This window comes from Pogoniulus pusillus, chromosome 8, assembly GCF_015220805.1.
Source record: "Pogoniulus pusillus isolate bPogPus1 chromosome 8, bPogPus1.pri, whole genome shotgun sequence".
In the NCBI taxonomy this organism is placed as follows: domain Eukaryota; kingdom Metazoa; phylum Chordata; class Aves; order Piciformes; family Lybiidae; genus Pogoniulus; species Pogoniulus pusillus.
In genome coordinates this window covers 11,261,470-11,403,264 of record NC_087271.1, presented here as the reverse complement: position 1 = coordinate 11,403,264, position 141,795 = coordinate 11,261,470, and the positions used below count along the sequence as shown (strand labels likewise).

Here is a 141,795-nt window from a genome sequence, read left to right as displayed (position 1 = left end):
GGACTGGATGATCTCCTTGGGTCCCTTCCAACCCCTAACATCCTGTGAGCCTGTGAACTGTCTTCTTTTTTTTAAAAAAATTAATATTTAGACGACAATTTCCCATTCAAACAGAAGGTGGAGTCATTCTCCTGTCCCAGCTGGAGAAAGCTTGGGCCAGGAGAAAACAAGCCAGGGCCAAGGTGCAGTGGTGCCGGTAGTAGCCCTGCTGCTCAATGGGGCAGGGGCAGGTGGGACAGAGGTCTAGGAGGAGGATGGAGACCCCAAGTGCTCCCAGGCCTCTGTTTGCCCCTCTGCAGGGGTGAACATCGGTGGTGCTGGCTCCTACATCTATGACAAGCCGCAGATCGAGGGGCAGACTGCTCCAGGACCCATCGAGCACCCAGTGAAGGTGGAGGAAAGGAAGGTGAATGCTGCGCCTCCCAAGGGACCCAGCAAAGGTGAGGGGCAGGGCAGGACAGGCAGGCTGGCCCTCTGCTGTCATCCAGAGCCTCTGTGTTTGGCAGTGGCATGAGGTGCAGGGTGTGTGTGGGGTCCTCTGCACTCTGGTCTCCTGGCTAAGTTGTCTTTCCCCTTCTCATTTCTATGCTCTCTCTTCTTACAGCCTCCAGCGTCACCACCTTCACTGGGGAGCCCAACATGTGCCCACGCTGTGGCAAGAGAGTCTACTTTGGTAAGGTGCCAAGTGGGCAGTGGGTGCATGCCCTGAGCTGGCACAGGAACCCTGGGGCATGCAGAGGGGCTGGGAGTGGGGTTTGTCTTAGAGATGGGGTTGGGGGCACAGAGCTCCTGTGGAACCTGCAGAGCATGAATCCCCTGGGTGCAGGGATTCATCGTGTCCCCTGCTGTCACCTCCCAGGTGGATGGTGTGAGCTTAATGGCTGTCCTCAGCTGACCTCACACCTACAAGGCAGCAGAGGGGTGGGAGAGATAAGGAGGCAGGGGTGCACAGGGCTGCCTCAGGGTTTGGTATGCAGAGGTGATGTCCCCACGAGATGTACTCCTCTGCCATTGTGACCCTCCGGGCTTGTCTTTGCTCTAGCTGAGAAGGTGACTTCGCTGGGGAAGGACTGGCACCGTCCCTGCCTACGCTGCGAGCGCTGCAGCAAGACACTGACCCCAGGGGGCCATGCCGAGGTAAGGATGCCCCAGCCCTTAGAGCCCTGGGCTGCCCATGCCGAGTGCCTGCGGGTCATGGCTGAGCCATGCTGACAGCACCTGCCTTTGCCAGAGGGCAAGGCTGGCAGCAGCAGCTCCTGTGGTCTGGGGCAGGGCTGGGGGTGCTGGGCTGCAGTTGCTGCAGGGGACGAGCAGAGCAGGAGAGGTGCCCAGACCAGAGGAATGTGTCCTGGGGACTGGCCTTGCCCTGGGCCTCCACTCTGGCTGACATGCTTCTCTGCCCTGCACAGCATGATGGACAGCCCTACTGCCACAAGCCCTGCTACGGGATCCTCTTTGGGCCAAAGGGTGAGTGCCTAGGGGAGTGTGGGTGGGAAGCTGGCCCAGGGGCATGAGCCTCACCTGGACTGCCTCTCTCAATGCTCATGCCACCACCCAGAGGGGACATCTTCCTGGAGCATGATACTTACCCTCTCATACCCTCACTCTCCTGTGTCTTCGACCATGCAGGTGTCAACACTGGAGCTGTGGGAAGCTACATCTATGACAAAGACCCTGAGGTGAAGAACCAGCCCTAGACAGCATCCTCCTGCCCATCCATCTGCCTGCTCTGTGCCCTCTTACTAACCTCTGCTCACAGCCAGAGCAGATCCTCGCCAGGCTGGCCACAGAGCTGTGCTCTCTCTGCTGTCTCTCCTCTGGGCAGGATGGCCCTGCCCCACAGGTTATATATCATAGCCTCTAATATAAGCTTTGGTGTTTAAAGGCAAAGGTAGAAGGTGTTTCTGGTGGTTCCCAATGTGCTATGTCCTCCCTAGCCCTCCCACCAGCCCCTCAAGTGCAGGAGGCAGCAGAGCAGGTGTGGGGATGTCACCATGTGCAGGTGAGTGACACCTCAGGCACTGAAAGCAGGGGGACTTGTACCTTGAAAGTGTGCCCCTTGCTGCCTCCTGCACAGAGAGTGATGGAGCCAAGCAGGCATCCAGCAGCATTTGGAGATGGAGGCTGATGGTCAGAGTGCCCAGTCCTTTTCCTCACCAGCTGCTGGGGATGTGTGGGTCCCCTGAGGAAGCTTCCTGGACTCTGTGCCATGGCTCTCAGTCTCCCCAGGGCCCACAGCCAACCTCAGCAGCTGTTGAGGTTGCAGGTCCTGGCACCTCCTTGCATCCCCATCCTTTCACCCCCAGGACATCGCTGTACATGCACCTAGGCAGGTGCCCAACCCGCTCTGCTGGCTCGTTTGGGTTGGTGACCTCCAGCCTGCTTCCCCAGGGCAGCAGCGCCTGTGCCAGGGCGTACTGGCAGCCACCATGCTGGGGAAGAGGGCTGCTCCCTGCTTTCTGAGGGCAGAGCGCATTGGGCTGGCGGCTCAGGGGCAGGGCACCTGCCTGCTTCCCAGAGCCGAAGGTTTCTCGTCGTTGTTGTTTATTTATAACCAGTTGTAAATGTGCCCCTTGCTTTGGAGAATGACACGTACCCCCAGTCTCACCCACCCCCCTATGCACACCCAGCCCTGCTGCTGCCCAGCAGCCCAGGGAGGGGCTGGTGCAGGGTCCCTCTGTGGCAGCAGGCCCTGGGGTACCAGCACCCTGCTCTCCCTGAGCTTCCTGTGCCACCGCGGGGCTGACTTTTGTTATTTGCTGACAATAAAGGTTTTGAGAGATGTGTTGTGTGGCTCAGTTCTGGGTGGGGGTGGGGGAAGCTGTGTGCACTTTGCAGCATCCCTCTGGTCCCAGGACAGCACGGGGACTCTGCTGCTGTGGTCCTGCCCCAGCTGGCTTCTCCAGCGATGAGGGAGTGCAGCCTTAGGTTCAGCCAAGGTGCTTTTGGTGCAGCACAGGCCATGGCTGCTCCCTGGGCTGTGAGCAGGATGGGGTTGTAGAAGCTGTGCTGGCCCTGTGCATGGGATGGGATCCTCCCTGGCTTTTCAGGATGGAAAACTGATGGAGGGATGACACCCAGCAGGAGACACTGTACAGCCAGCCTGGGCTTGCTGAACAGGCGCAGTGCCTGAACAAGGCTGCTGATGGGAAAACTCAGCCCACAGGCACTGGGGCAGGAATGCAGTGGAACGCAATGCTGGGGCATGGTCTTCCCTCCCACCAGCCCTTGAGAGCTGCTATGTCCCCAGCCAGATACCAGCCCCACTGCCAGGCCTGGTTTTAGACATCCAGCTATTCCCCCTAGGAGCTCAGCGTCTGCAGAGCCAGGCAGGGAGGCTGGGGGCTGCCAAGGCAAACACCGGCTCTGGGAACCGCTGCTTCAGCCTCAGCAGGTTCCTGCCACAGCCTCACTGAGCTGCCTGCTGGCTCTGCTCCCCGGGGCCTCAGGTACCCTACCAGCCTCGTTTGCTGGGCAAAACATCGACCTGGTGCCCCCTACAATGTCTTGCAACCCTGTAGCAGATTCTCTCCTGGAACTGCTCCATCACCTTGCAGAGAGGGATGGCAGGTGCTGGCCACAGCCTCTGGCCTTGGTATGGCCAGAAAGTGCAGCAGGCCCTGCAGAAGGGCAACGCTGCCTCTGCTCCTGCCTGCAAAGAGCACTCAGTTGCAGTGGCATCCTCTGGGCTCAGGGAGCTGGCTGTGCACTGGGTGCAGGAGCCACAGGTTTCCTCTCAGCAGTGCTCCCAGTGGTATGCTGCCTTTTCCCAGGCATGGAGGGCTTGGTAGCATGGTTCTTGAGTTGGGGGTGGCTTCTGTGTCTTCATGTTTTGGTGGGGTTTCTATAGAGACTTGAGCCCTCTGCTGCTTTAGGCGCCAAGGTTGCTGTGTAAATCAGAGCAGTGTCACTCTGCTGGCTCTCTCCCTGGCTCACAGCAGAGAGCTGGGTCCTTGCAGCCAACCTTTGCCATGTTTGCTCCGTGTAGCAGCAGCAGCGCTGGGTCTCCATCACCCACCTGGGACCCGTCACTGCTGCTAGTGAAGCTCCACTGCTGCTGGTGGAGCGTGGATCTGGCTGCCTTTGCTACCTTTATTTACCACCACCATTAATTAATAAGCTTAATAACCCAGCCTTTTGCTAGCCAGTAGCAGTCCCTGCAGTAGGGAGTTTCCCCAGTGGACTGCACAGTCTGATTTTCCTTCTCACCACCCTGCCTGCAGCTGAGGGTGGGTTCAAGTTCCCAGGATCCCACCCAGCCCCACAGACCTAACAACATCCTTGCTGTGGACCTCAGCTTTGCCCCTTGCTGGGGTCCAAGCAGTGGGCTCCCCACCCAGCAGCTTGAAGCGGGATAGTCTCTGCAGGGGAGAGCTGGGCACACCCAGGACCTCACCTGAGACCAAGAGTGTGGCCATGGTGGGATGGGAAGGAGCTGATGCAGAGCTGCTGGAGCTAGTTAAGCCTTGATAGGGAGGAAGGCAGCTTGGTGTGGCTGGAATGGGAGAGGGTGCTTCAGCAGGTGGTACTTGGGATAGTTCTGGGTGTGAAGGGCTGTGGAGCAGTGTGGGTACAGCAGCCATCCAGCACAGGATTATTTTGGGGCTGCTTTTTTTTTTTTTTTACTTCTATTTTTTTCCTCCTTACATTTTCTATTCCCCATGAGAGCTTTACTGGGGGAATGAAATGAAGTTAAGAATAGCCAAAACTTAGCTCTGCTGTGTGAGAGGCTGCTGGGAAGCCTGCACCCATCACAGCTCCCTGTAAATTTCTCTCTCTTGATTTGTTTGTTAAGTACTAGCTACTGGGTTCAAGTTTTGTTGTCTAAGGAGATCATCAGAGGATGTCTGCTTCAACAGGTAGGACACAGTGGTGCTACAGAATCTGCATGGTAAAACAGTTATTCACAGAGGATCTGATATTAACCTGAACATTATTTAACTCATCAACTTCAGGCAAGCTTTAGTTCAGGCCTGTGGCACGAGTACACATTGGTTGATGGAGTATATTCCATGTGCATCTTTCTGGCTTAGTTTTGGTCAAAAGGAGTGTACCTGTTTTGTGTGCTCTCACCTGTCCATGGTGTGAACCCTAGAGTGGGGAGGTGGCACTGACTGCTCCACTCCACTGAGCACTCTTGAGCCAAACCAAAAAGCTGATACAGAATCTCTATTGACAGTTCTGTAAAACACAGTATGCAGAATGGAAATCAGCACCTTCAGGAAGAGTATGAAGGGGAAAAGGAGCTGGGGGGTCCCAGTGGATGGAAGGTTGGCCATGAGCCAGCAGTGTGCTCTGGTGGCCAGGAAGGCCAACGCCATTCTGGGGTGGATTAGAAGGGCTGCGGTCAGTAGGTTGAGAGAGGTAATCCTCCCCCTCTCGTCTGTCCTGGTGAGGCTGCATCTGGAGTACTGTGTTCAGTTCTGGCCCCTCAGCTCAAGAAGGACCTCAGGGAACTGCTTGAGAGAGTCCAGCACTGAGCCACAACAATGATTAAGGGAGTGGAACATCCTTTTTATGAGGAGAGACTGAGGGAGCTGGGGCTCTTCAGCTAGGAGAGCAGGAAACCGAGAGGTGACCTCATTCATGTTTATAAATAAGTAAAGGGTGAGTGCCAAGAGGCTGGAGCCAGGCTCTGCTCAGTGATGCCCAGTGACAGGACAAGGGGCAATGGGTCAGAGTTGAGGAATAGGAAGCTCCATAGAAACACGAGGAAAAGTGTTCTCACTGTGAGGGTGACAGAACACTGGAACAGGCTGCCCAGGGGGGTTGTGGAGTCTCCCTCTCTGGAGATAGTCAGGATCTGCCTGGATGCTTCCCTGTGTGATCTGGTACAGGTGATCCTGCGCTGGCAGGGGGGGTTGGACTGGATGAGTTTTCAAGATCACTTCCAGCCCCTGACATTCTGTGATGCTGCGATACCCCAAAGAGCCCAGATGGGTGATGTCTCTTTACTGTCCCTCTACCCTCATGGCAGAAGGTGACCCCCCAGGTACAATGGGGGATGTTAAGACCAGGAAAATGAAAAATAGCAGGGCTTTGGGGTCCTATATGGAATGATCTGTGTGGATGCCAAGGTGCTGGGGATGCCCCAATGCTGTTGGGTTGATGTGGGGGACCAGTGGCACTTGGCTCAAGCAGAGGAGGCAGCTCTAGCCTCTAATCCCTGGTAAATTCTTGTGTTTATTTTTGGGAGGCCTATGTGACTTGAACATGCTCCTTTAGGGGAGGCTTGGGAAACATCCTTCCCCTTGGAGATGTAAAATATTCCTTTTTTTTTTTTTTTTTCCTTTTGGCTCAAACTTGATTTTGGGATAAAAAAGTTGTGGGGCTCTGGAGACTACAGACATGCTCTCTGGGGTATGGAGGAAAACAGAGAACAAAGTGGATGAAGCTTTGCTTGGAAATCCCCCAAGCACTGTGAACTCGTCCTGGGTCGTTACCCTCACTGGCTTCCAGCTTTTCTGAGAGCTCAGCAGGGAGCTTTGCCTTGCAGGTCCTTGCTGGTTGGAGGGCAGGGATCTCACCAGCTGCCACCATGCACTGGTAGTCAATCTACTTTGAGGGCAGGCCAGGTGATGGATGCTGGCCTAGGTATTCCCAAGCTGTGGGAGAAGCAGGATTGTCACTTTGTGGTGCTTCTCAGCAGAAGGCTGAGGGTTCCTATGCCAGCAGAAGTGGGGCTGCATCACTCACACTGTTGTTAGTGACCTGGAAAAGGAGCTGGGGAGTGTACAAAGGCTGGTTCCAGAGGGACGTGGCAGGCTGCCCACACGGAAACACCAGAGAGGGACTTGTTGGGGGTAGGAATGATAAAGGCAGCACTGGACTAGAACATCTGAGCCAGCCCGTGCAGGGAGGGGAGATGCAACCATAGTGGTGTGGAGGAGCTCCTGATGAAATGCAGGGAGATGGCAGGACAGTGAGACTGTGCCTGGCAGCATGGCTCTGATGTGCCAGAGGCTGGAGCAGCACAGCTGGGCAGCAAAGCAAGACAGATTTAAAGCATTTGCTGGGAAGTCAATAAATAGAAGCCAAAAGGGATGAAGTGCTGGAAGATGTGATTTAAGATGGGATACTAAAAGAGACCCAGTAAGCACAGCTTGCTTCCTCAAGGGCCAAGAGCTGGCTCCAATACTGCCTGAAGTCAGTGGCATTGCTCTCGTTGGCTTGGCTGGGTTTTGGCTCTGCCCCAGCAGGAGGTTAAAGTACTGGGTGTAAATACTGGAGAGGGTGTAGCAGGGCAGGCAGAGATGAAAGAGGAGGAATGGCATGAAACCAGGCAGAGGAAGATTTGGTTTGTAAATCTCCCTGCCAGGCTGTGGTGCAAGGAGAGTTGCTGGTGCAGGCTCCAGCCATGACACTAATGAGGAAGATGCTGTCTCAGTTCTTCAGCAGCTCCCCAGCTTGTTGCTGCCTTGGGGAGGGATCCATGATGGATTTTCCTCAAGGGCTGTAGGTTGGGCTTTGCAGTGGCCTTTATATCACCAACTGGTTTCCAGGTGGGCTGAACAGTCCTGGTACTGACTGCTCCAGGGGCTCCTAGAGTGCCCTGGGCTGCTTGCTGTGAGTGGGATACTCGTGCTGGTGGGATGAAGGTGTGCACACTGCCAATGGGGGTGCAAACCTGAGACTTCTTGTTCTCTTCTTGCTCCGTCTTGACCTTCTGTCTTGCTGGGAACAGACACTAATGTACTTCTCCCCCTCCCTGTGCTGTCACCATGACACGACCACACTGAGCAGCAGGCTAACAGAACACCTCTGCACCCCTTCTCCTCACCTCCAGTGAATTTTTAACCAGGAATAAAAGGTGTGGCATCAGCAGCCAGGACGCAGACCAGGACAAATGGCTGGACCCACCCCAGGGCAGGGATGGGCTGGGGAGTTGGTCCCTGGCACTGGTCTCCTCCTGGCCAGCACCCCAGCATGGATGTGCATCTCACTGGCAGGCAGAGGCGATGTCTCATGGGTGCTGGGCAGCTTCCCAAAGCAGAGGGCGTTGCTTTCTCAACAATCCTGGCTGGGTTTGATAGCCACAACAGAAACAGCCAGGGCTGTGCCAGGAAAATGCACCAAATCCTCCCTCAGAAGAACTTAGCCAGGAGGTTTCCTTGGGCTGCCACTAATGGAAAGCTTGCAGAAAAGAGCAGATGGCAGTGGAGAGTTTGGCCAGACCATACAGAGGATGCCTGGATGAAATCAGAGATTTTCCATGTAGCTGGGACTTGGTGAGGGCTTACCACATTTTTCTATCCAAAGGATGGAAATTCCAGATGCATCCCCAGCCTGGTCATGAGTGGGCAGCCCCACGATTTGCTGGCAGCAGGACTAACCCTGTCCCAAACAGGTCCTGGTGTCACACAGCAGTGCCTCTCAGGGCTGGGAGCTGGCCTCGGGAGTCCTGTGTTTGTTATTGCTCACACAGTGTGATATTAACTGCATGGTAATCGTTCACACCATGGCTTATGAGGCTGAGCACTGACCCCCACAAGCGGGCAGCTGCCTTTGCTGGCCTGAAATGGTTTTACAGTTGCTGTTGGAACCGGCTGCGTGAAGCGCCCCTGCCCACGGAGGGGTGGACTCTGCACCCATCAAGGAGGGAAGCAAGCACAGATTTTGGCACAGCAGTTAATATGTTCCACAGGCTCTGCACCTTCTGGGCTTTGCAGCACCAGGCAGCTGCTGGTGGCTGTTTTGGGCTTCCAGGCCAGCACCTCCCAGAGAAGCCCTTTATGAGCCCCGTCCCCATGCCCCCCGTTCCTGCACTGCCTTTCCCAATGCTGCCCTATTCCAAATTACCCCCAGCCGTCGGCTGCCTGTCAGCCTCATGAAGACGTACCCCAGAGTTTTCCCTGGGGGTGTAATTTGCCCTGACAGCTGCCTTCACGCCGTTGCTCTCCCAGCCAGCCGATAATGGGATTAGCCATGTGCAAGTCTGGAGGTGATGGGAGGGGAGTGGGCGTGGGGGGTGCGCCAGTCCCCCGCTGTAGGGCACCCAGTGCTACGGCGCCGGCATCTCGTGGGCCTTTTGATGGGATCAAGTGCCTGGCAGGTCCACCGAGCCTCTGCTGTGTGTTTTTTAAGCCTCCCTATAATTTTCTTGTCAAATTAGAGTCCCATGCTGAGCTGGGTAGGGCATATGTTACAACAAATAGTCTTGGCTGAGCAAGCCACCAGCTTGCACGAGTGTGGGCTGAAATAGGGCCAGGGAGGAAGATGTTGCAGGACTTGCAGTTGTGCCAGTGCTGGGAAAACACTGGGCTGAGGTGCCATCAGCCCCTGGGCTATTATACCTCCACCAGTGCCTCTTGTGCCGAGTGTGCTGAGGAGCAGTGACATGAGAAGCGTGGGAGCTCCTGCCCTGCTCCAGCAAGAGGAGCAGGAGGGGATCTGGGAGCTGCTGCCCTGACAGATGGGCTGCTTTGCTACGTGGGAATAGCTGTTTTGTCTTGCTGTGTTAGCAAAACAAACCCGAATCGGCTTGTGTTACCCACCTGCCCAGCCTGCTAAAATGCTGGTGGCTTTTCCAGCCATTACTCCGGTAATCAACCGGGGCCAAATTGCTTGAGGGGGTGTTTGGGCAGGCAGCATGTGCCCACAGCTCTGGCATGCTCAGGAGCTCTCACCTTGCAGCCTGGCCCCAGGACCCTGCCAAACTCCTGCGGAGCCCTTGAGGGCCGCAAGGACCTTGCACGAAATAAGATGCAGATAGGGCTGAGGAGCTGGTGCTGGCTCTTTCTGGTGCTCACTAGAGGACCAGGGAGGGGACCCTGGCCATAACAACGCCACCCAAACAAACAAAGGGGACAGCCCAGGTTTTTCAAAGGCCGTTGCTATGCCATCAGGGAGCACTGGCGCCTGATGCTCCCACGTGGAGCCTCGCCCTCAGATTCCTATCAGAGGGCACAGACAGCTGAGGCATGTTCTGCTCTAATGGTTAAATTAGCTGGAACAAGGTCTGAAGATAAGATAATGCTGTGGTTTGCTGAAGAGGCTCTTCTATCCTGGCACTGGCAGGGTTGTTTCCCTGGCAGGCTATGAACCTTGCCTTGAAGCGATGCTTGGGTTGTGACCTAGCTTTGCTGAAGACACAGCCCCTGCCCCTCTCCTGCTGCTCCCTGAAGCCATCTCTGCCCAGCACCAGAGCTTGGCTGCTGCCTGCCCTTGCCCATGTGTGTGGGCACAGTGCCGTGGGCAGTGGCACACTGCAGAGGGGCAAGCAATAGCTCACTGCCACTCCAAAACAGTGCATAGATGGTTGCCGTGTAGTTGTCTCCCAGGGCAACCCTGACAGGCAGAAGGAGCGACGACTCCAATCGGGCTACTGCAGTGTTTCCAGACGGCTCCCTCCAGTGCAGACTGGTGGGGGCTAGGGTTATTGCCCTGCTGCAGCACACTGATGGGTTTCACACACTAGCATTAGGGGTGTTTATGGCCTTGCACCCTCTAAAATGATCAAGAGGCCACATCTCATGAGCTCCTGAGGTGCTGCCACATTCAAGGAGCACCTGTAGCCCTCCCTCTCTCCCCATCAGGGACCTCTGCCAGATAGGTCTGCTGTGCTGCCTTGTTTGCCCACTGCAGGCTGGGATGAGAGCAGGGTGCTGGTGATGAACAGGATGCATGCACAGCCTCAGCAGAGTGTAGAAACTGGGGCTTCTGACTGGTGGCAGTCTTCACCCTGATACTGATTCACTGTAATTCCTGCAGGTCTGCACGGTGCACTATATGCTGACACCATGTCTCAGCTCACTGCTTCGTGGAGCAGGCCAGGGGGAGTGGTGTGTGCAGCACAGCTGGCCAGGCTAAACTGGGGGGCTGTAGGGTGCTGCCAGGGATAAAGCCTTGCGTGGGCAGGGCTGGCAGGAAGCAGTGGCTCAGTGGCGCCAGTTTAGAGAGAGCTGCTGCCAGTTTTATGCCTGTTTGACTGTGTGAACAGTCTCCAGTAAGGGCATGGGGGAACCAAAAGGAGAGTGGGCAGCTGGGCATTGCTTCAGTCGGGTCACTCAGTGTGTGGTGCCATGTGGGGGCATGGGCTGATCTGGCTGGGACAGGAGTGCTCCTGCCACAAGCTGAGTGGTCCATGGGGACTGGTCACAGAGCTGGGCCAGCTGAAGGGGACCTGCGAGGGGCCAGTTTTCAGCTGCCCATTGGCACAAAACCTGCCTTAAAAGGGAGCACAGCTGAAGACGTCTGTCCTAGCCAGGCAGTGGCCTCAGAGCAGCCTGGCATTATGTGGGAGAGGAAGCAGGGCCAGTGCAGAGGGGAGATGACATGCCCTCCTATTTCATCAGGGTGCCAACTGCACCCCATGTGGTGAAGGGAGTGGGTTCTGACCCCTACAAAGCAGACAGGTGCTTGTGGGTGTTATGGCTCAGTGCAGGGGGACATGGCACGGCTGAAATCGTGTGCTGTGTCTCAGGGCAAGAAGAACAGGGAGGAGGCAGGGCGGAGGCAGCAGCCCTTGCAGGACACCTCTCTCCTCCCATGCTGCAGACACTGTCTCAGCATGACTCACGCCTGAGTCGGGAGCGGGCTTCCCAGTGACATTGCTGCCAGCGTGGGCTGGCGACCACCTCTCTGAGCCCTGCAGTGCCCTTGCAGCAGTGTATCTGGGGTGCTCCCAAGCCTGCAGTGTAGCTGCTGGCAGATAGTGTGAGCACGGGACCATGGGCAGCAGCAGGGAGCATCAGTGGGATGAGGGCTCCCGCTGGGAAGGGAAATTGGAGCCAGGCGGAGCCATGAAGCACTCTCAGCTGAACCATGAACTGTGCCTCCAGGCACAGCTTGCTGCCTCTCCTCCTGCACCCATGGGTGGGATCTAGAGTCAACAGGGCCTTGTTTGTGCCAGCAGAAGTGTGAGGGGTGCCCTGCATTTTGGAAGGCAGACACTAGGCGTCCTGGCACTGAGTTTCACAAGCTCTCATGACCTTTGCAGCACAGTATACATGCCCTGGGGAGGATTGCCTCATACAAAACAGACCTTTGGATAAGCTTTTCATTTCCTTCGCAGCCAAGCACAAAGGAACAACAAGTCCTTGCTCCTAATAAAATGACAACAGTCAGCGACGCAGAATGAGCTGCCTCTCTGTGGTGAGCAGAGCCACAAGCTGCACCCACGCTGTTCCCGAGGTCCTGCAAGAGGGGGGGGTTATAGCCCTATATCTCCCTCCTGTTTCATCTTAAAGGTCTTCTCCACCCTAAAACATTCCATCACTCTGCGTGTAGGTGTGGTGGTTAGTGCCATGGTTTCCTGGTGGCCTTGGTAGTGCTTGAGTCAATGATTCGACTCAATTACCTCAAAGGTCTTTTCCAACCGAAATGATTCCATGATTTGGTCCTATCCTGCACCCCAATTTCCCCAAGGGCAGGAGGCACTGCTTGACAGCCAGATTTTACACTCCCTTGGGAGAAACAGATCTGTGCTCAGAAGGGATAAGCCTCGGTGGTCAACACCCCATGAATCTTTATCTGGGGTGTGGTTAATTGACAGATGCCAATCACATCTCCAGCCCCACTCAGAGAGCGGCTCTTGGCCAACCCGCACAAGTGTGTGCAGGGAGTCAGGGTGTAGCAACCGGGGGTGCAGAGTGCAAGGGGTGCAAGGGCTATGGGGTGCAAGGGTGTAGCTGATGTAGGGCTGCAGGATGCAGACGGCATGGGGGTGCAACGGGTGGTGAAGGGAGTGCGGGTGGAGGAATTTCGGGGGCAAGGGAGTGCAAGATGCAAGGGGCGCAGGACGCAAGGGGTGCAGGGCTGTGCCTCGGGCGGGTGCCTCCAGCTGCGGGCGGGGCTGCACATCTGGGCGGGGCTGGGCGGGGCGGCCGGGAAGTGACTCCAGCGGGGCCGGAGTGCAGCATCCCAGAGACGGTGCGAGAGGTGCCCCGAGACCAGCGGAGCCGAGACCATGCCCAAGTGCCCCCGCTGCCAGAAGGAGGTCTACTTCGGTAAGGACTTCCTGCTCCCTTCCTGGCTGCCTCCACCTCGCAGGGCTGCAAGGCTGCTTAAACCGGGGTGCCCCGATGTTGTGCTCTGCCAGGCTTTGGGTCCCCGGACCCAAAGGGTCCCCGGGGCACCCTGGTGCTTACAGGTCCCTGTGCACCCCAGCACCTCGAGTTCTGGGTGCCCCCATGTTGTGCACCCCAGCAAGGCAAATCCTTGTGCTGCCTCAAAGTTGTGCACCCCTGCGCGGTGTTTCCCTGGGTGGGCGACCCTGTAAATCCACCCAAGGAGGTGCCTTGTGGGAGGGCATGGCCTGTGGTGGGCACTCAGCTTACAGATGGGGCCACGCACAGCATGGGAGCTCAGCCCTGCTTCCTTCCCAGCATCACCCACAGCATGAGCCCTGTGCCACTTTGGAGCCCAAAGGCCTGGCTGGTGCAACCTGTTGCTCTGGAAGCCTGGGTAGGCAAGCAAGCACCTTTCCAAGGGAAAATCCTGCCCCTGGGCGTGTTTCTGGGTCACTGAGTTGCCCACATGTTGTTTTGCATGGTTTAGCACAGTGAGATGACAGCCCTGGGGTGTTGTTTTTAAGCCACTGTTGCAGGCTAGTCACAAGCATATTTGGGCTACTCTCTGCTGCTGGGCTTCAGCCACATGTCTCCCTCTGAGCTGGGGTGCAGAAGCTTCAGGTTCCTGTCCCTTCTGCTGCTGTGGTCCTGCTGTCCTGCTTAAGAGTATCTGTGAGGGTTTAGCCTCTCATCTTGTTGGCAGCAGCTGCTGGAATGGGATCTCCTCACTTCCCTGGTTGAGCTGCACTTGAGAGAGTTTTCTTACCTGAGAGCAGCTTATCTGCACTCCTTGCTATTTAATTTGCTAGAGATGAGAGATCTGGGATCTGAGTGCCATGATGACTTCTGCTCTCTCTGCCTTATTTCTGCTCTGCTTATATGTGTGTGTCCCATCTTCCAACTCTGCTCTGCCAAACCAAGGGGAGGCTCCAACACAGGGGCTGCTCACCCTGCAGTACAGTCCTGCCCTTTGGTGATGCCCGTCTGGGCAGGTGTGCTGGGTGCTGCCTCAGGGGCTGCTGGGGATATGACTTCTGTGCTTGAGGAATATCTCTGCCCAAACTTGATCTCACTGCCTGCAGGCAGGCTTTGAGGTGGTGTTGGCATAATATGGTTCATGGCTCCCTCCTGCAACCAAAGGTCCTGGGGTGTGTCATTGACCCACGTGGCTTGATACCAGAAGTTACCAAGGTGCTGGTTTCTGTGTCTGCCTTTCCCATGTCTCTGTGGATCTGCTTCAATCCTAGTCAGAGTGAGCAGGTTTTGCTGTGCCCACAGGTATGGCTGTGCAGGTGCTGTGACAGGGCTATTTGATCAAGGAGGGGTTTGGCCCTGTGCTTATCAGACTGCTCTTACGAAACCATATCTGTTGGTGCAGAGGCTGAGGAGTATTCAAAAGTCACTGGAGGGCTGAGCTCACTGCCTGGTTTCTATTCCTGAAGATAAAGAGTGCTGGCAGAGGAGGCAGAGCAAAGCCCAGTTAAAGGACTCTCAGAGCCTGGTGCCCCTGCTCAAATGTACCTTGGGCTACTTTCAGCCAAATAGTGTCTGCAGAAAGGTTGAGGAGAAGGTGACACTGAGAGAAGTGGGGATGGCATTTGCAGAGCCATCACCACCTTTCCAGGAGAATCTTGCTTGAGTGGCTGAGAGTTGGAGGGTCCCCGCTGCAGTGAGCCTTTGCAAGCTCCTGCCCAAGTGTTGGTGCAAATGCTTGTGCAAGAGGTGGGAAGGCTGAGCTTCCAGAAACCTTGTGATGGGAGAACCCAGCCACGGGCCAGGCTTGGGCTTCTGAGGCTGCCCAAGGGGAGAATGCTGTGCCCGGAATCTGGCTACAGGCACAGGAGGCTCTTTGTGCTGCCCGGGGGATGACAGTGGGGCTGCCACATGATATTTGGGCTCTGCCTCTGCTCCCACCTCTGCAGCCACTGGCTTGCTCCTTGTGTAAGCTGTTGTGGGCATGTTTGGACTCCAAAGAAGAGGTGCTTCAGACTGCTGAGCCCTCCCTGGACCTGTGCTGCCAGCAATGACTCAGTTCCATTGCTCGACCTCCTTTTGCAGCCATGGGGAGTGTGCTTGAACCTGGCTCAGAGGAGTTCCTGTGGAAAAGTCTGCTTTATCACTTAATAAATCCCCAGGAGCACTACTGACAATCTGGAGAGCACATTCCTGCAGAAAATGCCCTTCTCCCCTGCTGTGCCACTGCTAAAAGCCACCCTGCTCTCCAGAGACACATCCTGGCCAGCAAACAGCCTGTTGTCCCTTCTGTGGCACCATGAACCCTGGCCAATTCCAGCCTCACTGTGGGTTGCTGTGGTGCATGCAGAATCTGATCCGTAGCCAGAATGGTGGTAGCTGGAGGAGACTGGTTTGTGTTGGCAGGCCACGGCGATGGCTTCTTCTCTCTGGTCCTCACCAGCATCCCCCCTTTACTCCTGCTAACTCTAGCAATTGCTTGGGCACCAGCTAGATGGGGAGACTTTCATACCCTTGCAGGCTGACGTTGGAAGGGGAGAGGTCCCCAGATCTTTGGAAGATAGGTAGAAGTCAGTTCATCCACATGGATTCAGCAGTGTGCACCCTGGACACGGCACTAATGTTTCAGTTCCAGGCACATGGATGTGCACGGCCATACGTGTGCCCAGAGAGCTGCTGGGTTTGAAGCATGATGCCCTCTGTCCTGGACAAAAGAACACGACAAAGTGCCCCCAGATGTACTTGTTAGGTAGGGTGGCAGTGAGATCAACCTGCCAAAACAGAGTTGTTGGGCCTGTTCAGTGCCTGGACTAACCCATTTCCTTTCTGTGGCAGCTGAGAAGGTGACTTCTCTGGGGAAGGACTGGCACCGACCCTGTTTGAGATGCGAGAAGTGTAACAAGACCCTGACATCTGGCGGCCATGCAGAGGTGAGGTTTACTGCTCAGAAGCTCCTTGTCCCCTGCAGCTAGGGTCTGCAGGTGGGGTGGAACAGGCAGAGAGCAAGCTGAAGGGCTGCCGGGGCTAGCGCTCTTTCTCTCTCTCTGCAGCACGACGGCAAGCCCTACTGCAACCACCCCTGCTACGCTGCCTTGTTCGGGCCCAAAGGTAGGGTCTCTGTGGCTGGGCTTGTGGGAGGGAGAGGGAGAGGGCTCAGGGCTCCTGTCTCTTGGGCAGGTGCACCCCTCGGTGCCCTCACCATCCCACAGCAATGATGCTGACCCTGCTGTCTCTTTTCCAGGGTTTGGCCGGGGAGGAGCTGAGAGCCACACATTCAAGTAAACCTCAGGTTGGTGTCTCTGCTCAGAACTTTGCTCCTGCCTTGGGCTATGTGGCCTGTCTGGGCTATTCTCCCCAGACAAATACCATCCTTCTGGGCTGGCTGCGTCTCGCAGCCCTTGCACTGGTGTTTGGGAGCAACCTGCTGGGTGCCAGCTCCTCCTCTCTGCTTGCTGCAAGCAACCATTCGTACCTGCTTAGCTCTGGCAGTGGATGCCAAAAGCTTTTTGCTTTGTGGCCCGTCAGCAAAGACAGTCTGTCTTGCAGCACTGTTGCCCCTGGGATGTCTCTGTTTTCATCCCAGCCTGACTTCATCCACCCCTCTTTTCCATCCCTCTCCAGGTGTGACAGCCAGAGCTCCAGCACAGCCTGAAGACAGCACAAACGCACCGCGACAGACATGCATTTCAGATTTCATTCACCCTAGACTAGACTAGCACCTTAAAAGCAATAAGTAACCGAGGCTGGGGCTGGAGTGGCGAGAGGCTTTGCTCCAGATGGAGTGCTGCGGGACTGCCGGGGGCGTTGGGACGTCCTGATGGATAGGAACTCTGGCTGACATCGCCCAAAGCTGCCTGGAGAGGAGACCACACCTTGCCAGTCAAACCCCAGCCCTGCTTCTGGTGCCCAGTGCTCGTGGCTGGGCCCACAGTTGTATTCTCAGTCTTTAATAAACCCAGACTAAAAGATGCTTCCCCCATGAAGTGGCCGTGCTCTTTGTAAGGTGGATCCAGCAGGACTCGTTTGTGAAGCACTTGTTGCTTGCTGAGGACCCCTGGCCCCTGGATCAATTCCCACACCAGTCCATAGCTCCATGTGCTTTTGCTCCTGATGTGTGTGGGGTCTTGCCCTTGGCTGCCAACCCCAGGGGCTGATTGAGCCGTGGGGGACGACGACACAAGAGCAGCCCCCAGGTGCTGCAGGCATTGCAGATGAGTGCTCCCCAAGGGAAGGGGTGGCAAGTGTGTCTCTGCTTGCCCAGGACTCAGTCTTCCTGGGCTTGGGGAAAAGTCCTGCCACACCCACAGCTCTCACTGGGTCTGTGTCATGACATTGGCAGAAGTCTAGAATGCAGCAGCATCTGCTTGCCCAGGGAGTTGGTCTTTCTGAGCTTGGGGAAAGGTTGTGCCCCACCCACAGCCTCGCCAGTTGATGTCATGACACTTGCAGAAGTCGATACTGTGGTGGCTCCTACCATAAACCATCTCTTGCTGCCTGCGGTTGTAATGTGCCTGTGGCTGAAGCAGAGGCAAGCAGTGCTGCTCGACAAGGGGCTGAGCCTGCAGACCCATGGTCTCTCCAGCACTCTCCAGCTCTCTGGCTGAGTCCCATGCCGGAAAGCCAGGTCTGTGGCAGCACACCCTCCCCCAGCTCTTTGCTCCTGGACCTGAGATAGCACTTTGCAGCCCTCAACTGGGGCAGGGAGGTGTCTTGTGAGGGTATGGCTGACTGGTGTTTGGTGCTTTCACTTCGAGCAGCCACATAAAGATGTCAAGCAGGTTGGAGGTCACCGATGAGGCAGAGCCATCCTCCTGCAGCAGGGAAAGCAAAGGTGCAGCATTACAAAGTGAGAGCTGACTCGCAAATGCTTTGCTCTTCTGTGTTTCAACCTCTTTACCTTGCTGGAAGAACAACACTGACAGATATCAACTTGAGAGACATTTCTAAAATGGCTTCTTGACCACAGCTTCCTTAACCTGGACCACCCCATTTACATATTCAGAGATGGGATATTTTTGTCTACAGTTTATTTCCTTAGAGACTGCTTTGTATCTTGCTGTCATGCCAGCCCTCCTGGGACCTGGCCAAAACCCTCAGGGGTCAGAGGTGCATGTCCAGTGTCAAAAATTTTGGTGTCAAAAGCAGCCCAATCTGATAAGCATCTTAAAACTTCCCGTGTGTTTGATGCCAAAGGGCTCTGCACCCACTAGGCATGCTGCAGTGGGACAAACTCGAGCAGCAGGCACTGCCTTGCCTCCCACCCAGTCAGCACAACTAACACAGGCTTCTGTGTCAAAGGCAAACCCTGGGTATTGCTGTTTGGCCACCACCATGCCTCCCTGCCAGCCGGGGCTACTTGGGCCTCCTGCCCTCCCACTCCCATCGCTGACAAGCTGCCAGAGGTGCCAGCACCCATGGCTCCCAGCCAGCAAGACACAGTCACGCTGGCACACAGCCTGTCCCCGGGGCTCTGGGATGTGGCTTGCCTCTGCCAACTCAGCTTCAAAGCAAACTGGTGATATAATCTCAGTAGCCTTGAGTGTGCTACTGAGACAGTATTTAGCCTTAGCTTTAAAAATAATGGCAAACTCAGGACTCGTCATCCTTTGGGCTTGGATAAGTACATGCAGCTGGGAACAGGACCTGTCAATTGGGCTCCTGGGCTTTCCCAGCAGGGCCCTGCACCTGTGTTTTTTTTTTCAGGAGCAGTTAATTCCAGGTGCACAAGCCTAGGCTAGAAAGTAGGGAACCAGTGAGAGGTAAGAAAAAGTAGGTGCTCCTTGGGGAGAGGCTGGTGAAGCCCTTTGTGTGGGCTGTGGGCAGTGGTCGCAGCTGGGGCAGAGGCAGCATATTGCTGTTTGCAGCTGCCTCTGTTTGCTTTGATCCCTGCCACAGATTTGTGGTGTAGGAAGGCAGGGGTGGTGCAAGGTCCGTGCAGCTTCAGGAAACCTGCAAAAAGGGTAAAGCTGATCCTGCATCTGCCTTGCTCCATGCTTTGCTTGGAGTGGGGTTAAAAGCTGAGGATGTCTCAATCAGGCTCTGAGGATAAGCCCTTAGGTATTGATTCCCAAAATGCTCCTTGTGAGTGTCCTACTTCTCTGCCAGTCTTGCAGCAGGCACTCCCAGCGAGATGATGTTTAGCCCCAGGCCTTGCTGTCAGGATACTCCCCTCCCGGTGCTGTGCTTGCATGAGTCAAGCTCTCTGCCTGCTCAGTCTTGATGCTGGGAGGTTGGACAGTTCAGGCACAGGTTACATCCACAAGGAACCTCGGTCAAAGAAAAAAAACATGATAAACTGCTTTTTTGAATCTCTCTTTAGCCTCTGGAGAGGAAGCAGAAACAGCTGTATCTCATCTGGATAGGAAACCCACGCCCGAGCCAGGCGCTCCCCTCCATGCGCAGCGAGGCTCGGCAGCAGCCAGCGTGCCGTCGAGGTGGGCTGTCAGCAGACACGATCTTCTCTCCATCGAACAGTAAATCTCCCTGCACTGGAGTGTGAGCTGTATGGACAGGCAGCAGCGTGGCTGCTAGTGCAGCCCACCTGATGTCCTCTCAGCCCCAGAGCACTGTCCTTCCCGTCTCTGTGCTGCACTGTCCTGGTCCTGCAACAGGGACCGATGGAGAAAGCAGGATGATCAGGGAAATTCCATCTTTTTTGGGTGTAGCCAAGGAGCACCAACTCGACTGTGCCCTATCAGCTGCTCCCACTGCTCTTGAGGTAGACTTTGGGGAGGTGGCTGGCAGCCCCTACATCCTGCCTGGTCGCCAGGCACCAGTCACAGAGATGTTGTGGCCCCATCTTCGAGGTGCCTGTCTGGGACAGCAAAAGGTGCTGGGTGATCTCCAGCACGGTGATGCCCAGCACAAGAGTCCTCTGCTTCGGTAACCCGAAACACAACCGTTGCTGACCCCAGAGGAAGGGGCTGTGCTTCCTCTGCAGTTCTTTCGGAAGCTTGGGCTGAGATCAGTGAAGTTTGTGGGTTGTGGAGCAATGGTTGCTATAAACACTTCATCCCTGTGACAGAAAAAACAAACAACGTCACCCGTTCCTCTGGCAGCTGGGTGCGGGCGAGCCCCAAGGCCCTGGGTAGGGAAGCAGAAGAGGTTTTGGCAAAGAACAGGAAACAGCACGGGTTGAGAAACGAAACTGCTGCAACGCCCTGCCCTGACTGCAGCTTTCTGTACAAGAGTAAGGGAGAGGGAGACAGAAAAGGGGCTGAGAGGTCATTTAGCTGGTCTAGTGGTGAAAGTGGTGCTTCAGCTACCAGTGAGGGCAGAGTGCCTGCAGGAGGGACCAGTGTGGGTTACTTGGCCCTGTGTTTTCCTCCTAGCACAGGTGGGGCAGACCTTAATCTGAAGTGGGGGATGGCTGTGTCCCTGAGCCTGCAGCTGGCAAGGGGGGACAGCTTCGGTTGGAAGACTACAGCAGGGCACTGCCCTTGGCATCGATCCCTGGGTCTGTCCTTAGTGAAAGCAGCAGCCTGGAGAAAGGGCTCTGTCCTGTCAGCATGGCCATGGGAGCAAGCTGCAGCTCACATCTGGGCTAGCATCATGGTGAGGAGCCAGAAGGTCTGGTTCAGCGCTGCCTTGCTGAGATGCTGCTGGGGCCAGACACCTTTCCCTGCCAGCTTTGATGGGGACACTGATGTGATACTTCCAGTGCAGTGATTTTACATCTCACCCTTGCATGCTTCACTGTCTTGCAGCACCAGCAGGGCTAGGGCCCTGTCATGAAGTGCCAAGTCATTTATATCCCTGCAGTGTGTTTCTGGAATACAGCTGTGTCCCTTTCAGGGGCAAGCAGGGTGCATGCAGGGCTGGGGTAGTGTAGCATGGGTTTTGTGGCTGCAGGGATTCCTGCTCTTTGTTGTGTGGGTCTCATAGGGATGAAGCTGGTCTTTAATTATGTAGTACCCAGCACTCCACTACTTTGGGTATTTTTAAGGGTGATTTGTGTTAAGCTCTGATACCTTTCGGGATGAGAAAGTGTCTGTTCACTTCCTAGCACATCAGAAACCCACCTTCTTGTTTAGGCAATGGATTGTGCAGCTGAGGTCAGGCAGCAGGAGCTCTGCAAGTTCATGTGGTGAGCAGGGACTTCCCAGCCCAGCTCTGCAAAGCAGTGGGTTGGGGAAACCCCATCCCACCACTGGAAACAGCTTTGCAGAGGTGGTCAGACCTTATTCCTGATGGGGAACAACATCCCAGAAGATGCTGATGCAGCAGAGGGGCTCTGGGTAATTGAGACAGCCAGCAGTGTAATGAGAAGTGGATTAAACCATGAGTCATGGCACTGGAGCCAGAACTCTAATTAGGGAACAATTAGAGGACAGAAGGGATGGGCTGATCCACCCCCCCACGGTGTCCACCTGTCCCCAGTGCTGTAGAGGATATTTGCCAGCTTCTGGGCAGCTTTCCCTTTCAAGTAGCATGAGGAGAAAAGTTATCATCAGGCACTAGAGATGCATTTTATTTTCATACCTTCCTTTCCAAGGAAACTGAGACTACCCAGGGAGCAAGGGTGTAGGAGCTTCCCACCAAAGCCTCTGACTTTCTTTGGTAAGTCTTGGGTTAAAGGCCCAGGGGAAAGAGGGCAGAGGGCATTTCTCCCAGCAAAGAGGAGCACCAACTTGGTTATTTAAATAAAAAGAAAAGGAGGAATCTCCTGAGAACAGACAAATGTGAGGTTCAGCCTTTTTTCCCCCCCTAATCTTTCCCAATTCCCTCATTGTACTGAAAGAGCAGATCCTGATCAGAGGGTCAGAAACACCAACGCCTATCTTAAGCATCCAGCTGCTGGGAGCTGACCTTTCATTTTGGTGTTAACAGCCCACACACAGGCCTCTTGCAGACTGTGTCCAGCTAAACCTGCTTTGGAGCTTTTGTGGTACTGTTATGATCCCCTCCAGGGAGCACTACAGGGATCTGTAGCTGTTATGTGATGTGACTCACTGTGCTAAACGCGTGCAGGCCATGCTAGCAATAGCAGCACCCCCTGTAGCCACCAGTGAGGATGGAGCCAGGAGGCAGCTCATTGCTCTCTGACAAGGAGATGACCCTTTGCAACCTGACATGGCTGTGCCAACAGCTGGACTCTATCAGCATGGATTCCAGGGTGGCCAGTCTGGAGGCACCATCCTCTCCGCCTGTCAGGGAGGACTATTCAGCTAATGAAGACACGAGCCCACGCTGGATCATCATCAGATGGTGGGGCTGTTGCATACCTGGTGGGAGCTGTGATCTCTGACCCTTCCCCAAGTGGAACAGGTCTCCGCATCACTGCAGGCTGGCCCCTACTCCTGCAGCCCGTATTCACAGCACCTGTGTTTCTCTGCTCCTTCCTGCTGGCATGATGTTTGCCCTGCTGCCAGGCCATGCCTTTCCCCACTCAGGTTAACCTGGCAAGCCAGCGAGAGAGAGAGTGTGTGTATAAAAGAGCTGGGAGGTGCTGGGAAGGAGCTGGAGATGTTTACAGTAGGAAGTAGTCCAGCCAGCCTGATCTGCTCAGGGTATGAAGTGCTACAGCCACCCAACAGAAGGAGAGCAGCCTGGCTCTGCTCTGTTGTCTGCTCAGCTGCTGCTGCTGTTGTGGGGAGGAGGAGAAGAGCTCTGGCTGCCCTAATCTGGTGACACAGTGTGGGAAGCACTGATGTGCAGCCCAGGGGCCAGGCCTGGAGATGAGCTGGCTCCTGCCTGTGCCTTGACAGGGATAAAAGCATTACAAAACTTAACAAAAGAGCAAAAGATTTGCTCTCACAGGAGGAGAGCTCACACCTTTGCCTTGGCAGGGCTGGCCTGAGGTGACATCAGGAAGCTGTGCTGGTGCCGGAGCAAGCAGAGATTGCTGTTATCGCATAGAATCGGCATGAGGCAATGGGACGTGGCCGTCATCTCTGGCAACGGCCACAAACAGTGGGGCCGTTTGTGGTGGCAGGTTGCCATGGCACGGGTGCTAACAGGCACCCTGGGCCCTGGCTGAGTCATCTGGGGTGGAAATGACCCCAGCTGACACATGGCGCCAAAGCCGGCCACGTGGCTGCGCAGCATCATGCGGGAACCGAGAGCGGGCAAAGGCCACTGACATCTCTGCAGGAGAAGCCTCCCCTGCCTCTCAATGTCCTTCTGGACCTGTTCTTCCCATCGTGGTCTCTGCAGCTGCTCCTGCCACAGGGGCAACCCACAGCTCTGCTCCTACTGAAATTGCCTTTGTGCTGGAGCAGAGCTGGAGGGCCTGGAGGAGCAATTGGATGGGTTGAGCTGGGCTCTTGAAGGCTTTGCCAGTGCTCATGGTGACACCAGTGTGGTGTGCTAATGTCAACCAGTCATTACTTGATTGCATCTGTCAATCCCCATGGGACAAAGGCTTGGAACAGAGGAGGATGGCCAAGATACAGCAGGGCAAGTGCTCTGCTCCTGTGGGGTGGCATCACTATCTCTGCTGGGACAACATGCCAAGCCCATCACACCATCACCTCCTTCATCTGTCCACAGCATAAGGTCCATCCCTGTGGCAGGAAACCATGGCTTTCTCACTGGCTTCTCCCACCCTGGGAAAATTACCCAGGCAGCCAGCAGAGCAGATAAGTGAGGCCTCTCATGCTGGGATGGAGCCTCCCCAAGCCATGCTGCGCTGGAGAGGCTGGGATTTGCTGCCTGGTGTCTGTCTCGCCCATGGCCAGGCGCCAGCCCTCCACAGCACCAGGCGTCCTGTGTCAGCTGCACCCACGGGCTGCACGCCGAGGGAGCTGCAGGTCCAGGGACCAGGAGCCAAGGGTGGTCAGCGTGGCTCCAGGCACACAGGGCTGCTCCAGCCGGCGGGGTGGAGAGGTGGCACAGAGGTTCTCGGCATGCTGGGCTGGCGTGCATCCCAGGTGCTGCTGCCATGCCAGGTGATGATGCTCGCTGGCTGGGGCACTGGGGCACTGGCTGGGAGGTAGAAGCCCAGAGGGAGCACATTGAGCAGGATCACTCACTGGGACATGCTAAGTGCTGCAGGAGAGTCCTTGCCTCAGCAGTGGCAAAGCAGGCAGCTGCTCTGGGGAGGAAAGGCCTAGACAGAGGAATGTGTGCAGGGACAGGGGTGGCTTTGAGCAGGGTTTATGGGATGGTCAAGAAAACACAGGAAATTGGTTCCAGCTGAAGGTTCTCCTGCTTGGAGACTGCAGCAGGGACAGGAAAATAGACAAGAAATGTGTCACGGAGGGGCCAGACAGAGCCTGATAGCAGCAAGGTATGGAAAGCTGAGAAGGATGCCAAAGACAGCAGAGGATTATCCAGGTCCGATAAGGCTCTGGGCAATATAAAAGGACTTTATGGGCTGTTGAGAACCAAAGGCAAGGAATCCTATGGAGATGCCAAACCTGTCAGGAAAGAGAGCAAAGAAGGGGATAGAGATTGCTGAGCTAGAGCTGGATGAAGGATAAGGAAAATGCTTTCCAGGCCATTAGGAAAGGAGGAGGATGTGAGACAACAGCTGCTGGAGATGATGTTTTAAAAGTCCTTAAGCCTGGATAACTCACACCCAGGGGTCCTTTCAGGGCTGGCTGGAGCAGCAGCCAGGATCCGTGGGACTGGGAGAGCACTAACACAGTGCTCAGTGTTGGAATGGACTGTCCTCCCCGGCACAGGGGTGGGAAGTAGGAGAGGCAGCAACCAGAGTGCAAACACAGTTCAAGTTAGCAAGTGGGCCTTTGCTGAAGGTCTCGTCGGACCAAGGCAGTTTCTCTCCTCGTTGCCAGCTGCCATTTGGCTGCAAGAGGCCATTCCATAGCTGGAAGGAATTTCATGTGTTGTTTCATGGTGTTCAGATGTTGGGGAAGAAAAGGAAAAGCATCAAGCAAGAGCCATAGACAGTACATTAAATGGGTTATGAACTGAATAATTGGCCAGGAAACCATCAGTGGGAGTTTCAAAAAGGTCTTTAGTGTTGACACCGGCAAGATCCTTGCTGTGCTGGTGGAGCAGACCAATCTCCCTGCCACACACTGGTTGTGGTCTTTCTGTAAGGCTCAGAGTGGGAATCCATCTCAGGGCCAGGCTTTGGCTGTGTAAACCCCAGCCAAGGGGTGGTCTTCTCATTTAACTGACTCAAGCTATCTGAACGACAGAACTGTTTCTTTCTTGACCCGATTATTAACCCCTGGGATGGCTTCAGTTGAGAGTTTATATGCCTGGGGACTCGGGCTGCCTGCATCACACCCCACTGACCAGAGGAAGGAGCAAAGCCAGCGGATGCAGCTGATCCCCTGCTGCCAGAGCCATGCACTCTCCCACCGCCTGAGAAACCATTTCTTAGTGTGACAGCAGCAGAGCTGTGTTTTTGGAAAAGCCAAAGCCAGGGTTTTGTGCTAACTCTTTCAGCCAGGGAAGGTGGGGGGGATCTTGCAGGGCTCCCTCGGGGCTTTCGGCTGGGCAGGAGATGTGGCTGTGGCTCAGAGAGAGCCTGCCTTGCCTTAGGTTGGCACATGTGTTGTACCATGTGTTGTCCCCGGGCACTTCCCGCTTCGGTCACTTCCCAGAGGAGGCAAGAAGTGAGCTCTCTGCCCTAAGGCATGAGCACCTGGAGAACAAATGGTCACAGATTCATAGAATGGTTGGGGTTGGAAGGGACCCTTAAAGGCCATCTCATACAGTGCCCTGCAGGGACATCTGCAGCTAGATCAGATTGCTCAGGGGCTTGTCCAGCCTGCCTTGGGATGTTTCCTGGGGTGGAGTACCACCTCTCTCAGCAACTTCTGCCAGTGCTTAACCACACTCATCACAGAAAACTCCCTCCTCCTCTCAGTCTGAGTCTGCCTGTTTCAGTTTAACCATCACCCTTTGCCCTGTCACAACAGGTCCTGCTAGAAAGCCTGTCCTCATCTTTCTTGAAGTACTGAAAAGCTGCAATAAGGTCTTCCCGGACCCTTTTATTCTCCAAAATGAACAATCCCAACTCTCTCAGCCATTCTACATAGCAGAAGGGTTCCAGCACTGGCAACATTTTTGTGGCTCCTCTGAACCCACCCAACAGGTCCACGTCTTTCCTCTGCTGAGGACTCCAGAGCTGGACCCGGCATTGCAGGTGGGGTCCTTGGCAGAGCCGAGCGGAAGGGCAGACCCCGCTCCCCCGGCCACGCTGCTGGGGAGCAGCTCCGCACACCGCTGCTTTCTGGGCTGCAAGCAGCCGGTCCAAGCTCTCCGGCTCCAGGGCAGGGCGCCGGCCGCGCCCAGCGTGCGGTACTCCCTCCCGGCTGCTAGGGGGCGCCGCCGCGGTGGGTGGGCTCGGCGAGAGCGCGGCGACGCGGTAGGCGTGCGCCGGCCGAGGGCGGGAAGCGGCGGCTGTGGCAGGAGATGCGGCGGGGCCGGGCGCTGTCGGATGCCGTGGGTGCGCTGTGCCGGGCCCTGCCGCCCCGCGTCCGCCCTGCTCCCGACACCCTCCGCCGTGCCAAGTTCGACCAGCCGCAGGCGGTGAGCGGGGGCCGCCCCGGGATACCCTTCGCCGGCGGCCCTCGCTGTTTCCCAGCGAACCACTCCGTGTCGGGGAGGAGGACATGGAGGGGAGAGGGCGCTTCTATGGGCGGGCAGAGATCAGCCTGCTAGGCCGGGTCCTGGCCGCCTGCCGGAGGACCTGACAGCCAAGTGGGACTGGGCCTGGGGAAACGGGACCTGTGTGAAGTCGGGGTCTGAGGGCAGTATTTCTGTGGGGGCCCCAGCGGGCATGTGGCCGCCAGCCCCCTGCTCTGAAGGGGCTTTACCTCACTGTGCTTTAAGTCTAAATCTGCTTTTCACCACAGTCGCACCGTGGTCGTCGACACCTTTCTAGTGTCAGCTGGGGGCTTGCTTCCCTGTAGGCCGGCTTGGGTCTTTCTGCGTCAGGGCATTACAGGGCAGTGTCTGCCAGGCCTCCAGCTGACGGGGTGCCCCTCTTGCTCGGCTAGCTAAGCGTTTTACAAGTGTTGCTTGCAGCTCCACCTGTGAGAATCACTGTGTCAGTCTGTCTACTTGCTGTCCTGTGACTGAAACAATTTCTAGTTAGAACTCGCTGTTGTGGTCAGATCTTTTTTGTATCTTCAAATACTTGTTTGGCAAGGGGTGAGTTGTGCCATATGTGGTTACATCAGAGCAGGCATTTTGGAAGCCACGCTTCTGTATGCATGTGCCTCAACGCAGAAGTGATGGATCTTGCTGTAGTCTTATTTTTCTGAGTGCACCTTATTGTATGTAGTCTTCATAAGAATGCAGGTACATGAACCTTCCTGATTTGACAGCGAGCAGGATGCACCTGTGCTCTTCCATGTAACAACTGGTGCTCAGATGTGGCTTTAATTGCCTGATTAATAAGTACACATTGAACATTTTGCCTGCTGATCTCTCCCCACCTGTTGTGGTTTGTTGGTTTTTTTTTTTTTTTTCAGAGCCTGGATTTATGGAGGCTGCTCTACACTCTTCTGAAACAAATTCATGGAGAAAAACGGACAGAGTCTGATACCATAGGTAAGCTAGTCAGTCTGTGTGATTTCCCTCTGTCCCATGGAGGTACTGGGTCTGGTTTTGGAGCACCTTTTCTTGCTCACTGTCAAAAATACTCAATTGCTTGTGCTAACAACTTCCTGTGGTATCACAGGATGCAGGAAGGTTTACTCCTCTCTGACTTGCTTTGTCTGGGAAACTGGGATGTGCTTCCCTCTGCTAGGGGCTCTTGCTTCCCTTTGACATTTTACTGCAGGCAAATCTCTGCAATGACCTTATAAATTCTCATCATCTGCAAAGATGCTTACAGAAGTAGATTTGGGTTTTCCTTGATCCTTCTTTCCCCATTTCCCATATGACACGTGGTTCTGTGGTTAATTCTCTATCAAGTCCTGTGCCAGGGCTATGAATTCTAGCATATGAACTATAAAGGCAATGTTTTGGATTGAAGTTCTAGACAAAAAAAGTAAACTCTGTGATTACTGTAGCGGGACCATGAACTTCTTTATGGGCAGGGCCACTAGTCCAGAGAGAAGCTGAATGCAGGTTGTCTTTCTCACAGTGACAGAAGACTGTTTACTTCTTAAATCTATGGCATTCCAAGTACCACGCCCCAGACTATCTCTGTAGAGCTCTTTCATTGTCAGAGAAAGCTTTGAAAATGAGATTGTCTGTGATGAATAAGTGTCCTCAGCCCAAACCACTTAAAATAGATTTTTGCCCTTGAAGGCAAAAAAACCCCAACCCTAAGCAACGTTGTTTTAGTTCCCTAGAGCTGGGAATCTGGTGACTGTAAATGTAGTTAGAAAAGGCTAAACATTGTGGAGCATGGAGCAGAACCAACATACTTTTGCTGGTAGCTCAGCAGGAAATCAGCATGGGTCTGTGTTACTCACAGGACTGCTATTTTCATTTGTCTGTTTTTTGCTTCTCTACTCATCCACTATCTGCTCCGTATGGTAACTCAGTTTATTGACTGTCTCTTACAGCTTGGTGGAGGTGCTCCTGCACAAGTGCAACCTCACTGAATCCTGCCTGCTCCCATACTAATCATTTGTAGCATTTGGAGATAGGGTTTCCATGTGTGTATGGCAGGTTGTTTGCTCTACAGAGAGCAGACCCAGCCTTTGCTGGTAGACTGTGAGGTAGGAATGTGTGGTTCTGCTTAGAACTGCTGAGCTGGACTGTAGGAAACTTGTTTAGTCACAACTTGGTGCCTTGGTGAGTTCAGCTTGGAAAGCCATGCTGTTTCCCAGGTTACACTAATGACCTTTGCTTGATCTGATGAATGAGTTGTCTGCTGCAAACACAATCAATATTTTATTGCCTTTCTTCTCTGTCCCTGCTCTGGAGCACTTGTCTTTCATGTGTCCATGTCATGCAAATGCAGTGACAGTCGTGGGCATAGAGGCTATGCAGCTCTCAGGTTTGCATGGGATCCTGTTGCACAACAAAGAATTGATATGGATTCCTCTAACTCAAACCTAGTGCTTTAGCCCATGGATCAAGCTTTCTTTTGCTATTTTTGTACAACCTCCTAACTATCTTAGTTAAAACAAGGAGAGCAGCATTGGACCTTGAGGCATAGGGAGTTCCAGGTAAACATGAAGAAGTTTTTTCTGTTGTAAGGGTGGCAGAACACTGGAACAGGCTGCCCAGGGAAGTTGTGGAGTCTCCCTCTCTGGAGATAGTCAAGAACTGTCTGAATGTGTTCCAGTGTGATCTGGTATAGGCGATTCTGCTCTGGCAGGGGGCTTGTACTAGATGATCTTTTAAGGTCCTTTCCAGCCTCTAACATTCTGTGATTCCCAGATCTCGGAGGCAGGCACAGAAGTTACTGTGTGTGTAGGAAGAGCTATCCAGAAAAGAGAAACCTTACTTATATAGTTTTGTACCTTTTATTTTTCCAGAGGAAACACTGAACTTTGGCCTGTTGTCTGCACATGAGGTTGGAGTCACAGTGGTTCTTTTCACCACTCTGTAGAGTGAGACCTACTTTTTGAGCAATGCTTGCTTGGATGTAGGGCCTTTTGCACTGGTGAGGTGCTAGAAGAAAGCAGTGCCTTGCAAGGACATATTTTTGCCCATGGAAAAGAGCACAGGTTTCCAGAAAATGTTTTCTTGATCTGGCAAGTCTGTTTTATCAAGTGACTTTTGAAGGTGCACCCCACTGTGTATTTCTCTTCTGAGTTAGTAGTTTTCGTTGGTCAGTTTTGGGTCTGGTCATAGAGGTGAATTTTAGAGGAGCTGAAAATTTGCTTCGAATGAAACAGCTGCTAGTCATTCCCTTGTTATGATGACATATTATTTAGAAGAACTTTATGCATTGTGTTTTTAGTGGTTGATGTATTTTATTCATAGAATCAACCAGGTTGGAAGAGACCTCCAAGATCATCCAGGCCAACCTAGCACCGAGCCCTGTCCAATCAACTAGACCATGGCACCAAGTGCCTCATCCAGGCTTTTCTTCAACACCTCCAGGGACGGTGACTCCACCACTTCCCTGGGCAGCCCATTCCAATGGCAAATCACTCTCTCTGGGAATAACTTCCTCCTAACATCCAGTCTATACTTCCCCTGGCACAACTTGAGACTGTGTCCCCTTTTTTTTTTTTTGCTGGTTGCCTGGGAGAAGAGACCAACCCCCACCTGGCTACAACCTCCCTTCAGGTAGTTGTAGACAGCAATGAGGTCTGCCCTGAGCCTCCTCCAGGCTAAACACCCCCAGCTCCCTCAGCCTCGCCTCATAGGGTTTGTGTTCCAGGCCATTCACCAGCTTTGTCGCCCTTCTCTGGACACGTTCCAGCACCTCAACATCTCTCTTGAATTGAGGGGCCCAGAACTGGATACAGTACTCAAGGTGTGGCCTGACCAGTGCTGAGTATGACCAGTGCTGAGTACAGGGGAAGAATAACCTCCCTCGTCCTACTGGCCACACTGTTCCTGATGCAGGCCAGGATGCCACTGGCTCTCTTGGCCACCTGGGCACACTGCTGGCTCATCTTCAGCCTACTTGTCTACCAGCACCCCCAGGTCCCTTTCTTCCTGGCTGCTCTCCAGCCTCTCTGTCCTTAGCCTGTAGCGCTGCTTGGGGGTTTTGTGGCCAAACTATCTATTATCTAGCCAAACTAGGTATTGCCTAGCTAGCAGAAAATTAAATATTTAAAAAATCACATTGGAAAAAATCCATACAGTTTGGTGTTTTAAAATGTAGGAGCTGTCGTGTTCTTGCAAAGAGAAACCAGAAACGCCACAGAAGTGCACTAAGCAGTGGTTATAAATGTCTGAAAATGGTTCTTGTGGTTTCTCATTTTGAAAGAATCGTTGTCTTCACACAGTAGAACTTTTACTGTAAACTTTGAGAAGCCTTTAGTATGCTCCAGCCTCTTAAACATACCAGAACAGCAGGTGTATCATCAATGGAATAGGAGTCAGATTATGCTGTTTAATACTCTGGATGTACCTTACTGAGGAAGTCATGATTAGTAGTTTCATGATGCTCTTTCCTTTCAGAGGCTGAGAGCAGATAGACTTGATTGCCACACCAGGCAGCAGTGCAATGTGCATTTAGAGAGCTGAGGAAATGTTTCTTTTCTAGAGTCACAATTCATCTTTTATAGTATGGGAAGGAGGTCTGGAGCTGTAATATATTTTGTTTGTTTGACAAACGAAGCAGAAAATGTTCTTCTGCAGCAATAGTTCTCCATAATACCACTACCTATTCAGGTGTTTCTTGCCTGAGTGCATGAAGTTATGTATCAGTGTCTGTTCTTGTATTTGATATAGTTCCTTTCCATCTTAGCCTGCCAGGCATAACCTTTATTTGAATATCTTGTTGTAATTCACTGGAAATATTCCACAGGATTCACAAAGTGGAAGAGTACAGCTCGAGTATTGTTTTCAGGGAGCTGAACTGTGAGGTTCAGCCACAGCTTGGTTCTACTTGCTGAACAGACTTTTATAAGTAAATGTGCATGCAAAAAGGGAGGAGTCTGAAAGACTGAGTCTGTTCATAATGAGATGTCAGAGGAGGTGTTTGATGACTGCTAAGGAGGTGTTTGGGGACTGCTGTCGATCTGTTATAAGTGATGTCTTTTTTCCTCTCAGCTGCACATTATGGAAGAATCCATCTTGGCCTTGGGTACATATATATAGCCTCTTCTGCCATTCATCTGAGCAACGTTTCTTGTTAGGCAGAACACTTCAGAGATGAGGCAAACAAAGTGATTTCTCTAAGGTCATGGAAAGGCTTTTTGAGCCCCACTTCCAGCTCTATGCTTTGACCAATGACCCACAATTCCTGCCTGATGCACCCATCATACTCCTTTGTGTGAGAGCGGCGTATTGCAGAGGCAAAGATGAAATAGGAGGAGATAAAGTACTAGAGCAACGTGGCAATTCAGCTAGCATTTTGCCTTTGTGCATCTGGTCCTGAGTGGTATATCAGAGCAGAGAAATAGTGATAGAGAGGAAAAACCATCTGGCTTGCTCTCTATACCTTCTCTGTGCTATGTGATTTCTTGGGGTGCTTCCTGAACTGCAGATGGCAGCATGTGATGCTTGTTTGCTTTGAAAAAGGGAGAAAGTACATACTGATCTTCTTTCCTTTTGAAGGATTCCTGCCTTTACCTGCTATGACAAATTCACAAAGAAAAGGAAAGGACAAGAAGAAAACCTAGTTCATGTGAGAATGTTCAAGAGCAATCAAAATAAAATCTGTAATATCTAAGTGCTCCTCATTGTCCATGAGGAATTGGAGTGCCTGTCTGCAGCAAGATTTTTAGGTGCCCATCGGCAGTTTTGGCACCGTTGTGGAAGGAAGCTGCCTGTTTGTGCATTCACAGGTTCTACACAAGGTTTCCTTTTTCTGTCTGTAATACAGAAGGAAGCTGGTTTTAAACCCAGCTGTCACGTGTCTGCAGAAGCTCCTCTACACAGAACTGTAGCCCTGCAAAAAATTAGTAGCTCTGCACCATCATGTCACCTGCTTAACTGTGCTCCTAATCTTGCTTTTCTTCTTGAGTCATGGTGAATGTTTCTGTCAGGTATACGTTTGTGGCTTTCACATGGCCAGCCCTGTATTCCAACTGCTGCTGAAGATGTGTAGTAAAGTACATAACAGTTTCAGCTGTGCATTTGCACTGAGGAAGCACTCTGGAGGTAGGCATCTCCTTAGAGGTCTGCACATTTGCTTTCCTAAATCCCAAAGTTGGTCAGACAGTGCAGACAATGTACCTTCCTCTGCTTTGTTGAGGTGCAGAGGGGTTGGTGGCACTTTTTGACTACCAGCTCTTTCCAGCCTCAGCAGGGCCATAGCTTCCTGGAGGGCAACCAGCACAGGTCAGCTTACAGCTCTTCCTTGTGTTGTGGCTTTGTATTACTTTTGGAGGTAAGAGTCCCTTTAGCATTTTGCAAATCAAGTTAAATCAACCACTCTTCACTATGAGAGTCTCTTGTAATTAGGTTCCTTTTGAGAACAAGAGGATTTTTTCTTGGTTTTTTTTTTTTTTTTTGAAGTTGGTCATCATGTGGTTTCTGAGCTTCAGCAGCCAGTGCCAGACACAGAAGAATTATGGTATGTGTCAGTGCTTAAGGGATATTTTTACCAGGAGTGGCAAGAAGCAGCAAAATGAATGATCAATTGCTATGTTAATGAACAACAACAGTGGCAATTCCTGACTCTGTGAGCTTTGTGCTTCCTGTTACTTTTGTCTTAGTGTGTACCTTTTAATGAAACCCTGTGGACATACTGAAGCATTACACTGGAAGGGGGAGCAGCTTTCTTCCTTACGTTTGTAAGAATGTCTAAGCTATGTCAAACTGGAGGTTCCTCTAGCGCCATCCAGCTGTGGCAGCTGTCGAAAATGGATGCCCAGGGTAAAGAGAAGAACAAATACAAAGGGATGCTTTCAGGAGGTTAGTCTTTCAGCCTGCAGACTTCCCAAACCTGTGTTTCATAAGCTTCCATGAACTCCAGATTTGTAAATCCAGTCCCAGAACCTGTGTAACTCTGTGTCTGTAGTGTCCCATGGCCAGAAATTCAGAGCTGTACTGTACATGTGAAGAACATCTCTAACTTGTTTTGACTCACGTGCTTGCTGACTTTGGTGGCTCACAGTTCTTATACTGAATGTTGTGCAAACAAATGACTCCCTAAACACCCATTCCACAGCACTCCTGATTTTAAAGAGTTTTGTCATATCCATTCTCAGTCATCTTGGACTGTGTCATCAGTTCTTACAGTGAAGCTGTTCTGTACTTGTAGTCATTCTTGGCCTTTCTCCTTGTGTGTTTGTTCTATTATTTTTTCCAAGTCTTCTGTAGCCTTTTTGAAACTGAAGACATAAAATGACACTGAATTTGAGACATGGGGTCACATATAATGTTGTTTGCAGTGTTCTGCTTAGTTTCCTTTTTAGGTCTCTCATACTTGGTTTCCTATTGGATAGGTATGAGAACCATGTGTCATATTCTCATGGGAAATCTTAGCTAAAATTGTATTCCTGAGCCCAGCAGGCAGCTCCAAGCCTATTGCTCTGTCAGTAAAGTTAGAATTGGGATATCCACTGTGAGCATTGTTTTTCACTTTTGCTAAAGATTCTTACCTGTAATTTTAAAGCTTATGTTAGATTCTGCTGTCCTTCATGATCTGCCTGCATTCCTTACTACTGAGTAATACCACTTCAGCACCAAAGTTTCTGTCTTTGTCAGTTAGAGTTGATAGAACAGAATAGAAGAGCCCTAGTGTGAGGCCACCCTCTGGTTCTTGTCTGTTAGGCACTTGTCGTTGGTGCAAAAGCCTTCCTTCTCTCTCCACTTCAGTGGCTTAGTGTGCTAGTTTGAAGCAGGGTAGAATGTTTTGGTGAGAACTACTAGATCATAGGCTGTAAAAGGAAAACAATGGTGATATCTACTCCCCTCAGAGTCTTGCTGAAGGAGAAATAAAAACATTAGATACACTCTGGCCATTTTGTCGCACTCTGCTTTGGGCTTCTGACTGAGCTGCAGCTCCCTAACCTCACCTTCCACTCACCTTTGCTTCTTAAACTCATGGCTGAACCTCTATTCTTCTTTCGGACTGGGGTAAGGTTGAGAGGGGCAGGGGGAAGGTGCAGGGGTGGTTGAGAGCCCCTCCTGGGGACTCAGGTTTCTGGGAGGGGAGTTGTGTTTCTGTGTTACCTTTTACCTTGTATATTTCTGTCTGTAACTGTATAGACTGTAAATACCTGTTTGTATATTGTGCTAGCTGTAAATAAATAGCTTCATTTATATTCCCAGAGCTGACTGAGACTAGTTGGATATTTCTAAAGTGGGGGGGGGGGGGGCGGGGTAATACCCAAACCATCACACTTAGCTTCTTTATGCCAGCTGAATCCACAGGGAAGTCTAAAGGTCCTGTGTTGATTGAATCTTCCTGAATGTTTTTTTGTTGCTGCCTTTGGAGAACTCCAGTAGCTTTTTGAGCAGGACTTCCTTTTACAGCAACTGTTTATCCTTCTCCAGTATTTACAACTGTTCATCCTTCCCCAGTATGTGTTGTTTATCATTGTGCCCCACAATGATGTTCTTAATTTTACTGTCTTGACTTGGTACAGAGCTGAGGCTTGCTGGTCAGAACCTTTTTGAGATAATTTTCTCTGTTTCCTGAGTATTTTACAGTTCTGTAGTGCCTGTCTTGTAGTTGTCAGGTAACGTTTGCTGCTGTGAAGGAATATGGATTCCTGAGAATTAAATAGTCCATGTGGTCTGGTGTACTTCACTGTCTGCCTGTTCACTGGTGCTCAGAGATTTGCAGCAGGCTGTGACACTGCTATCTCTAAATTTCAGTTTCATTCAGGAGTGAAGTGACTCAGGGTGTTTGTTAATTCGTGGCATGCTTGGTGGCTCATAAAAAACGAAGAGAAGAATTGGACACCTGTTGTAGTGGGGAGGGCTATTTACCTTTTTTGTCTTTGTTAATCTTCAAGAGGCCATTACTGGCCTTTATCTCAGCACTGAATTTCTTCTTTTTCCATAGCAGTAATTTCTGTAGATCAGAATGGAGCAGCATAAGGAGAGCTTGTACCTTTTACCTGCATCCATCATCAGTTGTTGACAAAGACTGGTCTCCACTGTCCTCCACTAATTGTAGACTTGTTTAAGAACCTTGCTCTCAGAAGCAGCAGCAGCAGCAGCAGTTTCTGGCACTGAGTGGATAAATGCATTAAGTAATGCAGTGTGTTATTCTTCATTGTTTTTTCTTTTCAGATAACCAAATTAGATTTGTAAAGTCAGCATTGTGGTACCATGGCTATGGCAGGCCAGGACTCTATCAGCTGCCCTGTGATGGCTCAGTGGGTAGTCGGGAGCTGCTGCTGGCGTTTTCCTGGCTACTGCAAAGACTCAACCTCCTGGAGAAGCTTTTGGCTCGGAACAGAGTAAAGACCGGGGATGAAATCTCTGTGTGCACGGTGAGCATTGTGTCCTTCCACCTTATCTGTCCATGAGTGACGTTCTGTGACAGTGGCTGTGTCACCACTGGTGTGTAATGTGTGCTACCTTTACAGACAAATGCCTTAACCAGCTTAAGACAACTTAAAGGGGCCAGCAATTGGTAGTTATTTTCTTTACTTTCTCTAAACTTTGCATGCAGGTGGTTTGGATTTCTTCTTTTTCTCAAACTCCCATGCTTACCTGAATTCCCAGATACTCACTTCTGGTATAGGTGAGACCAATGTGAAAGAGTGCAAGTGAATGATTCTCTTCACTCAGTGCTTCTAGGTTTTGTAGCATGGGTGGTTCTGCAGCATAGGCAAACAAGTCAGCTGTGAATGCTGGGTAGGTTGGCATTGGGCAGATCAAGTAATCCTAAGGCATATTGAGCTTTCTAAAAACGTTAAGATCTCTAATGGCAGCTACTGCTGTTGTGCCAACTAATGGCCAAGTAGCTTCTTTGAGAGCACAGTGGGGTATGTTGTTGTGTTTCCATCAATAAAAAGATGGCAGCACATAGGAAGTCTGCTCTGAAGTAGGCTGAGGATAGCTGTGTGTCTCCTTTAGCTGCAGTATATATGTTTGCAAAACAAAAAAGGTCATAAAATCCTACAAAATTACAGTATAATAGTAATGATGATGTTGATAATTGGTAGCACTGCCTTTAAAATCCATCCCATGCATTTCAGACCCATGCACATGTTGCTTTGTAGGCTCTGGAGCATAGTGTGCCAAGCTCAGGAGAGAGCTTGGTGGTTTTTCCGTGTTTATATTTTGTTTATTGCAATTAAAATTTCCCTGCTGTTAACAGATAACACAAACCAATCAATTAGATCAAAGCATTAGTGTGGCTGAGTTTGTTGTATGTTATCTTCACCAGGCACTAATTACTGGTCATTGTGGTTCAAAATGACAGGCTCACAGATTTGTCTTGTTTTTTGTAAAGGACATGATAAATCACAAACCCTACCTGCTGATGTCTCGGTGTCTAGGACCTTGTGATCTTCCTGGTCAGGTGCACATACTCCCCTGTGCTGTAGGCTGCCTGCTCTATAAAGGGGACAACACAGCAGGAAAGAAAGAGTTTGGAAAGCTGTGATAAAGGTACTGTGTTTTCAGAAGGAAAACACTTGTGTAAATGGAAAACAGCTCAAAGGGAAAAGACATCATTTTATTAACAGTATTTTAAGAGAAGAACCACTCTTGCTACACTACAGTTGTTTGCCACACAGAAGAGGGAGCACAAGAGGTGGTGCTTGGTGCAGAACGAGTGGTGCTCTCCAGTGATGAGAAGGACACCTCAAGATTACAGGGAAAATACACTTCTGGAGAACGTTTTACTTCAAACTTCTCTTACCTTTTTCTTGTGTAGTAGCAGATTTTTTTTTGGATGTCTTTAATTTCTGTGACAAAGGAGTGAGTGAAGTGTAGCAGCAACATGAATTCAGGAAAATGGGGCAGTTCTGAAGGTCTTAAGTTTTGCATTTTCTGTAAAGTGATGAGAAGGACCACGGCAATACAATGTAATCTCTTCTGGTCACACAGAGGCACACTGAGAAATGTTTTGTGGTGCCTTTCACTGCAATTCTAACCTGCTCTACCTGCATTCCTCAAAAAGCATGGAATGCAGATTTCATGTTTTTAATCCAGTAGCTGTCCAAAAAAAGGTTTATGGGTCTGGAAATAGTTTTGTTTGTTGGTTTTTTTTTTTTTCCAATAGGCCAGACAAAAGTGTTTTTAGACTGGGAGTAGGAGTTAGCATGCATATATGAAGCTCATTGTGTTAATGGCAGCATTTCTTGTTAGGTCTTCATCTAGCAAGTTTCCATGCTTCAACAGAAGCAGATATAAGTAATGGGGGAAAAAAAAAAGATAGAATTTAGTTAGAACATAACCAGTCTGTTTTGTGATTCTGCATCACAACAAAGCTAAAACTAACAGAATTTTGAGGAAGAGTTCTTAAGTTTTCCCTTGATCAGCTAAGCATTTCAAACCCAATTAAGGTCATTCAGCAAGACCCAACCACATTAAAACCTAGGAATCCACAGTTAAGGACATAAGGAAGTAACGATGGGTGAGGAGGAGAAGATAGGTGGGTCACACACCTTGTTTTCCTTAGTAAGTCAGTTTCTTGTGAAACACACCTGAAAGCCTGTTGCTTGTTGTGTGAAAGTGTGAGGTTTTAAAAAATACATCATTATTTGAAAGCTATTGCTTATGTCATGGGATGCTTTTGCGTGACAAAGTCTGTTCATCAGTCAGCATTCCATAACTATTAGCAAGACAGGAAGAAAGTGATGATGTCAGTTTGATACCCCATATCTTGAACGATTGAAGTGCTGGAGTTTTGACTCTGGGAATGTTAAATACCAGACATTTGTGATACTTAAGCTCGAGTGCTGGAAGACTAACAAGTTGCAAAGGCATTACTAAACATGCCAGAGATGCAGTCTCTGTGGTTGTAACTCTTTCGTGTAAGTAAATTAAAGTAGAAAGTAAAAGAAGAAGAAAAAAGCTTCACTAGAGGAAAATCTGTCTCAAAATGACTTTCATCTATGACATTGATGAGGGCACAGAGTGTCTGCTCAGCGAGTTTGCTGATGACATCAAGCTGGGAGGCTTGGCTGATACGGCTGAAGGCTGTGCTGCCATCCAGAGAGACCTGGACAGACTGGAGAGCTGGGCACAGAGGAACCAGAGGAAGCTCAACAAGGACAAGTGCAGAGTCCTGCATCTGGGGAGGAATAACAAACTGTACCAGTACAGGCTGGGAGGTGATCTGCTGGAAAGCAGCCCTGTGGAGAGGGGCCTGGGGGTGCTGGTGGCTAACAAGTTACCCATGGCACAGCAATGTGCCCTTGTGGCCAAGAAGGCCAATGGGATCCTGGGCTGTATTAGGAGGAGTGTGTCCAGCAGATCAAGGGAGGTTCTCCTCTGCTCTGCCCTGGTGCGACCTCATCTTGAATACTGTGTTCAGTTTCAGGCTCCCCAGCTTAAGAGGGACAGGGATCTGCTGGAGAGGGTCCAGTGGAGGGCTATGAGGATGATTAGGGGACAGGAGGGCATGGCTTATGAGGAGAGGCTGAGGGACCTGGGGCTGCTTAGTCTGGAGAAGAGAAGACTTAGAGGGGCTTTGATAAGTGTTTATTAGTATCTGAATGCTGGCCTGGAGTGGGGGGATAGGCTCGCTTTACTTGCTTCCTGGGATAGGACAAGGATCAATGGGTGTAAGTTGCAGCACAAGAGGTTCCACCTAAACACAAGGAGGAATTTCTTTACTGTAAGGGTCACAGGGCACTGTAACAAGCTGCCCAGAGAGGTTGTGGAGTCTCTTTCTCTGGAGACTTTCAAGGCCTGTCTGGATGTGTTCCTCTGTAATCTCTGTTAGATAGTATTGTCCAGCCCTGGCAGGGGGGTTGGACTCAATGATCTCTTTGGGTCCCTTCCAACCCCTAACATCCTATGATCCTATGTAAAAAAGAAAGAGAAGAAAATGCTTTTCAAAACACCTGAAATTTTCAGCAGAGATAGAGCTTGCAAAAATCTTTCATTTTAAATAAAAAGCAGTTTGAAATACTTCCCTGAAATAAAAATGGTACAAAACAAAAATTCATGTAATAGCATTTGGTTCTGTGCATTGCTGAGCTCTCTGCCCACATCAGCAAAGTACAAAAGCCAGTGCTTACTGGCAGAGCACATTGGTTGTGAAGAATAATTCTTACCCTTTGTCTTCAGGTATAAAAATGGGAGTCTCAAGATCTGTGGGCATAACTTCAGGTCCAACTGATATTCACATGGTTTGCTTTTAAAATTTTAGACTGGATCTGTTGTGTGAAGAAGGGAATGCAGCTAATCCCTAAATTAAGGGTGCAATCATGTTCTGACTATTATTTCAGCCTAAGTTTGAAACAAAGCCTGCAGCCTGCTAAATTGCTGATAATATGCCAAGTGCCCAACATTCAAGGGCCAATTAAATTAATTCCATTCATTTCAGATTACCACTCTCTGGCCTTTTTTTCTTTGCAGTTCCTTAGCAACACCATTTTCTTCCGCTGTAAATTGAACACTTCCATCAGCTCTAAAGGATTTCAGGGTGGTTATTTATAGAGGGACAAGGGTGTTCATGACACATGATGGACATGGAGCTCAGTTGCTGCATGGAATTCATAATCTTAAGATCCTGAGCTGGTGAAGGCTTCTGTGAGCTTATTTTTACGTGCACTTGCATCTTCAGAATCAAAAGCTAAGTTATCTCTAGAATTACAAACTGAACAGTGGTGAAAGGTTAATGTGGTAGGAGGTTATGCTTAATGGAACTAATGTAATTTGAAAAACAATGATATTGAGGTAGCTTTTGGTAAGGACAGGTATGGTTAGTAGCTTAGCGTGACTATGGGTTGAACACTCTGTGTCTTAAGTAAGAAAATCCTTTGGGTCACCATGTCTCATGTGGCCTCCAGCTCATTTATTTATTAATTTGGAAGGATAATGTTGCAGTGTTTCACAGAATCACAGAACTTTATAAGTTAGAAGGGACCTCCAGAGATTGAGTCCAACCTCCCTGCCAAGGCAGGATCCCCTAGGGTAGTTTGCGCAGGAATGCATCCAGGCAGGTTTTGGAAGTCTCCACAACCTTTCTGAGCAGCCTGTTCCAGTGCTCTGTCACACTCACTGTAAATAAGTTTCTTCTCATGTTGAGCTGAAACCTTCCATGTTAAAGTTTGTAGCTGTTGCTCCTTGTCTTATTGCTGCTGACCACCAAAAAGAGATTGGCCTCATCCACTTGACACCCACCCCTCAGGTGTTTATAGACATTGATCAGATCTCCTCTCAGTCTTCTTTTTTCCAGACTAAACACCTCAGGGCTCTCAGTCTCTCTTTGTAGGGTAGAAGCTCAAGTTCCCCAGTCATCATCTTTCTCCAACAGGTCTCTATCTATCCTGAACTGGGGAGCCCAAAATTGTATTCCAGGTATGGTTTCACCAGGACAGAGTAGCGGAGGAGAAGAACCTCTCTAGACCTGCTGGCCACACTTTATTCTTGATACACCCCAGGATGCCACTGGTTGTCTTGGCCACAAGGGCACATTGCTGTCCCGTGCAGAACTTGCTGTCCACCAGGACTCCAAGGTCTTTGTCCATGAAGCTGTTTTCTAGCAGGGCAGACCCCAACCTGTACTGGTGCCTGTTGTAATTCCCCCCCATATGGAGGGCCCTGCACTTGTCCTTATTGAAGTTCATAAGGTTTGCCTTCACCCAGCTCTCTGGCCTGTCCAGATCTCATTGGATAGCAGCACAGCCTGACAGGCTGTCAGCCACCCCACTGTTCTGCATCATCAGCAAACTTGATGAGGGTACACTCAATGCCCTCCTCTAGGTCGTTGATAAAGATAGCGAATGAAGTGGACCCAGTACTGATCCCTGGGGAACACCACTGGCTACAGGCCTCCAACTGAATTCTGTGCCATTGATGACAACTCTCTGAACTCTATTGTGGACCCAGTTTTCAGTCCACCTCACAGACCAGCCATCTGTGCCACATCTCCTCTATAAGGATGTTGTGGGAGACAGTATCAAAAGCCTTGCTGAAGTCAAGGTAGATGACATCCACAGTCCTTCCTTCATCTACCCATTTGGTCATGGTATTATAGAAGGCTATCAGGTTAGTCACACAACATCTTCCCTTGGTAAATCCATGTTGGCTACTCCTCTTTTCTTACATTTGTTTCTGGAGGACTTGGTGCCTGCCTACTGGGTAAGCAGGACTGAAGGAGTCACTAACCTCTTCATCTTTCCCCTTGTCACTCTTTCAGTAAGTTTGTAAACTGGAGGGGAGATAGTTAAAGGAACCTGTGTTGTGCTGGAGGAACAGGAGAGGGAAGAGGGCATTCATTTTGCATGCCAAACTCCAGTACCTGTTGGCTGCAGTGTTAGTCTTCTCTGAATTTACAGTGCTGCTCTGTCAGTTAATTGGTGATTCCAGGGGCAGTAAGTGAAAGTTCAAATCTTGCACTAGTCAACTGTTTTGGAAGACTAACCACTAATTCTATTAGAACAGTGCAGCCTGAATTTGAGGTTCACATCAGTTTACTGAAGTGTCTGATTGGGAATTCTCTCCTGTTGTTACTGCCCGGGTGGTTGGGGGACATTGTCTTCAAAGGCTCTTTACACCCATCCACTATGTGCTGCCATGATGTCAGTCTTAACACCTTTGGTTGCTTTGGTGATTATGTCCAGGCAAATTTTTCTGAAGTGATTCAGAGTGAATTCAGATTCACTGATTTCTATTTAGACGTGAGAATCCTGGAGTACAAACCACATCTGAGAACATGTAGGTGAAACATGTAGGTCCTTCACTGAACCTGTAAGGCAGACCTGGGGAGTTCTCATATTCTGTCTTTCTCAGAAGCAGGTAATTTTTTTTTATATAAATCTGCTTTTTTAGCACATTTAGGATTTGACTTAACATTTTTTTTTGCCTCTATTTTTAAATTTTAGTGATAACATCACAACCCTCTCCACATTCGTGATGACAGATAACAGCAGCACTCTGTGAGCATTCATTCTCTTTCTGTTTCCAGGGAGGAATATGCCTGTACTGGTATTATTTGTACAGCTGAAATTAAGCTATCTCTGCCCTGTAATTTAATTATGTGGGGAGGCTTTTGAGATTTGATTTTTTTTTTTAGATAGGGTAGTGATGTTATATCCCTCATTATCACCAGGATGTGTTGCACTGACACTGGTTCTTGGTTCCACTAATTTGCTGTGCTTGATTCTTGCCCTCTGAGATTGGATGCCTCCTCTTCTTGTGATTTTTATAGTCATCAACAAATAGAGCTATTATGGCTGTTAGAGTTGGAATTGATGTGTGTGTCTCCAGCATGCCAAAGTGAACTCAGTTTAATTACTTTGAGTGGGGGAAAAAGTGAAACTGAACATACCTCCTGACTCTTAGGCTTACAATTTGATTAAGCTTTTCTTTGTGATGGTCTAGTTTGACTTGCTGGCTATCTTCAGCGCAGCGTAAGGCTTCTGCTTAGTCTCATCTTCTTGCTGTATGCCTTTCTCCTGTAGAAATCTTGACCATTGCTACTGTTTCATAAATCACATTATTAGAAGAAAGTGTTAACAGAGCAGGCAATCTTGATATTCCTCCAGCAGAAACCCAAGAAACCTCTGCACTGCTGTCAGTAAATCCACATTTTCTGGCTGGGTGTTTTTTTTCTCTTTTCAACTATTCCATTGAGGTTGGAGGGGGTAATTTTATTAACCTATTGATTCTGACTGAGAAGCATAATTAATTTCCAGATCTTTATGGGCTGTATTAGTCTGTCAGTTTTACTTTATTTATTTCCTTCCCTTATTCTCTTGCTTAACACTTTCCTTTGTCGTACTGTCTTCCTAGTACCTCACTATTTATCTTTTTACCCTTTTTTGCTGCGGTTAGAATCATAGAATCAGTCAGAGATGGAAGGGACCACAAGGATCATCTAGTTCCAACCTCCCTGCCATGGGCAGGGACACCCAACCCTAGATCACGCTGTCTGGAGCCTCAACCAGCCTGGCCTTAAACACCTCCACAGGGATGGGGCTTCAACCATCTCCCTGGGCAACCCATTCCAGCCTCTCACCACTCTCATGGTGAAGAACTTCCTCACATCCAGTCTGAACCTACCCATCTCCAGCTTTGCTCTGTTCCCCCTAGTCCTACCAGTGCCTGACACCCTAAAAAGTCCCTCCCCAGCTTTTTTGTAGTCCCCCTTCAGATATTGGAAGGCCATACGAAGGTCACCTCAGAGCCTTCTTCTCCAGACTGAAGAACCACAACTCCTTCAGTCTGTCCTCATAGGAGAGCTGCTCCAGCCCTCTGAGCACCCTCATGGCCCTTCTCTGGACACTCTCCAGCACATTCACATCCTTCTTGTAATGGGGGCTCGAGAACCAGATGCAGTACTCCAGGTGGGGTCTCAGCAGAGCAGAGGGGGAGAATCACCTCCCTGGCCCTGCTGGCCACGCTTCTTCTGATGCAGCCCGGGATCTGGTTGTCTTTCTGGGCTGCAGGTGCACACTTCTGGCTCCTGTTGAGCTTCTCATCCACCAGCACCCCCAAGTCCCTCTCCTCAGATCTGCTCTCCAGCCGGCCACTGCCCAGCCTGGATTTGTGCTTGGGATTGCCTCAACTCAGATGCAGGACCTTGCACTTGGTCTTGTTGAACCTCATGAGGTTGGCTTGTGCCCACCTCTCCATCCTGTCCAGGTTGCTCTGGATGGCATCCCTGCCCTCTAGCATGTCTGCTGCACCACACAGCTTGGTGTTGTCAGCAAACTTGCTGAGGCTGCACTCAATGCCTCTGCCCGTGGCACCGACAAAGATGTTGAACAAGACTGGTCCCAGGACTGATCCTTGAGGGAATCCACTTGTCACTGGCCTCCACTTGGACCCACTGACAGCCACTCCTTGGGTGCGGCCATCAAGCCAGTTCTTTATCCATTTAGTGGTCCACCCATCAAACCCATGTGTCGCCAGCTTGGGGACCAGGATGTGGTGTGGGACAGTGTCAGAGGCTTTGCTCAGGTCCAGATATGTGACATCAGTTGCTCGCCCCTCATCTATTAATGTTGTGACCTGTTCATAGAAGGTCACCAGGTTTGTCAGACAGGATTTGCCCTTGATGAAGTCATGCTGATTGTACCAAATCACCTCTTCACTATTCTGTCTCAGTAGTGCCTCCAGGAGGATCTGCTCCATGATCTTACCAGGCACAGAGATGAGACTGTGTGACCTGTAGTTCCCTGGCTCTTCCTTCCTACCCTTTGTGAAAATGGGAGTTATATTTCCCCTTTTCCAGTCAGTGGGGACTTTACCAGACTGGCATGACTTTTGGACTATAATAGAGAGGAGTTTAGCAACCTCATCTGCCAGTTCTCTCAGTACCCATGGGTGTATCCCCTCAGTCGCTGTTACAGAACATTTTTTTTTAAGAGCTGTCTCCAAAACCTTATCAGAAAGCACAGGATCCCTGAAGATTCTCCTGTAGACTTCTCCTCACCCCATTTTTGCCTGTGGCAACTTGAAATACTCAATGTGTGCAGCACCTCTGTTCACGCCACCCCTGCTGGAGTGGCACCAGGGCTGGTGTTTTACAGCTCATTGAGCTGCTGTGTGGCATACAGGCCTCTTGGAGCACTGCTTCCCACCCTGTAAAGGCTTCTACCAGCAACTAAGGGAGAAAAATGCTTGAGTTGTGCTTTTCTGCCTTTTGTACTTTTAAAAGTCACTTCCTAAAGAGGTAACTGTTGAACCTTGAAGTGCTAATTTTTGTCTTTAGTTACTGATATTGCCTGTGGGCTTAAACATATGAGGTGATGAAACAGAATATGTTTTTGCCATGCAAGAACTGGAGCACATTTCTGTTTATACTCTTGAAATGAACTTCTTTTTGGGGGGGTTAAAGCAGAAGTTATAAATGATAGTTGAAATTGTCTGCCTGTCATTCTGCATGTGCATGTGTACATGCTATTCCTTCTCATCTTCTGTGGCTGTTAATTCTGTGCTTCAGACTTGTCACTGAACCTTTTTCCCAATGAAAAACAATTTCCTGCACTGTGGTTATCAACATTAATTTTTGCCTGACACAGTGAATATACTTTTAAGAGTATGGTTTGGTTTTCTTTCTTTTTCAGACAGCATGTCAAGGTAAAATGCTCTCAAAGATGACTGTGAAATCATCAGAAAGGCTTCTAATTTATTGAATCTGCTGTTTCTCTGGTGATGTTTGAATTGCAAATGCAACATTTCTTGAACTTGACAGCTGATGTGTTCTGGGTGGGGTTCTGCTGACAGACACTGGCATCACTTGAGCTTTCGTGTGAGGAGAGGAAGATGAAGGCTGCTGTGCCAATAGGAAGGCTTAGGACGATCATACTGGTACTCAGCTGAATCCCGTGCAGAGTGCTTTTCTTGTCTGCTGTAGAAACTCTGGGATTTGAAAATATTTCAGGGGTCTCTTCTGCCCTCCAGTGGCAGGGAGCAGCCAGTACCAACGGTACCTTCTATGGCCCTTTGATTTAAATGAGAGCATCCTCTGCTTTTTGGTGTCGTGCTTCAAGTGATCAGGGTTTAACCATCACTGGAGGATCTTTTCAAATAAAGCACGTTTTCCTTGAGAGGACAAAAGGAGCTTGCAAAGAAAGGCACAGCAGGCCTTCCACTTGTGGCAGAGCTCTGCATCCTCTCCTGGAAGGCACTTGCTATTTCTTCTATTGACCTTTTGCTTCAGATTTCCAGCCAGTGTAGCATGCTGCATCCTTCTAACTCTTCCCTGGTTACCTCTGTCCACAGCAGAGCAAAATGGATTCTAGCAAGCAAGGCTGCAGCTACAGGAGAGGAAGTGCAGTGCAAAGCAGTGTATTGCATTTCTTGAGCCTTGCTAAATGCTGAGCTCTGACTTAAGGTCTGCCCTGCCACTTGTTTGTTTTAGGATATTTGGTTTCTGTGTTTTGTCTGAGTACATGATGCAGTGAGCTGTGGGATTTAAATGTTATTTTAAAACCTTTCAGCTCCAAAGATTAGACAGTGCTGCTGTGCTCTTTTAAAGGTGTAGTGCTCTTGCTCTACTGCAGAGCTCTTGGGTAACCTCTGGAATGAGTGAGGAGGGATGGGGTAAAGGACTGACTTGCTCTAGTGCCTCAGGCTTGTGGCTACTGTCAGACAAGCTTGTTTGAACAAGTCAGGAATGGGTCAGAGCTGTGTTAACATTTTCTGTCTTCCCTCAGGAACTTCTCTTTTTCACTCTGCCAAGAGTGAGCTCTTGGGAATGCTACTGTGAGTAGTAATTTTAACAACAGGCATTGAAATTTGAAAGCTAAAAGGCCTTATGGAAACACACAATTTTACATTTATTTTTTTTTGATTGCTGAATATGCTATGAGCACAACTTCTACATTGTGAACACATTTGTTTGTGGAAAACATTCTTCTGGTATGCTAACTGCTATGTGCATCATGCGAGAGTTGGTTCTTATGGAATCAGCCAGGTTGGAAGAGACCTCCAAGATTATCCAGTCCAACCTAGCACCCAGCCCTATCCAGTCAACTCGACCATGGCACCAAGTGCCTCATCCAGTCTTTTCTTGACCACCTCCAGGGATGGGGACTCCCCCATCTCCCTAGGCAGCTCATTCCAATGGCAAATCACTCTCTCTGTGAAGAACTTCCTCCTAACATCCAGTCTATACTTCCCCCGGCACAACTTGAGACTGTGTCCCCTTGTTCTATTGATGGTTGCCTGGCGCAAGATACCAACCCCACCTGGCTACAGGCTCCCTTCAGGTTGTTGTCGAGAGCAGTGAGGTCCCCCCTGAGCCTCCTCTAGGCTAAACAACCCCAGCTCCCTCAGCCTCTCCTCATAGGGTTTGTGTTCCAGGCCTCTCACCAGCTTTGTTGCCCTTCTCTGGACACGTTCCAGCACCTCAACATCTCTCCTGAATTGAGTGGCCCAGAACTGGACACAGGACTCAAGGTGTGGCCTGACCAGTGCTGAGTACAGGGGAAGAAAAACCTCCCTCATCCATTGTCTGTCTTGCCATGCATACATCTAATCTGTGATCCTACCTTGCCTAGGTGGAAATCCAATTAGCATTGTTGATGGTGCTGGTAATGAACACAGTGTTGTCTCTTTCACGTTCATCTGCTCGTACTGTTCCTTTTCACATTTTCCCCTCCCGCAGATAGATATATGGCTGTGTTAATTAAGAGAGCATGTCTGATACTGTTATTTCTGGCTATGCTCTTTCATTTAAAAAAAATTATGCTCCATTTAAAGATCTGTAATTACCAAGCTTAACATATGTTATGTCACATCAAACCCATTGTCTGAATTATGAGCAGTTCAGAAGGAGTGCTCAATAAAAGCTGCAGAAGCACTTTATTGGCTTGATTTATGACATTGCTTTGTCTTTTCTGGGTCCTGCAGCAGGGGATCTAAATGTGCTCCTTCCCAGTTGTAAAGGATTAATCCTTCTGGGGGAGTGGTCTTGACCCTGACCCCCAGGTCCGCCTGACTCCTCCCCGGGAGTGGGCCTGAACATTATTCCAGGTGTAGTGTTTAGCCCACTCCCACTTCCTGTCTAGCCCCCTATAAAAACAGAGGAACTTCTTCTTTTGTTGTCTCTTGCCCTGCCTCTCTGCTTGACAGCATCACCTACCTGTTCCTGCTGCTCTTTGTTTTACCATGTGGCCATCAATCCACAAGGTGGACGAAACCCATTGCCATCAATCTGGTTGTATGTACGTATTTTGTATCTTGTTTTTCCTTCCCTATACCTCTTTGTAACTCCCCTACCTCAAATATCTTTTATTTATTGATAAAGTTTTCTCTTTTAACTTCCAAATCGAAGTGAGACTATTTATTTGGGTGTGTTTTACCTTTTCCTCTCTACATCTAATTCCTTTTCTTTGAAAAAAAGGGGAAAGAGGGAAAGGCATCCTATAAATTGTTAGTGGTTCTATTAACTATATTTGAGTCTCTGGGAAATTTAAACTAAAACCAAAACATCACCTTTCTGTGATACCAGGCTGTGTGGTTAGTGTAGCTATGATGTGTGTAGTGCCTGAGAGTAAATAGTTTCTGTCTAGACCCAGATTAACCCAGGTGCAAGCGAGATCTGGGCTCAGAACATGCACTGCAGGTTTCAGCTGGCAGTTGTTTTATTTAGCACTGCTCCAGGAATGATGTCAGGGAGCTGACTTTGTGCACATATCTATGGGTTAAACATCTTATCCATGTTCCAGAAGGTTTGCTTCTCTATGGGGAGAACAGTCAGCTCTTTGGCTGTCCAAATATGGAAACAGAGAGCTGATCCTTAGAGGGATTTGGATGATGTCTGAGGAGAGCCACATCAGATGAAAAGAGCCAGTGGCAGCCGGGCTCCTTTCTGCACCAAGAGGTGGCAGCTCCTAGTCAGAAAATAGCATCTCTGGGGAAGGTGGCCCTGCCATTGCCTTGTTTTATAGCAGTGTAGGCAGCAGGGGCATTTTCATTTCCATTGTGCATAGTGAATTTATTAAGGTAAGAATTTATAAGCATTGAGGTGCCTATATGAATTCGAAAAGTACAGGAAGTCAAAGTGTGATGCAGTTGCACAACAAAGAATTTTCTTTGCAGTGCTGCTTGTGGCATGTTATAAGATCTGCACTGAATCTACAAGGAATTTTGCTTTAAAACGTTTTTGGTTTTGAGTCTGTATGGAGAAGGGTCAGCCGTATACCAGGTCACTAAAATCCTCCAATGGAGCAAGCAGTGCAAAAAATGCTCCCTTCTCACACATCTACAAATGCATTGATGGTTATGTTTTCCTTTGATAAAATATTCATACGATGAAGTACTTGTAGAATTTCTTCTCCATCCACTATTGGTACAACTGCTCCCTGGTTTCCAGGATTGCTTTGTATTTCAAACAACAACAAAAAAAGAGCTTTATTTCTGCTGTAAAAGTTGAAACATCTTAATTTTTAATTTCTCTCTAAGCACGTTGCATGCAAGTTGTTTGCTCAGATGTATGATATGTAAATGAAAGTTGATATATCACCATGTCTTTTCTCACACCCTCCTTTCTCCCACGCCTTATTCTCTTCCTCTCAGTGCTTTTATATCTGGTGGCTTTTTTCAGTTCAGTGTGCTTTGTGCATCTGACTTGTCTGGCTCAGAGCCCTTCTGCCATGAGGAGTGTGTTGGCTTTTTTCGGTTTTGCTGCCCAACCACAAGTCCATTCACATGTTTTGAGAATGATTTGGCATCCTTTTTTGTAACAATTGGACTTGAAATAGCTTGGGAAGGAATGTTTAGGGCAAAACTTGTGTGGTTTTGGAGGCTGAATTGTAGCAAAGGTTTTAAATATATTTTATATCTATTTTGCCTTGCAAAAAATTAAGTATGCACTCTTAACATACATAAACTGAGTTTAGCTCTAAGCTGAAGATGTTTTTAGGAGCTTGTAGTTTGTGAGCTGCCTTGGTTGATGTGTGGTGTCCTGGAATGTGTATTTATTAGGCGCCTAGCCGGTAATTTGCCTGGATCTTGCCACTGAGCTGAGTTGAAGTGTGCAGGGTGATAGTTCAGAAATTGGCTGAAACATTCATCACGTCACCTTTGTCAGACTTGTGGCTGCTTTTCTCAGTCTTGCTAATAAATGAGATTTTCAGGGGAGACTTTATTGCTCTCTACAACTACCTGAAGAGAGGTTGTATCTAGGTGGGGGTTGGTCTCTTCTCCCAGGCAACCAATGACAGAACAAGGGGACACAGTCTCAAGCTATGCCAGGGGAGGTCTAGGCTGTTAGGAAGAAGTTCTTCACAGCAGGAATTAGTGACATTGGAATGGGCTGCTCAGGGACGTGGTGGAGTCACCATCAACGGAGGTGTTTAAAAGGAGTCTGGATGGGGCACTTAGTGCCATGGTTTAATTGATTAGAAGGTGTCAGGTGATAGGTTGCACTCGATGGTCTTGAAGGTCTTTTCCAACCTGGTTGATTCTGTGATCTTCTAACAGAAGTGTCTTCAGCTTTTGGGACAAAAAAAGCTCATTTTGGCTGAATTACAGTGAGTGTGGAGTTGGGGGGGCTCTGTTCTAGCTTCTGTTTAAGTTATGCTAATCACAGGTTCTCTGGAAAGTCCACACTGCCCAGTTTGACAAGACTACCCCTGATATTTCCAGAGCAGTGGATAAAGACTGACACTGCAAGGAGAGTATTGATGTGGCTTTTGTACTAGAAGCCTGTTGCAACACCATTCTGTAGCTGGAGTCCATGAGCCTCCCTTTTCTGAAACATAATCAAAGAGGAACATTAATCACAGCAAACAGTTTACAAGCAAAAAGCTTTTCTGGTAAGTGGCTCTGAAAAGATCTCTTCCAGAGCTGGTGTGGAGCATTCCAAGGCCACTGAGAGCCTTGGGTAGTTGCCTTGACTGCTCTTTTCATGATTTTGACTGAGTAAAATTTGATTCAATAAGATTTGACCAAATCATAAATAATATGCACTTCTGTATCTTTGAAGTGAATGTAGGTGTCTACCCATATTGCTGCATAGCTTAGATAAATTCAGTCATTTTGGAAGCAAAGGCTGTAGCTTGGGCTGTTTTTTAGTGATTTTTCTCCCACTGGGACAGCAGTAAATAGCCTTAGATTGTAAAGATAGGACTAGAAATTGAGGTCACAGTATAATATGTAAGACTTTTTTTTTTGTACCTTGTTTACTTTATGCCAGGTTAATTATTTCTTAGCAAAAGTAAATTTTTGGTGCACTTTGGAATAAATAATAGAGAGATCCTGTTAAAAATGCATTGGCTGGCTTCCTTATTTTAATATTAATAAGGCAGGTTGCTACAATAAAATTAGCTCTGCATGGTGTTTGTCACTGTACTGCCAAAGCAATCGAGTCTAATGCCATTCCTTCCCAAAATGAATCCCCAGGAGAGCAGTATTTCTGCCATTCTGAAACCTCTAACTAGGGAAGTTGGATCTGAACTGTAAATTATGGAAAAATGCACATTTTAATCTGGGGATCCCAGGTCTGTCTTTGGCCTTGCAGCTTTCTGGCTGCTTCTGTGAAGTGTTTTAATGTTGTTTACCCGTGTGTTTTGCCTGCTTTAGTGGCTAGTATCCAATTGCTTGGCTCATCATGTTTATGCTCAGCTTGGTAATTCTGGTTTCATAGTCCAGAAACCTCTTCTGACAGGGACAAGACAATCTGAGCCTTGAAGGTACTTAGCCAGGACTGCAACACCCTACAACATGATGATTTTTGTTTTAGGGGCACGGGGCTGAAGGCATCTGAGGAAAAACGACAGTGCTGTTGCAGTTGGCACAAAGGAGATACTATGTTTTTTTGTTCCACTTTTTGAAAGATGAATCTATGCCTTGAAAAGGAAAAGCCTTTTACCAGCCCTGCACCCCTGTGATTTATAGCATGCATTAATCTGAGCCACAGAGCAAAGGGGAAAAAAATGTAGTCTTGATACACTTTGTGTGGCCAGAACAGCGTTTTTGTGCTTATAAATAATAGGAATGCTCATTGTATCAGAGGTCTTGTCAACTGAGGTGATACTTAGCTTGAAACCAGCATTAGAGGGTTATTTGATCATGGTTAGAGATGCACTTCTGCTGAAATCTACGTGTAAGGCAAGATTAAACTCTCTTCGTTTTACAGTTTGCATTTTTACTTTGGGCTCCAAATTGGAATTACGTTCTAGCTTTGCCTGCCAACTGAATCTTTATGAGCTTTTATTGAACATGGAAGTCTGTGAAGCAGGGAAGCACATATGTTTAAATACAGTCAAGGTCTATGGGTCCAAGTATCTGCTGAAGTGTTTTCTTGAAAACAGGCATGTTTCAAAATAAGCTTTTAGTATTTCCACTTTAAAGAAGTGTCTTGGAAGCCCAACAGCTGGGAGACACTGTCTTAGCTGGTGAGCACCCATGCTGAATAACCAGGCCTTCACAGTTCTGTGTAACTTCTTCTACTTCTGATATACTGTATGTGTAATTGTGGGTTGTGTTCATTCAATTTACTGTCAATGGACTAGATGCAGTTGACAGCTCAGCCTGAGTTTTAAGTGGAATTTCTGACCTCAGAAGTAAAACAACTCATGCCTTCTACCTCTTTGAATCTGCAATCTGCAGGAGTCTTAGCTGAAAATGGAGAGAGAGATCTGTTTGTAAATGTGAATGATCTCTTTGTGCAAGAGGCTGGGGGAGGAGAGTTGCCCCCGTGTTCCTTGGGAAAGAAATAAGACAGAAATGTCTCACTTGCTGTGTGCCATTGGCCGAGCAGAAATTTAATCCAGAAGATGCTAGTGGATGATGTTTGTTTTGCTTTGTTTTGTTTTCTGCACCAGGACAAGGTTAACAAAAGGAAACTCGTCTTTTTTCCTTCCAAATTTCTCTGCAGAAAGCTAAAACAGGTGGTGCAACTGTAGCTGGGAGTGCCTCTGTGCACTCCTGGCCAGTGTCAGCTGGATGATTCTTTTCTTCTGTCCTGCAAAAGGAAAATGCTGGATAGAGAAAAGAAAAATAGCTGGGTAAGCACAGGCCTGCAATTTTGTCCCTGTATAAGGTATTAATTTAGAAAATAGGGTTACTGAATACAGCCTGCAGCACTTCCAAGAAGATATTGGAGGAGCCATATCTGATTTTTATGTTTTTTTTGACTTATTAGAATCTAATCAAAATGTGATTACTTTTTTTCCATCTGAGTAAAGAACGTGCTTGCTCCCTCAGGAACACTGTGTCTGCCTGAGCACAGAAAATGGAAGATAGGAGAGGAGACAGCTCACCACATCAGAGCTGGGAAGCCAGTATTTATTCTGGAATTCAGTAGTTGTTTAGGCTGTTCTCAGGCCTGTATTCTCAAGGATTACAGTTCCTCTCTACTGCTGGAACTTCCCCCCCACCCCGCTCCCTTTGGCCTATTTGCCTTATATGCTCTTATCTGCTGAGTGATTCAAAAGTGTGGAAGCTAACCTGAAACGTTTTGATTTTCACTTCTGCTTTTAGTGTGAAGATGAGCTGCCAAATTGCCAGGAAAGTGCAACTGCAATGGTACCTGAATATGGGCTGGAAGACAGAGTAGATGTTCGCTACCTGCAGTGGTTAAATGGGAGGCTGAGGTTCCAGTGGCGGAGTCTGCATGCTCAGCAGCAAGAGCAATGCAAACTTTTGCACAAGGTAAATGACTTTTCTGATTCACTGTGGCATCATTTATTGTTTAAAAGCCTTGTCAGCTAGTGCAAAATATACAAATTATTCTTGTTTGCTAGTTCTGTTTTAGTCTGTAGATGAGAGTGAATTATCTTAAATGCAAATGCCTACACCTCTCCCCAGTGGGGTAGAACCATGACCACTGTTTGTGGGCTTATAATTATTATAAAAGTCTCTTACAGCCTGACACAAAATCACTTCTGCAACCATAGGCTGTCTCAGTTTTTCTCAGAAAATGCCTGGTAGAGTCAAGACAGAGCATTGTGGTCCCTCAGACTAGTAATGATTCAGAACTTCCAGTTCATTTAATAGGTGAATTCAACTATTGAACCGGGATGCTGAAAGGAATAACAACAAAATAGAACACTATTTCCCTTTCTGAAATGTGTCCAGAGAAGGGCCAAGAGGATGATCAGAGGGATGGAACACCTCTCCTGTGAGTACAGGCTGAGAGAGTTGGGATGGTTCTGTTTGGAGAAGAGAAGGCCCTGAAAAGTCCATATGGTGGCCTTCCAGTATCTGAAAGGGGCCTAAAAGAAAGCTGCTGTGGGACTTTTTAGGGTGTCAGGGAATGGATCCAAGCTAGAAGAGGGGAGGTTTAGATTAGACATTAGGAGGAAGTTCCTCACCATGAAGGGTGGTGAGACACTGGAACAGGCTGCCCAGGGAGGTGGTGGAAACCTCATCTCTGGAAGTTTTTAAGGTCAGGCTGGATGTGGCTCTGAGCAACATGATCTAGTGTGAGAGATCCCTGCCCATGGCAGGGAGGTTGGAAATGGATGATCCTTAAGGTCCCTTCCAGCTCTGACAATTCTCTGATTCTGTAAGAACAGAAGCTAGAATCTTTTGCAGTCTTTAAAGCTGACCCCCCCACTCATAGCAGGGGGGTTGGAGCTAGATGATCCATGAGGTCCCTTCCAACCCTGACAATCCTGTGTGATTCTCTGAAGTACTGGGGACTATCTGAGCAGAGCTGCCTTTTAAATCAGGGCTCATGAATGGTCTCTACATTGCTAAGATTCCAGTTGTATTTCCATTTATGAATCATGTTTATATGCCTTGTCTGAAAATCACAGACATCTGGGAGCACCATGCCTGCTTAGAATGCCAACAGCCTATATTCTCAAAGCTAACAGAGATGGTGACTACAGAGACAAGTTTAGGAAAATGGTTCTAAAGATAGTCCTGAAAGTTTTTCAGTAGTGTCTTCTCCAGGGCCTCTTTCTCCATTACGTGGAACCACTTGGTATTGTACCCAGAACCTTCACAGAAAACTGTAGTGAGGCAAAGAACATCTGGGAGAAATTTCTCCTCAAAGAACAACATTTATCAGAAAGTTGTCAGAATTGGAACAAGAGAGTTTTATATGGAGACGCCTTCTTGGTTTTAATCCTGTGCCCTGACAGAGCAGTGCTGAAAACTAATGAGCTTACATTTTGTTCTTTATATGAATTGATTGCTAGGAAAGATGTCTGATTGACAGCCCTGGGGAAAGATCAGGCTCTATGTGTGCAGCATCTAAAATAACCTCTTGCTGCTTCTTGCCCATTGCAAACGCGCTTTCCTGCTCTGGGAATGAAGACAGCAATTCACTCTAAGTGCAGGTGCAGTACTTGGCTTTTTTGCTCTGAGATTACAGGCAGTGTTGCTATTGGGAGAGATGCTTAGTGATACAAACCTCAGATGATTGACATCTTCTCTTCTATTTAAGGTATGCTGTTTTTTTTTTTTTTATAGTAGGTGAGGCAAATACCTCCAGAGTTCATCATCACTGCTCTGATTTATGTCATACTTGACAGTAACAAATCATTAGGTAACTTCAATACAGCTTGCAGTTAATGAAACCAAGGAAGAGTTAAGAGCAGGACAAACATGGGGCCTTGAGTCCAAACAGAGATACTCTGAATAGTCCTGATTTGACACTGAAATGAAGAGATGCACTGCTTAGGCTACGTGCTCAGCTTGTTGACAGAGTAAATGATATAGTCGGGGATGTCCCTGTTTACTGCATGGGGGTTGTACAACACGACTTTGGACATTTTTTCCAACCCAGTGCATTCTGTATTCCTGTGGCAATAGAAAACTGGATTTTTTCCACCCCCCTGCAACTGTCCAAGGAAGAATGTTTGCTAAAGTTAGGACTATTACAGTCAGACAGATGAAAGAGACAGGTTAGTTATGCTGCAGTTCCCTAGACTGCTACTTGCAGAATCCAGAAGAATAAGCAGAAGGGAGGATGTTTCTCTGTTCACTGAGTTTCCCAAAGCTGCCCTCCCTGCCTTCTCAGAGTCATCACTGGACAAAACTGAAAGCAGTTAAGTGGTGCTGGTGATGATATTTGCAGTCAGACTGTGCTCTGCAGCATGTAGAGAGCTGCCATCAGGGGTGCTTACATAGGAGAGTAGAGCAGAGCCCAGCTTCTCCATGTGTGATTACACACTTGTAAAATTATGTATTCTCAAATAGGTATGTGCAGCTGTGGAGATCTGCTTGAGTCTGTGTGAGTCAGCAGTGTGCCCATGTGGCCGAGAAGGGAGGTGATCATCCCCCTGTGCTGGTGGGGCCACACCTCGAGTATTGTGTTCAGTTTTGGGCTCCTCACTATAGGAAGGACATTGAGGTGCTGGAATGTGCCCAAAGAAGGGCAACAAGGCTCCTGAAGGGCCTGGAGCACCTGGCCTATGAGGAGCATCTGAAGGAGCTGGGGTTGTTCAGCCTGGAGAAGAGAAGGCTGAGGGGAGACCTCATTTCTCTCTACAGCTACCTGAAGGGAGGTTGGAGCAAGGAGGGGGCAGCCTCTTTTCCTTGGTCTCAAGCAACAGGACTAGAGGAAATGGTTACAAGCCACATCACAGGAACACAGAAACATTCAGGTTGGAAAAGCTAAACTATATCCCCAAGCACCACATTCAGACGACCTTTAAACACATCCAGGGTTGGTGACTCAACCACCTCCATTCCAGTGCCTGATCTCTCTTGCTGGGAAATTTTTTTCCTATTATCCAGCCTAAACCCTACCCAGTTGCCATTCGAGGCCATTCCCTCTTGTTTTATCACTGATTACTTCTGAGAAGAGCAGCACCAACTTCTCCTCAATGTCCTTTGAGTGGAATTTCAGTGAAAGTTTAGGCAGGATATTAGGAAATATATCTTCACTGAGAGGGTTCTCAAACATTGGAATGGTCTGCCCAGGGCAGTGGTGGAGTCACCATCCCTGGAGGTAAGTGGGACCTGGTGCTTAGGGACATGGTTTAGTACTGACCCTTCAGTGCTGGGTCAAAGGTTGGACTGGATGAGCTTTGAGGTCTCTTCCAACCGGATGTTTTCTGTGATTCTGTGAATTAAAAGCAGGAAAATGGAAGGGTAAAAGCAGTTTTGGAAGGGACTTTGTTGCAGTGGCTATTAATGCTAACATTTACAGCAGCACAAAATATACCTGCAGAGTTCTGACAGCTGCATGAAGAAAAAAATATTTCCTGACTCCTTATAGAGAAATTCTCTGTGCTACTGCAATTATTTTAGAACTTGTAAGCAGGTCTGTGTGTTAGAAGACTGAACTGACCCAGTGACCCCTATGTGAGCTGCTGCTTTTCTCATACAGACCGCAAATACAGTATGTGAAAGGCTAATGAGTGTTATGGTTTCTAATTATGCTGACAGATACACAGAAGACTTTCTCTGCAGAATGATAATTACGACTTTTACTTGCTCTGTTTAATAACTTAGCAGGTTATGTATCTCAACTGTAGAACAGTCTTACTTACTGCTGATCATGAGCTATAATTCTTGCCAAGCAGTGGCGACACTTCCACAGATTTTGTTGCTGTGACTCACACAGGCTCTAAAATACTGAATCCTCTGGTTGGGGCTTTCTGAAAGTAACACATCACACTTGGAAGGTATGTTCTTATTTTTCCTCCACTCTGTATTTTTTCAACATGGATACTGCTCCTGGAAGTTAGAATTGTACATAGAGGCTACCAAGGTGTAGTCAAGGACAAACTGAATTGGGCATGACCTCTGAAAAGAGGTTAAGGGACTTAGGCTTGTTTGCTCTGGTGGAAAGGAAGATGAAGAGGTGGTCAGCTATTAACTGCCTTTAGGTATTTGGTGGGTAGTTATAAGGGTGGTAGTTAAAAAAATGGATTACTGATCTTCTTATCAGTACTGGAAGCCACTGAGTAAAGCTTGGCGTGCTCAGGCATATTAGAAAAGCTTCTCTGAGACGATAGACAGTGTTGAAGTATATCACTAGAGATCACAGTATCATCAGGGTTGGAAGAGACCTCACAGATCATCAAGTCCAACCCTTTATCACAGAGCTCAAGGCTAGACCATGGCACCAAGTGCCACGTCCAATCCTGCCTTGAACAGCTCCAGGGACGGCGACTCCACCACCTCCCCGGGCAGCCCATTCCAGTGTCCAATGACTGTTTCAGTGAAGAACTTTCTCCTCACCTCGAGCCTAAATCTCCCCTGGCGCAGCCTGAGGCTGTGTCCTCTCGTTCTGGTGCTGGCCACCTGAGAGAAGACAGCAACCTCCTCCTGGCCACAACCACCCCTCAGGTAGTTGTAGACAGCAATAAGGTCACCCCTGAGCCTCCTCTTCTCCAGGCTAACCAATCCCAGCTCCCTCAGCCTCTCCTCGTAGGGCTGTGCTCAAGGCCTCTCACCAGCCTCGTCGCCCTTCTCTGGACACGCTCAAGCATCTCAATGTCCCTCCTAAACTGGGGGGCCCAGAACTGAACACAGTACTCAAGGTGTGGTCTAACCAGTGCAGAGTACAGGGGCAGAATGACCTCCCTGCTCCTGCTGGCCAAACCATTCCTGATGCAGGCCAGGATGCCATTGGCTCTCTTGGCCACCTGGGCACACTGCTGGCTCATGTTCAGGCGGGTATCAATCAGCACCCCCAGATCCCTCTCTGGCTGGCTGCTCTCCAGCCACTCCGACCCCAGCCTGTATCTCTGCATGGGGTTGTTGTGGCCAAAGTGCAGCACCCTGCACTTGGAGCTGTTGAATGCCATCCCATTGGACTCTGCCCATCTGTCCAGGCGGTCAAGGTCCTGCTGCAGAGCCCTTCTGCCCTCCAACCCAGTCACATCTGCCCCCAGCTTAGTGTCATCTGCAAACTTGCTGATGACTGACTCGATGCCCTCATCCAGATCATCTATGAAGATGTTAAAGAGGATGGGGCCCAGCACTGATCCCTCAGGGACACCACTAGTGACTGGCCGCCAGCTGGATGTGGTGAATGGTTTCCATCCTTGGAAGTTTGCAAGACTCACATACACAAAGCCACAAAATGACATTGGTAATAGTCCTTGTTAGATCAAGAGGCAGGACTAAAGACTTCCAAAGATCTTTTCTGTTTCTATGATTTTGTGCAAGGATTCTGAATCACTTGGGTGATCAGGGATGTGTGTTCTCAGGTTAGAAGAGATGACGCAAGTCTTAATGAAATAACACTATTGCCTGAAGAAAGGGTAAGGAAGGAGTAGGAGGGAAATGTGAGGGGGAAAGAGGCTAAAATAAGTGGTTGTTCTTTCCCTGCAGTACAGAACAATGACTGAAGCTGATTACTGGAGCTTCTGTCTACTCTGTCCTGCCTGCAGCTGCTTAATGTTTATGGTGTGAAGGTTACTGAAGAGGGAAGCCTTTCTGGAGCTACAGCCAGTGCTGTTTTGGGAGTTACTCGTTAGGTGGTCTTGTGGGCTGTTCCTCTCTTTGCTAGTTCTTCTGATGAGCTGCTTTCCAGTGAGGTTGGCTCCCAGGAGGCACGTTAAAGCTCACAGACACACACATGTCCTGATGTAGAAGGAAAACTTCCTCTGGGAAATCTTAACCTCTCTGTTGCTGAGGAGTTTTGCAGCTTGAGGCTATGAGCTACTGAATAACATTATAATGGTTTCACATGGGCAGGTTCGCCTGCTTATAATTCCCTCCAAATTCTCAGTGGTGCATATTTACTTGGTGCACCTTCAAACACGTGGAAGTGTGAAGGATGTATGATTGTGTTGAGGCACACCTCTTGGCTCCTCCTGTTTCTTTCTGTCGAATGCCAGAGGAATATCTGTCTGCTGGTTTTTGTTCTCTCTTGAATTCATAGGGGAGAGCAGGTGTTTTTAGTTAAGCTTTGAATTGCCACTTTGCATTAAAAACAGTGAATGAGAAGCCTTGCATAGTTTAAGAAAACCAGGTAGAAACCTCTATAGTTTAAAACTGTCATTGTTTTTTGGATCTGTTAAATGCCCTGTACCACAATCAGCATGTGAAAACAAATAGTGGAACAAGTGACCTGCTGAAAACCAGATGGATTTCCTGTGGGCATCAGAGTATGTGGCAAATAAGTGAATGGCTTCTGTCTGAAGAAAAGAATAACCTGTGGGCATTTTCAGCTCTCCTCCGTCCACTGAAAGACTAGGACAGAAATTACACCTGAAACAGGGGAGGGTTAAGTCAAGTTCAGAGGTAAATTTTTATTAAGCAAGTGAACGTTTGAATGTGAACTATGCATATAGGTTAATAGCAGTAAAATGATATTAAATGAAATTCTTGATGATGGAAGAGTTTAATGTTCCTGCTATTACTGGATCGTGGTAAAATGACAATAATGGTTGTAATGTGCTTGGAAACTGTAAGAGCAAGAGTTGGGTTCTGTCAGTAGCAATACAAAGCAGCACTTGGAAATGCCTCCTGTAAATGGAGTGGTTTCTTGTGCCTCCTCTTATGATAAACAATATAAAATAACACGTTCCAGTGGATTGCATTGGTTGTACTTGTATGTCTGATGCTGTAATGAAAGAGTAAACAGACAAGGACAAAGCCTTGATCACTGAATAGGATAGGGCAGAAAGTGGTACTGGGTGATTACCTCATTGTCAGTAATTCATGAGTGATTATAAAATAGATGTTTAGGTAAATTATGATTTGTCTGAACTGCAGTTGTTAGATGCATCTGCATCTTGGCTTGAAGGCTCTGCCATGCTACTCTGTAATTTTACTGTATTGGTTAATTTTATCTCTTATCTTGAGAAAATCTTTATTTTTTTTCCCTAATGTAAACAGATCTCAAAAGTGCATTCCTAAATTGAAGTAAAAGCTTTTCCTCTTGTGCAAAGATGTGTAAACTATGAACATGCTTGCTTTTTGTCTTCTGTCAGGTGAATAAGGCAAACCGATCTCCCTGCAGGGGTTGCTAAGCTCAAGGGCATTTAGGAATTGGTACTGGAAATTCCTCAGCAATGATGCCCAGTGGTGGGCAGTGGTTGGCATAAGGTTAAATCAGACCTGCCTCTACCTTAGTCCATTCCAGTGGCATGAAGCAACAGCTATACATGTGCTCCCTCTCACCCGGTGCTGTTCTCTCTCATGGCCACAGTTTCCCTCTTTAAGCCTTGTTTCATGTTCAGTGTGATCAGTAAGAGACCATAAAGTTACAAATACTGGATTATTCCAGTATCAGTCTAGTCTGGTTTGAAGGGAACATTGTATGCCTTGGTTGATACAGCTTCAGAGTAGGTGCATGGGCTTCAGCCAGCGATGCTGCTGCGACATTACATTTTGAAGAGAGGCTGGAATTCGTTCCTGGTGCTGGAGGCCTAAAGGTTTGTCAGCCAGAGTTACACAAGAGTTGCAGCAGGGAAGGGAGGAAGAGGAGTGGCAAACAGCAAGGCAGAACATTGTGTGGGGTGGTGCTTTTCTATTTTTAAACTGGCATAGCTCTGCACATGTGACAGATGGTTGTCACCAGAAGTGAGGGTTTGGGAAAAGAACGCTAAAATATTCTGAAGTTTTGGGGAAGGGTTGATAATTACCCAGTGCCTGTCAGCTTTAAAATAGTTGTCAATACCCAAGTGGATGATACAGTTCATATTAGAATAAAGGAAGAAGAGCAGCAAACATACTGTCTTCTGACAGAAATATTAATGAAATATGAGCGATTGTCTGACAGATGTGCACTGCTGTCTTGTTTGGCAGCTGCAGTTATTACAGTAACAAAGGGATCATCTCTGAATAGGAGGAATTGCTTTTTATTGTTCCCTTGACTAACTTGGGAAACTTCTTCCTCAAGTAATTGATGATACCATCACCAGCACAGCTGGGACAAGGTCCTAGTAAGCAAAAGCTAACAATATATAGCAGCAAAAGAGTAACTAGGTAGCATTTTCTGCTATAAAAGAAGAAATAAAAAATCATCCTGAGGTTTTCCTTTTCCTCTCTTAAGACTTAATGGTTTCTCCTTTTTGTGCTGTGCGCACGTGTTGCGTGAGGAAGACGACAGGATGAGAAGAGAGACCTTTCAGTTTTACTGTGGTGGCAGCAGTAGTAATTCCTGCATGTGGTTCTGGTAACAATAGCAGATGGACCATTTCGTGAGATGATTGTAGTGTGTGATCATCATTTCCTGCAAGCTGTTGTAAAAAGGTCTGTTGTGTTGGTGCTACATTTGTATTTGTCCATTGGATATGAGCTTCATATCATCATTCTAATCCATGCAGCTGTTAGATGGTAGCTAATGACATTGTTAAAGGTCTGGTCCTTGTGCTGACAGATACCCTTTAAATGAATCTGTTCCAGATCCATTTATTGACTAGTGGCTCCCATGTGGACCAGAACCTTGGACATTTGTCTGTCACAGAAATGGATCTCATTAGGCAACCAGAGAACTACAAGCAGGTAAGGCTTCTCCTATAACTCTCGGATGTTTTAGTATGCTTTGCACAAACATTGCTCGCTGGAAGACTGTGCTCCTTGTAACATGTTTTTAAATTGGTTTCCAATGGAAATAAGGACTTACATATTGAATTGTCACTTTCCTCACTTCCAATCTGTATTCACCCAATGATTCCTTCCAGTTTGAGACAACACAAAGGTGTTAGGCAAAGTTTTCTAAAAACTGGTAGACAGGGAGCTGGGAGAGACCTGACTAAAAGTGCCACTGAAGGAAAGGCTTGGAGAATAAAACATTTTGGATCATTTGGCTGACTGCTGGTTTGTACTACCAGTAACCAGATCTGGGCCAGCCAGGCAGATGTTTTGCCTGTGACCTTGCCTGAGTGGGTTTAGTAAGAAGACAGGGTAGGTATAGGCTGGATATTAGGAAGAAGTTCTTCACAGAGAGAGTGATTTCCCATTGGAATGGGCTGCCCAGGGAGGTGGTGGAGGCACCGTCCCTGGAGGTCTTCAAGAAAAGCCTGGATGAGGCACTTAGTGCCATGGTCTAGTTGATTGGCTAGGGCTGGGGGATAGGTTGGACTGGATGATCTTGGAGGTCTCTTCCAACCTGGTTGATTCTATGATTCTATGATCTGATTTATATCTCCAGGACAGCAAAGCACATCTGATGCTAGCATTCATTAGTCTCAGAAATTATGCAAGTTGACTACCTTTTTGGGTGGTGTCAACAGGCATTGTTTTGAGAAATATTTTAGAAGCACAGGATGGTTGAGGTTGGAAGAGAGCTCTGGAGGTCACTTGTTCCAACTCGGGTAGAGTCACCTAGAGCAGGCTGCCCATGTTCAGACAGCTTTTGAATATCTTCAAGAATGGAGACTCCACAGCTGCTCAGAGTGGCCATCTCCATACTCAGTCATCCTCACACTAAAAAGTGTTTCCTTATGTGTTCAAAGCCTCTTAGGGCAACATTGTTTTTCTCAGTGTATTGTTTTGCCCTTAAGTATATTTCACTATAGTACTCAATTATCATACATACTTAGTTTATTAACTGAAGTAGTACAACTCACTTGTTTTAATAAAGTCTAATATGTTTGTTTTATGAAACAGTTTGTGAAAGTTCATTCTATGTGAAACTGAAACAAAATTGAATTTTTAAGCTTAGTTCTAACAAACTGGTGGTGAATGGTGCCACTTCCAGCTGGCGGCCAGTCACTAGTGGTGTCCCTGAGGGATCTGTGCTGGGCCCCATCCTCTTTAACATCTTCATAGATGATCTGGATGAGGGCATCAAGTCAGTCATCAGCTGGGGACAGATGTGACTGAGTTGGAAGGCAGAAGGGCTCTGCAGCGGGACCTTGACCGCCTGGACAGATGGGCAGAGTCCAATGGGATGGCGTTCAACAGCTCCAAGTGCAGGGTGCTGCACTTTGGCCACAACAACCCCATGGAGAGATACAGGCTGGGGTCAGAGTGGCTGGAGGGCAGCCAAACAGAGAGGGATCTGGGGGTGCTGATTGATACCCGCCTGAACATGAGCCAGCAGTGTGCCCAGGTGGCCAAGAGAGCCAGTGGCATCCTGGCCTGCATCAGGAATGGTGTGGTCAGCAGGAGCAGGGAGGTCATTCTGCCCCTGTACTCTGCACTGGTTAGACCACACCTTGAGTACTGTGTTCAGTTCTGCGCCCCCCAGTTTAGGAGGGACATTGAGATGCTTGAGCGTGTCCAGAGAAGGGCAACAAGGCTGGTGAGAGGCCTTGAGCACAGCCCTACGAGGAGAGGCTGAGGGAGCTGGGATTGTTTAGCCTGGAGAAGAGGAGGCTCGGGGGTGACCTTATTGCTGTCTACAACTACCTGAGGGGTGGTTGTGGCCAGGAGGAGGTTGCTCTCTTCTCTCAGGTGGCCAGCACCAGAACAAGAGGACACAGCCTCAGGCTGTGCCAGGGGAGATTTAGGCTTGAGGTGAGGAGAAAGTTCTTCCCTGAGAGAGTCATTGGACACTGGAATGGGCTGCCCGGGGAGGTGGTGGAGTCGCCGTCCCTGGGGCTGTTCAAGGCAAGGTTGGACGTGGCACTTGGTGCCATGGTCTAGCCTTGAGCTCTGTGGTGAAGGGTTGGACTTGATGATCTGTGAGGTCTCTTCCAACCCTGATGATACTGTGATACTGTGAAAATCAGTGTTAAGTTTCTGCAGTCTGTCCAGGTCTCTTTACCCAAAGACATTATTATTACTGCTTCTACGTGAAGAACGAAAATGGGCATTGTAAATATTGTACGCAAAAATTCAGAATGATAGCTTTCAAGATAGTCTTATGTCCAAACCCCCAAAGTAAAGTGCATGTTGATCCTTCATAACTGAGCATTCTGTGGATGAGCAGTTCACACCCAGTGTCTTGATAAGATTCAGCCATTTAGAACGTTTTCTTGGAAACTGGACTGCTTTTCTAGAGCAAGTGGCTAACTCAGCTTGAGATTTTTCATTTCTGCTCTACAGTCCCACTCCTACAGTTCTGAGCTCAGCAGCTGAGAACACATAGCAGCACAGTCCTCTGAAGCCTCTACTTTTTAGTCTTGCAGTGCTTAGCAAATATACAGATAGGTCTGGTGGGTTGGTACTAGAAACATCCAGGCTGTGCAGAAGGACTTTGCAACCACCTTTTTTCCAAAGGTGTATATGTCACTGATCTGTTACAGTAAGCTGTAATGATACTCTGATGGCCTATTGGTTTTGATTGTGCTATTAATGAGTCATTCCAGGGGTTTCATGCACACTGCTTCATTTCCTGCATGTCTTCTTTGTGTGCCATTCACAATGGAAGCTCAGGATAAAATGAAAAGAATGTGTTTGTATGTTCAGAATAACATCGTGGTGAGGTAAAGTACTGCAGTCAAGAAGGCTCAGTGACCAGCCATAGTTGCTTTGTTAAAGTCTGTGGAGTCTTCCACCTTTCCTAGGCTCAAACAGCAAATACATGAAACAAGGGACATACCTTCATAGCAAGGGTGATAATCATTGAGAGGGACAGAGGCAAGATGGCAGAAGATGTTTGCTTTAAATAAATGAGTGGGCAGTCTCTGTCTCTAGTTAGTGGGCTCTAACAGGTGCAATCACAAGCAGGCTCCAGTTCATGTGTGTTGGAAATTCTTTTCTTGTGTCACTCACTGTTTGGACTGATCCAAAATTGAAGCTGTGTGTAAGGACAACCAGTTGTGAAATGTTTTCTTGAAGTCCTCAAACCCGTTCAAGAAAGGGGTTCCTCTTAGCTGCTGTCTTGTGCCTTATTGTAAAATGCCCAGGAGAAGTTGTAGAAAGCGAAGACAAGAAGAATTTTAACTCTTTTAAAAATCCATGTACTGAAGTGTTGGCATCATTTGAGCAATGTTTCTAGTTTTTCTCTCTTCTTAACCTTATTTCCCCAAGGCAGTTTTGGGAAGTCATATACTCTCAGTATGTTTGCAGAGCCTGATATTAACAAGGTGATATGGACTTGAAAGGAGTTTGTTTCAAGAGTTGGTTTTCCAGATGGGTGTAATTCTTGATATGCAACATGATACTCCCTTAGAAAATGTAATAAAAAGCCTCTAATTTTCAAATATCTTGATAAGATTAAGTAAATGATGAATATTTCAATGGCCTGGTTTTCAAATATTGGTGCAGATGGCAGTACTCTGCCAAATGTCTTTTTTCTTTCCAAAAACTGTGAAATGCTATTTTTCCCCTTTAAGTAATGTGACATTTCCATTCATGTTACCTCAAATAACAACCTGCTGCATGGATCGATAAAAAGGGCAAGCATGTCAATATATCTCAATGCAATGTACTCCTGATGGTGGATGTTGTTATGAATTCCTTCTCAGATATTAGGCATCCTTCAAAGGGTGGAAATGCAAAACAGATGGAAGTGTCAGAAATTAGCCCTCACAGAAAGGACACTGGGCTGTTTTTATTGAAGCCTGGACTTCATTTTCATCAACAATATTCCATGATATGAGTGGCTCTGACCTGTAATAAAACAGAGATGTTCAGTCTGACAGCAGAAGTGTGGTAGGCTACAGAGAGCTGTGAAGTTAAACTTCAGTTTATGAAAGGGAAAAGTCATGCTTCTCCTTCTTTATAGAACCTGCACATTAAACTTGTTTAAAATGTTCTTCCCTTGGATTTCTGACTATAAAACTCTTTTAGTGCTTTTATGTACAGGGATTTTACAGGGCATTATTATTCTATCATAAATGTCTCCGTCAGATTCATAGACCTGGAGCTTTTTCAAGCATAATAGTTTTAATTATGTTTTCCTCTGGTGAGACATGAGCAAAATTTCAACTTTTCCTGCTGTTTGGCTTGGCTGTGGTTAAATGTACCTGTGTGGCTCTCAGTTGCAGATCGCTGCTGTGTTTCATTGTTGTCCTGCCCAAGGCTGTCAGGGAGTAGGAGGTGACTTTATTTCAGCTGGTGTTCCATTTCCAGTTGGAGTCCATCTGACTGCTCATGTTAACTCTTGACCTCTACATGCATGTCTGTCCTTTCTCCAACAGGCTGTCAAAGAATCACAGAGTCATTTAGGTTGGAAAAGACCTTCAAGATCATTGAGCCCAACCACTAACACCACTCTGCTAAGTCCACCACTAAGGCATATCCCCAAGCACCACATATATACTGCTTTTAAACACATCCAGGGGTGGTCACTCAACCACCTCCCTGGACAGCCAGTTCCAGTGCCTGGCAACCCACTCAGTGATTTTTTTTTTCCTAATGTCTTGTGTAAATTTCCCCTGGTGCAGCTCAAAGCCATTCCCTCTTGTTCTACCACTGGTTACTTGGAAGAAGTTACTTTGCTAAAGGAGGTAGTCATAGCACCTCCTGGTACCAGCACTAGTGATTCCCAAACATCAAATCCTTTGTCTCACCATCACTTCAGGTTCTTGTACAAGAAAGCTGGAGTCAGGACATCCTGTGTCTGTGCTTCACTGTCCTAGAGCTGTAAAGCAAGTATCATGACCAAGTGGGAGGCATAAACTCTTGGAAGGCATTCATGGCACTCAGGAGAAATTGGAAGTCTGGCCCAATGTTGCATGAAAGTTATTTTGGTGAACATTTTCTCAGCAGAAGCACCTCAGCCAGTGGTGTGGTGGTTGTGGAGCTGTTGGCCCACAAGGCTATACTAGAACATGCAGATTAGGGACAGTTAAAGTGTGTCAGCATGCAAGAGCTTGTGCATTGCTGTGGAACTTGGAGGGCCTTATCTTTTTTTGATTTTTAAAAACTCTTACATGTGTCACTTAAAGTGTGCTAGAAAACAGTTTAGAGCATCTAGAATGTCTTATGATTGCTGCATTTTCAAAGCTATGTTGGTACTGCTTGTTTTTAAACTGTTAACTTACTCAGCTGGGGACTGCTGTTTATTAGCCTAAGGTATCTCAGGGCAGGAATGGAGTTCTGGTCTCTGGCACTGTGGCTGAAATGGTTTGGAAGCATACTGGGAAAAGCATGCAGATGATGTAGCTGAGGGTAAGCAACGTCAGCCCCAAACATTCTGTCTCTGTCACTCTTGTGACTGGGCACTTGTTATGATGTGTGACCAGTTGGGTAGTTGTTGTGAGCACAATAGAATCCTCTTCTTGCATGTGAATCCTGTTTACTGCAATTCTGCACTGAAGTCTACAACTACCTGAAGGGTGGTTGTGGCCAGGAGGAGGTTGCTCTCTTCTCTCAGGTGGCCAGCACCAGAACAAGAGGACACAGCCTCAGGCTACGCCAGGGGAAACTTAGGCTCGAGGTGAGGAGAAAGTTCTTCACTGAGAGAGTCATTGGACACTGGAATGGGCTGCCCGGGGAGGTGGTGGAGTCGCCGTCCCTGGAGCTGTTCAAGGCAGGATTGGACGTGGCACTTGGTGCCTTGAGCTCTGTGGTAAAGGGTTGGATTTGATGATCTGTGAGGTCTCTTCCAACCTTGGTGATACTGTGATACTGTGAAGTGTTACCAGTTCTGATATTTTATCTTGATCTGAGAAAAATGTGTGTTGCACCTACAAGTCATTATATTGACTTTCTTCTCATCTAATTGCTACTGTGTAGAGATCAATGAACTTTGACACAGGACAGCCTCAGCCTTTGCTTTTGTCTCTTTCTTCCTGTACAGCTTTATATTTGGAATTCAAACGTGCAGGCCTTGTGATTAGCAGAGATTAAAAGTTGTAATCAGAAGTCAGGTCACTGATACAATGCTGGCAGCAGTGCTGGAGTGATCATTGAAATTGTAATGAGTAAAGATGACACCTTTAGATGCCAGTAGATCAGTTTACTGAATGTGACAGCAAATAAATAATGCAGCTGTCTGCCAGAAGGACAGGCAAAGAAATTCATAAAACTTGGATGTGAATAGCTAATTTGTTTCATCATTTCATGAAAAATATTTACACTTCTTGATCATTAACATGTTTTAAAGGGGATTTATGTGGCTTAAGGAGCTAAGGTCCTTAGTAGGATGTAAATAGAAGCAAACAAATAGTCTGTCTGACTTTCCATACATAATGTATGGTCAATTCTGTGCCCATAAAAAATACAGGTGAGGTTTAGCTTTCCAAGCAGCAGGGATTGGGTGGGATGGGCTGGGATGGTATGGGCATAGCACAGGTCTGCTTTCTGGAGTGTTCATGTATCAGGCAAGGAAGCCACTGTACAGTATGTGTATTGCATCTTTCAGTCAAGTGGGACTCCATAATTTCTTCTTGGGACATTCAAGGATTAAATGATCAAGCTATGAGGTAAGTTGATTGTAGACCCTAATCTAATGACAGTTTCCATTTAAAACATCTATCCCAAATGGGGGACACAACAGGTTTACTCTCTGTGAGTAATAGCTGACAGTTTGACTTCATGCAAAGCACCAGAGAGCTTCTGTGCTTTTCAGAACAAGGACATTCAGACTGGGATCATTAGGAGCTGATAGGCTTGGAATTTTCAGAAATGTTGAGGGGTGCATTTGCTTAAATCTGAGCCTTCAGTTTGTGTTGTGTGTATGCATGTGGGCTTGTGAACTTCTCCAATCAAATCCTCCTGACACACTGAAAACTCCTGAGTTTGCACTCCTGAGTTCTCAGCCTAGAATCAGTTTCCTCTGTATTTTAACAGATCACCTAATTCTTGAGGGACTTGCTGCTAAACCTAACCTAAGGCTTTCTAGAAAACAGCTCTTATGTACAGCTCTTCTGTATTACTTAAAGTAAAGCTGAAGGGACAAAAATGTTGGATGGTTTCACTTTTCCCAACCATGGGACAACTTTAAAACCTCAAAATGTCAGGGACACAAATAGTTTATTCAGAGGCAAGTTACTGACAGAACCACAACTTGTTACTGTGAGATAGGGCATCGTGTCCCTGTGAGGTCTTTCTGAAGTTCAGCTTTTATCTTCGATAGCTAATAAAAGAGAGAGTGATTTGCCATTGGAATGGGCTGCCCAGAGAGGTGGTGGAGTCACCATCCCTGGAGGTGTTCAAGCAAAGGCTGGATGAGGCACTTAGTGCCATGGTCTAGTTGACTGGCTCGGGCTGGGTGCTAGGTTGGACTGGATGATCTTGGGGGTCTCTTCCAACCTGGTTGATTCTATGATTCTACGATTTTGTCTGCGTAGGCAACAGTAAGATCAGACAGCCTTAGTGCACAAACACCCTGTGAGTTTGATCTGTCCTGTCTAAGTGGCAGCACGTCCTCCTGGAAGGGATGTGGAGACGGCCAAAGTGAAGTCTCTTACCTCATTCGAGTTATTCAGCTGTAGATTGAAGAACTGCTATGGTATTGCATCATCTGCAGAAATGGATCCCAAGCCGCTAACTGTTCTGGATGCAAATGGAATAACTGTGGCAAGATAATTCCAGGCTGTGTTTGGTGTCTTTGTCATGGTTGTTTAGGACTCCATGGAATGTTCCTGTTGGTGACAGACAGTTGCTAAATTAAAAGAAACAGTTAAAACCCTGCTGCTAAGCTTGACATTATGTCACATTAGTGATCTCACACAGACCTGTGCTAGTATATAGTATTTCTGTAATTAACCCCTGTCTTTGAACAGTAGAGGTGAAAGGTGTCTAAGTTTACTTGAATTTCCAAGACCCTGCAAGGAGACCACCAGATCATAACCTTTTACCAGATATGCTTCAGACTCTTGGGTCAGTTTAACTAGCAGCAGTAGTTGTCCACTTGGACCATTCTCCTGCAAGTAGGGAATTTCTCAGAATTACACAAGAAGCAAGACAGATTCATCTTCCTTGTTCTAGGTCTCCTCTCCAGACCTGATCTTCCTGTGCATACTAAGTCCCTCCTGCTGCAGCCACCTTCCCGTGCCTCTTCAGCCTGTTTTGTGATGTACAAGAAGTAGTTGAACCAACACATGTCTTAGACCATAGATACCAAGTGAAAAAAGTCACATTCGTATTGTAGTCAGTGGTGCTACTGTGTAGAATAGTTCAGGAAGCAAAAGTTTGTACTGCATGCAAATAATGGGGGAGGAAACTGCTCTTTGCTAAAAAAATTGGCCTTGGGCTGCAAGGACAAGCTGCTTTCACAGGTATAATCATAAATTCATTATCTTCTGTTCTGCTTTGACCACTAATTCTGATACCTGGCCTTCAGCTTCTTATGTGTCCATTGTTTCACTCCCATGGCAAAAGCCATAGTTGTGTCAGTTCTATCATGGAACCAGAGCAGCATTTCATGTTGTAACTACCATTCCTATTAAGGGAAGTTTTGCCTTATGTGTTGTAATGTTTCAGTTTCTTGAGAGGAATAAAATACTTGAAATTCCTCAAGTGGACCTTGCACAAAAAATAACACAGCGTAGAGTTCAAGAGTGAATTGCATTGGGGTCTGTGAGGATTTGTGAAAAATATGTTGGAGGGTTTTTTTTTTGTTTGTTGTTGGGTTTCAGGTTTGGGGAGTTTGTCTGTTTGGGGTTTATGTGCTTGTTTTGGGTTTTTTTTATGTGTTTGTGTGGGTTTTTTATTAATTTTTTCCCCTATTCATATTCTGTCTGAATTCTCTCCTTGGCCAGTCTCGATTTTACAGAAATCTGCATGGATGAATCTTTTTCCTAGCTGCAGCACCAGGTTCTATGTGAGCTTTTCATAAAAAGATGTACAATAAACCAATTTTCAAGGCGAGGAGGCACCATGCTACTGTGAATGAGATCAGAAAGTTGGAGAAGTCATAGAATCAGTCAGGGTTGGAAGGGACCACAAGGATCATCTAGTTCCAATCCCCCTGCCATGGGCAGGGACATCCTACCCTAGATCAGGCTGGTCACAGCCTCATCCAGCCTGGCCGTAAACACCTCCAGGCCCCTCTAGGGCCTCAACCACCTTCCTGGGCAACCCATTCCAGGGTCTCACCACTCTCACGATGAAGAACTTTCTCCTCATGTCCTCTAGTCTTCCCCAAAAGGATACAGAGATCTATGTCACAGTTCACAGCAGGGCAGTAGAGAGAGCCAAGCCCCAAAGGACCCAAACACTGTGAGACTTTACTGCCATAATGAACTTAGTTTGACTCAGTAGGGAATCCTGACCATTTACTAAATCTGCTTCCAGGGCTTCAAATGACCAAAATCTTTGGATTCTGGCACTGATGAGTTTTAAGAACAGCAAGCAAACCGATAGATTCTGTAGCAAGAATGTATTTTTTTCTTATCCTTTCACAAACCTTTTTAAAGCTGCATTTTTTTCTAATGGAACACATCAACATTTTTACTCCTTGTGAAGCAAGTTTGTTTTTCGTTATTTATTACTGCAGGGTGCATTTTAAATTAGTTCTTCCACGATGAAATGAGAAGAAGTTCTAAAACTGCTGACCTTTAATAAATTTCAGGGTTCACCAAAGAGTTGTATGTTAGACCCATGGACACATGTTTGGAAAAGGTCATTTATGACAAGGTTTTTGAATTTGCATAATTATGCTTGTCACAGCACTTAGAATAAAAATAGTAAATGCTTTGCCCTTTTAGGATAGTCAGGTTTTCCTCTCTTCCTGTCTTGTTTTTACTAAACCATTCTAGTATTATTCATTGAAGAACACAGGGAAGATAGACTGATTATGTTAAGAGCTGCAGGCTGGGAGCAGATGGAGCACTCTATGCAGGTAGGATAGGATGGACAGTGAAGAGCCTCTTTGTTCAGTGAAGCCAGGAGCTGGAGGGGACTCCTGGGCAAGAAGCCTGCATGAGAGCATTTGGGATGTGTGAGGGCATGATGATGTGAACAAATTCAGACTATCTGGGTGAAAAACAGGCTGAAGAAGCCCTGGAGGGAGACTGCAGCAGGAGGGACTTAGTATGCACAGGAAGATCAGGTCTGGAGAGGAGACATAGAACAAGGAAGATGAATCTATCTTGCTTCTTGTGGAATTCTGAGAAATTCCCTACTTGCAGGAGAATGGTCCAAGTGGACAGCTGTTGTTGCTAAACTGACCCAAGAGTCTGAAGCATGTCTGGTAACTCCACAGGTTATGATCCTGCAGATAAAGAGTGGCTATCTCTGGTGCTGCAGAAGGAATTTTCTAAGTGTCTTTCTGAAACACCAAAAATATTAGTAGTCTAAAGTGGAGTTTCATTTTGCAGTGTAATATATGTTTATTATGATACTTTATGCTGCACTTAATGTATCATTCAGACAGCAGACTATCTTGTTTCTGAGGTGTGAACAGAAAGTGCTTGATGAAGGTGAAGAAGTAATAGTAAGAATGGGAGAACTTCAGGAAGAGGAGGGAAGGTTTAACATTTGAGGCAATAGAGTTTTGTCCTGGAGAGCTGCAATTCTTCTATGCCTTTGCATTCTCAAGTTGCCCAAACTTGACTGTTCATGATGGGCTGCCAATGGGGTGTTCACATTTGATACTCAGAGATCTGATTACTGGAAACGTTGAGTGTTCCTAGGTGCTACTGTACTTGGTGAGACATCTGCTTGGAGAGCTCCTCAAGAGTTTCAGCAGTGCAGGCAGCATCAGATTTAACCCCAATAGACCCTTCCAGCACACTACTCTAGTGCTCTGCTGAAGTGTTAGGCTGGATCTTTGAGCCAGGAGAGTGATGCATGTTAAAAGCAGGCCAGCTGCTTGATTTCTTCCACGACAGCTGACCAATTGAGGCAGTGTGCCAGGGCTATCCTGGCTCAGGAGCTAAATGAAAACAACCTAAGGTATCTCTGCAGGTTGTTGAGTTGCACTGGGTAGATGTATCCAGGAAGTGTTGTATGGTAATTTTTTAATTCTTTGAAAATCAGGTCTTGAAAGTCTCAGTTAAGGCATCCAAAAGAAATGGAAGCATTTTTTTTTTTCATCTCTTTGCTTTCATTTCCCATTTGTTAAGCAACAATAATAATCCTCTCATCTTGTATGGGTCATTAGGAAAGATAACTTGTTTATGTAGGAGATAAAAATTACCTTTTTGGAATCATATTTGAATATGTGGCAAATAAGTGCATGGCTCCTGAAGAATAGACAGAATATCTAGTTTAAAAGAAACAGCTTGTGGAGTGAGCACCAGCCATCCTGTCTCATTGGTGAGATATGAAGGGAAATATTTTAGTCACATCATTCTAGACCTTATATAGATGTGGGATGGTTGAGTTAGGGTTGGTCAGGAGGCTTGAATCGGGGCACTTCTTAACTTTTGAATGCTTGAGCTGCCAGCCTTAACAGTTATCTTGCTGGATCATGCATTAAAAGTGTAAAACATGCTTACTGCCTTGTGCTCTCAACAATGCTGCCCATCACAGGCAATGCTTTTTTGTTCCCGTGTTAAATTACTTAATGTCTTGTGTTGTTGTTCCAGCCACAGCTACTTTAGACATTTTACATGTGTGGTAGTCAGATTGGTGAGAACTAACATGGGAACTGACATTAATATTGCAGGGGAGAGCAGATCTGATAACATACTGAATTATAGATGAGGCTCCAGCACCTAAATGCAGGAGGCCTGGAGGCTCACACAAGGAGGCTCGAGGGAGCTGAATGATCCAGAGCACTCCGTTTTTGATGTTGGTTGTTCAAGTGAGAAAGGCTGGAGGCTGTAAGGGTGGAATTAATATGAAGGTAACCTGCAGGCTCAAACAAAATATAGCCTTTGTGCTGCTTTATGGTGAGCAGGGTCAGGACTATGTCAGTGATGGTCTGAGCTGGCTCTATGACTGTGCCTGAGAACCCTGCCCTTTTTTTAGGCTGCTGCTTCCCCTTGGTTGCCCTGCTGTCAGTAAGCTGGATGAAGGAGCAAGAACTGCCTTTAAACTCCCATGGGTTATTGTTGGAAATAGTAATATTAAATGTAGATGATTGAAGGATTTATTGTTTTCTCTCCCTAGATATCTCTGGTCTTTTGGTGGCATGGTATCAGGAGCAGAGTGCCTGTTACGGTGCTGTGCACTGGGACAGGTTGAGTTTCAGAGCCTGCAGGGAGGATGGAAGCTGTCCTGGGAAACCACATTTTCCATGTGTGTGAAGGATGTTTCAGCACAATGCATTAAAGTGTCTTGGTCCTCACCTTTAAAATCCATGATACTCACTACCTATTGTTGCTTTTCTGAGAGAAGGCTCTGCTGGTTTGAAGGTTATTGGAGAAAGCTGTTGTGTTTTGGTCCAGCTGTGTACATGGGAACTTTTACTTGTAATTGCTGGAGCAGCAGTGCACGCTGTGCTGGAACACAAACCCTATGAGGAGAGGCTGAGGGAGCTGGGATTGTTTAGCCTGGAGAAGAGGAGGCTCAGGGGTGACCTCATTGCTGTCTACAACTACCTGAAGGGACATTGTCGCCAGGTGCGGGGTGGCCTCTTCTCCCAGGCAACCAGCAATAGAACAAGGGGACACAGTCTCAAGTTGTGTTGGGGGAAGTATAGGCTGGATGTTAGGAGGAAGTTCTTCACAGAGAGAGTGATTTGGCATTGCAATGGGCTGCACAGGGAGGTGGTGGAGGCACCGTCCCTTGAGGTCTTCAAGAAAAGCCTGGCTGAGGCACTTGGTGCCATGGTCTAGTTGACTGGCTAGGGCTGGGTGATAGGTTGGGCTGGATGATCTTAGAGGTCTCTTCCAACCTGGTTGGTTCTGTGATTCTGTCTTGCAAATGGGGTGACTTGGTGTTGGTTATGGGTTTCCTGTAAAGTAAGAGAGTGGCTACTGAGAAAACAATTTAAAAAAGAAATCAAACTTCTTGGTGATTCAGATGCTGACATTTTTTCTTCTCACATTTCATTGCAAGGAAAGAATGAGCTCTAGGAAAAGCAAAGAGAGTGTCAGTTGCCAGCATGTGCAGCCTGGCCCGTGCTGTGAGGCAGGAGCAAAGGATTTTATTACTTCTTTTTTTTTCCTGATTCCCTCTGTAGAAGGAGGGAGTAGGCTGCCATGCCATTTTCCTTCTGAATCGCCATAGGCAGTGGGGTTTTCAGTTCATTTGCTGACATTTATCACACAAAACATGGTTTGCTGTAGTAGCCATTAAAACCGGTTGGAAACAGTGGATCAAACTGTGGTTTGAAAGAAAAAAAAAACAAAACAAGAGAAGTAGGTGCAACTCTTGTCATCCTTGTAAAATTAGGAAGGATTACAGAGGTCAGGTGGCTTCAAAGCTGCTTTTAGACAGTGTCTTCTTGTAGCCAGGTTCCTGATCCTACTTAAGAAAGTGAAAGGCTGTGATGGTTTGGGTGTTACCTGCTCCCCCCCCCCCACCTCCCGTTTAAGAAAATCACCCAGACTAAACTCAGTGTGCTAGTTTGAAGCTAGCTAGAATGTTTTGGTGAGAAGAAGTAGATTACAGGCTGTGAAAGGAAAACAATGGTGATGTCTGCTTTGCTCATAGGCTTGCTGAGATGTATAAGAATAAGAATCAAAACATAAAGGCACTTTTGCTGCTGGGGAGCTCCGAGCTGCATCTCTCTAACCTCACCCTCCATTTTTCTTTCCTAATCCACTTTGCTTCCTAGCCCCCTGGCCAAACCTCCATTTTTCCTTAGGACTGGGGTAAGGTTGAGAGGGGTAGGGGGAAGGTGAAGGGGTGATTGGGAGCCCCTTCTGGGGACTCAGGTTTCTAGGAGGGCTGTTGTGTTTCTGTATTGCCTTTTACCTTGTGTATTTCTGCCTATAGCTGTATATACTATAAATATCTGCTTGTATATTGTGCTAAACTGTAAATATAAGCTTCATTCAAATTTCCAGAGCCAGCTGAGTCTAGTCTGGGTGATTTCCAAAGTGTGTGGGGGTGAGTAACACCTAAACCATCACACTTAGTCGAGCTAGAAATTGAATGAAGCTTTATACTTACAGCTTAGCACAATATGCAAGTAGATATTTACAATGTATACAGAAATATACAAGTTAAAAGCTAATACAGAAACACAACAGCCCTCCCAGAAACCTGAGTCCCCAGGAGGGGCTCCCAAACACCCTTCCACCTTCTCCCCATCCCTCTACCTTACCCTAGACTTTGCCTTGTGTTCAAGGTGGTTTGGAGGGTCGGTCAGAGGAGTTAGGAAGCAGGTAGATTAGTCACACAGATGGCAGGTTAGATTAGAGAGAGAGAGAGAAGTTCAGCCCAAAGCCCAGACAGCAGCTCTGTTATCTATGTTTGTGTTCTTGTTTTCATACATCTCAGCAAGCCTATGAGTGAAGTAGACATCACCATTGTTTCCTTTACACAGCCTATAATCTGATTCTTCTCACCAAAACATTCTAGCTCGGCTCAAACTTAACACACCCTCTAGAATCAGTGAGACATAGTGTCCAGATCCTGCCTGGAGGATGCTCATGGATTATCCAGAGACTGAGCAGCTGGAGGTCAGGATGGAGGTTTGGAGTTGATGTCAGGAGAGGGATGGATAAGTCCCTGTGGGAGAGTTAACTTAGGGAGGTTGGGAAGGCTGGAAACGTGTGGAGTGACTCTTCCTTATGCTATTGAAAGAAAGAAAAAAGTCTGTTTAAGAGCTAAATTGCTTTAAGTCACAGAATGAATATGATCAAAACATTTTCTTCTGTTCCTTATTCCCTGCAACTGTCTCTGGTGTCAAATGGTTTTCTGCTCATCTGATGCCTGCTGTTACCACCTGGTTGGAATCTTCCTGCTCTGGGACAGGCACTTTCCATGCCTGCAGACTCCTCAGATCTTGCTGATGGTTCCCTTTCAAAGCAATGTGCAGTATTCTATCCCAGAAGGGGGCAGATACATGTAATTAAAGAGCTTTGGGAAGGGGAGATAGGGACAGAGGATGTGCCTTACATTCTTGTAACCAAATTGGTTAGAGGTGAGCTCTGTTAATTGAACAGTAGTGTGAGTGAAAAACCTTGGAGCACTGAACTCCAACTGGTGTCTTATGGTTAGTGGCATCTATCTGGGATCAGATTTTGGCCCAGTACTGTTTAACGTCTTATGCTTTGGGCCACACCACCAGCAAGTGTAGTGGCAATACCAAATTTGGCAGAGCAGTGCATATGTTTTAGGGTAGTTCTGCCATTCAGGAGGATCAAGGTGGGCTGGAGAAATGAGCTGAGAGGAAGCTTAGTAAAAGCTAGTGTGAAGGCCTGCGTCTGGGATGGAGTATCCCCTTGCAATGGAACAGGCTGGGAGCTGACTGCTTCATGAGCAGCTTTGCAGGAAAACAACCCACGAACCAAACAAACCCCACAAAACCAAACCACAAATCTAGGTGGGCAGCAGATTGCCTTGGAGCCAGCAGTGTGCCAAGGCAGCAAAGGCTGACTGCATCTTGGGCTGTGTTAATGGGAACTCAGCTGGCAGGGCAAAGGGAGGGATCATGTCGCTCTTCCCAGTGCTTGTGAGGCTGAGTGCTAGGTGTCCAATTTGGAGTCCCCAGCACAAGAACAAGGGCATACAGGAACAAATCCCAGGAAGGCTGCTGAGGTGACTGAGGCAGGAGCATGGACCAAAATCTTTTTGGAGGATGGTCAGAGGCCGGAACCATATCATGGAGGTGGGATGACATCTCTCATCTCTGTCGATGTTGAGGAATTGCTGGACAGAGCCCTGAGCCCCAGCAGGTTGGATTAGAGATCTCCAGAAGTCCCTTCTCACCTATGTGTTTCTGCTCAGCAGCTGGTGGTGTTAGCATGAGACCAGCTTCTTCAGCTGCCATGAATCATTTAGTTGGACTCTGTACCTGATTGCTCTGTCCTAGTACCCCTTCTTCAGAAGGATGCTTTGTACTTTTATTACTCTGGACAGTTTTAGTGCTAAAATATTTCTTTAGATATTTTTTAAGCAAGGTGGCCTCTGGCTGCAATTAGTGTCCCATTGGAAGATCTGGCAATGTTATATAGCAATACTAAAGCAAATCATTCTACCTCATGGCATTATTACCTTGATCTGAAAATTTCCCCAGGCTGCAATTTGTCACTAATATTGCCTTCAGCTAAACTTATCCTTAAAGGAAAAAAAAAAAGAAGGAGCTAATACAGTTGCAGTTCTGGACTTGTCATCCCTATTTTGGGAGGTTGAGTTATTACTTAGTACATTTTATTGGCCAAGCATATATAGAGTTCTTGGTCCTTGAAAAGCAATGCAGTGGTGCATCACAGACTTCATAAATTGTTGGACTACATAGCAGCAATGCCTTAGTTTCCTACACTGTAAGGAAGGGAATTGTCTCTGAACCACAGTAGATATATGCTGCAGTGAAGCAGGAACTGCACTATGTGGACTGTCTCAGAACAACACTTGGCTGTGATTGCCAGAGAAACCAATAAGGCTGATTCTGTGTTTCGCTGCTGCTTTTGTGCTTCTGCTTGTTTTACACCGTGCTTAACCTAATTTGAATGCTGTGACAGTGATACACTATAATACAATTCCACCTGGGACAATGTAGCTGAAATTAATAAGCTGGAGAGACAAGGCTCAGGTGCTTTGTCATCAGGTGGCACTGGATGCTTCTTTCTTTTTTTGTTTTGGTGGAAGTGCTGACAGACTGTGTGATGGCAGCAAGCTGCTCCAGCTCAGGTGATGCTTTGGGCCAGCAGAGGGAGGCCAGGCAGGCCCTGTGGTCCTGTATAACACTACAGAAATAGTTGTACCAGCATCACATCTGATGTCTGTAAGATGAATGATGAAAGGCCTGTTTATCATCTGAGTCAGCTGAAGCTGATGTACAGGGGCATGTGTGGTGTGAGAGATGTCTTGTCTGGATGTGCTGGAACGTGTCCAGAGAAGGGCCACGTGGATGTTCAGAGGGCTTGAGCACCTCTCCTGTGATGACAGGCTGAGAGAGTTGAGATTGTTCAGTTTGGAGAGGAGAAGGTTCTGAGGATATCTTATTGTGGCCTTCCAATAACTGAAGGGGGCCTAAATGAAAGCTGGTGAGGGACTTTTTATGGTATCGAGTTGTGACAGGACTAGGGGGAATGGATCCAAGCTAGAGGAGGGCAGATTTAGATTATATGTCAGGAAGAAATTCTTCACTGTAAGGCTGGTGAGACACTGAAACAGGCTGCCCAGGGAGGTGGTGGAAACCTCCTCTCTGAAAGCTTTTATGATCAGGTTGAATGTGGCTCTGGTCATCCTGATCTAGTGGAAAGTGTCCCTGCCCATAGTAGAGGGATTGGAACTAGATGATCCTTCTAACCCTGACCGTTTTGTGTTTCTGTCTTGTCTCCATATCCTAGCAAAATACCCTGGTCATGCTGCCTCTCAGCTTTCCTTGGTAGTAGATAGGTGTCAGAATAAGAGTCATTCACTTGCTGCCTTTCCTTGGTTATGAAGTCTGAAAGGGTCTCATTGTTCTGGCCAAGGAGACCTTAACTGCAGTATTGGGTCCTGAAGGGACACATTAAACCTCAAGAAGAACAAAGTTAAGGTGAGGAGCTTTGAAACTGTTAATCCATCTCTTGAATTGTGCCTTGAAGCTAACAGTAGCCACGAGAGAGTGTGGCTTCTTTTCTTGTGGAGTCTTTACTCTTGGTGTTTTCATTCAAAAGAAGGATCAGTTATTAGCTTCTAACAGAAAGGGACTTCAGGCTTGCCACTCTTCTACTGTGCCGAGAAATGGCTGTTGATGAAGGCTGATCCTGAAATGCCCAAAAGCTATGATGATCTTGTGATCCCTCACTGGGACCTCTCTTTTCCTGTGTCCACTGCTGCATCTAAAAGACACTTAAGCAGAACAGGACCACTGCATTCTCCAGCCTTGTGCTATTTAAAGAAGCAAGCTACAGTTACATTCATATATTGCAGTGACTTCGGTCACAACTGAACTGTTGCTGGAGAAATTAGCTGAATGCTGGTTTTTAGAGGTGAGAATGCAACTCAAATTGGGAGGATCACAGGATGTTAGGGGTTGGAAGCGACCTGAGGAGATCAATTCCAACCCCCCTGCCAGAGCAGGACAATACTATCTAACAGAGATTACAGAGGAACACATCCAGACAGGCCTTGAAAGTCTCCAGAGAAGGAGACTCCACAACCTCCCTGGGAAGCCTGTTCCAGTGCTCTGTGACACAGTCAAAAAATTCCCCCTTGTGTTGAGGCAGAACCTCTTTTGCTGCAATTTACACCCATTGCTCCTTGCCCTACCCCAGGGAGCAAGTGAGCAGAGCCTGTCCCCCCTCCTCCTGGCAGCCTTCAGATACTTATAGATATTTATCAAAGCCCCTCTAAGTCTTCTCCAGACTAAACTAAACAGCCCCAGGTCCCTCAGCCTCTCCTCATGAGCCATGCCCTCCAGTCCCCCAATCATCCTCTAGCCCTCTGCTGGACCCTCTCCAGCAGATCCCTGTCCCTCTTAAACTGGGGAGCCCAAAACTGAACACAGTATTCAAGATGAGGTCACACCGGAGCAGAGTAGAGGGGGAGGAGAACCTCCCTTGATCTGCTGGACACACTCCTCCTAATACAGCCCAGGATCCCATTGGCCTTCTTGGCCACAAGGGCACATTGCTGTGCCATGGTGAACTTGTTATCCACCAGCACCCCCAGGTCCCTCTCCACAGGGCTGCTTTCCAGCAGATCATCTCCCAGCCTGTACTGGTGCAGTTTGTTTATTCCTCCCCAGATGCAGGACTCTGCACTTGTCCTTGTTGAGCTTCCTCTGGTTCCTCTGTGCCCAGCTCTCCAGTCTGCCCAGGCCTCTCTGGATGGCTGCACAGCCTTCAGCTGGATCAGCCAAGCCTCCCAGCTTGCTGTCATCAGCAAACTTGCTGAGCAGACTCTCTGTGCCCTCATCAGTGTCATTGATGAAGATGTTGAACAGGACTGGCCCCAGCACTGATCCCTGGGGGACACCACTAGTCACAGCTCTCCAGCTGGACCTGGCACCATTGATCACCACTCTTTGAACTATCTTGCAACCAGTTCCTAACCCACCTCACTCTCTGCTCTTCCATCCCACACTTCCTGAGCTTGCTCACTAGAATATCATGGGGAACGGTGTCAAAGGCCTTGCTAAGGTCAAGGTAGACTACATCCACTGGTTTCTCTGAATCTACCCATTCAGTCATGGCATCATAAAATGCTATCAGGTTAGTCAAGCATGACTTCCCCTTGGTAAATCCATGCTGACTACTCCTGATAACCTTCTTCTCTTCCAAGTGCCTTGAGATGCCCTCCAGCAGGAGCTGCTCCATCATTTTTCCAGGGATGGAGGTGAGGCTGACTGGTCTGTAGTTCCCTGGAACATCTTTCCTGCCCCTTTTGAGGACTGGAATGACATTGGCTCTGCTCCAGTCCTCAGGCACCTCTCCTGTGCCACAATTTGGCAAAGATGATGGAGAGTGGCAGAGTGATAACCTCAGGCAGTTCTCTTGGCACCCTTGGGTGCATCTCATCAGGGCCCATGGACTTGTGAATGTTTAATCTGTGTAATTGATCCCTAACCCAGTCTGCACTGACCAGTGAGGAGTGTTCCCTCCTCCAGGCTTCCTCTCCTTCATCCAGGGTCTGGAGTACATAGGAGAGTTCAGCCTTAGGTGTAAAGGCTGAAGCAAAGAAGGCATTCAGCAACTCTGCCTTCTCTGAAGGAGACTGGCAGAACTTTTTTTATAGCCTTGTAAAATTAAACTTTGCATGCAGTTCATCATTAAATGTTAGATTGAGAACAGGTTTGTTTTTTTTAATCTACTGGCAGGTATTCTTTGTGTTGCTTTGTTTTTTTTAAGTAGCCAAGGAAACAGTTACAAAATCATCTGTTACTCATGCTTTGCAAGTGGTTTCAGATTTGTATTTCTTTTTAAAAGATATCTGCCACTTAATTTAAAGGACTATGTTAAGACACTAGCAAGAGGAATGAACTGACATAAAGGAGGCTATAATATATTTCAACTTGGTAATTTCTCTTAGTCTACAGTGCCTGTTTTGAAATGTATGAAAGTGCCTGCATGGGCTATGATGGCTTGTCAAAAGAGCTAGGCTGGAAGAAACAGGATGCATATCAAGTTGGCAAGCTTAGGCTAATCCACACATGGAATAACTTTTTCAAACCATTTTGTAACTAACAGGAGCATCTCTTGGTAGTTGTGTGCTGCTCTCTCTCCAGTGGTGCAAGCTTCTTCTTCTTTAGGGGTTTTTTTTTCTGTCTTTGGGTGAGAACTACATTTCTTGTAACGTTTTATTGTTATTTCTGCTTAGACATGGAGTTTCTGTTGCTGTAGGTGTTGGACAAGCCACTCTTAATCATGATGTACATCTGATGGTGCCCTGGGAGCACAGGTGTAGCCATGCAGTTCTGTTCCTGAGGAGCTGTCCCTTGAAGCAGAAGTGGAGAAGCCCTGGATGTCACTTATTCATCCAGCCCTAAGTTAAGGTCCTTACAGACCAGAGAAGATCATAGAGTCATAGAATCAACCAGGTTCAAAGAGACCTCCAAGATCATCCAGTCCAACCTATCACCCAGCCCTATCCAGTCAACCAGACCATGGCACTAAGTGCCTCATCCAGGCTTTTCTTGAACACCCCCAGGGACAGAGACTCCGTCACCTCCCTGGGCAGCCCATTCCAATGGCAAATCACTCTCTGTGGGAAGATCTCCACTAGGAAGAAATTTCATTTGTGCCTCCAAGCCTCTGTTCTTGTAGTGATCAGACAGGGAGGGACAAGGAGGCTGGGAAGCCTTCCATGGCATTTGGGATTAGCGGCCAGCAGTGTCCTCAGCTCAAGTCCTGAGAGACCAGGGAAGATCTCCACTAGAAAGAAATTTCATTTGTGCCTCCAAGCCTCTGTTCTTGTAGTGATCAGACAGGGATGGACAAGGAGGCTGGGAAGCCTTAAGCCTTCCATGGCATTTGGGACTAACAGCCAGCAGTGTTCTCAACTGAGTGTAGATAAACCCATATGGAAAGGCCCCTCCAAGAGTTTAAGACATCAGAGCTTGTGCTATATAGAGCTTTATTTTGAAGAGAGAGTACTAAAGCTGAAAGGAAGAAAAAGAATACTTGGCTTAAGAGGTGTTTGCAATACAGGCTGCTTTTTATTTATTAAAAAAAAAGCATTTCTTTGGCTTTGTGTCAGGATGGTGGTTTTGTTTATTCACTGCCAAATGCAGGATAAGGATATTAAGGAAGTACACAGTAGGTGGATATAATAGGCTGGTGGCAAGGATAATGAACGGGGGAGGGTAAAACCTTAAGGATTAGTTCCCCTGCCTAAGCTGGTAGTCATAACACAAGCACACAACAAAGGGAAGAAACGCTCCTCCTGTGCACTTCTTCAGGGTGTAGTAACATCCAGTGTGGAAGCAGATGGGATACAGGATGTTGGTACTGTTCAGAAGTGTCAGTTTTGAACTGAGAATCAGAAATTGCTTGTTCTTGTTGATATCTGTGTGTGCTTTTGTTGTCTGTTAAAAGTAGAGGAAAATGGGCAAGTATATGGAGGGGGGGAATGAGCATGGATAATGCTTTCTTCTGTGTACAGAAATAGTGAATACAATCAGTTGAGTGATGGTCTTGTTTTTTACATCAGCTACACAGGGGTTCTGGCTGGCAGTACAATATGAACAGCTGTCAGCCAGTACTGTGATACAGTTTGGTGCTTTTCTTTGAAGTCCTCTGGCTGAGATTTCTCTGAAAGAAATTGTGGGGGGTTTGTTGGTTTTGTTTTGGTTTTTTTTTTTTGATACCTGAGAGGTCTCGAGCACAAGCCCTATGAGGAGAGGCTGAGGGAGCTGGGATTGTTTAGCCTGGAGAAGAGGAGGCTCAGGGGAGATCTCATTGCTGTCTACAACTACCTGAAGGGTGGTTGTGGCCAGGAGGAGGTTGCTCTCTTCTCTCAGGTGGCCAGCACCAGAACGAGAGGACACAGCCTCAAGCTACGCCAGGGGAAATTTAGGCTGGAGGTGAGGAGAAAGTTCTTCACTGAGAGAGTCATTGGACACTGGAATGGGCTGCCCGGGGAGGTGGTGGAGTCGCCGTCCCTGGAGCTGTTCAAGGCAAGATTGCACGTGGCACTTGGTGCCATGGTCGAGCTCTGTGGTAAAGGGTTGGACTTGATGATCTGTGAGGTCTCTTCCAACCTTGGTGATACTGTGATACTGTTCTAACTGAGCCTATACACAGCTCCATCTACATAGTACTGCCTGAAAATTTGGCTCTTCAGATACAGAATCATAGAACTCATAGAATCAACCAGATTGGAAGAGACCTCCAAGATCATCCAGTCCAACCTATCACCCAGCCCTGTCCAGTCAACTAGACCGTGACACTAAGTGCCTCATCCAGGCTTTTCTTGAACACCTTCCAGGATGGTGCCTCCACCACCTCCCTGGGCAGCCCATTCCAATGCCAATCACTCTCTGGGAAGAACTTCCTCCTAACATCCAGCCTATACCTCCCCCAACACAACTTGAGACTGTGTCCCCTTGTTCTTTTGCTGGTTGCATGGCAGAAGAGATCAACCCCTACCTGGCTTCAGCCTCCCTTCAGGTAGTTGTAGACAGCAATGAGGTCTGCCCTGAGACTCTTCTTCTCCAGGCTAAACACCCCCAGCTCGCTCAGCCTCTCCTCAGAGGGCTGTGTTCCAGGCCTCTCACCAGCGTTGTCACACTTCTCTGGACAAGTTTCAGTATCTCAACATCTCTCTTGAGTTGAGGAACACAGAACTGGACAGAGTACTCAAAATGTAGCCTGACCAGTGTTGAGTACAGGGGTATTGTCAGGGCTGGAGGGGACCTCAAGGATCACGTAGCTCCAACCCCACCCTGTCATGGGCAGGGACACCTCACACTAGATCAGGTTGCTCAGAGCCACATCTAGCCTGGCCTTAAAAACCTTCAGGGATAGGGCTTCCATCACCTCCCTGGGCAACCTGTTGCAGTGTCTCACAACCCTCATATTGAAGAAGTTCTTCTAAAATCCAATCTGAATCTACCCACTTCTAGTTTTGCTCCATTCTCTCTTGTCCTGTCACTACCTGACATCCTAAAAAGTGCCTCCCCAGCTTTCCTCTAGGTCCCCTTCAGATACTGGAAGGCCACAGGAAGGTCTCCTGGGATCATTGTCTCCAGACTGAACAGCCCCAACTCTTTCAGTCTGTCTTCAGGTTAGGCACCTGAAATGCCAATACCTTTGTGGAAGTGCAAGAACAGAAAAGGTACATGTTTTGATCTTGATGGTTAAAATGTAAAACTGTCACTTCAGTCTTCTTTTTCCAGACTTTTCCCCCTTGTTTTAATATATGCCATTTCCACAGGGGAAAAAATGCAAAGTGGTCCATTCATTGACCTGTTCCTCTGCAAATGAACATTGTTCTTTGCTTGTCCCTGTTCATTGCCTATCAGCGTGAAAGCTGCAGTTCGATTTTGGTGTGCCAAATGTCTCAGTTTGTTTGCTTTAAATTCCATTTTCTCTCAGTTTCATTTAAAACAGCTGTTTTCTAAATCCCTGCACAAATAGCAATTATGTTTTATAATGATGGTGTTTGTCATAGAATCACAGAATCAACCAAGTTAGAAGAGACCTCCAAGATCATCCAGTCCAACCTAGCACCCAGCCCTATCCAGTCAACTAGACCATGGCACTAAGTGCCTCATCCAGTCTTTTCTTAAACATCTCCAGGGACGGTGCCTCCACCACCTCCCTGGAGCAGCCCATTCCAATGGCAAATCTCTCTCTCTGGCAAGAATTTCCTCCTAGCACCCAGCCTAAACTTCCCCCAACACAACTTGAAACTGTGTACCCTTGTTCTATTGCTGGTTGCCTGGCAGAAGAGACCAACCCCTACTTGGCTACAGCCTCCCTTCAGGTAGCTGTAGAGAGCATTGAAGTGTGCCCTGAGCCTCCTCTTCTCCAGGCTGTACACCCCAGCTCCCTCAGCCTCTCTTCACAGGGCTGTGCTCCAGGCCCCTCACCAGCTTTGTCGCCCTTCTCTGGACACCTTCCAGCACCTCAACATCTCTCTTGAATTGAGGAGCCCAGAACTGGACACAGCACTCAAGGTGTGGCCTGACCAGTGTTGAGTACAGGGGAAGAATAACCTCCCTTGGCTCTCTTGGCCACCTGGGCACACTGCTGGCTCATGTTCAGCTACTATCTACCAGTACCCTCAGGTCCCTTTCAGCCTGACTGCTCTCCAGCCACTCTGTCCCCAGCCTGTACTGCTGCTTGGGGTTGTTGTGCCCAAAGTGTGGAATCCTGCACTTGGCCTTGTTAAATCTCATCCCATTGGTCTCTGCCCACCCATCCAGCCTGTCTAGGTCCCTCTGCAGTGCTCTCCTACCTTCCAGCAGACCAACACCTGCTCCTAGCACTTAAGTTTTTTAACTGGTGGTTTGATTGTCAGCTCTCAGTAATGTAGAACTGAGATCGCTGGATTGGAGTTGGAGTTGCAGTGGTATAAATCTGGTGCTGGTGTGTGGAAGAGTAAGTTCTGCAAGTTTTGCACATGTACCAGCAACCTGGAGTTACACTCTTCCACCCAAAACTGCTGTTCTGTATTTTATGTATACTACAAATCTTGTCTTCTGAAAAAAATATTTGTCTTACACCACAAAAACAACCCCCCAAAAAACCAAACTAACCAAACAAAAAAAACAAACCCCCAAAAAAACCAAAATGAATCCAACCAACCCCCAAAACCTTTGCAATTTCTTAAGAGATGATGCTCAGCAGACACAGAAATAACCTGCTCCTGGAGCCACAGAGGGATTTTCCCCATCCCTGCTCGTTTTGGTCAAGGTTCCTGTGGGGTCCCTAGCTAATAATGAGAGAAGTTATTACACCTTTGTCATCCAGGAGCATTTCTGATCCACCCGTCTTCTGATGGTGTTTCTCCTGCTCTGTCTCAACCCATATCAGTATTTCACAGGCAGAGAAGTGACTGAAGCAGATCTTTATTTTCCCTGTGGGTAGAGGCTGTGTACTGGTCTGTTGGGCTTTATTCTTCATCTGCTTCGCACAGCCCGACTTTTCAGTTCTTCAAGCCTATTTATTTTTGCTTCAGTCTTCAAGGGATGTAGGCGAATGTCTTAAGCCCATTTTGCTCCTGAAGAACTTACAATGTGGAACTGACTCTTGGAGCACCAAGTCTGTCCACCTACACTGTTGGATTTTTGTCCCAGCCTGAGCTTCTTTTTTTTTTGGTGAGGGAGTCTCAAAATTTAACCCTGCTCAAGTGCAATTTAGACAGTGTGTGCCACTTTAACCCAAATGTCATCCACCAAACAGCCTGCCCGCTGAGAAACTCTTATTTGTCAAGAATCTGATTGAGTTTTGTGAGAGTTTTGTACTGGTAGCAGAGATGAAGCTGTCTTCTAATTTATTTCATCTAATCATGGTTAGGTTACTAAAGCCTTCATCCCAGTTATGGTTTAGAATCATAGAATCAACCAGGTTGGAAGAGACCTCCAAGATCATCCAGTCCAACCTAGCACCCAGCCCTATCCAGTCAACTAGACCATGTCACTAAGTGCCTCATCCAGGCTTTTCTTGAACACCTCCAGGCATTGTGACTCCACCACTTCCCTGGGTAGCCCAATCCAATGGCAAATCACTCTCTCTGTTCCAGTAATGTAAATGGTTTAACTTTTCTTGAGTGTTTACCCCTTTCATTTCATTTTTTGGAGGGAACTTCTCCACTTGCAGTTGTTAGATATTCAGAACTAGTCTTCACATCACCAACATTCAAGTTCAGCAAAGACATTTCCTATGAAACAAATAAAAGTATGTGTGATGGTTTGGGTGTTACTCCCCCCCCCCCACTTAAGAAAATCAGCCAGACTAGAATCAGCTGCTCTGGAAAATTGGATGAAGCTTTGTATTTACAGCTTAGCACACTATACAAGCAGATAGTTACAATATATATATAGAAATATACAAGTTAAAAAAGGTATTACAGAAAAGTAACAGCCCTTCCAGAAACCTGAGTCCCCAGCAGGGGCTCTCAACCACCCTTCCACCTTCCTCCCACCCCTCCACCTTATCCCAGACTTTGCATTATGCTCAAGGTGAGTTTGGAAGGTCAGACAGAGGGGTTAGGAAGCAGAAGGATTAATCAGGCAGCAAGCTAGAGAGAAAAGTGCAGCCCAAAGCCCAGAGAGAGACTCTGTTAACTATGTTTGTGTTCTTGTTCTTACACAATGTCAGCAAGCCTGTCAGTGAAGTAGACATCACCATTGTTTCCTTTTCACAGCAAATAATCTAATTCTTCTCACCAAAATATTCTAGCTAGCTTCAAACTAGCACAGTCTGAAATAGTGTTGTGAAACATTCAAGTATGAAATAGTGTTGTGAAACATTCAAGTATGGGTTAGTATGAAAGCTATATGAGCTTTCATACTAACCCATACTTGAATGTTGTCAGCACCTGGGGTGAGGTTTGCAGTGATCTGTAGTCCAGTACAAGTTTCCTCACCACAGTTGTATGTAGAATGGTGATGAATTTGCCATGTTTTGTCTCTGAGCCAAGAAACATAATTTATTGCTGAAAGACAGTTTTTGTCTCTGTAACAATAGGATGATTTTCTGAATATTTAGGCAGAGTAATTCTTGATTAAAAAATACTTTTACCAGTGATACAGTAGTTGAATTATGATCTGTAGGCATCAGAGATTAAATACTTGTTGAGAGGAGCTGTCTGGAACTGAGCCTGTGAAAAGGATGCATTATGCTGCAAATTATTAAGTATTGATTTCTGTAACAGGCTACAGACATCAATGAATTTGGCAATATGCTAGTAAATAATATGAAAAAGATTAATATCTCAACAGAAAAAAGTAATTACAAGTATGGTAAAATATTTTTGTTGTTGCTGTGAGTGTGATTTGTGGATACAAAACTCTGTCCTCTTGTTGATGATCCCAAACCACCCACGAGATACTGTTGCAGAGGGCTTCTGCAGCTCAGGCTCCCAAATTCTCCTATGCTGGATGTTTGGCTTTGGAGATCACAGCCACATCTGAGAAGAAGCAAGGCTTGTTCTTGATGGAGTTTACATTCATCTGCATCACTCTGAGGTTTCCTGGCAGCCTGCTCTGAGGCAGCTCAGTTAAGCACAGTTTAGCCTGTGTAGCAAAGCAGCAGCTTTGCTTTGCTTTACAATGGCTTAGAGAAGCTGTTACCGCAAAGTGTTTGCTCTCAGCATTCATTATGGAATTACTTCTCTGCAGAGATTAGCAGCTTGAATTTGTCATTACTTTTTCTCTTAGTGTAAGTATTTTATAGCAATAACTTCTCCAGATGAATGAAGGGAATGGATTTCATTGTCTTAATTTCGTGTGGAGGCAAAGACAGTTTTCACACATTACCGCTAAGCATCACTTAGATGTCCATATGAGGCACATTTTTGACTTGCTGCTTTGCTTTGTTCATGAGATGAAATTAGTGCTCTTCTGCAGATGTTGGTCTTTAAATTTCATTGGGAGGCATGACAACGTCTGGGTCCTTAGGTCATTGAGAATGAGCAGGCAGCTTGAGAATTTTTCATTTTACATTTTGAGAGGTTTGTGTAGCAGCAGAAGTGGAACTGTTTGTTGCATACAAAGGCATCTCTGTGTGAACTGGTTTTGGTACTAAATGAGAAAGGAAAGGTACTTTGAGTCTGGCAGGTTAGGAACTTTTCCCCCTGCCCCCAGTCAAAATGTACCAGACAAGCTCATGGCTTGGAAGTAAGATAAAGCTGTATTTTACAGCAAAGCTAAATTTACGAGCGTATGTACACAGTATATTTATGTGTATTTAATTCTATGATTCTATGATATATTTATGTGTATTTACAATTCTATGCAATTTAGAAATAATACAGAAAATCCAAACTTCCTCCCTGGACAAAGGAAGGCCAGAGGGGAACAATGCCACCCCCTCTCTCCCCAGATAGACAACAACCAGCAAAGCTCACCTGCAATCTGGCCAGTCAGGGTTAGTGGAAGAGATTAGAGAGAGAAGTGAAGGAACAATGAACAGTGTCCAAGAGCAAAGAGAAGAAAGAATTGTTTATATTTTGGCTCTCTATACCTCTTAGCAAACCAATGAATGATATAGACTTTATTATTCTTTCACAACCAGTGCCCTGCTCATTCAGATTCTGTACCAGTTTCTCTTATTAGAATATTCCAGTAAGCCTTGAACTACCACACTGGGGAAAATGCAGAGGTACAATTTGGGGTTTGGTTTCCACAGTTGCAAAACAGAGCTGAAATGCCACAGGTGTGGTGTGGCTTCTATGAGTGATCTAAGATAGTGTATGGCCTTGGCCTCCAAGTCATACAATGTATGGTTTATCTAACAAAGAGCAAATGAGAATCTTGAGTCAAAGATGAGGTTGAGGAAAGAAGCTGGCTGGTATAGAGAGCTGTTCATCTGCTATGTGCAGCTGTGAGTGAAAGCCTGCCTTGCTTGGCTCATGTGGAGGCTGTCCTTGTGACCAGAGTCATAGCATGCAGTCTGTTGTCCCTTGAATGTTTATTTGTTTTTATGGCTTTTGCTAAGGTATCTCAAGAATATTTGTAGTACATTAGGTTTCATTGTGTTCTGCTTCATCCTTCATGCTGCAGTAACATTAAGAGTCTTGCAAGACCCATATGAAGGATGGCAAAGGATATTGGCATCTGGGAACAGTGGCTTTGGTCTCTTGGGCCAGAAACTCAAATGCTGGCTATTGCAGGCTGCCTAGTGTTGTCATGCTGCATTCCAGCTGCTTTGAAAACTGTCCTCCTAGGATGAGCAGAGCAGTCATCCTTTTACTGATTTATAGCTGAAACAATCTAGCACACAGTTGCTGGCCTAGTATTTCTGAGAGTGGTAATACCCTAGTGAAGGTAAGGATGGTGTAAGTAGGTAAGGGAAATAAATGCTTTCAAATGAGCTGTTCAAGCCTTGTGTAACTGATGGTTCAGTTAAAAAGAAGAAAGAAAAAGGCAACAAAAAAAAAAATCCCCAACACACAGAAGATCTTGAAAGGCTTGGAGTCAGGAAACTGACCAGAAAGCTCTGATAATTGTTAAGGTCAGTTAACTCTGACTTAAAGATTTGATGTCATTTCAGAACCATATTCTTTTGGTTGTGCTATGAAAGCAAGTGGCTTACGCCTTTTCTAACATTCAGGAGCTCCTTGGGGTTTGTTTTTTGTTTGGAGTTTCTTTAGTTTGTTTGCTTTTGGGTTTTTTTAGGCTTAAAATGAAAAGCTCCCCCTCACTCTCTCAGCATTATGCTCTTGTGGCCAAGAAGGCAGATGCCATTCTGGGATGTATTAGAAGGGCTGTGGTTAAGAGAGGTTCTTCCCCTGCCCCTCTACTCTGCCCTGGTGAGGTTGCGTCTGAAATATTGTGTCCAGTTTTGGATAAGAAAGACCTCAGGGAACTGCTTGAAAGAGTTCAGCACAGAGCCACAAAAATGGAATGGAACATATGAGGAGAGACGGAGGGAGCTGAGGCTCTTTAGCTTGGAGAGGAGGAGACTGAGAGGTGACCTCATGAATGTTTATAAAGATGTAAAGAGTGAGTGCCAAGAGGAGGGAACCATTCTTGGTGATGCCCAACAACAGGACAAGGGGCAAAAGGTGGAAGTTGAGGCATAGGTAGTTCCATGGAAACATGAGGAGGAATTTTTTCACTGTGAGGGTGACAGAACACTGGAACAGGCTGCCCAGGGGATTGTGGAATCTCCCGCTCTAAAGATATTCAAGTCCCGCCTGGATGCGTTCCTGTGTGACCTGGTGTAAGTGCTCCTGCTCTGGCAGGGGGGTTGGACTGGATGGTCTTTTGAGGTCGCTTCCAACCCCTAACAGTCCTTCATTCTGTGAGCTCAACCTTTAGTCTTCTCTGACTGTGAGAAAGCGTGTTTGTGCTGCAGTCACATGCAGCTCACTTCTGCATTGCAAAGCTACTTCAAAATAAAGTAACTCAGCTGCTGTCTGAATATGTAATTAACTTTTCAGCTGGATTTTATTGCCAGCATCAGATCCCTTAATGTGAACCATTTGTGCTATAGATATACCTATGAAAAAAAAAAGGAGAAAAGAGAAAAGGAGATACTACCCCATTCTTCCCCCTTTCATATACCAGCTGAACTTGAAACTAGCACAGTCATTAAGCACAATGCCAAATGTCAGTTGTGCCAACAAATGTGTAATAATTGTATTTTTGGATCCAGCAGTGTTTTAGAGAAAACTGCTCATAATTTCCAGCAGTTACTCTTGCAAAGGGTGTTCTTTTCTTTGATTTCTTTATCTTCAAGCTATATCTGCAGAATAAAACTGTAAAGTCAACTCATGTTTTGCAGTTACTTGGGTTGTGTTATGTAGAACCAAACAAAGCTAGCAGAGCATTGTTGTCCGTATGAGGTGAGTTTGACTCGTTCCGATCTGGTCCATGTTCTCTTTGACACTGTGCCATCTTAATATGTTGACTTTGGGGTCAGATTGGTGTTAAAGTTGTTCATTTCAAAAGTATGGCCAATACTGAAGTTGTGAAAACTGCTAAGCTCAGATTTGTACCTGTTTTGTCCATTATGCTGATTTGAGCCTAATTGAAGTATTTTTATGTGAGAAAATTGAATCATTGATTGGTTGTGAAAAGAAAATAATGATGAAGTCTGTATCATACATTGGTTTGTTGAGAGGGATAAAAGGCTAAAGTGTAAACAGTTTGTCCCACTCTGCTCTGTGATGCTGGATCTATTTGCTTCCTCTTTGCTCCACTCTAAGATCTTTCCACTAATCTTGGCTAACAGAAAACAACATAAGTTTTGCTGATTGTTTTATTTGTCTGTCTGGGAAAGTAGAGGGAGGGGGAGAGAGTGGCTTTGAGCCCTTCTGGGCAGTTTCCTTTGTCCAGGAGGCAATTTGTATTTCTGTATTATTTCTAATTTGTATATACTTGTAAGTATGTTGTGTATATATGCTTGTAAATTTTGCTTTGCTGTAAATATAGGTTCATCTTACTTCCAGCCCACCCAAGCTAGTCTGGTAAATCTCAATAGTGTGTGTGGGGGGAGTTCCTAACCCACCACAGCCCATGCATCCATGTATAAATATTTAGCCTTGGAAAATCTCTTTCTCCCTGTTTGTGTGTGCATACATACATGTGTGTGATATACACTTATGACAAATGCATCATTTGTATACCTAGAACATAACCTCTCTGTCAGGTGCCCTCAGGTGAAGGCAGGGGTTTCTCATGCAGCAAATCAGGCAATTTCTGATGTACATGTTTTTAGGGGATTTCTCCCATGCTGGTTTAGTGCATCAGAGATTACCTCAGCCTGAGTGATCTAAGTAAGTGATGGAAGATTTTGGGGGAGAAGGCAAAGAGGGCTTTCTACAGGCGTGGGAGCAGCGTGAGAATGAGATGCATAGGACTGGTGAAAATATCTGTACACCACAGCTGAGATCATTAGTATTGAATATGAGGAGACTCAGTGTAAGACCAACTGTTTTATCTGAGAGAAGGCTATACAAGGCTGTGGCTGCTTGAACCTAGGTGCCTTTAAGAGCACCACATAGTTCAGCACTGGTCAGACCACACCTTGAGTACTGCGTCCAGTTCTGGGCCCCTCAATTCAAGAAGGATGTTGAGGTGCTGGAACATGTCCAGAGAAGGGCAACGAAGCTGGTGAGGGGCCTGGAGCACAAATCCTATGAGGAGAGGTTGAGGGAGCTGGGGGTGTTTAGCCTGGAGAAGAGGAGGCTCAGGGGTGATCTTATTACTGTCTACAACTACCTGAAGGGACATTGTAGCCAGGTGGGGGGTGGCCTCTTCTCCCGGGTAACCAGCAATAGAACAAGGGGACACAGTCTCAAGTTGTGCCAGGGTAGGTCTAGGCTGGATGTTAGGACGAAGTTCTTCCCAGAGAGAGTGATTTCCCATTGGAATGGGCTGCCCAGGGAGGTGGTGGAGGCACCATCCCTGGGTGTCTTCAAGAAAAGCCTGGATGAGGCACTTAGTGCCATGGTCTAGTTGATTGGCTAGGGCTGGGTGCTAGGTTGGGTTGGATGATCTTGGAGGTCTCTTCCAACCTGGTTGATTCTATGATTCTATGACATGTACTGGAAAGTGTAATCTTTGAATGTTATACCTGTAAGTCCTGCAGCCTTATAAATTTGGCTGGAAAATCAGTTTTATTCCCTTTCCCCTTTCTCTCTTCTCCCAGGAGAGGGATAAAGCCTCATTAACCTTGGCAGTGCTGCCAATCAGGCTTGGAGTTGCCAGGCTGAATTCTGTGCTCTGTCACAATTGGAATGCTATGGGGGTAGAGAGGCATGATGGGGGGGCATTCAGGCCTGGGATTTTGGGTTTTTTTGTGTCAGCTACTGTGTAAAACCAGATTATGAATTTCTCTGTCTTTTATGTGCTTTGCATTATGCCACCTGTATCACTGCACTATATGAATTGCCTCTTCATTTAAACTTTCCAATTCTCCAGTCCCATGTGTGAGCAGTTTTCTTTTGCCCCTGCTGAAAGAGGTAAAAGAGCAATCTGTCTCACTTTAAACCATGACAGTCACGGAGAAGACAAAATGTTTAGACCTTACAGCCTTGATGAGTGTGAGTGTAATGGATAGATTTAAAAATTACTCTCAGAGAAACATCTTATTTTGGTAGTCAAGAAGCATGGGTAATTTGAAGATGGTCATGCATCCAGGCCATGTGTTAGTTGGTTCAAGTGCTTCATGGATGCCTCAAAACAATGTAGAAACTCACACTGATATGCATGAAAGCTGAAGATATTTGGGGCAAGGGATAAATCAGTGATGCTGGGAATAGGTTTTCACGTTACAGTTCTGCAGGTTTTACAGTATTCTTGTAAAGTAACCCAGTGTTGGCCTGTGTACCACTGGCACTCTTTTAGTACCTCAGACCAAAGATCCATTTTGTTCAGTTCACAAGTGATCAGTGTCATCTGATTTTCTTTCCTTTGTCTCTTTCCCTGTAGCTGTTACAGCTTCTGGAATCTGAAACCATGCAACTAGAAGCCTTTCTAGAGTGGAAGCAACTGGAACCAGTTTATTGGCAATGGATGGTAATGAATCAAACTGATCTTGAAGGGTACAGCTTCCTTGACTCTAACATAACTGACCATTTACAAAGGTCCCTTCCCACAAAAATTGATGTTGCAAATGAAAAGTTTAACAGCACTTGAGAAAGGAAAAGAAAAAAACAGAGTGTTTCCTTAATTCTTCATCCTTCATCCCTGTGGTTTCTTCAGTAAGAGTCAACCCAGCTAAGCTGAATTGATGCAGGGCAGACTGGCAGAATTTCCTATAGTTAACACAAATGAAAATGTCTGATCTTCATCTCTTCTAATGTTTTTTAAACATGGCAATTGTGCATTAAATTAAATGGCTTTTCAGAAGAGGACCTCTAAGCTTTATTGCAGATTTGAGAACAACTAAATTTGCAAGCAGCTGATACTGAAAACAACATCATTTTTCCCAGCCAAATAGTGTGTTGAAATCGTTGATTTCCCCTTGAACCACATTGAATGATCATAAGGAAATCAATAAGCCTTTCTCTGTGCATCTGATGATTTTTCAAGCGAGCGTAAATGGTACCATCCATCTCCCTTCTCTCTACATCCTTTGCCCATTCATAGTTGCTGAAAAGAGTTCTTTAGAGCACCACATTAGCCGTATGAACTCACAACATTTTGAGAGTCAGTGATCTGACTGTTTAATTACCATCATGTGGTTATTTGGAGAGCATCATAAGCCTGTCTCCAAGTAGGCAAAATATAACTGCAAGTGGTCTGGCATTTCAGTACATCCACCAAAATGTTTGCCTCTGAGGTTGAACAGTGCTTCCTAGGGTTAAGTCCTAAATCACAGAATTAACCAGGTTGGAAAAGACCTTCAAGATCATTGAGTTCAACCATGGCACTAAGTGCCTTATCCAGTCTCATTTTAAACACCTCCAGGGATGGTGACTCCCTCACCTCTCTGGGCAGTCCATTCCAATGTCACTCACTCTTGCTGTGAAGAACTTCTTCCTAACATCCAGCCTCAACCTGCCCTGGTGCAGTTTGAGACTGTGTCCTCTTGTTCTGTCACCGATTGCCTGGGAGAAGAAAGCAACCCTCACCTGGCTACAACCTCCTTTCAGGTAGTTGTAGAGAGCAATGAGGTCTCCTCTGAGCCTCCTCTTCTCCAGGCTGAACAACCCCAGCTCCCTCAGCCTCTCCTCATAGGGCTGTGCTCCAGCCTTGTTGCCCTTCTCTGGACACATCCCAGCACCTCAATGTCTTCCTTAAATTGAGGGGCCAAGACCTGGACGCAGTACTCGAGATGTGGCCTAACCAGTGCTGAGTACAGAGGCAAAAGGACTTCCCTGGTCCTGCTGGCTGCACTATTCCTGATAGAGGCCAGGATGTCATAAAACCTCATGAGTGACCTGACCAGCACAAGCTTGATGGAGTACTAAGCCATCTCACTGAAACTATATTCTTACCCTGAAAGGTTGGACTAGATGATCCTTGAGGTCTCTTCCAATCTGCTGTTCTATGAATCTGTTAAAATTGTTTCATAGGCTTTTCTTTCTGTGGTGGGTTTATACCACTTAGAGTTTGGAATTTACACCCCCCCTAGTTTTAAATTACCACACTATTCAGAATTTGGAAGTAAAATTAGAGTATTATTTGTGATCTTGTGAAATATAAAAGGTAGTAAACATGTACAAATACATCTCTACATATACAACTAGACAGTATCTCAGCTAATCTGCCTGGGCAAAGTCCAGGGACCCCCCCTGGAGAAATCCAGACCCCCTTGGACAATTCTTGATGTAGAGAAGGCAAGGCCAGATGGAAAGAGACAGTATGAAAAACAAGAGAGAGAGAGACCACTGAACACCCATCTATATGGAAAAATAACAAACCAATAAAATGAGATAAATCTATCTCTTATGTTCTGTTCAGCCCTGTTATGAAGGGGAAATTAATTAATGCAAGATTATATTGTTTCAAAATTAATATTGTTTATTAATTTTGATATTCAGAACTCTCACCACCTCCTGATCAGTAATTGTAATAATAATTTGTTCTTCACATGGTCCTGGAAACATTTTACAGATAGTAACTAAATCTGGATATAATTTGCAAAAATATATACTTTAACTGAACTGGAAGAGAACTTTCTTGTGGCCAAATACCTCTTGTGGTCAATGTGTCACTTGCCCACCAGATAGACTCAAGGAGCTCCTTTCTGCTTATGGCAGAAGGCAATGGTGGGTTAGAAAGAGGCTTTTAAGCATATACTCACAAAATATTATCTCCTGACTCGCAAGGCTAGCTACCAGCTTCAGTCACTATCCAAATGCTTTCAGGGAATTCCATCTTTCCTGTCAACTGCTGAGACTTCTGATTCTTCCCAGGCTGGGGAGAGTGCTGGGGAAAGGAGGCAGGCAATCTCTGACCCGATCCTCTACATGATCTGTATCACCAGGGCTTTTTGTCTTGGCAGGAGACTTTTCAGATGGAGGCAGGATGTCTTGTGATGTGCAGTCTTAGCATGATGTCATGCCAGCTGTGCAGGCTGATTGCATGGAGGCATTTAGAGCCTGTTCCTGGTAAACTGGCAACAGTGGAGTTTCCAGGCAAACAATAAGGCAGTAAGCAATGGCAGCAGGCAACAGCAGGCACAAATAGAACAGCAGAGCACACTGTGTTTACCTGCTTCTTTCTTTTATCAATGTGGGCTGAGACTAATGGGCCTTTGGACACACAGTAGCCAGTCAGAATGGTAGTTAGCCAAGCCTGACCATATTAGGTGAAGCCATAGGCTTGCTTTACCTACATTTGGGAAGAGCATCGGCCTTGCACAAGGCAGACAGAAGCTAAGCATGTGTACCTTGTTTACCACAGGAAAAAAACATGCCTGGGCAAGCCAGTACATGTATAAGCCTAGTATCACAGTATTATCAGGGTTGGAAGAGACCTCACAGATCATCAGGTCCAACCCTTTACCATAGAGCTCAAGGCTAGACCATGGCACCAAGTGCCACGTCCAATCCTGCCTTGAACAGCTCCAGGGACGGCGACTCCACCACCTCCCCGGGCAGCCCATTCCAGTGTCCAATGACTCTCTCAGTGAAGAACTTTCTCCTCACCTCCAGCCTAAATCTCCCCTGGCGCAGCCTGAGGCTGTGTCCTCTTGTTCTGGTGCTGGCCACCTGAGAGAAGAGAGCAACCTCCTCCTGGCCACAACCACCCCTCAGGTAGTTGTAGTCCGATCAGCCCTACCACGACAAGCCCCTTTTGGGATGTACTTTCAGACTCTCTCAAAACCTTTTTTTTTTACAATTAAGACGCTAGTCTTTAACACTTTGATTTTGCTGCTGATGGTTGTTGTTTCCACATGCTGAATGATATATGGCAATGAGGTGTTTGCAGAGGATACAGTGGGTTTCTCTTTCCACTTCACCTGTCTTTTGCATTGCTGACCTGCTGATTCTTGCATAGCTACTGCCTGCTCGTGGGCAGGAGCATGACATAACTGCAGCTGTGGAGTGGCTGAATAATATCATTTAATGAATTTCAAAATTAAAACCTCAAAACAGTGTACAGAACATGCCTGAGTTGCGACGTCATAGAACCATAGAATGGTTGGAAGAGACCTCAAAGATCATCCAGTTCCAACCCCCCTGCCTCCCACTAGAACAGGTCACTCAAGGCCTCATCCAACCTGGCTTTGAACACCTCCAGCATCCACAGCCTCCCTGGGCAGCCTGTTCCAGTGTCTCACCACTCTCACTGTGAAGAACCCTTTCCTAACATCTAGTTTGAATCTCCCCTCTTCCATTTTAAACCCATTACTCATCCTGTCATTACAAGACCTTGTAAATAGTCCCTCCCCAGCCTTCTTGTAGGCCCCCTTCAGATACTGGAAGGCCACTCCAAGGTCTCCTGGAAGCCTTCTCTTCTCCAGGCTGCAGAGCCCCCAATCATAGAATCATGTCCTGGGTCTTTGCTCAGCATGAGCTGCTGGTCTCAGTGCTTTGTGCCAGGTTGCAGTGCTGATGCTTGCTCAGGCAAGGTTTTGTGGGGTATCTTTTGCCATTTTTAGCTATCTTACACTGTGTTGTTTTTTTTTTTCTTTTCTTGTATGAGCCTAAAAACCTCTTGCTGTGAATCAAGCCAGAGTTTTTAACCTACCTGCAGAGAAGACAGAAAGGGGAGAGGAATTACTCCCATTCTCTTTATAGACGAGGCTGTTGGCATGTCACTACGCTCCCCCTTTCTAAGCTAAACAAAATTGGTTCTCTCAAAGTCTTTTTGTAGGTCATTCATTCAGACTTCTGACGTTTGTGGCTGTTTTCACCTGGGACTTCCATTGGTGTTGAACTTTAGGTTCTTCACCCATGTCTCAGTGCTACATTCATTGCTCTTCTATCACAGAAACTGGTTTATACTTTCAAAAATGGTACTTGACTTTAACAGTGTGATAGTGGTGACTTCTGCTTTTCTGACATCTCTTCCAGCAGTGTTGCTGCTGAGCCAGTAATTATGCACTTGATTTTCTGCTGCCTCTGTGTAGACTGTTCTGCTCCACTGCAGAATTTCCTCTCACAATTTTCAGATTACTTCTCCAATTTCTATAGATAATTTTGAATGCCAGTTAAGTCCTTAGAAGAGATTATGACCTCTCCTATTCAACATCTTCTTGATAACATGATGGAGAGAAATATTTAATACTCTGAGTGAGAAGGCCTGGATCCTTCAAGTTATGCTGTGCTACTCTGACTTGAAAATGGTCAAATGTATAGAGTGTGTGCACCACAGTGTATGGGAACATGGCTACATGCATTTCAAGGACTCTTAAGTTATTTGTGGGTGTTGGAGTGTTTCAAGTAACAATTGCTATCTCCAAAGTCAATTGCAGAATAAATTATAGAGCCAGGTAGGTGATCATGTTCGAGTAAAGCTGACAGATTCTAGCCAGCCTGCAGCAGGGGTCTCTCGGAGTTCCTCAATCTGTAAAGTTTTACATGGACACAGGTAGTTCTATGGGTGTTACAACTTACTGTGCCACACAGCAGGTGGGGCTCTGCTGAACCCTTTAAGCATCTGTCTCCTGCCTCGTCATCATCATCATCACTTTGTAACAAAAAGCTGTAGAAATGCATCCAGCCTCAGAGTTTGAGGGGAAGAGATGTATCTAGAACTTCAGCAGTACTGATGATCTCTGCTGTCCCATGAGTGTAACTTTATGGTTTAGCACAGTGGAAAACAGCTGACAGCATGCAGCACTTTCTAAAATAAGCTAGGTTAGCAACATAAGTTTTCTGTTAACTTAGAAATATGCTACAGTGAACCAGGGAGGTTATCTCTTAAAATAACTCTGGAATTGCAGAGCCACTCTATACTGAGATGGCAGCAGTGAATTCCAAGTTATGAGTTGGGTGGGGGGAGGAGGGGAAAGGATTTTAGCTGCTGCTGAAAAGTAACTTCCATTGTTTTTCTTCTAGGAAACTGTGTTAGATAGTGTGGCTGAAGAGGGAAGTACATGTGATTCCCAGGATGCTCATGTGCAGCCAAGCAGGCAGCAGGTGCCCCCAAGCTGCCCCTGGGCTGACAGCCTGACTGGGCAAATCGAGAGGTTGTCCAGAGATCTCATGACCCTCCATGACCACCTGCATGAACTTGTAACACAACGAAGGGCTGCGTGGTGTGAGAAGGTAAGGCCTTGAGTAGCTTTCTACATCGTTGGTGATTTTCAAGATCCTGCATTTTTCATCTCTCTCCTTACAGCCCATTTTAGGGCAGCTTCCCTCTTGCTGCTTTGTGTCAGTGTTACTGCAATCTCGATGTCAGATCTACAGTTACTTGTCTGTTTATGCCCACAGCATGCCAGGTGCTCTTTCAAACACAAAATAGGCATCTGTCCCAGAGAGGCAGCGTGCTGAAATGAAGTAAGTGTTCTTTTGGAAGGGAAAGCATCAAAGGATAGGGGTTACAGAAGCGAGAAGAGGAGGAAATCATGGTAGCTCCCAGAGGGGACAGATGCAGCAGGCTGAAAGCATCAGTAATGGTTATAGTGAGAAAAATAAAGATAGGTATTCACAGGGAAGGGGGTGGGAGATCTTGTCATCTTTTACTGAGTTAAGTCTTTGAAATGCCTGATGGGGGAAGGAATAAGGAGAATTTGAAACCTGTGAAGTGAGAGAAGGGACTGAGCACAAGATTTGGTGGAGGAACAGACTGGCTGTGGGAGGCTGGCTGCAGAGGAACGCAGGTGATATGAAGGAAGTACACATGGTGTTCACTGACATAGGGATAGGGAGACACTGGGAAGTACCAGGAGGGGGTAGATGCAAGTGCAGAAGGTGAATCTGAGTATTAACACACTTGCAGGAGGAGAAGATTCAGTGAAAATTCAGACATTAAGAGAAAAGGATACCAGAGAGTCTATGAAAACTATGTATGGAGGAAAAAGTGAGGATAAGAGTTGGGACAGATAGAACAGTAATGAAAGTGCTGTATCATTGGTTTCTGTCTCCATTAACTCAGGAGAGGGTTTTATTTTTCCTTCAAGTTTTGTTTGTTAGCTTTTGTTTGGGTTTTTATTTTAATTGAGGTGATGCTAGATGAGATTACAGATAGCTGAAGAGTGACAGGTTGTCAAGTCAAGAGGTGTTTGCTTGAGGTCTGTCATGAAAACAGTGTGTAGAGAGATAGTTGCTCTCTTTCACTCTGAGAGAAGGCTCCAAGGAGACCTGATTGTGGCCTTCCAGTATGTGAAGGGGACCTGTAAGAAACCTGTTGAGAGACATGATCTAGTATGAGGTGTCCCTGCCCAGGGCAGGAGGGGTTGGAGATAGATGATCCTTGAGGTCTCTTCTAGCCCTGACGATTCTGTGATTCTATGATTCTGACTATGATCAGTGGCGTAAGGATAGGAACAGGGAGCTGCTGCTTCATCTAGAATATGAGTACTGTGTCCAGTTCTGGGCCCCTCAATTCAAGAAAGATGTTGAGTTGCTGGAACATGTCCAGAGAAGGGCAACAAAGCTGGTGAGGGGCCTGGAGCACAAATCCTATGAGGAGAGGTTGAGGGAGCTGGGCCTGTTTAGCCTGGAGAAGAGGAGGCTCAGGGGTGATCTTATTACTGTCTACAACTACCTGAAGGGGCACTGTAGCCAGGTGGGGGGTGGCCTCTTCTCCCAGGCAACCAGCAATAGAACAAGGGGACACAGTCTCAAGTTGTGCCAGGGTAGGTATAGGCTGGATATTAGGAAGAAGTTCTTCACAGAGAGAGTGATTTCCCATTGGAATGGGCTGCCCAGGGAGGTGGTGGAGGCACTGTCCCTTGAGGTCTTCAAGAAAAGCCTGGATGAGGCACTTAGTGCCATGGTCTAGTTGATTGGCCAGGGCTGGGTGCTAGGTTGGACTGGATGATCTTGGAGGTCTCTTCCAACCTGGTTGATTCTATGATTCTATGAAACTTCATCCCACATGACACTGGATCTAAGTAGTGTACGTGGATTTGAAACCTGCTGGAACATTCTTGGAAGATGAAATCCATCAAAGACTATCAAATATAGCAGATACAACTTAAAACCCATAGCAAGTTGTGAGAGCAAAACTTGTTTCAGGCTGGGGGAATATGCTGAGGAAGCATCTCCATAGATTTTCCCTTGTCTTGCAATCTTCTCTAGGCACTTGCTGTTGATCAGTGTCAGTGATGGAGAGCTGAACTAGGCAGGTCTCCAGCATCATCAGATTTGGTTGTTTTTATGGCAAAGCAGACATGACCATTCTAGGATGACTCAGACCTGGAATTCTAAAAATAAAATTTCCAATTCATAATTTCCAAAGCAAGATGTGCTCTGACTCCTCTTCTGTGTAACCATACATGTGCTGTTAAATGTTATTTAATAGCCACATTGAAATGATTTTGTGCTTACATTTGGAAATCAAGCCCCCGAAAGATTAACTGATGATTTCTTCTTCATTGTACTTTGAAATAGATGCACTGATTATATTTGAATGATGGTTGGTCAAGTTCCAGTGTTTCTGAGATTCAGTGAGTGTTGTTTGAGTTTATGACTGTGGGTAACAAATGGAGTGCATCTTAATATGCTGTTAAAAGGATGGTTTATCACAAGCGCCCCCTCGTCTACATGCCCTGGAACAGAATTGTTTTGTAACACTACATGACAGCATTTTTTGGAATGCTGGGGGTCAGATGACTCTCTGTCAATTCTCTTCACATCAACCCTTCCTTTGAATAGTGTTTCTGCTTATGTGATGCTTTCTGCCTGTAGTTTGTCTTTTTTTCCCCCACAGTTAGGATTGTTGCTGAATGCTGTCTCCTCTATCCACTGTGTTTTTCTGCCCCCTTCAGTCTTTTCCCTGGAGAAATAAGCTTATCACATCTTTCCTTCTGTAATATTTTTAGTCAAACAAAAGGGAAGATACAGCAGTAGCTACAGTGGTCATTATCTCTGGCTTTGTATCTTGCAGTATGGAAGGGTCTGGAAATTAACTTGCCTCTCACAAGCATGCTCAGCTGAGGGACAGGACAGCTTGGTGCAGTTCTTGTTCCCATCACCTTGTGCTTCATAAAAAGAAAGGTGATAATCCAGAGAGTAAAGATGGCTGTTGTTAGCAGTAAGCCTGATGTCTATGCCAGACAACTGAGTAGAAACTGTTCTGAAGAACAGGATGGAGGGCAAGTGATTAAACATGATATGCTGGGGAGGAGACAGCACAGCTTTCACAGAGAGGAAGCATGAATCTGAAAACCTGCTGGCGCTCTCTGAAGGGACGAGTAAGCATGTGGGCAAGAGAGGTTGAACTGACGTTGTTTAATTGCATTTACAAATGGCATTTGATGCAATCCCCGAAAAGATTTTCAATAAAAATAAACTGCCCACGTGGCTGTCTTCCCTCTTACCCTTGAGCAAACAGCAGAGCAGGAAGTGGAGAGGAGGTGGTGGTGATGGCTTTGCAGAGGCAGTCAGTGGCAGAGCCTCACGGCCCATGCTGCTGGCTCAGCCTGTCTGTGACCACTCTGGGAAAGGAGGTGCAGAGCCAAGTGTCTATGTGGATAGTGCCCAAGATGAGACTAAATCCTGAAGAGCATGTGAAGGACAACGGCACAGGACTGTTGAGAGTCCTTGTACCGAGTAGTGAAGTGGTAAAATACCAGATAAAATTGCATGGAGATAAATGTAACAAAGTTAATCTGAAGGGAGAGTCGTAATTCTTTTCTGATCTGACTGTCATGGCATGTGAATGAGCTCTTGGGATTATAATGATGGCTCTGTGGAAATGTCAATGTTCAGAAATGGTAAACTGAATCCTAAGAATTGTTAGAAAATCAGAAGAACCCAGAACTTAAAATAGTCCCATCTGTTCCTGGAATACTTTGTGCGGTTCTGGCACAGGGAGGGGAAGTGATGATGTTCCTCCCAGGTTGTGAAAGGGTTTCTCTGCAAGGAAATTTACCTAGGCTCTTTGCAGTAGGAGAGAATGAAGAAGGGTACCTCACTGGAGCAGGAGGAAACTTTTTTACAGTTCTTCTGCTACTCATTGGTTTTGCATAATAGCTGAACCTAGAGGGAATTACTGGACAAATTAACTGATTTTAAAAAGTCATTCTTAAATAAGAAATATGGGAAGTACTCTCTGGGAAGTCTTTAGCTGCTAACTACTGGAGTTTAGGAAGTTGTATCTTTTGGTGAGGTATTGCTAAGTATTTTTCTAGTCCTAAATGTGTCTCACTAGCTATTTGCTGTTGGAGAGTACTGGAGACAGTGCTGGGTCAGATAGAGCTTTGATATACCAAGGTACAGTTGCTCTTTCTTTACATCCATTGTAGCATTGACATTCAAGAGAGAAACTCAGGAGAGTCCAGAAGAGAAAAAATGAAAGTCATGGTAAGTCTGGTATGTGAGGTCTTTGGAGGATTTTGAGAATGGAAAAACTAAAGTGAGGTATATGATTTGAAGATAAAGAAACTTTGGGGCATAGACCTATGTATTTGTTTTCCAAAGGGACATGTGTGTAGATCACAACACTGATTCTAATGTTGGACTAAGAATTCCTCATGTCCAGGGCAGAGAAACATTAGAATTAGGTTGGTGAGCTGTGAAGTCTCCGTTCTTGGACCCTGCACAAACCAGGTTGTATCTGTCTGAAGAGGAGTTGGAGTTGCTGTAAGACTATGGATTGGGCTTGAAAACTTGTTGAATTCTCTTTCACTTACGCAAGTTTGTGACTGATTTATGTTGGACTATGTAGAGGTATTTCAGGTGTGTTAAAATTGCTACACTGCAATTTCTGGTTTGCACCACTAAACACAACTGCTGAGTATTCAGGATGTGGTTTCAGGGCCAATGTGCCTATTTGGTACGAGGGGAACATTTGCACACTGATTCTGGTAGTTAAAACTATCCTTGTTAAATCTTCTGAAATGAGAGGAGCTGCAGCCCTCTGATCACCCTCCTATTAGGAGAGACTGAGGAAGCTGGAACTGTTCAGTCTGGAGAGGAAAATGCTTCAAGGTGACCTTATTGTGGCCTTTCAGTATTTTAAGGGAGCCTACAGGAAAGCTGGGGAGAGACTTTTGAGTATGTCAAGTAGTGGTGGGACTAGGGGGAATGAAACAAAGCTAGAAATAGGTAGATTCAGACTGGATGTCAGGAAATTCTTCATCATGATAGTGGTGAGACCTTGGAACTGGTTGCCCAGGGAGGTGATGGAAGCCCTGTCCCTGGAGGTTTTTAAGGCTAGGCTGGATGAGGCTCTAGACAGGCTGATCTAGTGTGAGGCATCCTTGCCCATGGCAGGGGGGGTTGGAACTAGATGATCCTTATGGTCCCATCTAACCCTGACTGATTCAATGAAGGAGCTCATTCTCCTTGTTTTCTTTTGATTCTTTGCTTCCTTATTTTCTTTCATTTGTTTCTGCCTGTCCTTAGCTCTTGCTTTGGTTGTGTGCTTGGAATGAGTCTGAAACCACTTCCTCTTTCGGGACGTTCGCCAGAAGACATCTGAGTGGTGCACTGGGATTTGGGCGATCTGTAAACCCCTGATTAATATGACATTTTAACTGATATCCATCTCTAGGCAGCAGTTTATTCAGTATCTTGGAGGAGAAAAGGCATATGGCAGAGGTGTGATTTGAATATGGGTCTTTCTTAGTGTTGACTTTGTTCTTTTCCATGCAATACTGGACAAATAATCATCATTTCTTTGGTGACATTTCGGGGATCTGTAAATGATGAAAAAAGTTGAGTGAAATGGTTAAGCTTTAAAAATGTTTCTCTTCCTAGAAACAAATTCAACTGTAAAAGATGAAGTCTCCTAATTTCAGTAGAGACCTTGTTTGTTTGTTTGTTTGCCTTCTCTCTTTCTGAATATTTCATGTTATCTACTCCTCTATTTGAGAAGGGGATTTGATTTCAGTCTGTGTTAAACATTTGGCATCTGCAGGCTGGAATGCAGAGCATTTGACTCCAAATGGTAATAGTTTCAGTTTTCATCACATAAATGCTTACACCATGCTAAGCTTTTGTTGAAACTTGGGATATTGTGTCTTGGGATTCTCTGTGTTCACTAGAATTTAAAAGCAAGCCAGACTCCTTTGAGATGGCAGTATGATGGGATGGAGCTCATTCATGCGTAGACCTCTGCAGCGTGTCCCAGAAAGGTTTAGAGCCATTAAGCTGAGCTTGAACATGCTCTTTCCACACAAGGGTCCTCTCCATAAGTACTGGTGGCTGTGCTTACATGCTTGGCTTATCTTGTGTCTGAGTACCAGACTTCAGACTTTGAAATCCCTGGCCTATGCCAGACCTCCTTAATGACAGTGGAAGAGCAAGCTGAAACCTACATTTTTGTCTTTGTTTCTGTGTTTTTTCTCCTGAGCAGTTGCCTTCCCTTCCATTCAATTGCTCATAACCTTGATGCGGATGGGAGGATGCAGCACTGCCCATTTCGGGAGAGACACCTTTTGGATTTACAATGTATAGGGGAGGGGCTCTGTGGGATTGTTTTCTCTTCATAGCAAGAGGAGAGGTTCAGGAGTGGTCAATGGTAATGGCAGGAATGGCCTGGAGACTCCATCAAGTGTGTGTGTGCACGCTAAAATAGATAGACTTCTGCTGGGGTTTGAGCAGGGCTGAGTAACTGAACAGACTTAGGTCATTCTGATAAGGAGACACAGCTGCAGAAAAGTGGCCTTGGGAGGCTGGCAGAGAAGCTGCTCTCTGTATGTGAGCTGTGTGAGGAGGGCAGGCTGGTCAGCCCTGGGAACAAGCAATGTTGTGGCTAGCTGCACAAAGGGGGATTAAGGGGGGTAGTTGGTCAGGTCTGCTTCTGTGCTTATGGCCTGCCCATTTCTGCTATGTAAGCCTATCAGAAGTACACACCCCTGTGCCAAATCCACGATATGGGCACCACACTCAGCTTCAATAAGTGGATTGACCACCTAGGTACCATATTGGTATGAGTCCACGTCTTTCCCGCTCCCGCGCCGCCTACGTGAGCCCAACTCAGCAGACTTCCACTCTGTTCCAAGATTCCTCTGATTCACTCAAACTTTTTGTCACTGCCAGCTCGCCGCAGCACACTGCTGGAGATCTTGTGGAGTCTAATAACATGAGATTTTTCCCTAAGGGTTTTTTACATTGGTAAAAGACAGAATGGGTTTTGGTGGATTTTGATTTAAGGCTTCACTAGGGGAAGCAGCTCCATAGGCTGATTCTGAAACATCTTCCCACATAATTCTGGTTTTGGTTGGTTATTTTAGGTTTTTTTTGGTATTTTCAACCAAGAGTGAGTTATATTTTATGTACTGGGGAAAAAATGCACTTCCAAATGTTTCCATGTACACAGTATCACAGTATCACCAAGGTTGGAAGAGACCTCATAGATCATCAAGTCCAACCTGTACCTGACAATGACTTGGAGGGGGGTATGAGGAGCTGTAGCTACTTTAATAGCTTGCTAGTGTTTGGTGGCTGTGCTGTATGTATGTCTAACCTGCATGAAAATGAAGGCAGGGGGGTGAGGGAAATACAAAGTCTTATTGTTTCTCCACTGTGTTAATAGTGCAGTGCACTGGTGGGTTGGACTTGGCTCCTGGTTTGCTGTGTTCCCTCCTGCACCAGTGCAGGGCCAAGTTGTGTTTCTCCTGTCTTCAACCCAAGGCAGCTGAGCTCTCACTGAAGAGCCCACTGAGCTCTTGTCAAAAGCTCACTTTTTATTTTTAAAGCAAACTCTTAACATTGCATCTTTGTGATTTCTGCTCTTTATTCAAGTTCTCAGGGCTTTCTGCTAAGATGAAGATGTCAGTGAGGAGAACAGCTAATTATCTGGGCTGTCTGGGCTGCAGGAAGTGGAGGAGTGGTAGGGGATGGTTTAGTGCTGGTGGTATTTCCTCAGTCAGCACATTTCCTGCACCTTCCCCAGTCCCAAAGCATTTCTGTGTTCACTTTGTATTTGCAAACCTCCATCTGGAGCACTGAGCAGCTGTCAGTGGAGCTTTTCATGCAAGAAGAAATTGAAGAACTAGCAAGGCCACAAGAGCAGCTTTTGGAAATGCATGGTTGGCCGGGCCCAGATGCCTGGGTAGGGGCAGGAAACCCAGAGAAATCAAGAGAAACATCCATCAGAGAGAGCAATGGAGGACATGGACAGGAAGACATCGAGGAGGGACAAGGCTAATGGCTTTTATGTGTAGTTCTTATTTAGTTAAATGTAGGATTTAATTTCCTGCTGTTGGATTTGCCACAGTATTAGCAGATTTAGGAAAGCATGGGTCTGCTGTAACAGTAGGAATTAAGATTAACCCTAATGTTTGTATTCACTTTTTGGCCATGTATTTCCTTATTTTGCTTTATTTGTCACGCATCATAGCAGGAGATCTGAGGCGGCTTGCTTCTGGGTAAGTGCCTGTGGAGATGGTGGTGGAGATCCAGATGATTGTTCCTGGAGGGCAGTGTTGGAAGGAGGAAAGCAGCCATCCCTGAGCATCATTTCTCCTCTTACCAGCAGGATATAACTGTGTTAGACCCAAAGGCCCTAGTTAGCCTGGTTGAAGGCTGGCATGACTGTGGAAAGTTGCTGCAGATAAGCAGAGCTGGGAGATTTATGAAAGGATCTTGCTCGCTTCTGAGAACTCGGTGCAGGTTGGTCAGACTTTGAATAGTCAGTGTCAAGCTTAGAGAATGCAAAGCGATGAAAAGATAAGTACTTATTCTTCATTTGCAGATGCAACTTGCTGTGCAGATTGCTGCATTGAGTGCTGACTGTGTGAGGGAGGAGAGATTCTTTGTACCAGTTGCTAAATCAGCAAACTGATTTCAAGCACACACAAAAACTGTAACCGAAAATAAATTACCCAGCCTGACATTTTTCATGGGGCTTATGTATTCTAAAAGACTCCATCTCCTTAGGGAAGAGGGGAACATTAAAAAACTTGAGTGCTGTCTTCTGTTTTGTGTGCAGAACTCTGGGGTTTGAAGTAAGTGTGGGTGAAAAGGGTTTTTTTTCCCTTGCTTCCCAAAAGCTGCTGTTTTCCTCTTCCTCTGATGGAAGGCAGAATGTTTGCTCAAGTGACAGGATCAGTTAAAATACAATCAATAACTCCTGTTAATATTTTACTCACATTATTTGCCAAAATGTTGGATGCAGACCAAGGCAATGAAATGTGTCGTAAAAGCAGCTGAAGAATTATATTCCAATAAATTTTAGATCATCTTTATTTACCAATAAGCTGTAAAAAAAAACCCATTGCAAGGAGAGGGTTTGTTTTGTAGCCACTGTAAATGTTTTAGTGCATTCTTAAGGAATAAGTGTAGCACTTAGGTTTCTCACTGGTAAAACACACAATAAAACATGGATGAAGACTAGGACTGCCTGCGTGGCTTGGAGGGGCAAGGGATGTCAGTGGTGGTGAATGGTGCCACATCCAGCTGGCAGCCAGTCACTAGTGGTGTCCCTCAGGGATCAGTGCTGGGCCCCATCCTCTTTAACATCTTCATAGATGATCTGGATGAGGGCATGGAGTCAGTCATCAGCAAGTTTGCAGATGACACTAAGCTGGGGGCAGATGTGGCTGGGTTGGAGGGCAGAAGCGCTCTGCAGCAAGACCTTGACCGCCTGGACAGATGGGCAGAGTCCAATGGGATGGCATTCAATAGCTCCAAGTGCTGGTGCTGCACTTTGGCCACAGCAACCCCATGCAGAGATACAGGCTGGGGTTGGAGTGGCTGGAGAGCAGCCAGACAGAGAGGGATCTGGGGGTGCTGATTGATACCCGCCTGAACATGAGCCAGCAGTGTGCCCAGGTGGCCAAGAGAGCCAGTGGCATCCTGGCCTGCATCAGGAATGGTGTGGTCAGCAGGAGCAGGGAGGTCATTCTGCCCCTCTACTCTGCACTGCTTAGACCACACCTTGAGTCCTGTGTTCAGTTCTGGGACCCCCAGTTTAGGAGGGACATTGAGATGCTTGAGCGTGTCCAGAGAAGGGCGATGAGGCTGGTGAGAGGCCTTGAGCACAGCCCTACGAGGAGAGGCTGAGGGAGCTGGGATTGGTTAGCCTGGAGAGAAGGAGGCTCAGGGAAGACCTTATTGCTGTCTACAACTACCTGAGGGGAGGTTGTGGCCAGGAGGAGGTTGCTCTCTTCTCTCAGGTGGCCAGCACCAGAACAAGAGGACACAGCTTCAAGCTACGCCAGGGGAAATTTAGGCTGGAGGTGAGGAGAAAGTTCTTCACTGAGAGAGTCATTGGACACTGGAATGGGCTGCCCAGGGAGGTGGTGGAGTCGCCATCCCTGGAGCTGTTCAAGGCAGGATTGGACGTGGCACTTGGTGCCATGGTCTAGCCTTGAGCTCTGTGGTAAAGGGTTGGACTTGATGATCTGTGAGGTCTCTTCCAACCCTGATGATACTGTGATACTGTGATGGTAGGTTTTAACATCATCGTTATCTTTTGAATGTGAAAAGCTTGGAGGCTGATGGGTGAGACTGGAAGTAGCTATGACCACAGAGTTGATGGGGTTTGAGATTCCTGCAAGTGGAGAACCACTGTGAAAAACATTCTATGTCTTGAGGACATAGCTAATTCTGGCTGACAGAGGCCATATTAAACATAGCCAGCAACTGTATTTCAGGGCAGCTCTACCTGAAGCACTATTAGCGTGTTTTACTGAACCTTTCAGAGTGGGTTTTGGGGGCAGTAACTTCCAGGAGGTATCTGGCTTACTTTACAGCTCCAGGCAGGCTGTCAGGAGGGGCTCCTTCTCTGCCACCAGCAGGGCCTGAGTACTTGGCAGTACTGCTTGGTTTTTAGGTGAATTGGTAGGAGTGCTTTCAAAGAGACTATTTGCATTCATGCATTCAAAACTTAACCTCAGGTTTCCTTTTTTTCTTAAAACCTTGGCCTTGTTCTCTCAGTCGTCTGCCCTGAAATGAAGGGCACTTGATCATAACAGAAAAAAGCATCCAACTCATTTTCTGTGTCTTTGTCCCTTGTGCTTGTACAAGAGCTGACATAAAAGTAAATCTGTAATTTATTATTGTCACATCTCTTCTTCCCAGCCAGAAATGCATCTAAATAAAGCTTTAGTACACTTTGCAGCTCAGTGCTCACTACTTTTAACTCTTGTTGACTCTCTCTCAAAGCCCTGAAAGCTGTTTGATTTTTCCCTTCCCAAGCCAGCTGTAGGGCCCAGCCGTTTGACTGTTGCAAGAGACAAGATGGGCACTTAAACAGCTTCACATCCACCTCCAGCTGCTGCTTGCTGTCAGACTTGTGAGCTAGTACCATAAACTGCTGAATTCATTTTAAGAGTAGTGGCTTTAGAAAAGATCTGCTTTTTCACTGAAGCCAAAAATGTCCTTTGTAGACAAATCTCCATCTGGGAGTTAAGGTTTGTTTGCCTCATGCCCTAGTTGTAGATATGCTAGGTTGGTGGGTGATTTACCTTGCTCCTGCAGAGAGAAGAAATGCAGGGCTGTGTGCTGATGGAGGTTCTGCAGTGGATATGCAAGACAACATGTAAAGGACACTGGAGTAGAATCACAGAATACTTTGGGTTGGAAGAGGCCTTTAAAGGTCATCTAGTCCAACCCCTCTGCAATAAGCAGGAACAGTTTTAACTAGATCAGGTTGCTCAGAGCTTCCTTCAACCTGACCTTGAGCGTTTCCAGGGACAGGGCAACTACACATCTCTGGGCAACCTATTGCAGTGTTTTACAACCCTCATTGTTAAATATTTCTAACTGAAAACCAAACTGGTTTGGCAGTGAAGAAATTCCCTAGAAGCTTTGGGGGTTTGTTTTAGTTGTCATTTTCCTTGTAAGTTTTGTCTCAGGCGGACCCTTTTCTGAAAATGTGTATGTCTAGGTGGTAATTCCTTCCTCTTACCTGTGTATTTTAGGAGTGGTTTATGTAGGCATTCCTTTTTTGGGGGGAGGGAAATATATACAGATATTGTATTGCTTGAATTTTCACATCCTGTTCTCTCCAAGCAGGGCACTAATACAGAAGTTATAAGCAGCTCTCTGATTCTGAGTGGCTTACTTTCATGTAGCACAGTGATAAAGCTCTGCTTAAAACAAAGTGGGGGCCCTGCAAGACTCTGCAGGTCACTTAGATCTGCAGATGATATCTCATATCATTGGTGTTTGTCTCTGCTGCCTGAGATAAAAGTTTGGAAGAATAAAATGAAAAATAAGTGATCAATTTATTACACGAAGCAATACTTTGTCCATTGCCTTCCTCTGTAATTTGTAGCTGTCAGAGTCTTTTTCAAAGCAGCACTGCAGCCTTTTTGCAAGTGTCTAAATTACTCTCACTGACACATTCTGGTTTTCATATCATATATTTTCAGTATGTGCCCATTACTACATTAATTTGTGTGATCTTCTAATTGGATTCAAGGACTTTGAAAAGCCTAGAGATAAAACTGTACTGAAAAAGGCTGGGCCATTGGAATGGATTTATTATTGTTATTAAATGCTGAAGATTTATAATTTTGAGGGAGAAATGTGTGTTTGCTTATTTATTGTCTGTGCTGTACATTCTGAATTGTGTGACATATGGGACTCGAAGTCTGAACTGTGTCTCCTTCTAGGTGTACCTGCATTAGCAGAAGGGTTGGACTAGATGGTCTCCAGAGGTTCCTTCTGACTCCTGCTATTTGTTCTGTGATTCTAGAAGGTGGTAAAGAATCTACAAGTTTGCCCCTACCTGGAGGTGTCCCACCTTCCTGAGAGCAGTGGAATCATGCCAAGTGGTGGGCTTGCAGATTTTCTGAGGAAATAGCTGAAGAGGTCTTGATGAGCACAGTGATTCTGGCTATCTTGTTGTATGCTCTTGTGGGTGCTTCCTATCTGCTCCTTTGTGCTGCTGTCACTGCCATTCTCTTTAGCTGAGTGAAGGTGATGCAGAAATTGCTGATGTCTTTGAAAGCCATTTATTATTTGAAGATTTTTCTCTGTCTGGTTCTGCCCAGACTTGCTGCAATGGAATAATCACGTTGTATTTTTGGCTCACATCTATTTGTGTTTCTTTTGAGTTCAGTTGTTCTCCTCAAAAGTTAAGCACTGAAAAGATAAATTACTCATGCCAAAAACTCCAGCAAGAGGGAGAGTTCAGAAAGTATCCATGCAACGGGAAACTTTTTTTTGTGGCTTTGTGGAAAGGGGATGTATCTCACGAGGATTTCTGCCTTTGTTCAGGATTGTTTGCCCTCAGGTATGCCCTTTAGCAGCCCAACCCAAAGGCTGTCCTTGAAGCAGCTGCCTCTTCCCGCATCTCTTCAAGAGCAGGACTCAGTGCAGCTTTGTCGCTGGGTGAAGTGCTTACTGTAGCAAGTCTGCTCACACAGGCTCACTGTGCAGCAGCCACAGAATTCAGTTGCTTTTAGGCCTAAGAGGATTAATTTCCCTTTTATTTTGCCTGTGTGATAGATAATTGTAGACTCAGCAAGCAGGCAATGCTTTCTATTAGTCATGTGCCTTTGTGTTTCGCACTGAAATTTGGAGGTTTACTCTGAATTTTTCTGGTACAGATTTGGAGAAATCTTAATGTTGTTCTTTTCCACGTTTCCTTAACCCTGTGTCCTTTATCTTGAGCTAAACTGACTTTCCTGGCCCCATACCAATGTGGTATTTAGCTGTATGAGTCCCAATTCAGACTTATTTGATGACCTTAAAAAAACAAGGCAAAAACCTCATACTCAAAGCAAACAAAACCATTCATAGAATGACTGAATTGTCATTGAAAGGCTGGAAGGAACATGAAAGATCATCTAGGTCCAGCCCCCCTGCAGTGGGCAGGGACACCTCACACTACATCAGGTTGCTCAGAGCCACATCCAGCCTGGCCTTGAAAACTTCCACTCAAGATGAAAAACTCTGAGACAAGATCAAGTCAGTCTCTTTGGGGAAATTATCTTGTTCAGATGCTTTAACTAACTACTAGCTTTGTCTTACTGTGCTTCCTCATCATCTAAAAGCTTTGCACTGGAGAACAGGATGGATGCTATGCAGAAGGCTTATGGTATTCAGTGTGTGATGAAAGGAAGTGCAGAGCAGCAGTGCTCTCTCAGAGCACTGTGGAGTTCCTGATGTTTAAATTGTATTTTTAGTTTCTCTTCAGAGGACTTCTACCCCCACCCAGCTATAAGATGGCTTTCTATTCCTAGACAAAATAGGTACTGTTCTCTCCGTGGCTTCCCTGTCAATTCGTTCTGGAATGACGAAAGGTGTGCCCGGGAGCTGGCATTTGAGCAGTGAGTGTCTTGCTTAAGATGGAGATGCACATGTTCCTAATTGCAGGAAATTGCAAATCTGAGCAAAATTTGGAACGCAGCTGCATGTATAATTACAGCTTCTGTCAGTTGCTGTGGCTCAGCTTTACAACCCTTCTAAAATGTCTTCGTAGTATATGGTACAAATAAAGCCCCCATTAATGTTACTCTGGGATCACCCCTCTCATTTATTCACCACAAAGGCCTAATAATAGGCTGAGCTAATAATGAGTGTTAGAAATTAGCAATTATATTATAGGGAAATTTTGCCTTAGCTGTTAAAGTTATTGTCAAGCCAAAAGAAATTGAGATTTTAACTGTTGCTGGGGTTTGAGTTTGCTCATGCCTGTACCTCAGCCCAGTTTTACAGCATCAAGGTTTGGATTTAGAATCATAGAACAGAAAACACTGGTTTGGAGGGGACCTCTAGAGGTCATCTAGTCCAACCCCCTTGCATTAAGCAGGAATATCCCCAACTAGATTAAGTTGCTCAGAATCTCATCAAGCCTGACCTTGAATGTCTCTAGTGATGAGGCCTGATGTGTGGAAACCTTTCAATTTCATGGCCTTATGAAACAGAAGGCAATGGTAATGGGTCATGGAAAAGTTGTTAGGTTATTGACAGCTAAGTGTTGCTACCTGCTAGTGGTAATTAAGTGACTCATAAGATACAGATGAGGATTTCAAGCTTAATGAGATGTGTTGGCCTCACTTACACCACCATCACAACTGGAAGGTGGCTGAAAGGTTGGAAGGGATGAAAGGAGGGGTAACTGAAGAGTTATTTTGGCTGTCTCTGTGAGAAGTGAGAAAAGTGTAATGTAACCATGGCAAGGTTATAGCTGGATCATCCTCTGCAAGTCCTTAGAAGTGGAGTTTTGAGAGGGTGTTAGACTAACATATGACACACGATGTAAGAAGACCCAGTAGCTGATGCAGAACTCGCTGCAAAGGGGCACATTTTAAACCATAGATGTATTTCACTGCTGAGAACACAGTGATGGGGTAGTTTCTTGATCTGCTTGAGGCTGTTACGAAGAAACCAAAAGTGTGTGCTTCTAGAAGAGACCTTACCAAAATGGAGAAATTACATCTCAGAAATTACTAGGTGAAACACCACAGCCTGTGCTTTGTGCTAGGTTAGACTAATCAAACAGTTTATTGTGACTTTAAATCCGTAAATGCCTGAGCATTGGTATTAAATGGGCTATTTCAGAAGAACATCAAGTCTCTTTGTGTACAGTCAAGGATCTCTGAAAGGAAAAAAAAGAAACCTCGTTTAGGCAGGACAGTGTGGGAAGTGTTCAGCTATTAAAATAGAAAATGATGGTTTCCAGCGTTTTTAACTGGTTACTCTTCAGTGTGTAGACTTTGCTGCAGAAAATTAAAAGCCTTGAAAGCTCACAGCAAAGAAGCTTGATTCAATGAGATGAGTTTTATAGAGCTGCAGTGCGAACTTTATCACTTTCTTAGAGATTTGAAATTACATTTGGTCAAGGTACTATAAGACATGAATTTGAAATTAGAGTAAGGTGTTTGGTTTGTTTTTAATAGAAAAAAATAACCTGCTTACTCAGTGTTGTAGTGTTGCCAGAACAGCTGATTGCAGATATTGCTTTAGCTTTGAGATGTGGGTTGAGTTGTTTATTTGTTGTTGAGGTGGTTGCTTGGAGGTTTTTTTGTGTAAGCAGCAAATGCCTCTAGATGTTTTTTTCTGAAGGTTGGGGTTCTGATTTTCTGGGAAGTCACTGTTCAGCGAATGCTTGAAGTTCACACACTCTGCAGGGTCCTGTCCTTTCCTGCTCTTTAATTTTTCCCAGGAGTAAGAGCCTGCAGGATTTGATTTTTCTGTCTCTTCTGCATTCACAGCATCTTTTGAAATGGTGTCTTTCTCTGCTTCTCTGAGGCTGAATGGGTCACTGTCTGTAGCTAAGGAAGGAAAGCATTTGTCATAAGCTTAACCCTGACTGCTCATTAAAAAAACCCAACCAACAAGCAAACGTTTTTGTTTAAAGAAACTGGCATTAAAAAATGACCCAACAAGCAAACATTTTTGTTTGAAGAAACTGGCATAAAAAAATGACCCAACAAGCAAACGTTTTTGTTTAAAGAAACTGGCATAAAAAAATGACCCAACAAGCAAACATTTTTGTTTGAAGAAACTGGCATAAAAAAATGACCCAACAAGCAAACATTTTTGTTTGAAGAAACTGGCATAAAAAAATGACCCAACAAGCAAACGTTTTTGTTTAAAGAAACTGGCATAAAAAAATGACCCAACAAGCAAACGTTTTTGTTTGAAGAAACTGGCATAAAAAAATGACCCAACAAGCAAACATTTTTGTTTGAAGAAACTGGCATAAAAAAATGACCCAACAAGCAAACATTTTTGTTTGAAGAAACTGGCATAAAAAAATGACCCAACAAGCAAACATTTTTGTTTGAAGAAACTACCCCCCTAGCCAAGTAATGTATTTATTGTTAAAGAAGCATAAAGCCCTCACCCTGCTTATGCTCGAAAAAGGTTTTATTTTGATGCCTTTGAGGACACACAGCACAAAAAAACACTTGGGTGATTCATCACTGTTCTGTGCAGAAAACAGTGGCAGACATGGAGAGCAGCAGTGTTGGCTTGTTCGGGTCTTGCTGTCTCTAATGATGTTGGAGCTGAACTCTGCTTGGACGTTCTCTTTCACAGAAGGAGCATGGTGTGTGCTTTTCAGCACTGCTCCGAGTGCAGAGGGTGCCTTGGATAGGCAGGAAGCTCTTATGTAGGAGCACAAAGGGCTTGTGGGTGGGAATTGTGAGATCTCTCTGACTATTTTTATTGTATTTCACTTCTATTTAATACTTACAGATCTTTCTGCTATGCTTGTAGTGGACTCTGCTCCTCCTCCTTCTGTGCTATTGATACTTTTGCTTAATATTTCCTTTTCCTTTCTTTCCTTTTGTACTTGGTGCTATTTTTTTTCAGTGCTGACAAGAAGGGCTTTCTTAAAAGTAGTCTGCAAATCCTCCCCTATCCTGTTTTCTGTATCCCAGATAGACTGTCAGCTGGGATTGCAGTTCTGCAAGGTGTTTATTGGGGATGGGAGGGGGCGAAGGTGGAGCAAGCATGAGATATAAACTGTAAGACAGCAAAGGGTATAAATAACGAACACATAGAAGGTGTTATTTAGACTTGTACAGACTGAAGGCAAGTGTTTGCAAGGTTCAGCCCTTGGACTGATCTGGATTCCAGTCTGGGAACTGAAAACTCCTAAAACCAGCCTTAATTTGCCATGCCTGCTGCTTTTCCAGCACTGAGCTGTTGGGATTCCTGCATGGCTGTGTCCAAGCCATGCTAATATCTCCGTGCTTATCCCACTTTCATTTTTACTTATCTTGATCAGTAGTTGATGATCATCTGTTGAATGAGAGTCTACTCAGTGCATGTGGAGACTGACAGCTGGGAAATGCCTCACAGTGCCTCTGTTTGGAATATTGTGATGTCCTGGGGAGCCATTTGGAGCCAGGCAGGGCAGTTCTCAGTGGCTGACCTGACATGGCTTGTCTGTTTCTGCAGTCTGGCCCACACTGATCATACACTTCCAAGTGTGCCGTGTTTCACTTCACCCTTTTCAGCTCCTTTGGTGCAGAGGGACATTGTAGATGTGGTAGCTTTAAAATAAAGCTCAGAAATGAGCTTTCTTTAGGAGTAATTAAAAAAAATTCTGCAAGTCAAATGCTGTTTGATGTTTTCAAAGGAACTAGATGAGTTTATGAAAGCTGTTGGGTGATTATGCACTGATAGCAAAGGCTATGAAAGCAAAAGTATGACTTGGTGGCTTGGATATTGCATTCATTCATATTTCCTAATTTCCTTTCAATCTCCAGCCCAAAAAAGGCAAGATCTGAGGCTTTTTTCTGTTTGTTCCTCGTGACTGGGAGCACAAAGGAGTGGGTTGCACTGTGTTTTCCAGCACAGGCAGGCACTGTGGTTTGTAACAGCAGGAATAATCAGTATTTCATGCTTCATGCATATGAGGTCTTCTCCCTCTCCACAAGATAAATGCAGGAGACAGTGAGTGGACAGGCAGAACTGGAGGCAGAAAACGTGCCACTTGTAGGCTTGTGCAGTTTGGTTTCCTGAACAGAAGCATCACAGCCATCTCTGCATAACTCCTAGAATAACTTGAAGAAATAGAGAGTTAAAAATAATGACATGATTCTGGTCTTTATCATCTCTGCTTTAGAAGGGCCTCCAACAATTGGGTTTGCTGCTCTGTCCTTGAAGCTGGCAACAATGCCAGCTCCTGTTCCTCCTGCCCCCCATTTTTCCTTGCAATGGATGTTTGGACCTTTCATTACTGCTTTGTTCAAGTATATAACTGAGAGGCAGCACATTGTTTTGCTCTCTGAGGCTTTCAGATTGCCACAAGAGGTTTTAACAAGTGGAAATGTTGGCTGCCAGTATTTGGAAGGTTGTCACTTTTCTTATTATTGGTCATTGCTGAAAATTATTTAAACAACATGATGTGGCTATATAGATCTCTTAGCATCACTTTGGAGTGCCTCACATGTGGGTAAAATTCTCAGCCATGTTCAGCTTGCTTTTTAAAAGGGGAAAAAAGGAACAATTTTGTGCATAACTTTTATTGTGTGTTTCATTGGTGAGCTGTTAAAACTCTGAAGCACTCCTAGAAATGTTTCTGAGCCACAAAGGATGAGACACAAAGTTCTGTGGAGCTCCTTAACAGTGAAGTGCAGGCAATTGCGAGGTAACTGAGGAAGCCACAGAGTAATTGTGAAGGGTTGGAAGGTCTTCTCTTTGCGGAGAGATCAAATGAGCTAAATGTATAGGTCATCTCTGCAGTTGATAGAAGTAGACCTTCACAAGATGGGCAACTGAAAGGCTAGGGCTGTCCACAAGATGAACTAGCATATGCCCAGAGGAGGTGAGTCTGGATGTTACTGCTCTGGCCTCAAAACAGAGGAACATGCAAAGAAATTGGAAGGCAGCTTGTTTAAAATGTGTGTCCTTTTACCTTTTCCATGATTATCCTGCTGAGCTCCTCCTCTTAAAATTGTTCAAACCTAGAAGATTCCCAAGACTAAAGCCACTTGAGATAGCTGTCTGGATGAAAAGGATAGCCAGGAGTATCTTAGGTTAGAAGGAATTTTAGAGGCAGTAGGGAAGAAGGAATGCTGGGGAAGTTAATCATGTGTGTAGGTGTTTGCAGGCTTCAGATCTCTCTTGTTCATCAGTGCCTAAGTTAATCCTTCACAGTGGAGACTGAGCTGAGCTGACTGCTCAGCCTGTTTTGTTGGGGTGCCTCGCCTCATTGACCCTCTGGAAGTATCCTGCACTGGACCCACCTTTTTCTGTTTCAGCTAGGCCACACTTTCCTCAGTCAGATCTCAGCCTGAAAGTTTTGGGAAATGTGGTATTGATCATGGTACTGTCCCTGGGGAGATGGGAATTTCTTTCTGCACTTGATGGGTATCCCACCTGGCTTAATTCCACCATGTCAGGAAACAGAGGCCCTCTGTCTCTCCCCATCCACCAGCCAGTGGTGAAGAGATCTGTTTTATTCTGATGTTTCTTCCTTTGCTTATTCCTGTGAATCTGCCAACAGCATCTGCACACACTGTAACCCTCTGCATGACGCCAAGCTCTGGAAGAGCAGCATGGGCTGGCTGTCACCTCAGGCTCCTTTCAGGCTGTGATCTCAGGTGGACTACTGTCTGCAACTACACTAGCTCGTTGGCTTCTCCTTAGAACATGGAAATTATTACAGCTTTCCCTTTAGCTTTTAGTTTTTAATACTTTTTGAAAGCCTTTTGAGATCTTCTGGAAGATGGAAGTTACTTTAAAGGAATCTATCTAGGAGCACTTGGGACGGTTTGGCCACTATCCTGTCCCAAACAGTGACCGAGTGACATAGTGAGGCGAAGAGCTAGAAGGAAGCTGTCAGAAGTACCTGCCTCAGTGTATCACAGTATCACCAAGGTTGGAAGAGACCTCACAGATCATCAAGTCCAACCCTTTACCACAGAGCTCAAGGCTAGACCATGGCAACAAGTGCCACATCCAACCTGGCCTTGAACTGCCCCAGGGACGGCGACTCCACCACCTCCCTGGGCAGCCCATTCCAGTGTCCAATGACTCTCTCAGTGAAGAACTTTCTCCTCACCTCCAGCCTAAATTTCCCCTGGCACAGCCTGAGGCTGTATCCTCTTGTTCTGGTGCTGGCCACCTGAGAGAAGAGAGCAACCTCCCCCTGGCCACAACCACCCTTCAGGTAGTTGTAGACAGCAATAAGATCACCCCTGAACCTCCTCTTCTCCAGGCTAAACAATCCCAGCTCCCAGCCCTTGTAGGGCTGGTGAGGGCACTTGGTACCATGGGAGGTTCTTGCTAGGTTTCATGGTCCTGGGAGTGGGAAACCTGGAAGCATATGTTGGCCCTGGAGCAGCATGCTCTCATGGACTCAGTTACACGTGAGCGGCTTCTCTGTTGTGCCGTTGAGAACAGCAAACCAGATTGGTGCTTGCCCTAGAGTGGGATATGTGTCAGTGTGGAGATGCTGATTCCTCATCAACCAATTCCTTGACTGGTGTGGCTTTTCACACGCTGCAGCCTGTCCCTCCGGGATGGTGCTGGTTCTGCAGAAGTGGGAGCGATGATTATCACGGTGGAGTGTTTATTTGGAGAGGATGTGCAGCAGTTGTCAGACAGCACTGCATACCTAATTGGGAATTCAGTTTCCAGCTGGTAGATTGAGGCTGAAAGGCAGAGCTGTGGGATAGAGAGGGAAGGCACAAAATGCTGAGGCTCCTAATCTTTTACAGTGTGTTTGTTTAATACAAAGTGGTCTGCTGAGATTGTTTGGCAGTGAGGAGTAATCATTGTGTGCTGACTAATGGGAGACAGCAAGCTGTTAAAGAGCATCAATTAACCATACGGGAGGAGGTTATTGAGTATTCTCACAAGCATTCAGAGTGTGAAGAGTAAAGACTATTACTTGAAGGTAACCCTCAGAGATTTTTTAGCTATTGAAATCTAAAATGGCAACAAGAGTATTTGTGGACATACATATGGTTGCAAAGCTTACCAGAGAGAACAGTGCAAAAAAAAAACCCAAAACCCTGGAGCTGGCTTTCTAGCTCCAGATTGTGCTGACACGAAATAAACAGCGCTTTGCTAAACTTGTTCTCTTGTTTCAGAGTCATCATGTTGAGAATCTCCCCTGTTAAATTTATCTAATGTTGTCCCAGGGAATATGTTTCCTCTCTCGAAGATAACATGTCTCAGCACTGGTCAGGCCACACCTTGAGTACTGTGTCCAGTTTTGGGCCCCTCAATTCAAGAGAGATGTTGAGGTGCTGGAACGTGTCCAGAGAAGGGCGACAAAGCTGGTGAATGGCCTGGAACACAAACCCTATGAGGAGAGGCTGAGGTTGCTGGGGTTGTTTAGCTTGCAGAAGAGGAGGCTTAGGGGTGACCTCATTGCTCTCTACAACTACCTGAAGGGACATTGTAGCCAGGTGGGGGTTGGCCTCTTCTCCCAGGCAACCAGCAACAGAACAAGGGCACACACTCTCAAGTTGTGCTGGGGAAAGTATAGGCTGGATGTTAGTAGGAAGTTCTTGACAGAGAGAGTGATTGGCATTGGAATGGGCTGCCCAGGGAGGTGGTGGAGGCACCATCCCTGGAGGTGTTCAAGAAAAGCCTGGCTGAGGCACTTAGTGCCATGGTCTAGTGGACTGGCTAGGGCTGGGTGCTAGGTTGGACTGGATGATCTTGGAGGTCTCTTCCAACCTGGTTGATTCTATGTGCAGTGCCCTTCTGATGCTTGGGTATCAGAATTGGTGTTATTTCTACTCCCCTGACAGTCTGACTGTAAGGCTGCTGTCCTTGTCCTTACAGCTGCTCCTGCTTCAGCATAGCAACTCCTATTCATGCTGCTGGGAGTTAGAGCTCAGTGCACTTGGCGCTGAGAGGACCACGCTTTTCCATCATGTGCCTTGCACAATGGATAATAAAATTCTCCAGTTTTGGTGATGGAAGAGTATGAAAAGCTTTGTTTCTCTAGGAATACTTTTGTACAGCCCTTCCCTTATTCTGCCTGAGCTTAATGCAAAAAATAAATAACATTCTGTGGGCTGTGTTTGCTGAGTGATTTTGTTCTTTGTACGTAATGAGACATTTTCCCCTTCTTAGGTTCCAGCCTTAAAACCACTTTGTGTAAACATAATTTTCCATGTATTTGTTGACAGTGGGGAGGACCATGTAATGCTGAACTTAGATTTTAAGGTTTGTTTATTCTAAAGTGGTGGTAAAGAACTGGATCTCCAGGTAGTCTTTTGGCCAACAGCAAGAGATGTCTTGGGATGCCTTAGGGATTTTGATAAAGAGAGACCCTTGCTTCTTGGTCAAGGGCACAGATAGACTTCTCTTGGCTTCAACTCTTTATTCAAATCCCTTAATCTGCAGTGGTCTCCCTTAACAGATGGTTCTGCATTAATAAAGCCTTTAACATGTTAGGAAAAAAATCAGAGACATCTACTCCTTGTCTGATTTTGTGAATTTCTTCGTCTTTTCTGAGCAGGGGTGGGAGTAGGGGGGGAGAATAACACATCAGAAGACCATGGAGAAGATTACTTGGCTGCAAAACTCATGAAGATATTTTGATGAAAGATGTGGGATAAGTGAGCAAAGCCCTGGTGGGGTTGGTGTGAGCAGGGAAATATAACTGTTTTCCAGTTATGGTGTTTTCCACCATGAGAGAATGTAGTTTGATCCTCTGTATGTCATAGCTTCTGAACTTGTTTCAGTAGCAAAACCCTCTCCCCTATCTGGAGAAAATCTTTTTCCTCCAGCTGGCTTGACCCTGAGCAGGTGTAGCTTGGCAGTGGCAAAGGCAGGAGGGACTTTACGATCTTAGAACTCTTGTTCTTGCAGCTGGTTCTGCTTTGAGCACTGACTGATCTCCGGTGCTTCAGAGAGATGCCAAAACATCCCTGGCTTTGTAGGGAACTTGTCAAAGTCCCAGTATGGGAGATGCTGATATCTTAATGTGGATCTGCAGATTTAAATCCCCAAGGCGTTGTTCAGCTTCACCTGTGGCCAGAGATTGCAGAGTGTTTTCAAGGCAGGAGTGGGAGTATCATTGGCACTGAGCTTGACCTGAGCTGACCTTTGGCCGAGGGATTCATCTCTGGAGCTGCAATGAAGCATTTCCTGATTCTTTATTCTCACGTGAGGAAACAGTGTCTGACTCTGAAGCTGAGTATCAAATGTCCATCCATTTGATCTTCTTATGCCTTTGTCAGCTTTTTTCACTTTCTTTCGGGGTCTACAACAAATGATATTTATGTCTCCACGAATGTGGAATAGTTTAAGCTTTTGAAGTTTCATACCATAGGGCTTATTTTCAAGGCTGCAAGTGATTGGGTCACCTCCCTTTGAATCTCACCCTCTGTTGCCCTGTGTTTTAAGCATGCACACCAAAACTGTGCACAAGTCACAGAAGGGCTCTGGGATTTGTGCAGGTTGCAGAGGCAACTTTGCTTTCCTGAACCTTTGCTGCTTTTTTGGCTGAGCTGCTCTGGCAGGTTGTTGCTGTACCAGGAACCAAAAATGACCAAGAAGCATTTCCCTGAAGAGCTTAACAGGTTACCTCTTCTTTGGGATGTCATTGACAACTACATTTTGAGATGAGTCACTTGAATTCATGTTTAACCACTAGTAAAATTGGCAAGGCAATTACTGTCTTGCAGCTTCTTCAAATCAAATTGTTAGAGAACATTAAATCAAATGCTTTGGAGAAATCTCAGTATATACAATTGCTTTTATCATCCAGTCTGTGACTCTGTCACAAGAAAAGCTTTGTTTTGCTGAGCCTGTCTTCAGAGAAATGGTGCTGCCTGGTACTCATTCTGGGCTTAGCCTCTGTTTCTTTGTCCCTGCCCTATCCCGTTTGTTACCTCATAGTGAGACTTGAGAACTAAGGAATTTGGAGCTTGCAGTTGTCATCCCTATGTTTTAGCATTGCCAAGTACAGAAAGCATTTGCAGACTGAAAGACTATTGTTAGTCACAAGGCAATTAATCTGTTACGGAAACATGGTGGCTTAAAGCACCACGGTGGTGAAGGTCACTCTGCTGGGTCTGCCCTTTTTTTCTGCATGGGTTTTGCTCTGAAGTTAAACCACCCACTCCTTGGTAAGAGGGAAGCCTGTGGAGCCTTTGTTAGTCATCAGTGGAGAAGCTGGCAGACTGTGAACCCACAAACAAGTGGCTACAGGCAGCTTTCTGGTCACTGAAGCTGCTACCTGACACACATGTTAGCTTAATTCAGCTTTCACTGCCATGCACCTAGCTTACACTCACAGCTGGCTCTCTTCTTTTTGGTACATCCTAATCTAACATGACACTTTGTGATGTTTTCTGCAGGGAGGTGGGTTTTTTTTCCCTCTCACATAAGCATACCAGTCTTCTCCCACCTTTTTCTCTTCTCTTCTCTCTACAGGTGAAAACAAGAAAGGAAGAACTGCAGAAAGAGGGGTTCCCTGACAGTGCTAGGCAGATACGGGAACGTGTTGAACTAAAGCTGCTAGATCTCACCCGCCTTTGTGCTCCAAACAAAAATAAAGCACATGGTTCCTACAGACTGGTGCTCAGAAGCAAGCATCCTACCAGCAAAAGGGGCTTCAGTAGGCCTGTATCCAAGGAGCCTGTTTCAACTGTCAGTGCTACAGAGGTGATCAGAGAGCTGCAGATGAGAGAGGCCAGTCTGGAGAGAGAGCTGAAGCAGCTGCAGGAAGAGTGCAAGCAGAGGCTGGATGCAATTGCAGAAGGGTTGGATGGAGTGATTTGTATCTCCCCTTGAAGAGATAAAGCTGGTCTGAGAAAAGCAAAGGAATTTGCTTCCTCTGACTTGATCAGAGGACGTTGTGCAGCTTGGCACAAGGTGAGGAACCAAATGTAATTTCTATTTTTTAATTTCTAATTTTTGAGCCTGGGATCATAACTCATTACTGCTTTGTGACTTATGCTGGGGCCATAGCCTTGGTGGCTCTCTCTAGAGCTCCTTTATTGCTAACCTTGCCAATTAAATTCTGCAGCAGGCCTTGGTGGGAGTGTGTGTAAATCTCCCTTTTATCTTCTGGGCTTCTAGTTCTTCTGCCAAGCTCTGGGCTCTTTAGAGTGCTCAGCTGCTAGGCATGGCATACATTGAGGCTGCACAGAGAAGTGCTAGCTGCATCCAGTATTTTCCAGCAAATGGAAAACTTCATTAGCCAGGAAAAAAAAGAATCCAAATATTAGAGAACATGCAAAGCACCAAGGAAATGTTCAAGCAAGTGTGCTGGCTTAATTCAGCTGCTTTGCATAGCTGTGGCAACTCTGATGCAGCCACCATAAGGAAAAACAAATGCCTAATAATAAATAAAACAACAGCCTGATTTCATTTACTGGTGTGATGCACTTGAAGTAATTGGGTTCTCAAAGAAAACAAACTAGGAACCTGTTCCACCGAGTTATGAGTCACAAGAAGATAACTTATGGATCTGCTATGGAAAGTTTCTGTTAAATAAAAATATGACCTTAATTTCCAAGCTTGAGGAGTCTCCGAGCTCTGTCTCTGAAGGCTTTTCCCCCTGGAACATGCAAATATTTTTCACTTGACATTCATTTCCTCCCCTTTTCTGTTTTGCTTTTATCAAGGAATATTTTCATACTCTCCTTGTACATTTTCAGGAATAAATAAGTGTTTTTTAAAAACCAGTTTGCTTTTCAGTTGTGAATTGCTGTGAGCAGTGGGCTGGGTTTCTGTCTGCTGCTGCAGCTTGGTGGTGTCACTGATTACCAACCACTCTTAGCTTGCTCAGCAACCAGATATGAGGAACCTTTTTCCAGGCATCAGTATGATTGGTGCTCTGCAGGGAGACCATGTGCAGACTGGGGCTCCAGGTCTCCTGGTTTCTGCTGCACCAAGTAAACTACAGATGCTTCCAGACCCTGTATTGGTTCAGGAGCGCATAGCAATGGCAGTGTCAGGGAAGAGCCACATGAGAAGGGCTGGTGTGCTCTGGTCTCACCAAGCTGAAGGTAGCATTGCTGGTAGCTAGGAATACACAAGCTCAGTATACAAGCCAAGTTTCAGGCAGCTGTTCCTCTGCATGGACCTGGTGGCTTGTCCAAGGACTGACCTGGAGTGAGGCCAGTGGGAAGTGCAGCTCCCAGCTAGAGACCTCAGCTCCAATCAACCCTACATACATGGGGCAGCCCTGAGAGGGGAGTGTGTGTGTGTGTTTATCAAGGCTGACAGTCACAACTAGTGTGCCTGCTGTCAACTGTCACTGGGGGTGACAAACACAGTCCTTGAACAGAAAACCCCAGGGGGCTGATGACATCCATCTCTGAGGCAGGTGGCCTCAGACCTCTGCTCCTGAAAGAACAATCCTGGCCTTTAAAAGCCAGTCCACATCACTTTGCTTTTCAAACCATTTCTGTAGGTGAAGGGTACAAGCAGTTGCAGGCTGGTACGGCTCTGGGAGGGTGTTTGCTCCATGTCTGCTGAAATTCATTGCACAAGAGGACTTGTTCAGACACAGGTTTCAGAGAAAATTATTCATGAATGGGAAGGAAACATCATATTCTAGAACTAACAAGAGAGGCGGCAGCAGCCTCTCTCTGAGCATTTTCTATCCTTCAGTTTTTATACAAGGGAATTTTCCTACTGCATCGCATTTAGATCTAAAACCTTGCCCTCAAAAGATCCTTTGTTCTTCTGGGATTTGCAGTAGAGAAGAGTGGGCAAATATTCTTGAGCTTGGTGAGAGCGTTTGGATTCAAGTGCAGGTCTGGCTCATGGCTTATCAGGCTGGGCTTAGTGCTGAATGCCACCATCTATTATGCTGCTGTCCACTTCATCTGGCAGTAGTCACTCCTGGGATGACTTGCGTCCTGCTATCACCTGTTTGTCACCACGCAGCACTTAGTGCAGTGTGCTTCAGCGTTCACCCAAGGATCCTGTTTGAGCAGAGACAGCAACTGACAACACCTTTCCCCTGCCTGGCCCTAAAGAATTAGTTTCCTCTCTGCTGGGATGTAGAACCGACAGCGCTCAGCGTGTCTGTGTGTGTGTGATGGATAGAAGCGCCTGCAGCCAGCCGTGGACAGCTGCATGTACCGGATGGTGCGTACTGAGGTGGCCGTTTATGGGCAGCTGTCTGAAGACCCAGTAGACCTGCCTGTCCTCGTGTGTTCAACAAGAGAGTTACAACTGAAAGCAGCTTAAGAGAAGATTGCCTTTCCACCCATGGTGCTGTACCCGTGTGTGCTTCAGACACCTCGTGCAGAGAGCACAGGCAAGTACAGGTTTTGTTTTCTGGCACCAGTCCCCCAGTGCATTTTGTTTCAAGTACAAATTGCCAGTTTAAACTAGAGCAGAGATTCTGTGGTCTCCATTAAACATCAGCAGGGCATTTTTAGCTGGCGATGCTTTAGAAACTGCTACTTGCAGCACCATCCTTCTTTTGTTTCTCTTCTCAGCATTAGCATAAAGCAGGAGGCAGTTTAAGGACTTAATGCTCTTGGGCATCAAATTTTGGAGAATGGTTATGTTGTGAAGGCTGCTTTTAAGTACCACAGCAGCTCTGCAGGAGCTGGACACAAAGGGACTGAGCTGTGGTCATGCCTTGGTGGCTGATCACAACTTTGGAGTGCTTTTGAGGCATATGGATGCATCTGAAATACAGATGCCTTCCAATCCTCAGGAGCTTGGCGAGGCACCAGCTGTCTCTCCAGTACTGCTGGGACATGCTGTGTGATAAACACCACTTAAAAGCCTAAGGAAACCATCCCTGGATTAACACCAGCTGCAACAAGGGCAAGAAAGTGAACTAGGTGACCAAAGTCACACTTAATTGGATATAACCCAAGAACAGGTAGATGTTTGTCACTTCATTTTGTTGTCATGGCACTTGAAGTGTTTCCTCACCTTGATTTTTAGGCTGTCTTCTCTCACCATCATAGCCTACCAATTTTAAAGGCTGCAGTGACCTTGTTCACCAAAGCTTGGCCCTATGTCAGCAGTCAGAGATGCTGCAGGAGTGGGAATGGCCATCCTGGGAGACTCCTGGCAACCAGCAACCAAATGGCTGGTTGGTCTCCAGCAGACACTGCAACAGGCAGAATATGACTCAAGTGGTACCTTTCATCCATGGGCTCAAGCACACTTGGTAAATGTTAAGTATTACTTCAGAGAAATTGGAGAGTGTTGTAAACAGCCCACTGCAGACAGAAAAGCAGAGGCACAAGCCAGTAAGCAGGTTTTGCTTTGATGTATCATCATACTGGTTGTACATCTCCATGTGGAAGCAGGGATCTGCCCTAGAATTGTTGAACAGAGGAGGGTGGGTACCGACTGGGAAAGCTGGTGTTCAGCAAGCCCATGTTGTGTGCAGCTGGCTGCTAAATTCAAGTGGTGGGGGAAGGCTGGTGGTGATGCTGCTTTGACATCTGGAGTAGGCAGATGAGGAGTTGGGATGTGTTTTTTTTTAAGAGGTTACAGCAGAAGTTCTCTCTGCTGGAACATCCTAAAGGGAATTAGTTTCGTTTAGGTTTTGAAGTGATCTCAGGAAGAAAGGAGCTTATGAGAGGTGCATAAGCTGCAAGAGCAGGAAAAGAGGATTACATCAGCTGTTATACTGCATGTGGTCATGGGATACACCTGACAAAGGTCTTCGAATCATAGAATCAACCAGGTTGGAAGAGACCTCCAAGATCATCCAGCCCAACCTAGCACCCAGCCCTAGCCAATCAACTAGACCATGGCACTAAGTGCCTCATCCAGGCTTTTCTTCAACACCTCCAGGGACGGCATCTCCACCACCTCTCTGGGCAGCCCATTCCAATGGCAAATCACTCTCTCTCAGTAAAGAACTGTCCCTGATGTTCACCTGGTGATAGCTCACAGCAAAGCCTGTCTCCAGGAAGCTCCCACAGCATCTAACCCTCCCTGCAGGGCTGGAGGCACATGACCTTTTGCTTCATGCTCTGGTAATGCTTCACTGAAGACAGGCAGAGTTCCTGATGCAGTGTTCAAACCATGCTCCTTCTGGTGATGGATTGTTTCCAAGTGTAGCCTGGAGAGGCTTTTACAGGCCTTGTTGTGTGTGTGCTTTCTGATAGGCCAGCATGGAGGTGTTTACAGAAGAACAGAGTTTAACTATTTCCTCTGCTGTAACTGGTGCTTGCTTTCCAAACATCTTGCTAGGAAAACTCAATTGGCCATAAATACTTAATTGGCTGATAACTCTGGCTTGCCCCGTGTAGCTAGAAATATTCCTCCCCAAATAACTAAGCATCAATCAGCTTGCAGTCAAAACAGGAGGTTTGCTTCACAGAAGGCAAGCAAGGCGTCTGCAGTCAGTGCTCCTGACAGCGCTGTGCCTGCTGGTAAATAAGGGCTGCAACCCGTGTTTAAAAATAAGAGCTGCTGGGAGTAGTGATTTCCAGCCCAGAGTGTTTTGGGTTCCCTGTGGGATTCCTCCACTAGCTCCTGCAGGAGGATGAGCTGGTAGCAGTTGGTATGAGCATGTGTGTGTGGTGGTGTGGTGCTTGCTCAGTGGGAGTTAACACAGCCCTGATGGTTGAACTTCTCTGACCCTGAGCTTCTTGCAGTGAGAGCCTTGTGTCTTTCACCCTCACACTTTGCTTCCTGGAGCCAACAGCGTGTGTGAAACAGTCTGCTGGTACCACTCATTGACTGGTAGCCCAAACCCTTGCAGTCTGTGTCCTGTGGCATCCAGACTGAGAAGATTCTCATCCTCCCAGTCCCTCTGTACCTGCCCATCATCCCAGATGCTTAGCTGTGGCCAGATCTATATTGCTGTCCCTGTGGGGTTTTGTTCCCTGGCTGCTCTGAAGTGTATGAGAAGGCAGAGGAAATGTGTAGCCATTGGGGACTCTGTGGTTTGTACAGTGCAAGATCCAAGCCCAGGCTGGGGGTGCCTGTCCCAGCCCCAGCTGCTGGGTCTAATGGGATTTTTCATACAAACGACTCTGCCACCCTTGCACCATTGTGCCCCAGAAGGCAGCTGTGCCCTGCTTAGCCAAGGAGCTGCAGTAGTTAGGTAGCTTCACTGTTGACTGACACCTGGTTTCATAGCGTAGATCTCAGCACTGCATCCAATTCTTGGGACTGCATTCAGTCCTTCTGGTTTGCTTGCTTCTGCAGGGCTGAAGAGCCCTTTACTCACCAAGAAATGCTCCTCGTGCTGGTCTATGTAGAGACTGAACATGAATAAAAGAGTGTAAGCACTTTACAAGCCCCTAAGTAAGGTAAGTTACCCCAAATTTGGTCGTTCTTTGACCCTCGTCTCTCACTTGTTTCACCCTTTTGAAGCAGGAGGCAGAGGGCTGAGCTCCCTTCAGTGCTAAAGACTGTCGGGTAGATGATGTCTGTGTCTGGAGCAGCTCCCAAAGGGAGGGTGAGGAGTGGCATGGCCCCAGCAGCCAGCCTCATCCAGGTGGGTGGGCAGCGGGTCCAGGAGGGAGCTGGGCTCTCTTGGTGGCTCCAGCTTTGCTATAACATTAAGTACAGCTAAGAAATGTTTGAACATTATCTTTCCAGCGTGGCTGACTGCCTCAAAGACAAGGAAAGAAGGAATTCGCTAGGGTAGCTGTCAAAGCAAGCTCTCAGCCCCTGCTAACGCTCTCCTTCTCCCATCTGACCTTATTAAGGCTGCCCGGTTGTTTTGCAAGACGCCTCCTTTGGCCTCGCAGCAGCCCACGGCCGCTCCGGAGGGAGCAGAGCAGCGAAACCTCTGGAAAGACTGAATGGCTCAGTGGAGCACGACCGGAGCACCGGGAGGGAGCGGACTGCGGGGGCTGAGCCAGCGCGGCAGGACAGAGCCTGCCCTTGGGCTTGTCTTGCAGGAGCCACCAAATGTCCTTTGTGTTGCAAATGCAAATTCGAGGTAAAAAGCTGGCATTTGCTACCATTCTGACTACTCAGCTGGCACAGTCTTCCTCCAGTACTTGAGGGAGGCAAATAAAGGATTTTGCTTAATCACGCCTGCGTCTTGTCTTCTGTGTGTGCTTTGCATCTTCCCTGAGCTGTGCGCAGTTGGGTTCCGGCGCTATGCCTGCAGCCAGGTCCCAGGAGGACACAGAGTGTGAGGGGTGTGACCGTGGGGAGGTGGCAGGCAGGGTTTTTCTCAGGATGCTTTTATGTGAAAGCTGCCTGCTGAGCCGGGTTGGCCATGGAGCACAGCAGGGAAGCTGGTGGACGCCCCAGCCCCTGTTCTCCTGCAGCCCCTTTGCATCACTGAGCGGGGAAGGATGGATGTAAGGTCTCTTCCAACCCTGATGATACTGTGATACTGTGATACTGTGATACTGTGAAGGCAGGCAGAAGTCTGTGTCTCTTGCACCGGCCCAGCCTCATCACTCGACAGCACTGTGGAGCTGTAAGGAGGTGGTTTCCCCAGGTTGCACTGTGGCTGCTGTAAGACGCCTCCTCCTGCTGCGGGCTCAGTGGGGAGCTGGAAGGAGTCTTGAGCTGACAGGGAGCTCCGAAGCACAGTCCACCTGTGTTTGGCACCAGATGGTTTGTGACTCCTGGAGCGGGATTAGTCCCTGATCTGAGCTGGGAGGAGAGAGTCATTAGATCAGAGATGGGAAGAGCCTGGATGTGTGAGGTGCAGTCAAGCTGCAAGCCCAAGGAAATTCACTTTCCTCCCTAAGAGGCAGTATTAATTCGTTCTGGCCCTCTAATGCCAGAGCTTTCTAATTAGCTTTTTCCCCCAGGATTTTTCTTGCTTTTACTGATTAATACTAAAAATGCTAATGTGTATTTCATAATGCTAACCACCTGTGAGGAGACCCTGCTACCACGCTTGATTGATGCCAGCTTTCACTGCACCTTCTCTCTTTACAAGCCCCTCTAGAAATGAAGCACCACCGCAGCACCCACCGGCGAGGGGGCAGGCTGCCTGCTGGGCTGGAGGTGCCCATCCTGGGCCTTGGCTCTGCCAGGTACCACTGCAGGGGGCAGGGCAGCATGGCCAGGCAGCACTGTGCATGCTGACATCTCCTCTCAGTCCTCAGCTCCCTGCAGTTGCAGGGCACACTTTTATTTTTGGCTCTCACAGGCTTCCATTTGTATTCTCTCTTTTTCATTGCCAAGCTCTGGAGGCAAAGACCAGTAACAGAAGGCATCCTAACAATGCAGCTCGATTGGGTTTTATTTACTTGGCACCACTGCATCTGCCAAACACAATGGTATTAATTTTGTCTCTCCATGAAGGAAATGCTCTGCTGATTTGTCGTGGGGGCAGCACTCCTTCTAGAGAGCAGCCTTTAATAAGCCTTTCTGTATCATGCCCTAATTCATATCTGTAAGTCAAGAAGAGTGTTTTGTTGACACGCTTGGGGTCTGCTCCTCTGTTGTATAGATGTGGTTGGGCAGGGGGATGGTGGCTTACAGTATGAGACTGGCACAAATCTGGGTTGCTGCAGAAAGCTAGAGGGCTGTGATTTGGACTGTAAGTGATGTGGAGGAGGAGGTGGCTGCAGGATGGGGAGGGCAGGGCTGTAGAGGGAGGGATATAAATAGGCTGGGGTCGGAGTGGCTGGAGAGCAGCCAGACAGAGAGGGATCTGGGGGTGCTGATTGATACCCACCTGAACATGAGCCAGCGGTGTGCCCAGGTGGCCAAGAGAGCCAGTGGCATCCTGGCCTGCATCAGGAATGGTGTGGTCAGCAGGAGCAGGGAGGTCATTCTGCCCCTGTCCTCTGCACTGGTTAGACCACACCTTGAGTACTGTGTTCAGTTCTGGGCCCCCCAGTTTAGGAGGGACATTGAGATGCTTGAGCGTGTCCAGAGAAGGGCAATGAGGCTGGTGAGAGGCCTTGAGCACAGCCCTACGAGGAGAGGCTGAGGGAGCTGGGATTGTTTAGCCTGGAGAAGAGGAGGCTCAGGGAAGACCTTATTGCTGTCTACAACTACCTGAGGGGTGGTTGTGACCAGGAGGAGGTTGCTCTCTTCTCTCAGGTGCCCAGCACCAGAACAAGAGGACACAGCTTCAAGCTACGCCAGGGGAAATTTAGGCTGGAGGTGAGGAGAAAGTTCTTCACTGAGAGAGTCATTGGGCACTGGAATGGGCTGCCCGGGGAGGTGGTGGAGTTGCCGTCCCTGGGGCTGTTCAAGGCAAGGTTGGACGTGGCACTTGGTGCCATGGTCTAGCCTTGAGCTCTGTGGTAAAGGGTTGGACTTGGTGATCTGTGAGGTCTCTTCCAACCCTGATAATACTGTGATACTGTGATACTGTGAAAACCTAACCTTTTCTTAGAATCAGTAATGCATATGTAATAGAATAGGGTATAAAAAGAGAAACTGAAGGCAAAAGGTGTGCGTTAGGGCAGAGCAGAGCCTCCCTGCGCACCCAGGCCTGTACATTGCTTGATTCCTGCAACTCTATTAAAGCCTTAACTTGCATGAACGCAGGTTTATGCCTGATATTTATGACACCCCCAAGCTGTCATCCCTGTGAGGCTGAACAGCTCTGCTTGTCCCCTGGAAGCTGCAGCAGGGACAGGGATTGTCTCAGAGGGCTGTGAGAATTTCGAGAGAGGAAATTGCAGAGGCCAGGGGGTTGGAGGGACTGTTTCTGCAGGAGCATGCCTCTACCCACCAGCCATGGCCACGCTCCAGGCTCTGCAGCCAGCAGGGATCGGAAGGGGAGTGATCGATGGTCTCTCTGCTCAGCAGGGATGGTTCACTGGCCCCTGTTTAATTTTGTTTGGAGATGATGGTGCGTTTAATAAAACCACAAACATCTCTCATACACTTGAAGAGGAGAACCTGGGGCTCGTGTTTGCTGATGCTGTGCTGCTGGTGCTTAACGCAGTTGTGCTGTGAGTATAGAATCATTTAGGTTGGAGGAGACTTTCCAGGTCATCAAATCCATCCGTTAACTCATCATTGCCAAGTCCACCACAAAACCAGATGCTAGAGTAATTTGTGTGGGTTGCACTAAGCCTCCACCAAGGAGGTGGTGGGGACATTCTCGTTTTAGCATCAGCAGCTCATAGTTACTGCCTGCATTGCTGCTGTTCTTGAACACAAGCCCTAGCTAGACACACCTGGCCCTGAGGTGAATCACCAAGGGCAGCACTGATGGGCCTGGAGCCCCGTGGCAGCTCCCTGCCACCCAGCTCGTCCTCCCCATTAGCAGTGCTGCACATCACTCCCCTTTCTTGGTACCACTTCTGCAGCACAGCACTGTGGCTCTTGGCTTTAAGCTTGTTTTCCAGCAGGGACCTTAGAGAGCACTGTGGTGCCTGCGGTGGAGTCACCTTCCCAGGGACCCCCCCCAGGAGCACGCTGAAGCAGCAGCCTGGGGGGGCTCAGCGGGTGCCATTGGGAGCTGGGTTTCCTTGGCTGGCTACTCGGAAGGGCAAATGCCCCAGGCAATGCTAAGGGAGCAGATGGGTTTGAATTTCTGAAGACAGAGATGCTTTTAAAAGTAATTGAATTTTGCATGGGTTGCTCAGAAGTTGTTTGTCTTGAAAGAAATGGGTTAGAACAGAGGAAGAAGCAAGGGGTTGACTGTTTTGGCTGCAGGCACTCTGCATGCTAACAAATTAGCAAAAGGGCCTGAGTGTCCCTGTGAGTCCTGCATTAAAAAATGCTACATCTACTGTTCCTTGCCTCCACTGCCACCTCTGGCTGTAGGGACAGGACCTCTTCCCTTTTCCCCATCTCAGGTAGCAACCACAGCAGGAAAAGATGAGTAGGACATCACCAGGATGCATCTCCTCACCCTTCGTGTGTCACTTGGGGATGGAAACTGAGCTGTGTGCTGTTGTCCTGGACTGTGAGCAATGAGAGCTGCTTGAGCAAGTTGAGGCCAAGCAGACTTGTGAGCTTTGCCAGTGTGGCTCTGTGACTAGGGGAGTGGCCCAGAGTGGTCTGGGGTTGCGCTGACCTGCTTCATGCCCTATTCACCCAACCCAGCAGGGACCAGGTGCCACCCAGCCTGCCTACAGCCAGCTCATTCCCCCTCCTGCCATAGAGCAGCTGGAAACAACCCTCTGGAGGGGGTTTGCTGATGCACATTGATGCTCCCACATAACCCTCAGGGACAGAGGGAGAAGATTACTTTCAGGTGGGACCTTGCAAAACCTGTGGTTGAAACATTTCAGCTGTGCTCAGTGGGAGCATTTCAGTGAGCTGGAGATGTTTCACCCTGAAGAACTGCCGTGGCATAGTCCTTGAAATGAATATTGCATTTGCAAAGTTATTATTTCATAAATTATTTCTTTAATGATGTGAAGGTTTCATGCAGTTCCAAGTGTGTTTCTGTGCAGGGAATCCACACATTTAGGAATGCTTAGCTGATCACCTGAGACCTTTCCCCACGCACAAAATCCTCATGAACAATACCTGGCTTTAACTCTGCATCTCACCTCCCTGCTGACCTTTGAGACCCCTCTCATGTGGCTGCCAATTAAAGGAAGAAGTAAAGCTGAAATTGTTTTGGATGGGGCCAAAGTGTTTAATCATTTGATTGGGGGAATGGAGCAAAACTAGAAGTGGGTAGATGCAGATTGGATGTTAGGAAGAAGTTCTTCACCATGAGGGTGGTGAGACACTGGAACAGGTTGCCCATGGAGGTGGTAGAAACCTCATCCCTGGAAGTTGTTAAGGCCAGGTTGGATGTGGCTCTGAGCAACCTGATCTAGTGTGAGGTGTCCATGCCCATGGCAGGGGGTTTGGAACTTGTGCTAGTTTGAAGCAGGCTAGAATGTTTTGGTGAGAAGAACTAGATCACAGGCTGTGAAAGGAAAACGGTGGTGATGTCTGCTTCACTCATAGGCTTGCTGAGGTGTATGCAAACATAAGTCAAAACATAGATCACAGTATCACAGTATCATCAGGGTTGGAAGAGACCTCACAGATCATCAAGTCCAACCCTTTACCACAGAGCTCAAGGCTAGACCATGGCAACAAGTGCCACGTCCAATCCTGCCTTGAACAGCCCCAGGGACGGCGACTCCACCACCTCCCCGGGCAGCCCATTCCAGTGTCCAATGACTCTCTCAGTGAAGAACTTTCTCCTCACCTCCAGCCTAAATTTCCCCTGAAACTCAGAAACTCCAGTCAGATTGCTTTGTGCTTGTACATATTAACAGTACAGGTATGATTCATCTGTGTGCGAGCTAACTCTGGTGGGTTGACCATGACTGGAATCCAAGGACAGGGAAATCACTCATCAGTTACTGTCACAGGCTAAACAGAATCAACTTGGTGTGGAAAAAAAAAATCAGAATAGATATAAAACCTTAATCTTAAATTCATACCCCTCAGACCTCTTTTTTTACCTGGGCTTAGCTTCACCCATGAATTCTCTGCCTCCTTCCCCCACAGCAGCATAGTGGGATGGGGAATGGAGGTTAAAAAATTTTAGCTCCCCATTGGGGAGCTAAACACACTCAGCATCACTCTTGCTGGGGCTGCTGGCTGAGCTGCATCTCTCTAACCTCACCCTACATTTTGGGCTAATCCATTTTGCTTCCTAACCCCCTGGCTGAACCTCCATTCCTCCTTGGGACTGGGGTAAGGTAGAGAGGGGTAGGGGGAAGGTGAAGGGGTGGTTGGGAGCCCCTCCTGGGGACTCAGGTTTCTGGGAGGGCTGTTGTGTTTCTGTATTACCTTTTACCTTGTATATTGCTGTCTATAACTGTGCATACTGTAAATATCTGCTTGTATATTGTGCTAAGCTGTAAATATAAGCTTCATTCATATTTCCAGAGCCAGCTGAGTCTAGTCTGGGTGATTTCTAAAGTGTGGGGGGGCGGGGAACACCCAAACCATCACAGAACTAGATGACCCTCAAGGTCCTCTCCAACCCTGACAATTCTACGAGTCTATGATTTCAGTCTCCAGAACAATCAGCAGAGGGCATTCCAGATCACACCCCCAGAATATGGACCAGTAATCTGTAATCAACTACTCGTGTGTGTCCTATTTTTCAGGGCTTTGGTGGGGGGTTGGCTATTGCTGGTGTCCATGCATCCCTTCCTGGGCTTGCACTCTGCATGGTTATATACACACACAAAGGGAAAATCCGTGGCATGTCTGTCATCAGGGCTGCACACCCTTGGCACCCTTTGGCTTTGGAAATAAACTAATAAGAGATAAAGGGAATTACAGGCCCAATGAAAAGGATTATTTTTCCACAGGACAGGCTGTACGCCCTCACCCCCGGTGCACAGAGCACCTCTGAGCCTCACTAAGTGTCAAATGAAATGGGCTAATGAAATGGATTAGGATCTTAACAGCACATTTGATTAGTGAGGCTCTCACCTCCGGGCGCTCTCTCGTGTGTGTTAATGGGCGCTGCGGGGGACGGCTGCTTAAATGAGCCTGCTAATGGGGAAGAGCTGATGCAGGCTCCCTGCCATCCTCAGCCAGAGCACCCCAGCAGCCCACGAGGAAAGACACCTTTGTGTCGTGTTGGAGAACACGTTCGGTGGAGCGCTATGGGAAGATGACTCTTTGTTCACCAATATGGTTAGAGGGTCAAATCCCCTTTATTTCCGTGATACAGTGACTTAAATGCATTCCAGCAAGAGGCGTGCTCCACCGAGATTGGTTACAGTCAGAGGGTCCAGAGTTACATGTAAGGCATCAATAGGTCAGTGTACCATAACAATCTGAGGGTCAGCCTCTGGGGCTGGCTAAACTCTGCCCACCTGCAGCTGCACTCCACCCCCTGCAGCTGCATGTGGGGGGTGCTACCCTGTGCCTGCTATCTAAACTCCCAAGATGGATTCAAGGACATTGCCAGCACGGGTTGCTCATTGTTTATCAATTCTTGTGTGCTCTGCTAACAATAATTTCTCCAACAGTGTCCAGCCTGGGAAAGGGCACTTTTGTGTAGCGAAGTGAAAGAAAATGAGAAATAATGTTGGGGTTTTTGTATTATTATTTGTTGGTGAGAAAAATGAGTGCTCTGTTCTTAACGGAGAGGACATCACTGTGAGAGAGGCTAACAGTTGGCGACGGATGGGGATTTGCGAGCAGAGCTGCTGAGCTCAATGTGCTCGTGGAGCCCTGAACCGAAATAATTCCTAAATCCTGGCACATCACTTGTCCTCTGCAGTGGCTGGACGTCACCAAGGTCTGGGGCAAAGAGAGAAGTGCCTTCCTGCCTCACTGGTGCCTTCTGCTTTAATTAATGCTTCCTAGAGCCACGTGAGGGTGAAATCAGTGTCTTCTGGTAATTAACAGGATTCTGCAGGCAGCCTGCTCCCGCCGCTTTAGAAGGCAATGTGGTGGGAGCTGCAGAAAGGAAGGGACCACTCACTGCTGCTCTGCCCACAGGCTGGGCACAGCAGGGTTAAATATGTCAGGGTGATGTGAAGGACAGAGTGTTTCAGGCTGCATCTGGGGCACTCGAATACTTCCTAGCCATACTTCCACAACGTTCCTTATTTCAGTGTTGGGCAGTAAATAACACAGAGCCCTCAGCGGTTAGGATGCTGCGGGGAGTTAGAAGTTATCAACTGCTGATGCCTGTACAGGGTTAACCCTCCTGGGGGAGTGATCTTGAACCTGACCCCAGGTGGTCTTGACCCCTCCCCAGGGGTGGGTCTGAACACTACCAGGTGATGGTGGTTTGCCCACTCCTCTTCCTGTCTAAGATCTATAAAAGCAGAGGGACATCCTGCTCCTCTTGCTCTGTCCTCTGCCTTCCTGCTCACCAGCAATCACCTTTCCTCTTTCCTGCTGCTCTTTGTTTCACCACGTGGCCATCACCCACGAGGCAGGTGAAACCCACTGCCATCCAATCTGGTTGTATATTTGCATGTTTTGCATCTTGTTTTTCCTTCCCTATACCTTTGTAACTTCCCTACCTCATGTACCTTTTATTTATTGTTAAACTTTTCTTCTTTTAACTTCCAAATCACAGTGAGATTATTTATTTGGGTCTGCATACCTTTCCTCTCTCTCCATCTAATTCCTTTCTCTTTGGAGAAGAAGGGGGAAGAGGGAAGGGCATCCTGTAAATTGTTATTGGCTCTATCAAATATGTTTGAGTCTCAGGGAAGTTTAAATTAGAACCAAGACAATGCAATAAGCTCTCACATTTCTTAAGGAAGGGATTTAAAATATATAAATGATTAGTCAGGGCCAGAGGGCTGGCCTGTGGTGGCTTGTTTGTATTGGTTTTTTTTCCCCAGATGGCTCCAGGATCCAACCCATTACCAAGAAAAGGAGTCCACAAGCAGCTAGCCCTGTGCATGGCTGCTGGTTCCTCAGAGCAAGAGTTTCATTGTGCCATGATGTGAGCTTCGTTGTCCTATCTGGTGGACAAGAAGCTCAACAGGTGCCAGCAGTGTGCACTTGCAGCCCAGAGGGCCAAGCAGATCCTGGGCTGCATCAGGAGAAGTGTGGCCACCAGGGCAAGGGTGGTGATTCTCCTCCTCTACTCCACTCTGGTCAGATCCCACCTGGAGTACTGCATCCAGTTCTGGAGCCCCCATTACAAGAAGGGCATGGATGTGCTGGAGAGTGTCCAGAGAAGGGCCAGGAGGATGATCAGAGGGCTGGAGCAGGTCTCCTGTGAGGACAGACTGAAAGAGTTGGAGCTGTTCAGTCTGGAGAAGAGGAGATTCTGAGGTGATCTTCTTGTGGCCTTCCAGTGTCTGAAGGGAGCCTACAAAAGAGATGGGGAGGGACTTTTTAGGCTCTCAGGGAGTGACAGGACTGGGGGAATGGAGCAAAGCTGTAGGTGGGTAGGTTCAGACTGGATGTGAGGAGGAAGCTCTTCAGCATGAGAGTGGTGAGAGCCTGGAATGGGTTGCCCAGGGAGGTGGTTGAGGCCCCATCCCCGGAGGTGTTTAAGGCCAGGCTGGATGAGGCTGTGGCCAGCCTGATCTAGGGTAGGGTGTCCCTGGGCATGGCAGGAGGTTTGGAACTGCCTGATCCTTGTGGTCCCTTCCAACCCTGTCTGATTCTATGAGTTGCCTCTAACTGGGGCCTTTCTTTATGGTATTTGCTGTTTACAAGCAGAATAGTTGAATATATATCCCTGTGCCTACCTTTCATGCCAGCTGTTGCAGCAAAGTGTGCTCTCCCTGGAGCTTTCTCTTGTTCTGAGGTCTGACAAAATCTCTGAATTGTGTACTGATGGATAACCAACATCCCCCAGCCTGGACACTCTCTGGACTAGGTGATCCTAGAAGGATCCCTAGGTGATCCTACTTCAGCAGGGGGAAGTTGGACTCCAGGATCACAG

General features: G+C 46.9%; 3 protein-coding genes across 3 annotated transcripts in view; all 3 read left to right on the top strand.

The window, feature by feature from the left end:
* Positions 1-2,782, top strand: part of CRIP2 (cysteine rich protein 2) — a 16,071-nt gene extending 13,289 nt beyond the window's left edge. The window contains exons 4-8 of the mRNA XM_064147202.1: positions 300-440; positions 605-673; positions 1,043-1,137; positions 1,410-1,467; positions 1,630-2,782. Coding sequence (XP_064003272.1) covers positions 300-440; positions 605-673; positions 1,043-1,137; positions 1,410-1,467; positions 1,630-1,697 — 431 coding nt within the window. The 3' untranslated portion in view covers positions 1,698-2,782. The remainder of the gene's footprint in view (positions 1-299; positions 441-604; positions 674-1,042; positions 1,138-1,409; positions 1,468-1,629) is intronic.
* Positions 2,783-12,839: 10,057 nt separating this feature from the next.
* Positions 12,840-16,962, top strand: CRIP1 (cysteine rich protein 1). The gene is made up of 5 exons (XM_064148288.1): positions 12,840-12,947; positions 15,819-15,913; positions 16,034-16,091; positions 16,225-16,272; positions 16,605-16,962. The coding sequence occupies exons 1-4, from the start codon at positions 12,908-12,910 to the stop codon at positions 16,263-16,265; spliced, it is 234 nt and encodes a 77-aa protein (XP_064004358.1). The 5' UTR covers positions 12,840-12,907; the 3' UTR covers positions 16,266-16,272; positions 16,605-16,962.
* A 9,353-nt stretch (positions 16,963-26,315) lies between these two features.
* TEDC1 (tubulin epsilon and delta complex 1) lies at positions 26,316-127,257 on the top strand. Its single transcript, XM_064147201.1, has 8 exons — positions 26,316-26,432; positions 27,380-27,458; positions 35,682-35,884; positions 53,460-53,630; positions 62,244-62,342; positions 95,662-95,748; positions 101,187-101,396; positions 126,006-127,257. The coding sequence occupies exons 1-8, from the start codon at positions 26,316-26,318 to the stop codon at positions 126,363-126,365; spliced, it is 1,326 nt and encodes a 441-aa protein (XP_064003271.1). The 3' UTR covers positions 126,366-127,257.
* The last annotated feature ends 14,538 nt before the right edge of the window (positions 127,258-141,795 follow it).

What these genes read in the sequence shown, in the direction of transcription:
- CRIP1 (XM_064148288.1), top strand. Translation starts at nt 12,908, where the DNA reads ATGCCCAAGTGCCCCCGCTGCCAGAAGGAGGTCTACTTCG. An exon ending in CATCTGGCGGCCATGCAGAG is followed by an intron (nt 15,914 to 16,033) that starts GTGAGGTTTACT and finishes CTCTCTCTGCAG; the next exon opens with CACGACGGCAAGCCCTACTG. An exon ending in TGCCTTGTTCGGGCCCAAAG is followed by an intron (nt 16,092 to 16,224) that starts GTAGGGTCTCTG and finishes TCTCTTTTCCAG; the next exon opens with GGTTTGGCCGGGGAGGAGCT.
- TEDC1 (XM_064147201.1), top strand. Translation starts at nt 26,316, where the DNA reads ATGCGGCGGGGCCGGGCGCTGTCGGATGCCGTGGGTGCGCTGTGCCGG. An exon ending in AGTTCGACCAGCCGCAGGCG is followed by an intron (nt 26,433 to 27,379) that starts GTGAGCGGGGGC and finishes TTTTTTTTTCAG; the next exon opens with AGCCTGGATTTATGGAGGCT. An exon ending in GGGCTGCGTGGTGTGAGAAG is followed by an intron (nt 101,397 to 126,005) that starts GTAAGGCCTTGA and finishes TTCTCTCTACAG; the next exon opens with GTGAAAACAAGAAAGGAAGA.